Source organism: Gorilla gorilla, chromosome 10, assembly GCF_029281585.2.
Source record: "Gorilla gorilla gorilla isolate KB3781 chromosome 10, NHGRI_mGorGor1-v2.1_pri, whole genome shotgun sequence".
Lineage (NCBI taxonomy): Eukaryota > Metazoa > Chordata > Mammalia > Primates > Hominidae > Gorilla > Gorilla gorilla.
Window position 1 is genome coordinate 148,680,868 of NC_073234.2, and position 138,688 is coordinate 148,819,555.

General features: G+C 45.0%; 2 protein-coding genes and 1 non-coding gene across 14 annotated transcripts; 1 reads left to right on the plus strand and 2 right to left on the minus strand.

The window, feature by feature from the left end:
* The first annotated feature begins 1,229 nt into the window (after positions 1-1,229).
* ZNF268 (zinc finger protein 268) lies at positions 1,230-25,733 on the plus strand. Of its 11 annotated transcripts, none has more exons than XM_055357802.2 (7): positions 1,256-1,391; positions 1,710-1,794; positions 7,513-7,713; positions 11,136-11,262; positions 11,554-11,649; positions 13,077-13,182; positions 21,790-24,771. In XM_055357802.2, the coding sequence occupies exons 2-7, from the start codon at positions 1,762-1,764 to the stop codon at positions 21,806-21,808; spliced, it is 582 nt and encodes a 193-aa protein (XP_055213777.1). In that variant the 5' UTR covers positions 1,256-1,391; positions 1,710-1,761; the 3' UTR covers positions 21,809-24,771. The 11 variants fall into 11 exon arrangements, with proteins under 11 accessions (XP_030856486.1, XP_055213777.1, XP_030856487.1 ...); XM_031000629.3 differs by having other exon boundaries at positions 1,262-1,450; XM_031000626.3 differs by lacking the exon at positions 13,077-13,182 and having other exon boundaries at positions 1,230-1,450; positions 21,790-25,733.
* A 12,422-nt stretch (positions 25,734-38,155) lies between these two features.
* ANHX (anomalous homeobox) lies at positions 38,156-56,304 on the minus strand. Of its 2 annotated transcripts, none has more exons than XM_031000970.2 (10): positions 55,827-56,304; positions 54,059-54,329; positions 51,468-51,595; positions 47,749-47,872; positions 46,861-47,077; positions 46,242-46,362; positions 45,451-45,743; positions 41,088-41,235; positions 39,124-39,208; positions 38,156-38,810 (listed from the first exon to the last, which is right to left on the minus strand). In XM_031000970.2, the coding sequence occupies exons 2-10, from the start codon at positions 54,305-54,307 to the stop codon at positions 38,724-38,726; spliced, it is 1,452 nt and encodes a 483-aa protein (XP_030856830.1). In that variant the 5' UTR covers positions 54,308-54,329; positions 55,827-56,304; the 3' UTR covers positions 38,156-38,723. The 2 variants fall into 2 exon arrangements, with proteins under 2 accessions (XP_030856830.1, XP_055213789.1); XM_055357814.1 differs by having other exon boundaries at positions 41,088-41,262; positions 55,827-56,273.
* A 2,040-nt stretch (positions 56,305-58,344) lies between these two features.
* Positions 58,345-58,448, minus strand: LOC115933020 (U6 spliceosomal RNA). Its single transcript, XR_004069075.1, has one exon. It is a non-coding gene; the product is annotated as a U6 spliceosomal RNA (small nuclear RNA).
* Between the last annotated feature and the right edge of the window lie 80,240 nt (positions 58,449-138,688).

The following is a 138,688-nucleotide window of genomic DNA, read 5'->3' on the forward strand; positions in this document are numbered from 1 at the left end:
CAATATCACAGGTATGGAATTAACCTAAATGTCCATGAATGGATGAATAAAGAAAATGTGTTATACGTACACAATGGAATACTATTCAGCCATAAGAAAGAATGAAATTGTCTTTTGCAGCATCATGGATGGAACTAGTGGCCACTATCTTCAGTGAAACAACTCAGGCACAGAAAGAAAAACACATGTTTTCACTTTAAGTATGAGCTAAAGGATATGTACACATGGATGTAGAGTGTGGGATGATAGACAATGAAGACTCAAAAGGTGTGGGGGGGTTTCAGGGATAATGATAAATTACCTGACTGGTACAATGCATATAACGTACAATAGGGCGTGGATACCTTAAAAGCCTTGACATCACCACTACACAACTGATGCATGTAACAAAATTATACTTGTACCTCATAAATTTATAAAAGTTTTTAAAAGCCAAAAACAAAAGAATTCTAGAAAACTTGTATCTGCCTCTGTGAATGTCACCTCTTCCCAATACTTAAGATCAATAATGATTAGTGGATATTTTCGGTTGGTGCAAAAGTAAGTAATTGCGGCTTTTGCCATTAAAGTAAACCAATATTTTCCAACTGGCCAATGCATGATGTTACGAAATCATGCGTGATAAAAGAATCCATTCAAAGTGCAGTGTAGACCAACGGATTTTATGTAATAGAGTAGAAAAAGTTCATCTACGTGGTTTCAGATTGTACACTAACAAAACTATCCCTTGTTCGACTTGTATCTTTATATACTTTAACAAAAACAACATACGCAACAGATTAAACATAGAAGCAGATATGAGAATCCAGCTTTCTAGTAAGTCAGAAAAGACTTAAAAAGCGAAGCCACTCCTTACTAAATTTTTTCTTTTGTAAAATATATGTAATTTTCATTAAAATATTATTTATGTTAACATGTAATGGGAATTTTACGAATCTGTTATTAAAGTGTAAAGCAAAATAAGACTTTTACCATTTCAGTAAAGCAGGGACTAGAACACTTGTAACCTAATTTACATCCCTCCAACCGTTGAGCCATTGGTGTCAAGTATTTTAATTCTCTTTAAAATTTAAAACCTGCAAGCGCGGGAGCTCAGGGACCTGGCCAGGAAGGCCTGAGCTTCCGGGTCACCTTAGCACGCCCCCTCCCGGTGGCCCTTGGCCGGAGCCCTCCGGCGCGGGAGTAACTCCTCGCAGAGGCCTCTGGGAGTTGTAGTTTTTTTGGCCTTTGACTCTCCATGACGCAATTCCTGTGCGACATACGTAACGGCCGCCATTGTTCCGCGCCGATGGCGAGATCCTTGTTCCTCAGATAGCGTTCATCGCCCGTCGTGGTCAACGGGCCAACCGAGTCTGGAGTGGTTGCGAACCCTTCTGGCTGCAGATCTGGAGGTGGAGGCAGTACCCTGGACTCTATTCTGCTGCCCTTTCAGGGTTTGGAGGAGCCGGAGGTGCGAAATTCCTCCGGTTTCAAGGCGGCGGGACGGGACAGAACTAATCTGCCTTAACTCTCTCCTGCTGCTGACCCGGGGCGGTTGCCTGACCCTAACCTGTGTGTTGGTGAGGGTGTGGAGATGGTGAATCCCGTGCTGTGGGAGGGAAGGAGCCTCAGCTCCGAGAATGGCAGGCAGCCCTGGTGCCTCGGACCCTCCCCCTCTGGGTTTGGGGACTGCTGGGTGACCTCTTTCTTCACTGTGCTCTCTCTTCTAGCATCCCTCGCGTCCTGTCACTTCCAGCGAGGCACACAAAACTGACCGTAGGGATGGCCACCAGGGTCCGGACAGCTTCTATTTGGGTGAGTAGGGGTTTTCTTTCATTCTTGAAAAGCTCTCCCTGAATGCCAACGTGTGCGCACTCCATCTATTCCAGTCTGAATTTGCCAGGAGCTTTCTCACCCCACCGCTCTTTTAGGCAACTGGATCGTCGTTTAGAGCATGTTAGACTTTCCAGAAATGCTTCTTGTCATCCGACTTCCTTTTTTCCTCCTTTCATCAATCTCTTTTCTAACAACTTTGTACGCTGAACTTTGGAATTAAACAAGGGATACTCACACATCTTTCAGTTTTTTCAGCCTTTCTTTACTGAGGGCCTTCTGTATCTGGGATCTTTAAACCTTATTTTGGAAATTACAAACTTTTTTATTCACTTGTTCAACATTTTTTTTTATTGTATTTTGTTTGCTGGACCCTGGGGCAGGTGCTAAAAATGCAAAGATGGGTTGCTCATCATCCCTGTCTTGAAGAACAGTGGTCTAGGAATGGTGGATAAGAAAGACAATGACAAGTTAATGAGTGCTCTGGGAGCAGGCTGTGGAAATACACGGAGACATGCAGGAATGGGTCAGTTTTGGAAGTAAGGACACCCATTAACCCCTTACTCCCAAATGCTTCAATGATTAAGAGATTCTTAACCTTAGGTTTGAAAGATGACAAACCTAAAGTAGACAAAGGATTAAAACCAGCCTAGGAAAAAGAAGTAACGTGCAAATTTGAGAGGCTTGAAATGACCTCATGTGGTGAACTTTGGGCACTTTAGGGTTGCTAAAATGTTGAGTTTAATGGCGATAGTAGAGGTATATTAAAAAATGAGGCTAGAGCCGTAGGCCTAAGATCATAGAGGGCTTTGAGGACCCCATTAAAAACTTGGATTTTATCACATAGGGCAGGTGGTCCCCAACCCTCACGCTTCAGACTGGTACCAGTCTGTGGCCTGTTAGGAACTGGGGTGCATGGCAGGAGGCGAGTGGCGGTTTAGTGAGCATGACTGCCGGAGCCCCGCCTCCTATCAGAGGCTGCATTAGCTTTTCATAGCACAAACCCTACTGTGAACTGCACATGTGAAAGATCTAGGTTGCGCACTTCTTATGGGACTCTAATGCCTGATGATCTGAAGTGGAACAGTTTCATCCAGAAGCCATCGCCGCACCCGACTGCCCGTCCATGGAAAAATTGTCCTCCACAAAACGAGTCCCTGGTTGGGGACTGTTGGTATAGGGAAAGGAGTTTACTTATTGAAGTGTTTTCACAACGGATTTGAGGGTAGAACAGTCTAGTTTGCAGCAGGTAAGAGAATATAAGGGTTTAAGTAAATTAGTGGTTTTGAGAAAGGAGAGGAGGTGGCTGGGTGCAGTGGCTCCCACCTGTAATCCCTGTTACTCGGGAGGCTGAGACAGGAGAATCGCTTGAACCCAGGAGGCAGAGGTTGCAGTCAGCCGAGATCGCGCCACTGCACTCCAGCCTGGGTGACAGAGCAAGACTCTGTCTCAAAAAAAAAAAAAGGAGAGGAGGTAAAGAGGCAGAAGAAATTAGATTTCATAACTAGTTGGGTGCAGTGCTAAGAGAGGCAGAAAAGCCAGGGATGACAACTGGAGTTCTACTCTGTGGGCCTGGTTGGGAGTGTCACCATTTGCTGAGTAAGGGAAGACTGTCAGAATTGTGATTGGTAGAGGGGGAAGATTTCAGTTTTGTATGGATTGGCTCCTCTAGGTAGAGGTTGCAAATTAGGTGTGGCCAAAGTAGCTCAGGGAGAGTGTGTACCCTAAGAAGAGAACTGAGGACAGTGGTCAGGGAAATGACAAGAGAAAGCAGGGGAAGAGGTGTTGAAGACTGAGATGGAACCCAAGAAAAGTAAGACAAAATAGAGACATGTAATTCACACTTAAAGAAAAGGAAACCTCAAAAATGCTTGTCAAGTGACATGTATGAGGGAGATCAAGTAATATTAGATCATTGTCTTAGTCTGTTTGTGCTACTGTAACAAAATATCACAGACTGAGGAACTTATAACAGATACTACTTTCTCACAATTCTGGAGGCTGACAAGTTGAAAATCAAGGTGCTGGTGAATTTGGTATCTGATGAGGCCTGCTTTCTTGTTTTCTTTTTTTTTTTTTTTTTGGAGACAGTCTCTCTCTGTCCCCAGGCTGGAGTGCGGTGGCGCTATCTTGGCTCACTGCAACCTCTGCCTCCCGGGTTCAAGTGATTCTCCTGCCTCAGCCTCCCAAATAGGACTACAGTTGTGTGCCACCACGCCCAGCTAATTTTTTTTTTTTGTATTTTTAGTAGAGACGTGGTTTCATTGTGTTGGCCACAATGACCTCGATCTCCTGACCTCACGATCCACCTGTCTCAGCCTCCCAAAGTGCTGGGATTACAGGCGTGAGCCACCGCGCCCGGCTCTGCTCTCTGCTTTCAAGATGGCACTTTCTTGCTACATCCTTACATGGTGGAAGGGGGCAAAAAGGGAAGAATGCTGTGTCCTCACATGGCCAAAGAGATGAAAGGGCCAGGCAGCTCTCTGAAACCTCTTTTAAGAGGGTATTAATCCCATTCCTGAAGGAGGGCCGTCATGACTTAATCACTATTAAAAGGCCGCACCTCTTTATTTATTTATTTATTTGTTTATTTTTTTGAGACTGAGTCTCGCTCTGTCTTCCAGGCTGGAGTGCAGTGGCTATCTCTGCTCACCACAACCTCTGCTTCCCGAGTTCAAGTGGTTCTCTTGCCTCAGCCTCCTGAGTAGCTGGGATTACAGGTGCGCACCACCATGCCCAGCTAATTGGCCCCACCTCTTAATACCATCACAATGGGGGTTAAGTTTCAACATGAATTTTGGAGGGTTGCAATCATTGAAACCGTAGCAGTCATAAAAACCTAAATGGAATTTAGTGGTGATGGGCTGTGTGTGGTGGGTCACGCCTGTAATCCCAGCACTTTGGGAGGCCAAGGTGGGCAGATCATCTGAGGTCAGGAGTTCGAGACCAGCCTGGCCAACATGGCGAAACCTCGTCTCTACTAAAAATATGAAAATTAGCTGGGCGTGATGGTGGGCACCTGTAATCCCAGCTACATGGGAGGCTGAGGCAGAAAAATCGCTTGAACCCCAGGAGTAGGAGGTTGCAGTGAGCCAAGATCACGCCACTGCACTCCAATCTGGCGACAGAGTGAGACTCTGTCTCAAAAAAAAAAAAAAAAAAACAAAGAATGCGTGGTGGCTACTTTAGCTTGGGTGCTCAGGGAAGGCCCCCACTGAGGAAGTGACGTCTAAGCTAAGTCTGAGTTACAATAGCAAGCCAGCCTTGGGAAGAGCAGGTAGAAGAACATCCAGGATGGGAACAGCCAGGGCCAAGGCTGTGAGGCAAGAGAAGTTTGATGCCTTTGTAACCTGGAAGGAAGGACTTTGTGACTGGGGGTAGGGAGTGAGAGAGAGGAGAGCAGATGAACACAGGTGTAGAGGCCAGATCAGGCTAGGAAACCATGGGGTCCAGGAGAGGGTGTGGTGCTAAGAAAGGGAGCAACATGATCTGCTTAGGATTTCCAAAGACCCTTCTGAGTGCTGAGTGGGGAATAGGTTGTAGGTGGGCAAGAGTAGACACAGAAAGAGGGGGAAGCAAGAGACTGATTAGGTGACTACGTTCAGACAAGAGGTAGCAGGGATTTTGTGTAGTGTGGTAGAAATGGAGACACTGGTCAGAGTTGGGGGATGTTTGAAGGTGGAGTCCTGTTTTCTAAGAACCAGCATATGCTTTTTATCTTGTTGATTGTCATTTTGTAGTGTGGTTTATTTTCATTAAGTATTCCTGGTTTTATGTTTTGTTTTGTTTTCTTTTGCCATTTCAACCAAATGTTAATGCTCAGTGTCTACTACGTATGAGGTTCTGTGCTAAGTCTTTTATTAGGTATTATCACCTTAAAACTTCACAGTAGCCCTAGCCCCAGATGGTGAATACTGTTATTCTCCTTTGATGGGTAAGGGTACTGAGGTCCAGAAAGGGCTAGTTGGAGACCAGGTGGCACCCCTGGTCAATGTAGAGCCAGGACTTGAACCCAGATATTCTGGCTCTACATGCATTTTCCTGGCCTGTGTACCTTATTTAGTCTCTGGATGTAGGTTGAGGATTTCTTGAGGCAGAGATTCTAGGATCCTAGACCCTGAAATGTAGAGTAAAATGTGGAGCGGGTAGACTGTGCCCAGTGTACACAGAGAAGGCTCTGAGACATAAGCTGTTGGTCTTCAGGGAATAATCTTTTTTTTTTTTTTTGGAGATGGAGTCTCGCTCTGTTGCCCAGGCTGGAGTACAGTGGCACTCACTGCAACGTCTGCTTCCCAGGTTCAAGCAATTCTCCTGCCTCAGCCTCCCAAGTAGCTGGGACTACAGGTGTACGCTGCCACGCCTGGCTGATTTTTTTTGTGTATTTTAGTAGAGACGGGGTTTTACTGTGTTGCCCAGGCTGGTCTCGAACTCCTGAGTTCAGGCAACTCACCTGCCTCGACCTCTCAAAGTTCTGGGATTACAGGCATGAGCCACCGCACCCGGCCTCCAGGGAATAATCTTAATGTCCATTAATGGTGAATGATGAAACGTGATGGAATACTATTCACCAACAAAAAGAACAAACTATTGATATGTGCTATGACAAGCATAAACCTTGAAAGCATTATGCGAAGTGAAAGAAGCCAGACACAAAAGACTAGATATTATATGATCCCATTTATATGGCACACACATGCATATACGTATACTTGCAATCCCACTTCTTTTTTGTAACACAAAAGCTAGCTTTCTGTACGTACTATTCTTCCCCTTGTCATTATCACTAAGAGTATATATTGATCATTGTATTATACCAATAGTGGTACATAGAGGTTGTTCGCTCCGTCTTCCCTGTCTCTTATCACCTTTTACTGGCTGTATGGATGGCCCATAGTGTTTTCAACCAGTTATGTAGTTACAGATATTTGGGCTATAAAAATGCCTTGGTGAACAGCCTTTTCATGGCATTTCATTCATTGTTTCTTTTTCTAATTTTTTATTCCTTTTTTTTTAGGCTTTCCCCACTTTTCACCTGTGCCGCCTTCTAGGTTGTTTGTGCTTTTTTGTGTTCCTCCTAAATTTAATCTTCATTTCTGAATTTTTTTTCCTAATTTATTTATTTATTCTGATATTTCTCATTTCACATTTTCCAGATTTCACATTTCTAAGCATCTACTTTCTAGACTCTTTTATTTTTTATATATCTGTCCTTTCAAAGTTTCTTTTTTCTGATTTCTTTTACTTCATTTTGAAATATTATGTTACAATTTTTTATGTGGTCAGATATTTTGGTTATGTTTTTATTGTCTGTCAGAGCCTCGTTTGGTTCCTTATTCCCTCATAATAATGTTGTGTGGGTATTCCTACTGCCCTACCAAACCAGCCTATTAAGACGCCATTTGGTTTGTGGCAGGAAGTCCGTTTGGAGGCTAGGATGAGCCAGGACAGTTTTCTCTAGCTTTGCTGTTTGAGGGTCGTACCTGTATTTTTATCATGAAGGGCTCAAAACTTGACTTGAACTCTTGGTGCTAAGCCTTGTCAGGAAGCCATTTCTTTTCTGCCTCTAACCCTGCATTTCCTGAAGTTAAACCTGCCTTGTTTTGTAACGTGTTTCTCTCACATTTATGTAATGTGACCCCTATTTCCTTTTCCCGAAAGGAAATAATGCTCGCTAAAGTAAATTTGCTCTTGAGTCCACAGGTCCCACCTCTCCAAGAACGAAACAGTTCATGGGATAGGATCAGAAAGCTCCAAGGTCAGGAATCCATCTTGGGCCAAGGGACTCCTGGTCTGCAACCTCTCCCTGGAGCACCCAGGCAGAAGCAGAAGAGTCGCAGAATAGAGAAAGTCCTAGAGTGGCTGTTTATTTCCCAAGAGCAGCCAAAAATCACCAAGTCCTGGGTGAGCTTCTCATTTGTTTATTCCTAGTGTTTTCTTTATTACCTTTTTTTTTTTTTTTGGTGCGGAGAGGGATGGAGATCCTTAGGTCAGAAGGTTAAGTTAATCACTCCTCAGTTCAGTTCAAAACCCCCCCACTTTTTTTTTTGAGACAGGGTCTTGGTCTGTTGCCCAGACTGGAGTGCAGTGGTGCAATCATAACTCACTGCAGCCTCAAACTCCAGGCTCAAGTGATCCTCCAGCCTCAGCCTCTTGAGTAGCTGGGACAGCAGGCAAGTGCCACCATGCCTGGCTGATGTTTTTTATTTTTAGTAGAGAGGAGGTCTCCCTATGTGGCTCAGGCTGGTCATCAGCTCCTAAGCTCAAGCAGTCCTCCTGCCTCAGCCTCCTGAGGTGCTGGGATGACAGTCATGAGCCACTGTGCCTGACCCATGGCCCTTTTATCATCATTGGTTCATGTAAAGTCCTTATCTACCTTTATTTATATATTCTCTTATTTCCTCATACTCAATTTTCATCTCCTTTCCCATCCCCAAAAAGTTATTTTGTGTTTTATGTGTATCCTTTTTTTAAAAAAATGTGTGTTTACATAATATGTATTGTTCAGGAAGCTTGTTAGAAATGCAGAATATCAGAGTTCACCTCAATGCTGTTAATATCAGACTCTTCATTTTAATAAGATTCAGTGATTCATGCACATTAAAGTTTAAAACAAACTTACTGTGAAGCCTATATTCAAATTTTTTCCTCGGGTGCTTCTTTTACTTCCAATATTGGCTTGCTTTTTTACTCTCTTAATGCTTACTTTCGATGAACAGATATTTCTAACTTTTACTGAGTCTGGATTGCAAATTTTTTTATTTTATTGCTAATGATTTTTGTGTCCTATTGTTTTCTTATCCTAAGCTCATAAAGATCTTTTTCTTTATTACTTTATTACTTTACCTTTCACTTTTCGATTTACAGTGCCTTTGGGATTGAGTTCAAATCCATGAACACAGGATTCCCCCATTATTTAGATCTTTGATTTTTAAAAGTCAATGTTTATAGTTTTGAGCATACAGATCCTACACAGATATTTTAGATTTATATGTAAGTTCTTTCTGTTTTGTTGTTGCTGTTGTAAACAGTATCAGTGTCTTAATTCCTTTTTTTTTTTTTTTTTGAGATGGAGTCTTGCTCTGTCACTCAGGCTGGAGTGCAGTGGCACAATCTGGGCTCACTGCAGCCTCCGCCTCCTGGGTTCAAGCAGTTCTCCTACCTCAGCCTCCCGAGTAGCTGGGACTACAGGTGCGCACTACCATACCCGGCTAATTTTTGTATTTGTAGTAGAGACAGGGTTTCACCATGTTGGCCAGGCTGGTTTCAAACTCCTGACCTCAAGTGATTCACCTGCCTCGGCCTCCTAAAATGCTGGGAATACAGGTGTGAGCCATGGCATCCAGCTAGTTTCTTAATTTCAAAATCAAATGATTTATTGCTGTTATATAGGCATATAGCCAACTTTTATGTATTGACCATGTATCCTGTGACCTTGCTACATTCACTAGTTAGTTCTAGGAACTTTCTTAGGTTTTTTGGTATTTTCTTCATAAACAGTCGTGTCATCTTCATCTTTTCGTTGGCATCCTCAGTTTCCTTACTCTCTCTGTAAAAAAGGACAGTTTTGTTTCTTTCCAATCTGTATGCTGTTAACTACAAATTTTATTTCTTTAATAGATATATAATTATCAATTAAGCTTATCTGTTTGTTTGTTTTTTTGAGACGGAGTCTCGCTCTGTCGCCTAGGCTGGAGCGCAGTGGCACGACCTCGGCTCACTGTAACCTCTGCTTCCTGGGTTCAAGTGAGTCTCCTGCCTCAGCCTCCTGAGCAGCTAGGACTACAGGCATGTGCCACCATGCCCGGCTAATTTTTTTGTATTTTTAGTAGAGACGAGGTTTCACCATGTTAGCCAGGATGGTCTCGTTCTCCTGACTTTGTGATCTGCCCACCTCGGCCTCCCAAAGTGCTAGGGTTACAGGCGTGAGCCATGGCACCTGGCCCAAGTTTATCTGTTTTTGAGTAAGTTTGGTAATTTGCGTCTTCCAAGGAATATGTCCTTTTCAACTAACTTAACCAAATTTATGTGCGCAGAGCAGTTAGTCTTTTCATGTCTGTGAATTCAGTAATGATAACTTCTTTTCATATCTGATGCTTGTCATGTGTGTCTTCTATTTTTGCTTTGACGTAAGTTTTCATTTGTATAAATACCTGGGGCATAGTTGCTGGATTATATGGTAAGACTGTTTAGATTTGTAAGAAGTTGCCAAACTGGCTTCCAAAGTGACTCTACCACTTTTCATTCCCACCAGCAATGAATAAGAGTTCCTATTGCTCCACATCCTCTCCAGCATTTGGTGGTCAGTTTTTTGGATTTTATCCATTCTAATAGGTGTGTAGTGGTGTCTTACTTTTGTCTGGATTTGCAATTCCCTAATGACATATGGTATTGAGCATGCTTTGTATGCTCATTTACCATCTGTATATTTTCGTGTTTAGGTCTTTATCCCGCAGAGTGGCTGCTACTTACAGCAGTTACCCTTTTAGTCCATAAAGTTTTAATGTGTCTTCTCTTCTGGGTACCAATAGTGCCCTTTCACAGATTCCACCTGACACTGTCAAATAGCATTGCTTCCTTCTTCCTTTGTGCCCACGTTGTAATCTGTGTTCTTTTTTCTTAGCTTCTTTGACTTTCAGTTGCATTTGCATATGTAACTTTTCTTCATTCTGCCGTGCTAAAAGCTTCTTGGCGGCAGGACTGTATTTCATTTATGTTTGTATTCCTGGACATAGAGGTCGGTAACTGTATTGCAGATGTAGGAGTGATCAGTCGAACTTGTTTGCCTGACTGTCCTGCCTTTAGTACTGAAGGTCCCATATCTGAGCACCCTTGTATAGATGGTTTCTAGGATAGCTTAAAACTTTAAAGAGGCCGGGCGCGGTGGCTCACGCCTGTAATCCTAGCACTTTGGGAGGCCGAGATGGGCAGATCACAAAGTCAGGAGATCGAGACCATCCTGGCTAACACGGTGAAACCCCATCTCTACTAAAAATACAAAAAAATCAGCCGGACGTGGTGGTGGGTGCCTGTAGTCCCAGCTACTCGGGAGGCTGAGGCAGGAGAATGGCGTGAACCCGGGAGGTGTACCTTGCAGTGAGCTAAGATCACACCACTGCACTCCAGCCTGGGCAGCAGAGTGAGACTCCGTCTCAACAAAAAAAAAATAAGAAAGAAAGATGACTGATTTAATGCACATTGATGCATGTTTTCAATACAATTTTTGTTCTCACAAAGTTAAACATAAATAATGGACACCCTAAACAGCTAGTTTTCCACAAACCTAGTAAAATAACTTGAAATTGGATGAGAATATTGTATTTCAGGGACCTTTGTCATTCATGGATGTGTTTGTGGATTTTACCTGGGAGGAGTGGCAGCTGCTAGACCCAGCACAGAAGTGCCTGTACAGGAGTGTGATGTTGGAGAACTATAGCAACCTGGTGTCCCTAGGTAAGTGCTGCCTCCCTGAGGAGGAGTGTGCTCAATCTCCAGGCTTCTTCTTGGTTGCTGAAAACTGGAGGCCTTCTGTGAAATACTTAGTGATTTTGGACTTAGATTTTAAGGCCAGATTTTCTTAGTTCCCTATTGGCAGCAGAGTATGCCAGTTGAATGGTCTTTACTTTGCCAAATTGCAAAAAGGCAGCTTCATCATGCTACCTCCAAACCAAATCTTTCCCGTTCTTCAGAATCTCTGAATCTCTAGCTGTTTGTTCCAGGTTGTCTGTGATTTTCTATTTATAGGGTACCAACACACCAAACCTGATATCATCTTCAAGTTGGAACAAGGAGAAGAGCTGTGTATGGTGCAGGCCCAAGTTCCAAATCAGACCTGTCCAAGTGAGTGATGGAGACAAATCTTTTCTTCTTTATTTAGAATTAGCATGAATTCCAATGTGATGTGCTCCTCTTGTTTGTACTTTGCCTCGTGTGTTACCATGCACTTTTTTTTTTTTTTTTTTTGAGACAGAGTTTCACTTTGTTGCCCAGGCTGGGGTGCAGTGGCGTGATCTCGGCTCGCTGCATCCTCTGCCTCCTGGGTTCAAGCAATTCTTCCATGTCAGCCTCCTGAGTAGCTGGGGTTACAGTTGTGCGCCACCATGCCCGGCCAATTTTTATATTTTTAGTAGAGATGGGGTTTTGCCGTGTTGGCCAGTCTAGTCTCGAACTCCTGACCTCAGGTGATCCGCCTGCCTTAGTCTCCTAAAGTGCTGGGATTACAGGCGTGAGCCACCATGCCCGGCCTTACCATCCACTCTTAATCTTCTCATTGGCATCCTTATTTCCCTCCTTACTCTATCTTGGTGATAGACTCATTTCATTATGCATTTTAGCAAGCCTTTCCTCTTTCCTTCATTTGATGTGACTCTCATGATCCTTCCCTTTCCTTTCTATATTTTGAAAATTACATTTAAATCCCTTACACATAAATTCAACAACCACAGTCCCATCTTCCTTCTTTTTGAAACCTGTTAGTAGATTCTACCCCTTTTGTGCTTCTCTATGCTAATGGCTTTTTTTTTTTTTGAGACGGAGTCTCGCTCTGTTGCCCAGGCTGGAGTGCAGGGGTGCAATCTCGGCTCACTGCAAGCTCCGCCTCCCGGGTCTCCTGCTTCAGCCTTCCAAGTAGCTGGGACTACAGGCACCTGCCACCACGCCCAGCTAATTTCTTGTATTTTTTGTAGAGACAGGGTTTCACCACATTAGCCAGGATGGTCTCGATCTCCTGACTTTGTGATCCGCCCACCTCGGCCTCCCAAAGTGCTAGGATTACAGGTGTCAGGCACCATGCCTGGCCTTGCTAATGGCTTTAACATTATCACTCTATACCTTCTGAGCACATTCTTTTGTCATTTGATAGTGTCCATGATCCTGCAGTGACACCTGTTGATCCTGCTCTTCTGCTGCATGACCGAGCACTTTTTCCCTTCATGTTCCACTGGGCTTCTCTTGCTCTTCTGAATCCAAGGGGTCTTTATTCTTCATTTCCCTCATATAGTGTAACTTTTAAAAGACTTACGCATTAGCTGAGCATGGTGGTGTGCACCTGTTGTCCCAGCACCTTGGGAGGCTGAGGTGGGAGGATTGCTTGAGCCCATGAATTTGATGCTGCAGTGAACTATGGTTGTGCCACTAGACTCTGGCCTGGGTGATAGTGAGATCTCATCTCAAAAAAAGAAGACTTCTGTCTGAGTCCATTTGTGTTGCTGTAATAAAATACTATAGACTAGGTAATTTTATAAAGCACAGAAATTTATTTCTCACAGTTTTGAAGGCTGGAAAGTCCAAAGCCAAGGTGCTGGCAGGTTTGGTGTCTGGTGAGGGCCTGCTCTGTGCTTCCAAGATGACGCCTTGTTGCTGCATCCTCTGGAGGTGAGGAACACTGTGGGACAGAAAGAGGGGCAAAAAAGGCCTAAGATCGTTCCCTCAAGCCCTTTTAGAAACCACTAATCCATTCATGAGGGCACAACTTAATCTTCTCTTAATACCACCTCAATGGGGATTAAGTTTCAACATGAGTTTTAGAGGGGACACATTCAAACCTTAACAACTTCCATTCGGAAGATTGAAGCTCTTTTCCTCTACTGGTAATTGATAGCCATACTGATCTTTTATCTGCCCTTTGGTCCTGGTTTTGATTGATTCACTGGCATCTTCCTCGTGCCACTCCCTGGCCTCGTTTTCAGAAATTGGAATTGTCTCTCCCACTGCTCCACCTACATACCACCTTCTTTTCATCTTTCTTCTCTTTGTTTATCCTGTTTTTTAAATTCTAAGTTTTTTTTTCCTAACACTGGGGAAGTCAGCTTGAATTTCCTTTCTGTGCAGGGCTCCCTTACTAATTTTGGTACAGCGTTGTTAGCATTTTGTTCCTTTAAAAAGAGGTCTTTTAAAACCCTCATCGTCTCAATTCCCACTCAAAACGAGGCCAGTATTGTCATGTCTGGATTGTTGTATTTAGCTAAATTTATTCATTGTACTCTTTTTATACTAATTCATCTTCGATGTTACTGTCAGATATATTTCCTTGAACACCCCATTTATTCTATCACTAGCATGACAGCATAAATCAACAGTTAGTCCTTGCATTACTAGGATTGTTTCAGCTGCAGTTGTTGGTCAATCCCAGACCAACTAATTTAAGCAGAACTGATTTATTATTACACATCACAAAAGGTCCTGAAGTGGGGCAGCTCCAGGATCAACTAAGTGATTGACTCACTCAATCACCAAGGGCCCATCTAGGTATGTTGGCATTTTCCTTAGGTTACCTTCTTTAATGGCCCTCAGATGGCTCTTGCAGTTCTAGTTGATGCCTGTGGATATACCAGTGGCCAATGAAATAAAAAGGGCTGTTTCTTCACACACGAGTCTGTCAGACAGGAAAACTCATCCCAGGAAGTCCCAAGCAGACTGATCGTGTTCAACAGGCTAAATTTTTGTCACATGCCCCTGTCTGAGGGAGGCTCTGGAAAGGGAAATGGGGCTATCTCCGTTGGCTCAGATAAATTATGCTTTACCTTTTGGAAGCGGGACTGGGGATAGAAATGGGTCCTCACTTCCCTGACTGAAGCACATCACCTAGATGGGGGTGGAAAAAAATCAGGTTACTGCCAGCCAGGAACAGGGCAGAAGAACCACTGGGTAAGCAGCACTGTCTGCCTTCACCTTCCTTGGCCAGGCAGCACCTGTCACACCCTTCTTCCCAGCCATCCATCTTCAGATATTTGCTGCAACCCATATGTTGGTTCTTGTACTACATTAATACAAGTCTAGGATCCTGTTCCCATTCAGAGTGGGGAGTAGTTCTTTATGGTCTGTAGACCTATAATTAAAGATAAATTAAACACATCCAGCCGTCCAAATGTAGAGGGATAGAGACAAGTCTAGGGTCCCCCAGTTCCAGGAGGGCAGCAGCAGTGAACACCACATGGTAGCCACTGGTTTACACTGTTGGCTTTGTCAGAATTTCTTTCTGTGGCAGTGAAATAAGTTACCTGGTGAACCTTTGTTTCTGCTCTCCAAGCATAATTTCCTTTTCCGTCATCATCTGTGATTAAACTCGAGATGGTCGTTGGGGAAATGGCTTTTCTGTAGCTTCAGAATCTCAATTCTCTTGGTGTATATTTGGGTTCTCAGTGATTGCCTTTGGACCACAGCCAGGAACCATATTTAATATGGTCTCGAATCATGTTTAAATAATCTTCAAGCTTAAGAATGCCTGATCATGTTCAACAGGCTAAATTTTTTACAGGAACCATGTGCCAGGTGCAGTGGCACATGTCTGTGATCCCAGCAGTTTGGGAGGCCAAGGTGGGAGGATCACTTGAGGCCAGGAGCTTAAGACCAGCTTGGGCAACATAGTGAGACCCCAGCTTTACCAAAAATTTTTAAAAATTAGGTGGTCACGATGACTGTTGCCGGTAGTCCCAGCTACTTGGGATGCTGAGGTTGGAAGATCAGTTGAGTCTGGGAGGTTGGAGATGCAGTGAGCAATGATTGCACCACTGCACTTGAATCTGGGTGACAGAGAGGGATCCTGTCTCTTTTTTTGTTTTTCTTTTTGTTTTTGAGACAGAGTCTCGCTCTGTTGCCTAGGCTGGAGTGCAGTGGTGTGATCTCGACTCACTGCAGCCTCCACCTCCCAGGTTCAAGCGATTCTCCTGCCTCCCCCTTCCAAGTAGCTGGGATTACAGGTACGTGCTACCACACCTGGCTAATTTTTGTATTTTTAGACAGGGTTTCACCATGTTGATCAGGCTGGTCTCGAACTCCTGACCTCAGGTGATCCCGCCTCAGCCTCCCAAGGTGCTGGGATTACAGGCATGAACCACTATGCCCGGCCAACCCTGTCTCTTTAAAAAAAAAAAAAAAGGCCAGGTGTGGTGGCTCATGCCTGTAATCCCAGCACTTTGGGAGGCTGAGCCAGGCGGATCATGAGGTCAAGAGATCAAGACTATCCTGGCCAACATGGTGAAACCCCATCTCTACTAAAAATACAAAAATTAGCTGGGCATGGTGATGCATGCCTGTAATCCCAGCTACTCGGGAGGCTGAGGCAGGAGAATTGCTTGAACCTGGGGGGCGGAGATTGTAGTGAGCCGAGATCACACCACTGCACTCCAGCCTGGCGACAGAGTGGGACTCCATCTTAAAAAAAAAAAAAAAAAAAAAAGCCTGTCTTAGTTACTGGGTTTGGTATTCCCTGATTTTTTGAATTCTTTGAACTCTACCTTGAGGTGTCAAGTATAATCCTGTTTTTGCCATTATTGTTACAAAGAGCATGCTGTAGAGAAGACACATTAGATTTCCAATGACGAAAGCAGAGACACAGGAACCGAGCAAAGATGAGGATGGGTGTGTTACCAGCACCAGAAGGAATGGAAGGATAAAGTACAGGGTTTGATAGTTAGGATGGCTTCAGTATCCATGAACTATGAAAGTCTACCAAAAAAATAGTGACAGTCAAACACAGGAGCAAATCTGATTCTAGGGCACAGAGTAATTATTCACTGGCCTATTTTCATTTTGTTGGGGACAGTTTTTACTATAGGACCATTTAATAATATCACTCCTTCTCAAACCATTGTGAAAACCAAAAGTGCTCATATTTATTTGTTAGTGCATTAACGGAAGATAATGCCCCAGTGGGGAATTGATGTTTGGGGAGATAGAATTTGATGGTTGTATACAAAATGAATAAGAGGGATCAGATTTAGTAGGAAAACTACCTGCGGTTTTTCACAGTAAACTTGGAGTGAGATGTTAAGATCCCCTGATCTGCTCTGCTTTTTTTTTTAATATTAATACCTTTAATAAATTTTATTTTCCAGATTTTCTATTCTCTAGATCCTTTCTTTGTTTTTTTTTAAAAATATTATTATACTTTAAGTTTTAGAGTACATGTGCACAATGTGCAGGTTAGTTACATATGTGTACATGTGCCATGCTAGTGTGCTGCACCCACTAATTCGTCATCTAGCATTAGGTATATCTCCCAATGCTATCCCTCCCCCCTCCCCCCACCCCACAACAATCCCCAAAGTGTGATGTTCCCCTTCTGTGTCCATGTGTTCTCATTGTTCAATTCCCACCTATGAGTGAGAATATGCAGTGTTTGGTTTTTTGTTCTTGTGATAGTTTACTGAGAATGATGATTTCCAATTTCATCCATGTCCCTACAAAGGACATGAACTCATCATTTTTTGTGGCTGCACAGTATTCCATGGTGTATATGTGCCACATTTTCTTAATCCAGTCTATCATTGTTGGACATTTGGGTCGGTTCCAAGTCTTTGCTATTGTGAATAGTGCCGCAGTAAACATACGTGTGCATGTGTCTTTATAGCAGCATGATTTATAGTCTTTTGGGTATATACCCAGTAATGGGATGGTTGGGTCAAATGGTATTTCTAGTTCTAGATCCCTGAGGAATCGCCACACTCACTTCCACAATGGTTGAACTAGTTTACAGTCCCACCAACAGTGTAAAGGTGTTCCTATTTCTCCACATCCTCTCCAGCACCTGTTGTTTCCTGACTTTTTAATGATTGCCATTCTAACTGGTGTGAGATAGTATCTCATTGTGGTTTTGATTTGCATTTCTCTGATGGCCAGTGATGATGAGCATTTTTTCATGTGTTTTTTGGCTGCATAAATGTCTTCTTTTGAGAAGTGTCTGTTCACATCCTTTGCCCACTTTTTGATGGGGTTGTTTGTTTTTTTCTTGTAAATTTGTTTGAGTTCATTGTAGATTCTGGATATTAGCCCTTTGTCAGATGAGAAGGTTGTGAAAATTTTCTCCCATTCTGTAGGTTGCCTGTTCACTCTGAGGGTAGTTTCTTTTGCTGTGCAGAAGCTCTTTAGTTTAATTAGATCCCATTTGTCAATTTTGGCTTTTGTTGCCATTGCTTTTGGTGTTTTAGACATGAAGTCCTTGCCCATGCCTATGTCCTGAATGGTAATGCCTAGGTTTTCTTCTAGGGTTTTTATGGTTTTAGGTCTAACGTTTAAGTCTTTAATCCATCTTGAATTGATTTTTGTATAAGGTGTAAGGAAGGGATCCAGTTTCAGCTTTCTACATATGGCTAGCCAGTTTTCCCAGCACCATTTATTCAATAGGGAATCCTTTCCCCATTGCTTGTTTTTGTCAGGTTTGTCAAAGATCAGATAGTTGTAGATATGTGGCGTTATTTCTGAGGGCTCTGTTCTGTTCCATTGATCTATATCTCTGTTTTGGTACCAGTACCATGCTTTTTTGGTTACTGTAGCCTTGTAGTATAGTTTGAAGTCAGGTAGCGTGATGCCTCCAGCTTTGTTCTTTTGGCTTAGGATTGACTTGGTGATGCGGGCTCTTTTTTGGTTCCATATGAACTTTAAAGTAGTTTTTTCCAATTCTATGAAGAAAGTCATTGGTAGCTTGATGGGGATGGCATCGAATCTATAAATTACCTTGGGCAGTATGGCCATTTTCACGATATTGATTCTTCCTACCCATGAGCATGGAATGTTCTTCCATTTGTTTGTATCCTCTTTTATTTCATTGAGCAGTGGTTTGTACTTCTCCTTGAAGAGGTCCTTCACGTCCCTTGTAAGTTGGATTCCTAGGTATTTTATTCTCTTTGAAGCAATTGTGAATGGGAGTTCACTCATGATTTGGCTCTCTGTTTGTCTGTTATTGGTGTATAAGAATGCTTGTGATTTTTGCACATTGATTTTGTATCCTGAGACTTTACTGAGGTTGCTTATCAGCTTAAGGAGATTTTGGGCTGAGACAATGGGGTTTTCTAGATATGCAATCATGTCGTCTGCAAACAGGGACAATTTGACTTCCTCTTTTCCTAATTGAATACCCTTTATTTCCTTCTCCTGCCTAATTGCCCTGGCCAGAACTTCCAACACTATGTTGAATAGGAGTGGTGAGAGAGAGCATCCCTGTCTTGTGCCAGTTTTCAAAGGGAATGCTTCCAGTTTTTGCCCATTCAGTGTGATATTGGCTGTGGGTTTGTCATAGATAGCTCTTATTATTTTGAGACACGTTCCATCAATACCTAATTTATTGAGAGTTTTTAGCATGAAGCGTTGTTGAATTTTGTCAAAGGCCTTCTCTGCATCTATTGAGATAATCATGTGGTTTTTGTCTTTGGTTTTGTTTATATGCTGGATTACATTGATTGATTTGCATATATTGAACCAGCCTTGCATCCCAGGGATGAAGCCCACTTGATCATGGTGGATAAGCTTTTTGATGTGCTGCTGGATTCGGTTTGCCAGTATTTTATTGAGGATTTTTGTATCAATGTTCGTCAAGGATATTGGTCTAAAATTCTCTTTTTTTGTTGTGTCTCTGCCCGGCTTTGGTATCAGGATGATGCTGGCCTCAGAAAATGAGTTAGGCAGGATTCCCTCTTTTTCTATTGATTGGAATAGTTTCAGAAGGAATAGTACCAGTTCCTCTTTGTACCTCTGGTAGAATATGGCTGTGAATCCATCTGGTCCTGAACTCCTTTTGATTGGTAAGCTATTCATTATTGCCACAATTTCAGAGCCTGTTATTGGTCTGTTCAGAGAGTCAACTTCTTCCTGGTTTAGTCTTGGGAGGGTATATGTATCGGGGAATTTATCCATTTCTTTAGATTTTCTAGTTTATTTGCATAGAGGTGTTTGTAGTATTCTCTGATGGTAGTTTGTATTTCTGTGGGATCGGTGGTGATATCCCCTTTATCATTTTTTATTGCGTCTATTTGATTCTTCTCTTTTTCTTTATTAGTCTTGCTCTAGCGGTCTATCAATTTTGTTGATCCTTTCAAAAAACCAGCTCCTGGATTCATTAATTTTTTGAAGGGTTTTTGTGTCTCTATTTCCTTCAGTTCTCCTCTGATTTAGTTATTTCTTGCCTTCTTCTAGCTTTTGAATGTGTTTGCTCTTGCTTTTCTAGTACTTTTAATTGTGATGTTAGGGTGTCAATTTTGGATCTTTCCTGCTTTGTCTTGTGGGCATTTAGTGCTATAAATTTCCCTCTACACACTGCTTTGAATGTGTCCCAGAGATTCTGGTATGTTGTGTCTTTGTTCTCATTGGTTTCAAAGAACATCTTTATTTCTGCCTTCATTTTGTTATGTACCCCGTAGTCATTCAGGAGCAGGTTGTTCAGTTTCCATGTAGTTGAGCGGTTTTCAGTGAGTTTCTTAATCCTGAGTTCTAGTTTGATTGCACTGTGGTCTTAGAGATAGTTTGTTATAATTTCTTTTCTTTTACATTTGCTGAGGAGAGCTTTACTTCCAAATATGTGGTCAATTTTGGAATAGGTGTGATGTGGTGCTGAAAAGAATGTATATTCTGTTGATTTGGGGTGGAGAGTTCTGTAGATGTCTATTAGCTCTGCTTTCTTTTAATATCCTTTTCTTTCATTACCCTGGTTAGTATGTTGTTTTGGGGCATCTATCTATTTTCTACTCAACCTCCAGATATTTCCTGTTGTGACAAAGGACTTGATCCTTAGTCTTATTTCCTATCTATTTTCTATCTTTCCCTTTTTGTTTTTGTGTTCACAAAGCTGTTTGCCTACCCTGTGCCCATTCTTTTCCATGCCTGCTAGAGAAAACATCTTCAGTCTCTTTTTAACTCTTGTGGTAGTTACCTCTATATTTCTAAATAACCAGCTTATTCTGCTACACCTTGGCTTTCTCCCCTAATGATTGCTCAGTATAGAAAGGTGATTTACTTCTCTTTCACTCTCCTCCCTCCATACCTTCCCACCGTATACACACTCATGATAGAGACATGTCTCTTCTCATGTTCCCATGCCTCCATCATTCTGATAGTTATTTCATATTTTTGGTTAAATCTGTCTTTAGTTTTTATGTTGGTATGACTGTAATTCCTGTTTATAGGTAAATCATGCAAGTATACAGTGATTTATTTTTGTTTCTAAATTTGTATTTTTTGTGTAGTTAATTTTTTGCTAATTTAATTTTGTTACCATTAATGTATTCATCATATATTCAATTCCAGACTCTCCTTTCAGTATCTGAATATTCTTGGCTGATACTTTCAGCCAAATTATTAATTGTATTCCTTTTTTCTTCCCAGCGATATTGACTGCTAAGTTTTTCTGACTTGCTTCAGAGTAGCTTAGTTTTTTTAAGGCCTGCTGTGCAATTTTTATCCTGGGATCTCCTTTTTGATTTTATTTTCTGTATCCTCTGTCATTTCTTTTCTTGGAGCAACTCAAGAGTAGCTTCCTGGAAAAGGGTAATCAAACATTGAGACCTGTGCATCTGAAAATGTTTTGACTTTATTCCTCATTGCTCTATTTTCTGTCCTCTAGTTTTCCTAAAGAGAAGTCTGATGGCATTCTAATTTTTGTTACATTTAGAAAGCTTTGTTTTTGTTTCAGTTTTGATTTCTCTGAATGGTTTTAAGAACTGCTTCTTGTCCTGTTAAGGAATGATGTTCCCTCTCAGTTTATTTTTATCCATTTACTAGGTATTGAGATGTTATTCCCAGGAGGACTAGGAAGTAATCTGCATTGTTCTCTGCCATTTCTCTAGAAGTTAGCATAGTGTTTGGCACATAGTAGGTATTTAATAATTATTTTTTGAATAAATCTAATGTTCATAGATCCCTAATGACATGTTTATATTATCTTCATTGTTCCTTTTGCCTATTTTGCCTTCTTTATCCAATATGCAAAACTTTTAAACTTCTTATCAGTTTACTATGCCTATCTTCAGTTTGGTTTTTCTTTTCCTCAGTACCCAGTAGTTTGAGTGTTTTTATACCTGAGAATTTATTTATATTCAGATCTGATATCTGAAACTAAAAACCTCATGATATGGCATTTCATAGGGAACTTTCTAGTATACCACAATCATGTGATTTATAACATGTGACTAATTGTTCTTATTTCATAGGCAACTTTCTAGTATACCACAATCATGTGATTTATAACATGTGACCAATTGTTCTCATTTCTAGACACAGTCTGGAAAATTGATGATCTTATGGATTGGCATCAGGAAAATAAAGACAAGCTGGGAAGTACAGCAAAAAGCTTTGAATGCACTACATTTGGAAAACTATGTCTTCTTAGTACAAAGTATCTTTCAAGACAAAAACCTCGTAAATGTGGCATGCATGGAAAGAGTTTGAAATATATAGATTTCACTAGTGATTATGCTAGAAATAATCCTAATGGGTTTCAGGTACATGGAAAATCATTCTTCCATTCTAATTCTAAACATGAGCAAACTGTTATTGGAATAAAATACTGTGAAAGTATTGAATCTGGAAAAACCGTCAATAAGAAATCGCAACTTATGTGCCAACAAATGTATATGGGCGAAAAACCCTTTGGATGCAGCTATTGTGAGAAAGCCTTCAGCAGCAAGTCATACCTTGTAGTGCATCAGCAAACTCATGCTGAAGAGAAACCCTATGGGTGTAATGAATGTGGGAAAGACTTCAGTAGTAAATCATACCTCATTGTACATCAGAGAATTCATACAGGAGAGAAACTACATGAATGCAGTGAATGCAGGAAAACATTCAGTTTCCATTCACAGCTTGTTATACATCAGAGAATTCACACAGGTGAGAATCCCTATGAGTGCTGTGAATGTGGGAAAGTCTTCAGTAGGAAAGACCAGCTTGTTTCACACCAGAAAACTCATTCAGGACAGAAACCATATGTGTGTAATGAATGTGGGAAAGCTTTTGGTTTAAAATCACAGCTCATTATACATGAAAGAATTCATACAGGAGAGAAACCATATGAATGCAATGAATGTCAGAAAGCCTTTAATACAAAGTCAAACCTTATGGTACATCAGAGAACCCATACAGGGGAGAAACCTTATGTTTGTAGTGATTGTGGAAAAGCCTTTACATTCAAGTCACAGCTCATTGTACATCAGGGGATTCACACAGGAGTAAAGCCCTATGGGTGTATTCAGTGTGGTAAAGGATTCAGTTTGAAATCACAGCTCATTGTACATCAGAGAAGTCACACAGGAATGAAACCTTATGTATGCAATGAATGTGGCAAAGCCTTCAGGAGCAAGTCATACCTTATTATACATACAAGGACACATACAGGAGAAAAACTCCATGAATGCAACGATTGTGGGAAAGCCTTCAGTTTTAAATCACAGCTCATTATACATCAGAGGATTCATACAGGAGAGAACCCCTATGAATGCCATGAATGTGGGAAAGCCTTCAGTCGGAAATACCAGCTTATTTCACACCAGAGAACTCATGCAGGAGAGAAGCCTTATGAATGCACCGACTGTGGAAAGGCTTTTGGTTTAAAGTCACAGCTTATTATACACCAGAGAACTCATACAGGGGAGAAACCATTTGAATGTAGTGAGTGTCAGAAAGCCTTTAATACAAAGTCAAACCTGATTGTACATCAGAGAACTCATACAGGAGAGAAACCCTATAGTTGTAATGAATGTGGAAAAGCCTTTACGTTCAAATCACAGCTCATTGTACATAAAGGAGTGCACACTGGAGTAAAACCCTATGGATGCAGTCAATGTGCAAAAACCTTTAGTTTGAAGTCCCAGCTCATTGTACATCAGAGAAGTCACACAGGAGTAAAACCATATGGATGCACTGAGTGTGGGAAAGCCTTCAGGAGCAAGTCATACCTTATTATACATATGAGAACTCATACAGGAGAGAAACCACATGAGTGCAGGGAATGCGGGAAATCCTTTAGTTTCAATTCACAACTCATTGTGCATCAGAGAATTCACACAGGAGAAAATCCCTATGAATGCAGTGAATGTGGGAAAGCCTTTAATAGGAAAGACCAGCTCATTTCACATCAGCGAACTCATGCAGGGGAAAAGCCTTATGGGTGCAGTGAATGTGGGAAAGCTTTTAGCAGCAAGTCATACCTAATTATACACATGAGAACTCATTCAGGTGAGAAACCATATGAATGTAATGAATGTGGGAAAGCCTTCATTTGGAAATCACTACTCATTGTACATGAGCGAACTCATGCAGGGGTCAACCCTTATAAATGCAGTCAATGTGAGAAATCCTTCAGTGGGAAATTACGCCTTCTCGTACACCAGAGAATGCACACAAGAGAGAAACCATATGAATGCATTGAGTGTGGAAAAGCCTTCATTAGGAATTCTCAACTCATTGTACATCAAAGAACTCATTCAGGAGAGAAACCCTATGGGTGCAATGAATGTGGGAAAACCTTCTCTCAAAAATCAATTCTCAGTGCACATCAGAGAACACATACAGGAGAGAAGCCTTGTAAGTGCACTGAATGTGGGAAAGCCTTTTGTTGGAAGTCACAGCTCATTATGCATCAGAGAACTCATGTAGATGACAAACATTGATAATTTTATGAAACTGAAAAGTGGATTCACAAGAGATAGAAACAGAATCATATATAAAGAGAAACTCTGTAAGTGGAATCATCTTGTCATCTTCCAGAAAACTCATACTGAATAGAAACTTTATGAATGCACAGCATATGGAAAGGCATCCACAGAAAGCTGTTCTTTACATGTAAAAAGATAGTAGACAATACACAGGAAAACTGAATTTAGTAACCACTCTGAAAATTGTTAGCAGCAAGTCATACCTTTTTTTAAAAAGTTCATACAGGTGAGGAACCATGTTAAACGTTGTAAAGTCATTTTACTAACATAAGATTCACAAAGAGGAAACTTCATGAACCAGATGAATATAGAATAGACTTCTTTGAAATTCATAGTTTACAGAATTTTAATGAGAAATTATTGAGCTAATGAATGGCAGAATTAACAAAATTACAAACATTTTATGTATCGGAAGCATATACATTGGAGGAACCATGCTATAAGGGAAAGTTTAAATCTAGAAATGAGAAACCCCTAGGGAAAAAATATATATAGGAGTGAACATCTTATGAATGTACCAAATAAACCACAGCTGGACTGTTAACCTCACCTTAGAAGCTTCATTCTAAAAAAAAAAAAAAAAAAAACCAACCTATTAATCTTAATCTTAATTTTGAAGAATTATTTATTTCCTTTAGGAATCATTTTAAGAGAAGTTTTATTCCAGGTGTTCCAAAATTTCAGGAAAAGATTTGAGAAAATTCTCAATTATAAATAATAAGATACAGATTATTTCTGTGTACAGGTGAATCTAGTAAGGAGGTTAAGAATAAGAAATAATATCCCAGAGCCTACAGGGATATTTAGATATCTTCCTATGTGTACTACATAATATGAATTTTGCAGTTTGGCATTTTACTTGTGAATGCCATATGTGAGACAAAAATCATCTTCCAGAGATTTCAGTATCTCTGATATTGACAATATCTCTGATATGACAATATCATCTTCCAGAGATTTCTACTCTGCATACCAACATTGTTTCTTTGTGTCTTACCAAATGCAACTTGTTACTAGAATATGACTTATTAAAAATGCATTTCCACACTGCAAACATTTTTTAGGGCTATGTTCTGCCCTTTGGAAGCAGTCTTGGCAGCAACCTCTTTAGTTATAGTAATCAATATAAGGCACACTTCATGTGTTTGTGTAGCCTGGAATCTATTCTACCTTCACAGGTTAGAACATCTTGATTTCCTCTTAGAGAAACATTCCCTAACGGTGTATGTAGTCATGACGGAACCACCATTCAAGATGCCCTGCTCAGGACTTGGCATGAGCGCTATGGTCAGCTGAGGCTCAGAACTGTACATTGTTAATGGGTTTTTCAAGTTCAGAAAAGCAACATGAGCTTTTGTTCTATGGTAGCATGTTGATGTAATAAGTAGCTATTTCAATAGAGGTTCCCAGAACAGCTTTTGTTACTGTCATTTTCTTAACTTTGTTCACTTGTCTTTTATTTTGAGCTATTGGGTGTGCTTTTAATACATTCCTTGTTTGATTGCATTAGCCATTGTGTATCTTTTGCATACAGCTTACTAAATCAGATGGCTTCAGAAATGGGTGGTAGAGGAGTAGGCAGAAACTTGCAAGGATATGTGGATATTTGGAAATGGTTGTTTCCCAAGACAGGATGGAAGTCTTTCAAGCAAGAAACTTGGCCCATGCTATGAAGTCATGAAATGAATTGTTGGCATCATGTGCTCACTGAGGCTCTGGGGAAATGGATAAGTTGTCATTGAAAAATTTTAAGCAGAATTCTGGAGTGTGGTCAAGAGGGGACTGCTTTTGATACCCATGTATAACATGGAGAATAATGATCTTAAAACTTCAATTTAAGATTATGTGTCAGTGATACTACTTAGTTACATGTAGCTATAGAGTCAGAGTGGTGAAAAATTCTGCCAGTTGCTTACTCACAAAATTAGTTTTCTTCACTACCTCATCAGGTTTGTTATGTGGGTGGGCATTAATCTGGGAAGAGTAGGAACCCTGGCAGTTAGATTAGGGCTATCTTGGAGGAATATGCAGATTCAATACTGCAAATATTTCTGAAACACCTTCTGCTTTGTACTCTGTTAGATATCCAAAGAAATTTTCATCCTTGAAGCAGAGGAATTTAATGATACCTGAATGCCTAACTGTTGTATTCTGCTTATACAGAATCCAATCTCAAGATACTTGGGGTGAAGAATGATGATTCACAGAAGGGAAGGGAAATCTTACATAAACAAATAATTGCAGATACTTGCTAAAGTATATCCCCCAATCTGGGAAATACTGTAAAGGTGTATATTATTATTGATGTACCAAAGAAGACAGAATAAATTCATAAGAGAAAGTTTATATTCAGTTTACTACTACCTAGGGTTAGATTTTAGTTTGTTGTTTTTTCAGATGCAAATCTACATGCAGCCTTGCCTGGTAGAAGCCAGAAGTGTTGACAGGATTGAGGACAGCACTCACATACTGTGGGAAAGAATAATACTTGATTAGGACTTAATATTATTTAATGAAATGAAAATTTTACAAAACAGAAATTGAGTTACTGGTTTGTAAATCTACCTAGTCCTTCTACCTCAGCCCCAGAAAAGAAAGACATTCCAGAGACTTTTCAGAAATAGTTATTATAAGGAAAATCCAAGGAAAGATAACCCCAATATTTTACAACTTCCCCATCAAATAGAAATTTAGGAGAAAAAATGACTTGCAAACCATATTTGTGAACATAGGTTTAAAAATCCATATTTGTGAACATAGGTTTAAAAATTCTAAATGGAATTATAGCAAATCAATGTATAGCTAACAAGAAAGTCATGATATTAGGTTTAACAGACTATTAGTGGATCCAGCATCCTTTGTTCATTACCAGCAGAATCACTATTATTTATAATGGCAGTATGCCCACTTAAAAAGAGATATATGGGGCCAGGCACGGTGGCTCACACCTATAACCCCAGCACCTCGGGAGGCTGAGATGGTGGATCACCTGAGGTCAGGAGTTTGAGACCAGCCTGGCCAACATGGTGAAACCCCTCTCTACTAAAAATACAAAAAAATAGCAGGGCATGGTAACCGACACCTATAATCCCAGCTACTTGGGAGGCTGGGACGGGAGAATCACTTGAATCTAGGAGGTGGAAGTTGCAGTGAGCTGAGATCGTACCACTGTACTCCACCCTGGGTGACAGAACGAGACCCTGTCTCAAAAAACAAAAGAGTATGTTTGGAAGATTTAATATTAGAAAATATTTTAATTAACTACCAGATAAAACTCATAAGGATTATCTCAGTATATGCTGATAAATCACTTGATGGAATTTAATACCCATAGATGACACTAAAATACTATTAAGTTGGGAATTAAAATTAACTCCTGTAACTTGGTAGGGAATATATGTTCTGAAAACACAAATGTCATACTTAACGATAAAATAGTAGAAAGATTCCTTTAAAGTAAAATTAGCCAGGTGCAGTGGCTCATCCATGTAATCCCAGCACTTGGGAAGGCTGAGGCTGGAGGATTGCTGGAACCCAGGAGTTCGAGACCAGCCTGACCAACACAGGGAGACCCTGTCTGTACAAAAACTTTTAAAAAAGATTAGCCAGCTGTGGTCAGGCGCCGTGGCTCATGCCTGTAATCCCAGCACTTTGGGAGGCCGAGGTGGGCAGATCACTTGAGGTCAGGATTTCAAGACCAGTGTGGCTAACATGGTGAAACCCTGTCTCTACTAAAAATACAAAAGTCAGCCAGGTGTGGTGGCACATGCCTGTAATCCCATCTACTCGGGAGGCTGAGGCAGAAGAATTGCTTGAACCTAGGAGGTGGAAGTTGCAGTGAGCCAAGATTGCACCACTGCACTCCAGGCTAGGCGACAGAACAAGACTCCATCTCAAAAAAAAAGATTAGCCAGGTGTAGTGGCAAGTGCCTGTAGTCCCAGCTACTGAGGAGGCTGAGGCAGGAGGTTAGCTTGAGTCCAGTAGTTCAAGGCTACAGTGAGCTATGATCATGCCCCTGCACTCCATCCTGGGCAACAAAGTGAGACCCTGTCTGTAAAAAACAAAATTACAAGAATGCGCATCACTTTTATGAAATGAGTAACATCTAGCCAATATGTGAAAACAAGGAATGTGAGGAATTAGGGATGGGTGCAGAAACAAAACTGCATGAATTGGAGATGTGATTGTGTAATTAGGAAACCCAAAATAAACCACAAACAAATGTTTAGAACTGCCAGTAGAATAGCAAGTATGCAGTTGTCAGTCAGTATCCATGGAGGACCCCCCCACCAACCACAGATACTCCCTGTGGATGCTCAAGCTCCTTATATGGCATAGTATTTGCATTTTTTTTTTTTTTTTTTGAGATGGAGTCTCGCTGTATTGCCAGGCTGGAGTGCAGTGGTGTGGTCTTGGCTCACTGCAACCTCTGCCTCCTGGGTTCAAGCAATTCTCCTGCCTCAGCCTCCCTAGTAGCTGGAATTACAGGCACACGCCACCACGCCCAGCTAACTTTTGTGTTTTTAGTAGAGATGGGGTTTCACTATGTTGGCCAGGCTGGTCTTGAACTCCTGATCTCGTGATCCACCTTCAGCCTCCCAAAGTGCTGGGATTACAGGTGTGAGCCACCAGCCTGTATTGATTTTTCTTAATTCTTTGCTAAAGGGCCAGGTAGAGTTATTCATTTATTTATTTCTTGTAGAGATGGGGTTTTACCATGTTTTCCAGTCTGGTTTCAAACTCCTGGGCTCAAGCAGTCCACCTGCCTTGGCCTCCCAAAGTGCTAGGATTACAGGCGTGAGCCACTGCACCCAGCCATAAATCTTAAATAAATTCTGATTTTGGTATAAATGATATATTTAAATTTAAATAAAGTTGCAAGTTTTAACATGTCTACTGTTTAATTTTCAACATTGTTTTAACTACTTGTTAGAAACACAGGCCATTAAAACATTAATAAAAAGGCTGGGCATGGTGGCTTATGCCTGTAATCTCAGCACTTTGTGAGGCTGAGGCAGGTGGATGACTTGAGGTCAGGAGTTCGAGACCAGCCTGGCTAATATGGTGAAACCCCGTCTCTACTAAAAATACAAAAATTGGCCAGCTGTGGTGGCATGCACCTATAATCCAAGCTACTCAGGAGAATTGCTTGAACTGGAGAGGTGGAGGTTGCAGTGAGCTGAGCTTGTGCCACTGCACTCCAGCCTGGGCAGCAGAGTGAGACTCCTTCAAAAAAAAATAAAAGCAAGCACATAGGGTGCACATTTGCCCTTCCCTCTTGGGATCCAGGGTGACCCCACAGGTGCTGTTCATCCCCAACTTTGACCTGGACTGTTCCAGTGTTTTGTCTCAGTGTTTCTCCCTTTTTTTTGTACTGGGATTTCTCCCCAGAAACAAACCCATATGTATAAAAAGTAGTTGGGCTTGCTATAAAGATGACTAGTGGAAACCTCAGTAGAGGTATGATTTCCTAAAATAAATCTTGTTCAGATATTACAGGGCAAAGTAAAACAGCAAAGCTCCCTCCTCAGCACTCAGGGTGCAGGCCCCACTTTTCCTCATCTTTTCCTCCTGTGGCCTCCATGTATCCCAAAGGTGAGGTGACATTGCCCCAGGTTGGTCCAGAAAATGCACTGGTCGTCACTGTGGGTGTACCCTACGGGAGTCCTCAGATATGGAAGCTCTGGATCTCACTGTGATGCACCCCCCTAGGGGTTCCCCAGGTTGTGAGGAAAAGGAAGCTTTAGTCCTCACTGTGGTTGCATCCCCCACCAGTGGTCCTCAGGTTGATCCTGAGGAGAAGGAAGTTCCAGTGCTCAGTGTGATGTACCCCCACCCAGGGGTCCCCAGGTCCTGAGGAGAAGGAAGCTCAGAACTTCACTGTGGATGCCCCCCCCCCCCCAGGGGTCTCCGGGTCAATCCTGAGGAGGATACTCTGGTCATCACTGTGATCTACCTCCCAGGGGTCCCCAGGTTGGTCCTGAGGAGAAGGAAGCTCAGACCCTCACTGTGGATTTGCCCCACGGGGGTCCCTAGGTCAGTCCTGAAGAGAAACAAGCTCCAGTCTTCACTGTGGTTGTGCCCCACAGTGGTCCTCAGGTTGGCCAGTGGAGAAGGAAGCTCTGGTTCTCAGTGTGATGCATCCCCCAGGTTGGTCCTGAGATGAGGTAAATTCTGGTCATCACTGTGAAGTGCCCTCGGGGGTCTCCGGGTCCTGAGTAGAAGGAAGGTCTGTTTGTCACCGTGGATTCCCCCCTGCCAAGGGCCCCCAGGTCAGTCCTGAGGAGAAGGCAGCTCTGGTCTTTACTGTGATGCAGCCTCTAGTGATCCCCAGGTCCTGAGTAGAAGGAAGGCCTGGTCCTCTGTGGATTCAGCCCAGAGGTCTGTGAGCAGAATGCAGGTACTGCAAGCAGGCTAGACAAGGTGTGTGCTTGCACCCCTTCCTTACTACCTAGGCACAGTGTCGGATGGTCAGTGCTTCCTGTTTTGTGATGGCCATTTGCCCCCTCTTGCAGTCCCAGTGAACCCCTGAAATTCAATCTTACGATTTTCCATGCCATAATTTTGGAAAACGAAACTGAAATAGAGTCCACCATTCCATGCCTTAATTGGAATGGATAGAGATAATAAAAGGCAAAGTAGATGGCCATAGACAAAAGTCAAGTGATTTCCTATATATTAGAAATAATGTATAGGAATAACTGGAATTTGTAATGAAAAAAATCACTCAAAAAAATCTGAAAAAGTGTTTGTATGCAAAATATACAAAAAAAAAAAACCTAAAATTGAACAAGAAGACAACCCAATTAAAAATGGGGACAGATCCAAATACATACTTTCCAAAGAAGATATACAGATGGTGGCCAGGCACGGTGGCTCACGCCTGTAATTCCAGCACTTTGGGAGGCCAAGGCGGGCAGATCACCTGAGGTCCGGAGTTCGAGACCAGCCTGACCAACATGGAGAAACCCTGTCTCTACTAAAAATACAAAATTAGCTGGGTGTGGTGGCGCTACTCCGCCACCGCGTGATAGCTACTCGGGAGGCGGAGGCAGGAGAATGGCTTGAACCCGGGAGGCAGAGGTTGCTGTGAGCTGAGATCGTGCCATTGCACTCCAGCCTGGGCAACAAGAGTGAAACTCTGTCTCAAAAAAAAAAAAAAAAAAAAGATATACAGATGGCAAATAAGCATACCAAATAATGCTCAGTGACACTTGTCATGAGGGAAAAGCAAATTAAAACAACAATGAGATAGCACCACACATCTATTAAAGTGACTACAATCTAAAAATAAGTAAATCTGCAATTGCAACAGGAACTCTCATTCATTGCTGGTGCAATGCATAATAGTATAGCCACTTTGGAAGATAGTTTGACTTTTCCCCAAAGCTAAACAAAGCTTCACAATATGAGCCAACAATCACACTCCTAGGTATTTAGATAACTGCTTTGAAAACATAGGAGTTTGATCTAAACAAAACCCAGCATGTACTCATGTACAGCAGCTCTTTTCATAACAGACAAATACTTTAAGGAATCAGGATAGTCTTCAATAGGTGAATGAATAACTAGGCTGGGGTACATCCATGCAATGGAGTCCTGTTCAGCAAGAGCAAGCTCTGAGGCCATGCAGGACATGGATGAATCTGATAGGCATATTGCTAAGTGAAAGAGGCCAGTGTGAAAAGGCTGTATGATCCCATTTCTATGATGTTATGGAAAAGCAGAAACTACAGGGGTAGCAAACATATCTGTGATTGATGACGGTTTGTAGAGGGCAGGGAGTGAGTTAAGTGGGAAGATATAATGATAGAAACAGGCACAAATGGGCCTTTGGAGAGTGTACTCCCTCTGCTTGGTGAAATTATGCTGGGTGTGTGTGGAAGAGCCTGGGATGTATAATGCCAGCATGAACAAAAAGGCCACTTATCACTCCAGGAGAGCAGGGTGTTCTTTCATCACACATGAAATTATTTCAGGATCAGTTCCAAGGGAGACTTTCATGTGTGATTTTATATATATATATATATAGACACACACACACATATATACACACACACACATATACACATACACATATATATACACACATATATATACACACACACACACACACACATATATACACACACACATATACACATACACATATATATACACACATATATACACATATATATAATAAGAACATTTACCATTTTAACTATTTTTAAGTGTACACTTCAGTGGCATGAAGTACATTATTTCCATTATTGTGCAACTATCATTTTACGTTCCACCAGCAGTGCACAAGGCTTCCAATTTCTCCACATACTTGCCAATATTAATTAGTTTGTTTCTCTCTCATTTCATAGGCATGATCATGACTCACTGCAGCCCCAACCTCCTGGGCTCAAGGGATCCTTCCACCTCAGCCTCCTGGGTAGCTGGAACTACAGGTGCCACTACACCCAAATAGTTTTTTGGTTTTTTTGAAATGGAGTTTCACTCTGTCACCCAGGCTGGAGTGCAGTGGCAGCATCTCAGCTCACTGCAACCTCCGCCTCCTAGGTTTAAGTGATTCTCCTTCCTCGGCCTCCTGAGTAGCTGGGATTACAGGCATGTGCCAACATGTATGGCTATTTTTTGTATTTTTAGTAGAGACAGGGTTTCACCATGTTGGCCAGACCAGGCTAGTCTCAAACTCCTGTCCTCAAGTGATCCACTTACCTTGGCCTCCCAAAGTGCTGGGATTACAGGCTTGAACCACCGCACTTGGCCTCCATATTTTTTATAATAGCCACTCTAACATGTATGAAATGGTGTCTCATTGTGGTTTTGATTTTCCTTTACCTAATGGCTAGTGATGTTGAAAATCTTTTCATGTACTTCTTGGCACTGGATTTGGCAATGATTTATTGGATATGACACCAGAAGCATGGGAAACAAAAGAAAAAATAGGTAAATTGGACTTCACCAAAATTGAAAACTTTCGGCATCAATGGACACTATCAAGAAAGTGAAAAGGGGCTGGGTGTGGTGGCCACGCCTGTAATTCCAGCACTTTGGGAGGCCAAGGCGGGAGGATCACTTGAGGTCAGGAGTGCGAGACCAGCCTGGTTAACTTGGTGAAACCCCGTCTCTACTAAAAATAAAAAAAAAGAAAAAAAAAAAAAGCCGGGTGTGGTGGCATGTGCCTGTAATCCCAGCAACTCAGGAGGCTGAGGCAGGAGGATCGCTTGAAGCTGTGAGGTGGAGGTTGCAGTGAGCCGAGATCATGCTACTGCACTCCAGCCCAGGTGACAGAGCAAGAAAGCAAAATTCCATCTCAAAAAAAAAAAAAAAGGCCGGGTGTGGTGGCTCACGCCTGTAATCCTAGCACTTTGGGAGGCCGAGGCAGGTGGATCACAAGGTCAGGAGATCGAAACCATCCTGGCTAACGTGGTGAAACCCTGTCTCTACAAAAAAATACAAAAAATTAGCCAGGCGTGGTAGTGGGTGCCTGTAGTCCCAGCTACTTGGGAGGCTGAGGAAGGAGAATGGCGTGAACCTGGAACCAGTGAGCCCAGATCTCACCATTGCACTCCAGCCTGGGCGACAGAGCAAGATTCCGTCTCAAAAAAAAAAAAGTGAATATGGGAGAAAAGACACTGTAAAATAATATACCTGATAAGGGTCTAGTATCCAGAACATATAAAGAACTCTTACAACCCAACAACAAAAAGACAACCGAATATCTAAATGGGCAGAGGACTTGAAGAGACTTTTCTGTAAAGAAGATATGCAAATAGCATATGAAACGATACTCAACATCACTAGCCATCATGGAAATATAAATCAAAAATACAATGAGATAACACTCCATACCCATCAGAATGTCTTATTATTTTAAAAACAAACCAGAAACAAGTATTGACAAAGAAGTGGAGAAATGTGAACACCGCTGTAAAATGGTAAAGCTGCTATGACTGACCCTTGCTACAACATGGAGGAACCTCAAAAACATTGTGCTGAGAACCCAGCACAGGGCCACACACCTGTAATCCCAGCTACTCGGGAGGCTGAGGTGGGAGGGTCGCTTGAGCCTGGGAATTCAAGTCCAGTCTGGGCAGCATAGCAAGCCTCCATCTCTACAAAGATAAAAATAAAAGCAATGTGCAGAAAGAAGCTGGACACAAAAAGGTCACATACTGTATGATACCACTTATATGAAATACCCAGAATGGGTAAATCCAAAGAGAGCATATTGGTGGTTGTCAAGGGTCGGAGGGAGGATGAAATGGGTGACAGCTGCTTAATGGATGGAGGATTTCCTTTGGGGTGATGAAACTATTTTGGAACTAAGAGGTGGTGGCTGCACAATGTTGTGCATTGACTAAATGTCACAGAAACGTACATTTTTAAAAGTTAATTTTATATCGTGTAAATTTTACCTCAATAAAAAAATCTAGTCCACAGCATTCCCTCACCAGGGCGAGCCCTCTTAGCCTCACATTTAAGTCCCTCCATAGCCCAGTGCTGCCTGGGCCTGGCCAACCACATTCCAGACATGTGCTCCAGCCACACCATCTGCCAGCTCCTAAACTCATGGCTGTTTCATCATTCCAGGTCCAGGTCACCTTCTGATGCCTTCACAGACACTAAGTGATCAGCAATGCCTCCTTAGGGCACACAGGGTCTTTTGAAACTTGCGTTGCTGTAATTCATAGCTCAGCACGTGGTATCCAAGGGTTGTCCCATTTCAATAAGGAGAAATCAGTGTTTTCTGACCACCACCATGCAGGTATCTTCCTCAGGTGACTCACAGCAATCTGCTAGGTATGGCTAGTTCCTTGTGCAGAGGGGAGGACCAGGCTCAGGTGATTGAATGATTCACCTGCAATCACACAGCCTCCAAGTGAGGTTCACACTCAGGTTCCAGCCCAGAACCTGGTCTCCAGGTGCCACTCAAAGTTTGTGAGTCACATTAACCTGTGTCCAGGCCACACAGGAGAGGTAACCCAGCTGTGGGGGCACTTGTCTGGTCATGAGATGGCCCAAGTCCCGCGTGAAGCCTCATGAGCCACACAGACCCTATCATAAATACACCAGCCTGGGGCTCCCCAGAGGCCAGCTCCAGGAAGTGGAATCATGCTAGTATTGTAATATTTAGTTAGAACTGAGGCCACCTGCAACTCGCTGCCATCTACACCGCTTCCACTCTCTGATTGCTATCGATCAATGCTAGGGCCTGCCTCAACCCTGATGATTCAGCTCCACTGAAGCCCCCAGAAAACCTCAGGGGCTCTGCAGGCAAGCAGAGTGGGAGGGATGTTATCTGAGTCAGAAGGGGCTTTTGCCTTTGGAGGCCTGGGACTGTACGACTTTCTGCTCAGGTCACAGGAGGCATGGGAGCCCCCATGAGAGGTCCCTTGCTGTGGTTCACCATCCAGAGAAGGACCAGCCTCTGGTTTTTCCTGCCTTCAAAACACCAGCATCTCAACCCCAGAACAGTCTGGATCCAGCCCTTACTGAGCAAGGGATCCCAATGCCAGCCCCAAACCCAGCAGCTAGGCCCTCCTGTGAACTGCCTGGAGCACCAGGTACAAGGATGGGGCACCCTGGGAGGGGCCGTGATTACTTGGCACCAGCAGGGATATGGTGATCACCAGCAGAGACAGACACTGCTGGGGTTGAATTATATCCCCCAAATTCATATGTTCCAGTACTGACCCCCAGTAGCTGTGAATGTGGCCTTATGTGGAAATAGGGTCTTTGCAGATGATAAATGTGAGATGAAGTAATTAGAGCCAGCCTTAATCCACTATGATTGTGTCCTTATAAAAAGGGGGAATTTGGACACAGACATGCATACAGGGAGGAAGGCTACTGAAGACTGAAGCTTCAATGTCACAAGCCAAGAAACAAGTAGAACTGGGGAGAGGCCTGGGGGCAATCCTTTCCACTCTTCAGAAAGAGCATGACTCAGTCTCCTGGATTTCCCAACTCGGAGACAACAAATCTCCGTTGCTCTAAGCCTCTCAGTTTGTGGTGCTTTGTTACAGCAGCCCTAGGAAAGGAACACAGGCATGCTCCATCCACCACTCTCTCCAGACCACAGCTGCCTCCCAAGCCCACCCGAGAGGGTGAGTAAGGGAAGTAGGGCTCTTCATGGGCCACCACTGCTATTGGGTGGTCATTTCCACTCTGTCTGGAAGTCCTGGTCTCAGTTCTCAGTCTCCTGGTGCTGTTTTAGCCTCCACCTTGCTGTCCCTGGGGCTGCACCTGAGCCTCCACCCCTGTGTCCCTGGGGCTGCCCTGAGCTTCTACCTTGCTGTCACTGGAGCTGCCCTGAGCCCCCACCTCGCTGTCCCTGGAGTCCAGAAAGCCCAGGGCTGGCCAAACCCCACCCCTCATACCTCTCCTGGCCCCTCCTCCCAGCCATCAATCCACTGGAACAGCCATTATGTCCCTTCATTCTCTAGACAGGTGCCTCAGGAAGGCACAGAAAGGGGTCACACCACTTGGTCATGGTGCCTTACCTGTGTCCACTGGACTCAGACTGGTCCTTTAATGGGATGAGGGCAGAACAGGCTGTGGGGCCACATCCCATTGTCAGAGAGGCCAGGGATAAAGCCAGAAAGGAGACAGGGGAAGGAAGGGCCTGTGGGCAGCAGTTCCTCCTCATAGGTGCTGAACAGAGAAGGTGAGGAGCCTCCAGCCTCCATCCTGGCAGGACCTGCAACCACTGCTAGAGGTCCCCTTTTGGGAGATCCAGTCCTAGCCAAGGGCCAGCTCCAGAGACTTTGGTCCATTTTCTCTAGAATGGACATGATACAGCTGTCTGAGTCAGGACTCTAGAATGTTCAGGACTGAGCCCTGCTGAGGACAAGAGGGAACAACATGCCATGGAGATCCTTGTGCAGCCTGAGCCTCTGACTGTGACCAGCTAGCACCCAGTGCCTCTTTGCTGGGTCTCTGGGCCCTGCTGGTTGCAGGAAAGGCCTCAGCCCAGGGATGGGATGGGCCCAGGCTCTGCATGTTTCCTGGGAGGGCCAAAGGGTGGTGCCTCCCATAGCAGCCCAAAGCACAGTAGTCACTGCTGCCGCTTCTGCCCTGAGTCTGGGGGAGCCGGCATGTGGGGAACATGGGGGCTGGTTCTCCTGCGACAGGGAGGCAAGCAGCTGTGCCCTCCACTCCACACCACCCTGCTGGCAGCACATCCTTCAAGCTCAGGATTGCTGGGAAGCTGGTCCCAGTGCCCTCCTGCTTCTCCTCCAGGCCTGGGGATTGCCAGGGATGCATGGGGCCACAGGTGAGCAATGCAATAGTTGCCAGACACCAAGGCTCCTGTTCTCTTTGCCACACTACCCCATTCCCTCCCTATCACAATGCTCTTCTGCAGCCTCCGTCAAGATTCTCCTGTTCTCCCGACCCCCACCGTCAGGTCTCCCAGCCATGGCTCCTCCTCCTGTTCCACCCATGACCCCACAGGAAGGTTGGTATTTGTGCCTTTGTCTCTCACAGAGCAGCTTGGGAGCTCCTGAGAGCAGGGCCAGAGTCTGACTTCTCTGGGTTAAGGGCTACTGATCTCAGCCCAGACCACATGTGGCTCTCCCCTGAGATGGGCACGTGGCCAGGTGAGCACAAGGTCACAGACACTCCAAAATCCACAGTCCACACCTACGGCTACCATAATCGACCCAGAAATTCAGCTTCCAGGAATTTATCCTAATAGCAGCCAGGTGAAGGGCAAAGGGCAGAGGACAGGGTTGCCCACCCTTAATGCTGCATATAAAACAGACACACTAGAAACCGTCCAGATGTCCATCTGTTGGGCACTGCTGCATGATTAATGTATACCCACATCATGAAACACTGGCCCCGGGTGGAAAGGCTGATGTTCATCTCTGTACTTTGACATGGACAGATGCCCAGGATACATGGTTAAGTGAATACAAGGGGGGAGTTCAAAACATTAAACTTTAATTGACTACAACATTTGTGTCGTAGACACAGTGAATTACAACCTGGAGGGAAAATCCACCCTACTCTGCCCTGCCTAGGCCATTCGCAGACAGGTTTGCCTCCCAGTACTCAAGGGAGAAGCCCCTACACACAGACATCTCAGAACACTCCTCATACCTCACTCAGTTAACTTGGTGGAAAAGTCTGGCCGTGTGCACGGGCAGACGGCAAGGCAGCCAGCAGCAGAACACTCCCCTCTCTAGAATGGCCTTCTCTGCACGAGTGCCCCGGAGCCCGACTGATCCAGTGCTGCGTGAGTGGGACAGACCCACCTTTGACTTCTGATCTCACGAACATTTCTCAAATGCTTTCTCTACTACAGGGAATTGCCAACCAAACTATTCAAACATGGCAGTGGGAAAGAATCTCTGCTTTTCAGCAGAGCCCCCGGGGGAACTCTGGGGACCTTCCTTTTGTATTCAGGATAAAGCTCCGTAACTCCTTGTGTTGACCAGGCAGACCATCCACACCCGCTCCTCCTGGGGTGCTGTCTGGCTCCTGAGGATAGCTCAGCCCAGGCTGCTCCCTGAAAACTCAAGGAGCATCCTGGCTCCCCAGAAGGCATCACCAGAGGCCTGGCTATCAGAACACTGCACCTGGAAGACAACACAGTGGTAAACACAGAGGCTTCCTTTCCAGGCTCAAGACCTGCCCTCCCACCTGGGCACCTCCTGACCTTGGGAAGACCCCCCCGCCAACCAGTCCGGACTCAGGAGGGAATGTTGCCCCACAGCATCCCTCACCCCAGCTCCCAGTCCAGTAATGTCCAGCCACAAATCATCTTTGCCCCTTGTTTATCTTTGCCTGGTGTATTCACTCCAGTGGCACTAGCTGAACCCTCCTCAGCACCATGAGCTGCAGATCCAGGAGTAAAGAGGGAATCCTTCAGTGCTCATAGGGAAGCCTCACCTGGCTGGAGGGCAGGGCCTGGCTCAGCTCCATGGCAGACACAGGGCCAGGGAAGGCAGATGGGGCTGGGGCCAGCTCTGGAGGGCTGGAAAAGAGACAGTGTAAGAATAGGCCCTATCTCAAGGGGACACTGGGTGACAAAATCCACCCAGCTGTGCTTTCTTCCTCATCAGGAGACATTCTAGTACTTGACACTCATCAGAACAGACTCTCTTCCTGCAGGGCTGTCATGTATGTAGGGTGTTAGGAGGGGAACGTGTTACACAGAGAGCAGGGTCACCCGGTGGGTCATAGGGGCAACTGCACAGAGGGCTCAGAGCAGGGTCATGGAAGAGCCAGTGAACAGAAATGTGGAGGAAACAGAGACCTCAAAGGAGGAAGAGGCCTGGGGTGTGGAGACAAGATTGTGGGGAGCAGGAGGGAGAGCAGGGATGCACGGCACAGTCACTCAGGACAAGGGGCGGTGGTTCTTCAGCAAGGTCAACGCATACTAGCATGTGACATGGCCACGGCACTCCTGGGCATGCACCATGAGAAATGAAGGCAGGTGTGCAGACTATACACATACAGGATGTTCACAGCAGCTTTATCTGTGATGCCCCCAAATCCCCATCCACAGGACAAGGGTGAAGAAGCTGTGGCACATCCACGCAATGGCACGTGGCTCCCCAGAGAGAGAAAGAACTGTTCATGCATCCAAAACACGGTGACTCTCAAAGTCGTCATGCAGAGTGAAGGAAGCCAGACCAGAGCAAAACAAAGACCCGAAAATATACCGTATTTACATGAAATTCTATAAAATGCAGCTAATCCTTAGTGACAGAAGCAGATCCATGGTCCTGGGTGGCCAGGGAGAGGCGAAAGGCAGGAGGAGGGTACATTGAAGACCTTCATCACGGTGGTGGCCTCGTGTGGATGTGAAAGTCACACTGAGAAAATTCAGGTGCTCTGTCTACACATGTACAGCCAATTACACCTCAATGAAGCCACTTTTAACGAAGGAACTGATGTTTTCAGGTTGAAGCATGGCCTTCAGGTCGGAGCAGGGAGGCATGGGAGTTGGGGGAGCAACAGAAGGGGTCGAGATGGCCATGTGGAGAGGTCAGGCGAGACACACAAGGGGACACCGTGGCCATGGCAGCCTCTGCCTGGTCTCAGCTCCCAGCCATGAATGGAAAAGTGAGTCCATCTGTGTGGTGTACATTTTCTCACAATCAGGCTGTTTGAGCAAGCAGACCATGTGATTTAGGGACTGCTCCGCCTTTTCTCCTATGTCCCCCTGTAATTCTGCCCTCACTAGCATGAGCCTTGAGTCAACCTGGTTTCAGCTCCCTGATGAGGGAGACCCCACAACCTGGGGATCTGCTCTGCTCCTGGTGGCCCTAGTGTAGAGAGGATGGGGCGTCTGCTAGAACAGGGGTGGCGGGGGTGATAGCCTCCCCACCAGAGGACCCCAGGCCACCCTGCCACACTCCTCCATCCCCCCTGTCTCTGCAGGATCCCACCTGCTGGGCTGGCCCCGAAGGCCCTGGTCATCTTCTGTTTCTACAGCACTGACACTATCAACAGCAAGTGCTCACGGAGGCTGTTCAAGACCCCAAGTCCCTTGAAAACTACAATTCAGAATATAAAATCAGGATCTTGATTCTGCCAGAAACTGACAGTGTTTGTTCAGGGAAAAGAAAGGCTGCTGGGGTCCAGGGTGATTTGGGGGTAAGGGTGAACCCTGATCATGTCCAATGCATGGGATGCCCACATCTGCTCTGATGTTTTGGGCTCTCCTGAGAGAAAAACTACCCTTTTCTTCGTAGGTGTAGGCTTGGGGGGACTGTTACAGTTTTCAGCAATCCAAAGGAGAGGACCCTATCTGCACAGTCTGGGATGGTGAGTCTATAAACTGGGCATTACCCTACCTTGTGGCCCGTGGAAAGGACTGTCCAGGCCTGTGGCTCTTCAGGGCTTACCTCTGGGTGAGGATGAATTCAGGAGCTTGCAGTGGGGGCTGTGTCACCAGGAAGCTGCCCACCCGTAGCTCTGTCCGTCCACTGCTTGTGCCCAGACCCTCCTCCAACTGCACGCTCTGGGGATGGCCGCTGGGGGGGCCAGCAAACCCTGCATGTAATGAGATTCCACGGCACACTGGCAGGAGAAAGGAGCAGAGCCCACGTGTGACACAACCAAGACCTCAAAGCAGGGAGGCGGATGCAGCCTCCGGCCCAGCCAGCCCGCGCCACGTGAACCAGACTCACGGTCCCTGGGCCTCAGTCTCCCTCTCTGAGGAAGGAACTGTCACAACCATTGATCTCAACAGCCTTCCAGGCTTCCAGAGACCAAGACACGGTTGCTTCTGCTGACTTTAAATGCTGCTGTCATCGCAGACCTCATGTGCCCTCAGTGCCAGTCAGAGTCTGCAGCTTGCTCCGTCCTGCTGGTGCGGAAGGATGTGCCAGGAGCCCTCAGTTTCCTCTTGTGGCTGGTTCACGGAGTGCTCGGCCACCAGCCCTTGGTGGTTTCCACTTTTACCTCTTACTAAGGTTACCAAGATGTCACTGAGGTATACCTCAGTGTCTCAGGAAACTAGCTGTCACTAGTTTCCCCTCCCTTTGACTTTCCAGACCGTATCTCAGAACATCTCTCACTCTTAGACAAGCTACTGTGGTTTTGGTCAATTCTGGGTGGACATTTAGGAGAGCTGTGGCCTGAAAAGGCAGGTTTTTTCCTGCCCTGAGTCTACTAGGCTGTAAAACAAGCATTAAGATGACCCTGATCTCAAGACACGGAACAAGCGGCCTGGGGGTGAGGCTTATGTGGTCCTCCTTCCTGTACAGCAGAGTGACCACCTAACCTGGTGCCCAGCTGCCCAGCACCTTCTTAGGTTGAAGGGACCTTCCTGACCATGTGCCTGCTTTCTGCTATTTCCTCTTTCATGCAGACCTTACAGACACTCTGGAGAGAGGAAATAATGTTCAAACACTAGTTTGGACATTCTAGTTCCATCCATCATAGTACAGCAATAGATTACGCATTCTCTTTCCAAGAGAAAGGGAAAGCCACGAGCACAATGTCCACAGTCGTGCAGTCAGGACGCAAGTGCAGCCATGGTGATGGGGTGTCTGGCAGGGAGCTGGGGTGTGGGGCAGGGGCTGAGATTCCCAAGGAGCTCGGGAGGGAGAGCATCCGGGTACCCAGGCAGCAGCAGGGAACCCGAAGGCAGGGGTTTCAATAGACAGAACAAAGGAGTTCGCTGATTCCCACAGAACATCCCCCCTCACTTGAGCAGGCCCCAGGCCTGAAGACCAGCTCCTCTTGTCCCATTGTGAAGACACCCATTGACCGTCCCCACTCCAGCCTCGTCAGTAAGTACAGACAGGCAAATGTGAGTGTCCAACAGTTAAATAAAAAGGACAGCAAAAAATGAAAGGTCAGTATGATCAAACTGACAAGCCCTCTCCTGAGGAGCGAGCCCTAAGATCCCTTCTTCTTTCTGGCCCTGCATCAAGGAAGGGCCAGAATCCACAGTCCCAACAGTCCTGACTTCAGACAATGAAGCACGTTTTAAAAAATTATTATTAGGAACCTTAGAGAAGTGTAAGATATTGCATCCATAGAAAGTAACAATCTATGAAGGAAGAAGAGTTCAGAGATCAGTAAAGAAGGATTGAAATTCTCTTAAGATATACAACTGTTGGCCGGGCGCGGTGGCTCACGCCTGTAATCCCAGCAATTTGGGAGGCTGAGGCAGGTGGATTACTTGAGATCAGGAGTTCGAGACCAGCCTGACCAACATGGTGAAATCCAATCTCAACTAAAAATACAAAATTAGCCAGCGTGGTGGCACATGCCTGTAATCCCAGCTACTTGGGAGGCTGAGGCAGGAGAATCGCTTGAACCTGGGAGGCGGACATTTCAGTGAGCTGAGATCGCACCACTGCACTCCAGCCTGGGCAACGAGATCAAAACTCCGCCTCAAAAAAAAAAAAAGATATATAACTTTTAAAGCAAAAAATCAGAAGACAGAATTTAAGAAATACCCAAAACGCACATCAATAAAAAAATACAAGATAAAAGGTAAGTTCTTTGGGAGACTGGTCCTGGAGTTCCAACATCCAAATAACATTTGTGCTCTGAAGAGAGAGCTGAAAACACGGAAGCAGGAACTTATCAAAGATACGATCAAAGGATATTAGAAAAAAATGCCCAGAGCTTACAGGAGACTTTATTCTTTTTTTTTTTTTTTTTGAGACGGAGCCTCACTCTGTCACCCAGGATGGAGTGCAGTAGTGCAATCTCAGCTCACTGCAACCTCCACCTCCCGGGTTCAAGTGATTCTCCTGCCTCAGCCTCCCAACTAGGTGGGACAACACGCACCCACCACCATGTCCAGCTAATTTTTAAATATTTTTTAGTACAGATGGGGTTTCATCATATTGGCCAGGATGGTCTTGATCTCTTGACCTCATGATCCGCCTGCCTCGGCCTCCCAAAGTGCTGGGATTACAGGCGTGAGTCACTGCACCCGGCCAGGGGACCTTATTCTTTAAGATTAAAGTCTTAACAGCAAGATGAAGTAAAAAGACCCACAACCTCGGACCCTCAGTGTGAAATTTCAGAACTTTAAGACCCCCCCTCCAAAAAAATAAGAAAAAAAGAATCTAAGAGCTCCAAAAAATTATGAGGGGGGGAAAAGCATTTCAACTCAGAATTCTGTCCTTGCAAAATTGTTAACCAAACTTGAAGACAGATTAAAGACATTTTTAGAACAAATGGGACTCGGATAATTTATCTTGCAGGCACTCTTTCTTGCAAAGTTAATTGAAGCTGCTGGCTAACAAAACAAGGGAGTCGAAGAAAGAACCAGACCTGAAATTCAGGACACCCTGGAGTAAACCCAGGGAAGCAGCATGGGAGCACTGGGGACAATAGCTTCACTCCAGGCCTAGGGAGCTGTCACTTGGAGGGGAAAGGGAAAATGGAGGGCCCCCAACAGTGAGTTTTCAGATGGGATGCTTCAAATGCTGGAAGATGTTAAAAATGTGATAAAAGCAGACAATGTAAAAAGGAAAAGGAAAGGCACGGAGAAGCTCCAAGAAGAAAAAAAAGCTGAAGAGAAAAGATGTATGTACCCATAGAATATTAAATATAGGTGAATTTGGCTGGGCATGGTGGCTCACGCCTGTAATCCCAGCATTTTGGGAGGCTGAGGCGGGTGGATCACTTGAGTTCAGGAGTTCGAGACCAGACTGGCTAACATGGTGAAACACTGTCTCTACTGAAAATACAAAAAATTAGCCGGGTGTGGTGGCAGGTGCCTGTAGTTCTACCTACTCGGGAGGCTGAGGCAGGAGAATCGCTTGAACCTTGGGGGCAGAGGTTGCAGTGAGCCGAGATCGTGCCACTGCACTCTAGGCTGGGTGACAGACCAAGACTCCATCTCAAAAAAAAAAAAAAAAGGCCAGGCGTGGTGGCTCACGCCTGTAATCCCAGCACTTTGGGAGGCTGAGGCAGGCGGATCACGAGGTCAGGAGATCGAGACCATCCTGGCTAACACGGTGAAACCCCGTCTCTACTAAAAAGTACAAAAAAATTAGCCGGGCGAGGTGGCGGGCCCCTCTAATCCCAGCTGCTCGGGACGCTGAGGCAGGAGAATGGCGTGAACCCAGGAGGCCGAGCTTGCAGTGAGCCGAGATCGCGCCACTGCACTCCAGCCTGGGCGACAGAGCAAGACTCCGTCTCAAAAAAAAAAACAAAAAAAAACAAAAAAGAAAGAAAGAAATGTGGGTGAAGTCATAGCTCCAGTTTCCTGCTTACAAAGTGAGAAGTCTCATGCTTCTGGTGTACTGGATGGGCAAAATATACATCTAAATACACACTCTTCAAATGACTTTACAGCTTCAACGATAACTTACACACTAAAATCATGGGATCTCTGCTACGGGCTGAGAGGGGGTGCACAAGCGGGGAGCCTAAGGAGCTCAGCCTTCTCTGCCGCACCCGGTGTTAACAGATAAATCAAGTGGACTGCAGTGGAGAGCACAGGGTGGCAGCTCTTTCCTTTCAACTCTTCCTCTTCAGTGATATGCATACACACACACACACACACACACACACACACACACACACACACACACACACACAATAAAACAGATGAGAAATAATCTGGGATGTTTGTGGGAAGAGTCTTTGTTCTGGCTACATTGGTTCCAGGTCTAATCAACTACCATGGGTTCAAGCCGTGTGGCCCTACCCACACTTCTATCCCCTCAAACAGGACCTGAGTAGTCACAGTTTCTGGTGCTGAAACTCATGGTCTGTCTGAAGTGGACCCACCTGTAGGGCTGGGATCTCCAAGGGTGGCAATGGACACAGCCACAGCGGTGTCTGCAGGGCCCATCATGAAGTCCAGCCCATGGCTGTGGACCAGCTGCCCAGTCTGGAAGGAAACTTCCTTGGAGGACGCCAGTGCAAGAGACATCAGCCAAGATTCAGGGGCAGCCAGAGAGGGGTCCAGCATGTCATTGCCAGCAGCCAGAGGGCAGAGGCCAGGGCCAGGGCAGAAGAGGGGGAGGGTGGCAGGATCATGGCCAGGCCCCTCCTGGTACATCTCGCCACCTGGCAGAGACCTGGGGGACATGGAGAACACTGTCTCTTGGTGGGCAGAGCCTCCCTCAGGGCAGGGCAGGAGGGAGCACAGGGTGCACAACGGTGCTCAAACAGTGCTGGTGTGCAGTAGGAACTCAAGAGATACTGGCTGGTATTAACTCAATGAAAAGCAAAACAGACGAAGTACTAGAAACAAACCACAGGGACAGCTGGGTTTGTCTTTAGGTGGCAGGGCTGCATGTGTTTCCTTCTAAGTCTGTTCCCCCGTTCTCCAAGACAGACATGAACTCAGGTGATGAGTCAGGCTGCAGGAGCACGTGTGGGGTCAGAAGCCGCCGCCCCCACCCCAGTCCCTGACGTGGGCTCCTTGCTGGTGGCTTCCCTCTCCCTGGGGTCTGACCTGATCCCAGTGTGGGGGTCCTGTCACCCTTATGCCTACTTCATGCCCTAGTCTCCACCTGAGGAGGAAAGGGAACTGAATAGGTGAGATGATTCCATGGCCATGGAGATGACAGTACCTGACATCCAGTGGCTTTGAGACTGTCTCATCTGCAGGAAAGTCCGGGGCTAAGGCCAGTGGCTCCCATGGTCCTTGGGTGGTCTGTGGGGACTGTGGAGGCCCCTTTTCCTCACGTTCGTCTGAAAGTGATGAGATGGGAGGGGAGACTTAGTGAGGCTCTGGTTCCCAACCTCCTTCCCATCAGGTATGAGCAGCCCTGCTGGCTGGAAAAGGCTGTTGCCATGGGGCCATCCCAATATTTTTGCTTCTTGTCCTGTCTTTGGTACGAACCAACAATCCATAATTGCCAACCCAGGACACCCCAAATCCCGGTGCTTGGTTCACTTCTCAAATTGACTCACCAACTCCTCCTCTGGCCACACGATGCCCTCCTCTCCAGCCCAGCTCCTGGCCCGGCCACACAGTGACCTCAAAATGCATAGGGGCAGCCACAGCCCAGCCTGGGCATCTTGAGCCTCAGACCCTCGGACCCTGTGATCTTGCTCCCACAGAGTGACACCTGGAACCTACTGATTGGAGGAGGGCTACCCCTGTAACCTGTGTGACTACCTAGGCCTGGCCCTTGTCAGAAACCAGCTTCCCAACCACAAGGAGACTGGGGCCTTCAGGCCACTCACCTGACCACTGAGGCCTGTCCACAAACCCAGAGTCAACACGGGGGTTGCCTGAGGGCTGCAGGAGGTCAGGACCCCTCTCCCTTGCACCAGGGTCTTCAGCTGTGGCCTGCTGGGCTGGCTTCATGTGCCGGGGAAGGGCTCTTTGGCGGCGCCGGTAATTGGCAAACCAGTTGTACACCTGCTCAGGGGTCAAGCTCGTCTCCAATGCCAAGTTCTCCTGCCCCCAAACAACAAGACTTCTAGCCCTGCTTCCATTCCCTCAGGACAGGGGGTGTGTAGAAGTGGCTCAGACAGCTCATTTACACCAAGAAAGGGGGTGACAGCCCAGCCTAACCTCTCCAAGAACAGCAGAGAGTGGTGAACATGAGCAGAACATGCAGGCCTCACCTCCCTGGGCTGATCCCCATCCCCTGAGCAGTGAGGCCCAGGTCAGGCTGTCTGCACAGCCACATGTGCACGTCCCCCTGAGTGGGGCCCTTGCTAGGTCCACCCAGACAACATGCCCAGGGCCACCCCAAGCCCCTGGAGGGGCAGCGCCTGCAGAACCACACTGCCTGTGCCTGGCACAAACCCACTGTGCAGTGGAGAGCATGTCGGCCGGCAGACGCCTCAACCCATCGTCCCGGTGCCTGGCACACAGTGGGTGCTGAGTGAGCAGCCGTGGGGCCACATACACAGATGTTATGACTCCACGTGAGAAAATGAAACCCTTTATGTGGCAGACAGGACAGTCTGCCAATCAACAAGGTCCCTGTCCAGAGGAGGGGCTGAAACCACCAGCACCCTGGCGGATGAGGCCACTGAGGAGCCTGGGGTGGGGGTACCCCTTGGGGGACAGGGAGGCACCAGGCAGGGATCCCCTGGGTCCTGGGTATCTTCTATTCTTACCCTCTCAGCCTTGCTGGGGTTGGTGTTCACCCCCACAGCGAAATTGTGCAGCCTCTCACGAACCTCTCTGGGGAAGTTCCGGCTCTTCAGCCCCTCCGGGCAGAGGGAGGGGGGCGGGGGGTTCCTGGGTAAGGACAGTGAGGAGGTGGTAACAGACAGGACCCCTCCAAATCTGTTCCCTTCTCCAGGCCCGGCCCTCTGCAGAAGGTGACACTTCCTTCCCTGTGCCTCCTCCTGGGGGATGCCTCTCTCTGCCTCCAGTTAGTGAAAACTAGAGTCTCTCCCACAGACATGCACAAACCCTGACAAATACTGTTCCAGAACATCTACAGGCCACTGTGAGGAGCCCTCTGTGGGCCCTTGCGGTGCTCCTGGGTGCATCTCAGCCCATGGAGCCCCGATGGATGGCCCTCCTGGACATCCTCACACGTAGACATCCTCATCCATGGAGGCCGCGTGCACAGCCTTCCTCGATGTACTCACACACAGGTGTCCTCAGCCCATGGAGCTCCCATGGATGGCCCTCTTGGACACACACACACACTGTTGTCCTCAGGACCTGGCTGCCACCCTGTGTGCTTTTCCATTCAGTGCTTTCTGTTCATCGCTGGTTTCCAGGCATCAGCCCTATTCCTGCATGAGTCCTCTGAGGCTTGCAGCACTCACACCCCTGCCACCCTGCATGGCCATGCCAGCTTTCTCCCTTCGTCTCTCACCCCCAACACCTCCTCCCAAGACTTAATGTCCTTGGGTGATCTGGCTCTCATTTCACCAAGATGTTCTCAGAAGAGAAGCACCACTTGTGCCCCCAGCAAACCTGCCAGCCCTTCTGCACTCCCCAAATGCCTGTGGGGCCCCTGGTGAGGGGAGGCTCCAGCCGTGGCACCTGCTCATCCCCCATCTCACCAAGAACGCTCCCCTGAACTAATTCCGTGCTTGCCATCACCAGTATTTCTTCTAGTAAGTCATTCTCATGAGCTGCTAAGCTCTGTAAATTTCTCACCTCCAGTGGTTACCCCATGAGTCTGCTCCAGTTCCAGCTAAACTTCTCAAGGAATGATCTTGGATCACTGCCACTGTCTCCTTGTCTCTGTGACACACCTGGATCCTTGCACCTTGCCACTAAAAGCACTTGCCCAGCTCACACAATCCGAAGTTCATTTCTCAGCTCTCCTCTTAACTGGCACCTCCTCAGCCTCACTGGCTTCTGAACTCTGCACTGCTGGATTTCCTCTTCCTCTCACTGGCCACGTCTCAGCTGAATCTTCCTCATCCTCCTCTGGGCTGCAAAGTCCCAGAGGTCTGTCCCCTGAACACAGAGGACCCCTTTCTCTGTGCGCTCCCAGGATTTCAGTGTCAGTCACAGAGATGACAAAGGGATGCGTGTCTGAGCAATACTGGAGCTGGACACTGGGGGTGTTCCAGCTGGTTATGCTCCTCTCTAGTGCTGAGCAGATTTGAATATTTCATAAGAAAAAGATGATATATGCACCAATATTACTTGTCTGTAGAAGGCGTGTCATCCCAGTGCCTACTTGGACATCTAAAATGCATCTCACACATCATGAATCCCAAAACAACTCCATCCCCCCTCTCCAAACTTTTCCCCAGCTCCTGTGCACCTCAGTGAAGGAACCCTCATGCTCCTGGTGGTTCCCACACAGGCCAAGAGCCCTGGAGTCTACTTTAGCCCTCTCTTTACCTCCTGCCATGTGTACAGCCCATCAGCAAACCCCCCAGCTCCACCTCCAAAATCTACCCTGACACAACACTCTCCACTTTCCCCAGCCACGATCCCAGCCCTGGGCCATGCCTGGAACCTCTTAGAAACTCCAGCATCTACTCCTGATCCCTGTATCTGCATCTTCTGTGACTCAGATGCCATCCCTTCCTGACACCACCCGGGGACAATCAGCATGGTCATAACCCAATCCAGCAGCTACCATGGCTGCCGGCTCAATGTCCTCCTGCTGCTCATCAGCCTTTAAGGCAGGGTGAGCGAATCCACTCCAACACCTGCTTCTATGGCCACAGGCTAAGAATTGCTTTTACATTTTTCAAGGGCTGTGAACACATACACCCCAAAATACTTCCCATCTGCCCCTGAACACCAAGCTTCTCTGATCCCAAGTCTTTGAATGTGCTGCCCCTTCCCAGAAACTTCTGCTCACATGGCTGACACATCACCACACTCAAGACTGTCCTCCAAGCCTACGACCAGCCTGCACTGACCACCCCATCTAAAGCAGCCAACCTTGCACAGCCCTCTTCTGAACATATTCTCTGCATAGCACTTCTCACTCTCTGAATTATGTGACCTACTTTATTTTCTTGCCTGTTGACTATTGTCCACATCCCAATGTCAGTTCCATGGAGGCAGAGCCTGGCCTTCATCCCCAGCACCTCCCAGAACCCAGCAGGCAGGGGGTGCTTAACAAACATGTCGACAAGATGACACCACTGCACTCTGGCAGGTGTCAGCATGCCCATGGGGGGCTACAATCACATCCCCTGAAGACCCCACAGCTGATTTACTGCTGGGCTTCTGACGACTTGTCTTACTCTGTCACTCTATTTGATGGGTACCACGCAAGAAAATTCTCTGAGCCCAAAAGGTATCCATGTCTTCTTCCTCCAGTGACCAGCATTCTTACCGACCAGGCCCTGTGGCTCAGGAATCTTTCATGACTTGGGCTGTCAGGAGTTCACAGCAAGATCTACAGCCCTTTCCTGACCAGTGGAGAGCACCTGAGATGAAGAATAAGGCTCCCCGGAGTTTGAGACCAGCCTGGGAAATATAGCAAGACCCTGTCTCTACAAAAAATTAAAAATTAGCCGGGCATGGTGGTCACAGCTACCTGGGGGGCTGAGGTGGGAGGATCGCTTGAGCCCGGGAAGTTGAGGCTGCAGAGTTGTGACCGCCCCACTGCATGCTAGTCTGCGCAACAGAGCAAGACCCTGTCTCAATTTTTTTTTTAAAGGCTCCAATTTCTCAGTGTCTGGGCTAGCGTCCTGGCTTCGCACCTCTCTCTCATGTGGAACCTCAGGTTACCCTTTCTGTGCCTCCGTTTCCTCATCCATAAGTGGTGATGATGGTGATAATAAAAATTACTAGTAACATTTATTTAGTGCTGATAATGGTGGCGATGATAAGGACTACCACTTATTTAGTGCCTATCATGTGCCTGGCACTATTCTGAGCACCTGACATGTAACTCATGCTAACACTGGCAACATTCTCACCCTTAACTCTTTGAAACACCTTGCAACCTCTCAGTGGCCACCCAGATCCCAGATTGTGGGGATTAGATGACCTGGGGACACATGTTGAGCTGTTCCCACCTGCCCTCCATCTCCACTGTCCCTGGCCCAATAGCCCCCTTTCTGGCCAGTCCCTGGGTGGATGCTGGGCAGAGATGATGAGGATGACCACCTCCTGGCCTTAGCCTCAGTCACCCTGTGGTCAGCCATCCGTTTCCAGCCATCAGCTGACTGAAGTGGCTGGTGGAGAGTGTATCAGTGACCAGCATCCAGCACAGGTGTGACACCCACTGAAGTCATCTTATGCTGACTACGCTGTGACTATTACTGCTCCAGCGGACATTTCCTGTCCCTATCTCCTCACCTCTACTTTGCTTCAGCCCCTCTGGGCTTTGCATGGTACATCTAATCCCTTGGGATCCCCATGAAATATGCACAAGTAAATGCTTGTAGGTTACCTCTTCCTGCAGCGGAACTTCTGCACTGGGGTGAGTGCAGCCACGCCCAGCCTCCTCATGACCAGACGGTAGTGGATGTCGTTCCAGAGCTGCACTAGCTCCTGGCTGCCTCCTGGGACCTGGCACCCCTGCCAAGAAGAGTGTACTGAGCTCTGGCCACCTGCCCACCCTGGAGCACTGTTGGGACCTGCGTCTGCCATCCCAAACCAACTCAGCCTTGGGGAAGGCAGTGATGGGAAGAGCAGGGTTCTGGGTTCAAATCCACTGATTTTACCAAGTGCCAGTGTGGCCACACAATGCAGGCATGAGTCAGATGGCCCCCGCTCCATTCCTAGCAGGCTCAGCGGTGTGACCCTAGGCCTGCCAGGTCACCTCATAGACCTTGGGCAGATGCACTCACATCAGTCTTGAATGGGCCCCTGCCTTTAAACCTTCAACCCTCCCCAAAACACAAGATGAGCACAGCTCCCAGCTGTACCTCAAAGGTAAGGCACATGTGGCAAGGGGAAAGTCCAGTGACTCTCTTTTGGCCAACAGCAAAGGGGAGGTGGAGCAGTGGTTATAACCAGATGGTGCGATTTGAGGGCCTGATGTCTGATTCAAGTCTAACATGAAAGACCTTTGTCTCCCAGCAGCAGTGCTGGTCCCTCAGGTACTCGGCACAATCTAAGGTGAGGGGGACGAAGGGGTCCCTGTCTGTGGCCAGTACACCCATCCACTTAACTGGACTTTGCTGATGACGGAGGATGCCTGGTGCTGGTCTCCCGTGATTCCTGTGTGGCTCCCACCATTTCCTTAATTCCAATCATCTGCCACAGGAGTGATCCCTGTGGCCCCACACTGGCCTTTAACTACGATGTTGCCTGGACCATCCTGGTGAGGGAGGTGCTGAGAATCATTCAGCTTTCTCTCTGAGGCATCAGAGAGGCCCAGTCTTGCTCGGCAGTGACCCCTCAGAGCCGACGGCTCTGTGCCCCACTCTCCTCTCAGCACGCGGCCTTCAGGGAACCTGCATGGGAACCTCCCCCTGCCCTGACGTGGGGGCAGGAACACCCTGCACAGGCTGGGGTTGCCGCCCATTCTTGATGCGGTGGTCCCTTCATGCCTCCCAGGTCTCAGCCACAAGTCACCTCCTCAGACGTACCTGTGGGTCACCCTGACTGAGCTTCTAATTCCTCTGCAGAGGGTTTTCATCACTGATGCCAGTGGTTGCCTTCACGGCAGTCATTACAACTCTAACTCTCACTCTCTCGTTTGTTTACTTCATTTATTTTGACAGATTTGAAAGACCTGGAGCCCTGCTAGGTTCTAGGTGTCGTGCTGTGTGTCAGCCAATCATGCAGGGAGAAAGGCTGTGGTGGCCCTGCCTCGTGGACCTTCAGTGTAGTAAGGGAGGCAGACTGACAAACAACCTTCTAGTTACAAACAGAGGCAGGGACAGAAAAGGGGTAACAGAGGGGCAATACTGGAGAGTGAAGGAGGCACCACCTCCCCGGGCTGACATTTAAAGTAGAAACCAGAAGGGTAGGAAGGCACTGGCCACACGGAGAGCCAGGCGCCAGCCTCTAACAGAGGAAAGACACCTGCAAAGGCCTTGGGACAGGGAAACATCTCGGGAGTTGGAACGGCAAGGAGACTGGTGTGGCCACTGCAGAGGAGGTTGGGAGGAGTCAGAGGTGAGAGGACAGCAGCAGGCTCAGGCCCCGGTTCTGGGAGCCACTGCTCAGGGGCACACTGTGACACCATTTGCATTGTAAAAACTCCCTCTGGCTGCTGTGTGAACAGGTGGAGGGGGCAGGAGGACACCACACTAGCTTGGTGAGGGGTTGGAAGGAACCAAGTATCTTGAAGGTAAACTCACAATGAATTATGTATGGACTGTTTTACAGGGTCAAAGAAAGGAAAAATAGGCATTCAAATTCCTTTTTGGAAACCCTTTGGGCCACATTTTCTGCGATTCAGAATTCTTCAGATTTCAGCAAGTAACGCAGGCATCCAGCACATGACATGCACCACTCAGCACGACCTGGGGCAGCATCCTGTCATCAAGCATACTCTTATTTAGGCAGCAAAACATACAGTGGTCACATTAGTTGGAACAATAAACACTATAAATAGCCTCAGATCAGCACAGGTCAGGTTCAGTGCCTAATGCGTTGAGATTGAAGGTACCAGCAGGTGAGTGAGAGATACTTTTGGTTTTCAGAGTTCTCCATTGCAGACTTGCAGCCGGGGAATGAGAAGCGGTCTGTCTGAATGCCTTGCTAAGATGCTGGCTCTCCAAAGCCAGGACTGCATTTTATTCACTCACTTTATTGGCATCTTGCCTGTCACAGATCACCACTCAATAGGGATTTGCCGAATGAGTAGTTTTAACTCAGGTTACCAAACTAGTTAGAGCTTAGTAATGTGAGAGCGGACTAAGCTTACATAAAACCTGCCTCCCAGGTTTTTCCAAGGCCTGGGGGTGGGCCTCTGGCCAGTGGGTTCCTACTAACTCCTGGGTACTGCTGCAGTGCCGGAGATGGGTGGAGGCTGCCTAAAGAAGTTGCTACCTCTCTCTGTACCCCACCCCTGTAGCCCAGGCCTACCTCCAGGAGCCGGCAAGCCGCCTGCTGCTGCTCCTGCTGGTCCAGGACACGGGCGCACGCCAGGGCCACATCTGCGTTGTCCAGGAGGTGCAGGCGGAGCTGGCTGTCCAGAATGGCTTTGACCAAAGGTTGCACTTGGGCAAGGTCATCCTGGAAGTCCCGGCACAGTCTGCCCGCAAGGGTCACCAGCTCCGCCGGGGGTGCACAGGTGTCCTCATGCTCCTTCAGCAGAGTCAGGAAGCTCTGCATCCTGTGTTGGGTCGTGGCCACTCTGCCAACACAAACAGTCACAAGAATGGCCACCACTGACCACGTCCTTTCTGTCAGTCAATCGCCCAACCCACTCTGCAAAGCAGGTGATGCCACGGCTCTTGTGCCATGGACACTTGTAGAGTAGGAATAAGACCTCACACATCCCGAGAGAGGGCAGCACCATAGCAGACACCCTCTAGAATTTCCTTCTAATCCCCCAAATACTTTAGTCCTTAACGAACACGGCTGTGCACCAAGCACTGGGCTGGGTACTGTCTGCAACAGCTCCTCCACTGCTCTGGGCTCAGTAGGGTTGGGACCTTGTGTGCAGGGGTCACCAGTGGATGCCAAGGCCTTTCATCTGAACCCACATACATGCACTTGTTTTAACAGCAGAAACTGCTCATGCCAATACTTAATCCAAACAGTGTCAAAGACACACTTTGCAATCACACGCTTGGTCCTGCATCCACACAGGAGGAACCTTTACTTGTTCTAACGGTGCCTCACCTAAGGACATTCAGGCAGCTGCCAGTGACTGCTTTTCCCAACAGAAAACCTTCCCCAATCGATCTTACTTCTGCGGAATACACTTTTATTCACAGAAGTGGGGGCAGGGTAGTAGGTGTTGCCAAACTGCTTTCCAAAAGGTTTGTAAATCCTCACAGCCGCGAAGAACCAGGTAGGCTGCGCGCTCCCTGGCGAGGGGTTCTTTCCGCCTGCATCATCTCCCGTGCGCCCGCCAAGGAGACGCGACCTCGTCTACTCCACCCCTTCCCGGGCTCTAGCGCCATCTCACCCGGGTCCTGACTCGGGGCTCTGAGTTTCCAGCTGCCACAGTGGGCAGGAGGCCCTGGACCTGGGGTCCCTTGGGGGAACAGAGGCTGCAGGGGCCTTGGAGGAGGGCAGAGGAGGCTCCCAGGCCTGGGTTTCCTGCAACGCCGACCCCCACCGGCTCTGGGAGGGGCGGGGTTCCTGCCACTTCAGGAAGGAAAAAGGTTCCTGTGGGGTACCTTGGCCTGTCCGCCCGGTGCCTTGAGGGGCACCCGGCTCCAGCTGAATGGAGGGGAAGGGTCGCGGGAGGTGGCTCTGCTTGGCTTCCTGACTGTGGCGGGACCCCCGCCCATGGCCCCCAGCCCGCCTACCTTTCTGACACGCTGCTCCCTGCGGAGGCCGAAATTCCTGCCTGGGGCTCCAGCCTGGGAGGCTCCACCCTCAGCCCCACCCCGGCCCCCGCACCCCTCACCCTCCGGGGCCCCCCTTACCCTCAGGGACTCCTGCCCTAGCGCCCCTCACCGTCCGGGATCCCCCCTCACCCTCCAGGACCCCCCGCCTCCGCGCCCCTTACCCTCCAGGACCCTCCCCTGCCCGCGCGTCCCTCACCCTCCCGGACCCCCCCCGCCTGCGCGCCCCTCACCCTCTGGGACCCCCGCCCTCGCGCCCCTCACATTCCAGGACCCCCCTGCCCCCGCGCGTCCCTCACCCTCCCGGACCCCCCTGCCCGCGCGCCCCTCACCCTCCGGGACCCGCTTCAGCGCTGGCGCACGTGCTTGGCGCGCACCCGGGGCTGGCGAGGAGGCGCTGGGCAGCACAGAAGGTGCGGGTGCTACAAAGTATCCAGGCCGCAGCCAATCCCCGCGAGGCCCCTCCCACAAGGCGTCCCGGGGGCCGGCGCCCCTCAGCCCCCGATGCGACCGCGGAGTCCGGGGGAGCTGAGGGGTCCGTGGGGGATCTGGTGTCCGTGGCATCTGCGGGTCCGAGGAGTCCCGGACGTCCCGGAGGACCTGGGGTTTCTGGGGTGTGCAGTGCGGGGTCAGAAAGGCCTGGAGCTTTGCGTCCTCGAGCGCCGGAAGGAGCAGGCTCTGCGGGGCGCGGGGTGCGGGGTTGGTGGGGGAGGGCGCCGCGACCCCCGCCCTGCGGCGGAGCCGAGGGAGTCGTGACCCACGGCTGACCCCGCGCCGCCCGCCCTGGCTCTGGCGCCGGCGCAGGCGCAGCTGAGTCAAACTGGGGTCGCGGCTCAGTGGGGCGCAGCGCTTTCCTAGCGCGGGGGAGGAGGGCGCCTCTGGAACGCAGACCCCCGGGGGACGCGCCTGGGTCCAAGCGGAGTTCCGACCTCAGCCTCGGCGGGGGGCTCCACCCAGGTGGGCCCTGCGGGTGGCTCCCTCAGGGGAAGCCTAGGGCAGCCTGACCACGGCTGACCTCCGTGACCACCGGCGTTCCCGGCACCACGGGGCGATCCTGGGGCGGGAGTGGGGTCCTCGCAGACCTGGTCAAAAGGTAGCTGGGAAATGACTGAACACCCCAAGTCCTGGCACGGGTGCAGTCCAGCCTCTGCCCTTGTGGAGTTTATAGTTTTTTGTGGGTTTGTGTGTGTGTGTGTTTTTTTTTTATACAGTGAGTTCGGAAGTTACCCGGAGACCTTGAATTGTTTGTTTAGAGGCAGGGTCTCGCTCTGTGGCCCAGGCTGGAGTGCGGCGGCGCAATCAGAGCTCACTCCAGCCTCAACCTCTTGGGGTCAAGTGATCCTCCTGCCTCAGCCTCCCAAACCACAGGTGCGCGCCACCGTGCCCGGCCTTGAGTTGGTTTTCAAAGGTAGTAAAGGTCTAATTGGAAGGAAAAAAGTCAATACACGCATAAGACGCAGGATAAACATTTCAGTGTTTGTTCCAGTGAAGATGAGAAAACAGCCCAAGCCTCTGGTGGAAGATTTGAGAAATAAACCACGGTTCAGACAGGGGATGGGTTCCTGGCAGGTTATTAGTAGTGATGCTGAGGTCGCTTGGGCCCAGCTGATGATCGCGATACATTGTACAGCAGAAGGCTGGGTTCTAAGACAGAGGTAGGAGCCCACATGGAAAGCAGAGATAAAATGATGCATGCCACATCCTAAACCCTGGTGGGTCTGGGGTGATTCAATTACCACTTTGTTTCAGTATCTTTTGTAGGCATTTTAATTTTCTTCTTTTTGCTTATCCACATTTTCTTTTTTTTTCTTTTTTTTTTTTTTGAGATGGAGTCTCACTCTCTCGCCCAGGCTGGAGTGCAGTGGCGCGATCTCGGCTCACTGCAAGCTCCGCCTCCCGGGTTCACGCCATTCTCCTGCCTCAGCCTCCCGAGTAGCTGGGACTACAGGCGCCCGCCACCACGCCCGGCTAACTTTTTTTGTATTTTTAGTAGAGACGAGGTTTCACAATGTTAGCCAGGATGGTCTTGATCCCCTGACCTTGTGATCTGCCCACCTCGGCCTCCCAAAGTGCTGGGATTACAGGTGTGAGCCACCGAGCCTGGCCACTTATCCACATTTTCTAATTTTTATAAAATAATTTTGTGGTTTTCTATTTTTAAATTTCTTTTTAAGAAGTGGAAAGAACAGGACAACAGGGTTGTGGAGAAGCAGTACTGAATGACGGAGTCTATTGGGACTGGAGCCCCCTGTTGGGGGTGGAGAACAGACTGCAGCTGTCTGAGATACAGAACAGAGTCGAGCAATAGTCCTCCCTTTACCTCCTGCCATGTGGACTAAAGATTGCTCGCTACCCATTAAGCACTAACGAATGTAAAACAATGGGGCCTAAAATGTCGAAATATCTACACTGTTAGATTTAAATGAATTCAACACATTTTTAATGTATTTTTATTTTTTTAGGCACGTGACCTTGCTGTGTTGCCCAGGCTGGCCTCTCTTAATTGTCAGACTCGAAAGTCTACCTTCTTTTTTATTTATTTTATTTTTTTTTGAGATGGAGTCTCGCTCTGTCACCCAGGTTGGAGTGCAGTGGCGCGATCTCGGTTCACTGCAACCTCTGCCTCCCAGGTTTAAATGATTCTCCTGCCTCAGCCTCCTGAGTAGCTGGGATTACAGGCACGTAGCACCACGTCCGGCTAATTTTTGTATTTTTAGTAGAGACAGGGTTTCACCTTGTTGGCCAGGCTGGTTTAGAACTCCTGACCTCAAGTGATCCACCCACCTCGGCTTCTCAAAGTGGTGGGATTACAGGCATGAACCACCGCGCCCGGCCTCTACCTTCTTTTTTAAAACAATATGGAGCTTCATGAATTTGTGTGTCATCCTTGCACGGGGACCATGCTCACCTCTGTGTCATTCCACTTTCAGTACATGTGCTGCCAAAGTGAGCACAAAAGTCCACATCCTTGGATAGTTCAAGTGCAGTGGTGTTTACAACTAACTGATCACAACCACGTATGGAGTTCTTTCTCTACTCCCACTGCTTCACTTGACTAGCCAAAAAAGTCTGCATTCTTAACTTCAGCACTTCAGTGTTTAAATTGCAAGTGTTCTAAATGAGGACAAACCTCCCCCTAACTTTTTTTTTTTGAGATGGAGTTTTCGCTCTTGTTGCCCAGGCTGAAGTGCAATGGCACGATCTCGGCTCACCGCAACCTCTGCCTCCTGGGTTCACGTGATTCTCCTGCCTCAGCCTCCCGAGTATGTGGGATTACAGGCATGCACCCCCATGCCCGGCTAATTTTGTATTTTTAGTAGAGACAGGGTTTTACTATGTTTGTTAGGCTGGTCTCGAACTCCCGAACTCACGTGATCTGCCTGCCTTGGCCTCCCAAAGTGCTGGGATTATAGGTGTGAGCCACTGTGCCCGGCCGAGAACGAACCCCCTTTTTTAAAAAAATTATTTATTTATTTATTTATTTATTTATTTATTTATTTATTTGGGACAGAATTGTGCTCTGTTGCCTTGGCTGGAGTGTAGTGGCATGATCTCGGCTCACTGCAAGCTCCACCTCCCGGGTTCATGCCATTCTCCTGCCTCAGCCTCCCAAGTAGCTGGGACTACAGATGCCAGCCACCACACCCGGCTAATTTTTTGTATTTTTAGTAGAGACGGGGTTTCACCGTGTTAGCCAGGATGGTCTCAATCTCCTGACCTTGTGATCCGCCTACCTTGGCCTCCCAAAGTGCTGGGATTACAGGTGTGAGCCACCACGCCTGGCCAACGAACCCTTTTTAAGCATTACTTTTAATAAAGGGCAGTACCAAAATTTGAGTTACCAATGCCTATTGTAAATATAGGCTGTCTCCCCTTTTCCTCCATGCTCTTTAATGTGAAATGCAGTCAGTAACACATGACACATTCTAAGGCATACTTACCCACTATTTGTGGATTTTCTCTTCCTTCCTGGACCCATGCTTCCTCGGGTAGACTGTCAGTTCAGTTACTTAATAGCTGTGTGAACTTGAGCAAGTTACTGACCCTCTCTGTACCTTTTCTCCTCTTTGGCATAATGGGGATAACAATAGGGCCTCTTCCTTGGTGGGACTGAGATAATTAGAGTCAATATTCAGTAAGTGCTCTTTTTGTCATCATTTTGCTTTCTATATACACTATCTTTAGCACATGCAAAATCTGGTAAGTTTTCTATCATTATGTGTCTTTTAAACAAATTTCCTGGGAATTCTTGCATTTCTTCCATCGTAAGCAGCTGAAACACAGAAGGCTGGAAGATGATTTACATCAGCCTCGTAAGAACCTCTGTTCCATCCTGAGCTGCTGTCTTCCATCCTGGGAACACCCACTATCAGTGGTGCTCTCCTGAGGGAGCCCTGCTGTATCCGCATCTTGAAGCCGCTGGATGGCCCTGGGATGAGTACCTCTTAGGAGACCTGTCCAACGTCTGTGTGCTTATTAGGGGGCTCATAGCTGTTGGGGATCTGTCATTCGGGCCCCTTACGTAGGCTCACAGAATTATAGAGAGCCAGTCTTCTGGGGAACACCAAGGGAGATACGCGGGCAGGAAAAGAGAGGGCGTGTCTGGTGTCCTGGGTAGAATTTTTTAGAAGGACAGAGGGAGCCTAGGGCTTCGGAGAGTGATTCATCAGCCCTTCCTTTCTTCTTGGAGTTTGAGCCCTTAAAAACCAGATGTGGACAGGGCCAGAGAGCAGGAAAACAGGATCATCCATTTAAAGCACCCCCCAACATATGACCCAGAGAGGATTAGGAATGACCCCTTCTTTGGTGCGACTGCCCTGCTCAGAGGGCCAGAGGCTGTTGTTTCACAAGCTCAGAAGGGGCTGGCTACAGCCCTGCAGTTCCTTCCTCTGGGTCATGGTTGAGGCCTTCCCCGGGACAGGCTGCTCCAATCACCCGAGTTGTAATCTCACCCGTCAGCGAAATGACCCAGCAGGTGGGGAACGTGACACCCACTGGATTCTGGATCTATAAGCACCACCAAGGTGTCCAAGATGATTTTTCTCCCAAATAAGGCTGAGAATAGGATGAAAGCAAGTGAAGTATCAAAAAACTCAGTAATCAAGATAAATAATATTGCAATGTAGTGTTTTTAAAAAACCAAAATATATGTCAAAGAATCTATGATTAACAGAATATCAAACTTTTGGATAAGACAATGTATATTACTGAGTTTTCCTTTACCTGAAGCTCCACAGAAGCAATAGTTGCTTATTTCCCTTGTAAGTCAGGTACAGGATGGGAAGTGGGGTTGGAGAGTTCATAAATATTTTTGGAGCATATGTGCCAGGTCATCAAATGCTCCCATGACTCTGGGGTGGGCACCTGCCAACCTCATGACAAAATGCCGACCTGAGGTGAGTCATGGGTCTGCAGTCGCAGAAATGGTACAGGGGTGGTTTGATTAAACCAAAGCATTGTAAGTTAGCAGAATATTTCCTGTGAACAGTGGCTTAGAGGTATAAGCCAAAGAAAATAAAAGTACATTGTGAATGGACAGAATGATAAAGATTTTTAAATCTGTATTTTCTCTACAGAAGTAGACACTAGTCAAAACAACTGATTCTTAAAAATGTGCATGTTTCTATAATCATTCTTTCTAAAAAGGGATAGTGTTAGAGTGAGAATTTAGGGATGAGGCTTTGGTTAAGGGTTCAGTGTTACAGAGAAGAAGTAGAGGTTATGGTTTAGGAGTTAGGTGTTATAGTCAAGAATTACAGGTTAGGTCGGGTTAGGGTTAGGGTGAGGGTAGGGGTTAGGGTTAGGGGTTAGGGTGAGGGTAGGGGTTAGGGTTAGGGTTAGGGTGAGGGTAGGGGTTAGGGTTAGGGTTAGGGTAGGGGTTAGGGGTTAGGGTTAGGGGTTAGGGTGAGGGTTAGGGGTTAGGGTGAGGGTAGGGGTTAGGGTTAGGGGTTAGGGTGAGGGTAGGGGTTAGGGTTAGGGTTAGGGTGAGGGTAGGGGTTAGGGTTAGGGTTAGGGTAGGGGTTAGGGGTTAGGGTTAGGGGTTAGGGTGAGGGTTAGGGGTTAGGGTGAGGGTAGGGGTTAGGGTTAGGGGTTAGGGTGAGGGTAGGGGTTAGGGTGAGGGTAGGGGTTAGGGTTAGGGGTTAGGGTGAGGGTTAGGGGTTAGGGTGAGGGTAGGGGTTAGGGTTAGGGGTTAGGGTGAGGGTAGGGGTTAGGGTGAGGGTAGGGGTTAGGGTTAGGGGTTAGGGTGAGGGTAGGGGTTAGGGTTAGGGTTAGGGTTAGGGTGAGGGTAGGGGTTAGGGTTAGGGTTAGGGTTAGGGTTAGGGTAGGGGTTAGGTCGGGTTAGGGTTAGGGTTAGGGTAGGGGTTAGGTCGGGTTAGGGTTAGGGTTAGGGTAGGGGTTAGGTCGGGTTAGGGTTAGGGTTAGGGTGAGGGTAGGGGTTAGGGTGAGGGTAGGGGTTAGGGTTAGGGGTTAGGGTGAGGGTAGGGGTTAGGGTTAGGGGTTAGGGGTTAGGGTTAAGGGTTAGGATTAGGGTTAGGGTTAAGATTAGAATCTGGATTAGGGTGAGGTTGAAGTTTAGGGTGATGGTTAGGGTTAGGGTGAAGGTGAGGATGACGGTGAGGGTTAGGGTTACAGTTTTCATTATGATGAGGGTAAGTGTGAAGGTGAGAGTTAGGGTGAGGTCATGGGTTACTACTGTTCAGGTTAATACTTTTCATGATTAGGGCTGAGATAAGTGATATGGCCTCTGGCAAGCTGTCCCTGGATGCAGATTATGAGACAAGGATATTGGTGAAATTATTATTCAGCTATAATTTGCATATTTTCCATTGAATAAAGGAGAGAAACCAAAACAGATGGAACAAACAGGGCAAGGTGTTGGGAGAAGCACTAGAGCCCTGCCTGGGCTTGGGCGGCTCAGAGCTTGGGTGATAGTGCTTCAGTGTTGCATAGAATCAGAATTCATCCTGACTGCAGGCATAGACAGTGGGTATTTTATCCTCCCTCAGACAGTGCGTGGCTTAGGTTGAGTTGTGGGGTAAACTCCCAGGCGCTTTTACTCCTTTTGGGTGAATTGACCCGACACCCGGGGCAATTCTCTGATCCTCCAGCAACAATGCACCAAGATCTATGGACAAGCAAGACCTGTGGGGTTTGGGAGGGGCCCAGGATGGAAACCAACCTGGGCAACCTGGGTTAGGGTCAGGGTTATAGACTGGAGAAGCTGAGGAACAGTGTCTTTGTATGATAAGGGTTGCTATAACCTGGTACGTGAGACTGCATGATTTATAAATTTACTTGGCTCACAGTTCTGGAGGCTGGGAAGTGGGAGAAGCAGGCATAGCATCTGCTTGGTTTCTGGTGAGGGCCATGTGCTGGGTTGAAACATGGCAGAGAAGAGCCGGGGGATTGGACACCTGCAAAGAGAGAGGCAAACGAAAGAACATCCTAGCTTTACAACAAGCCACGCCCACAGATACTAATCTAGCATTGCCAGAGCAAGAACTCACTACCATGAGAAGGCAGCAAGCCGATGACGAGGTTCCACTCTAGATTCAAACACCTCCCACTAGGTGCCACCTGTCAACACCGCCATGCCCAGACCACATTTCAGCATGAGATTCAGGGAGGACAAACAAACCCCATCCACACCACAGCAAGCAGGGGAGGCAAGACAATGGGAAAAAAATTGTCTTTTAAAAAGATTTACCATTCTCATTTGTGCACGAAGAAAGAGTTCCCAGTCTGGGCTCTGAGAGGAGGGTGCTGTGGGTCTTCTCCACCTGCCTCTTAAGTCATCCTCCCACTTCTCCAGCTCTGCTCTGGGTCCTGAGAGGCTGGCCTCTGGGAGCATCACCCAGGTCCCATTCCAGGATTTCAGCCAGAGGGGGGCACCGGCCATCAGAGGTGGGGACAGCCATGGTTTCCTCTGCTTCCTTCCTTCCAGCAGTGGGTTTTCACAAAGGCTGGGTTTCTCTCTGGTGTTTCTCAACTTCAGCTGTACTAGCATTTCTACTCAACCATTTTCTGTGCTGGGGCTGCCCTGCACATGGGAGGGTGTCCAGCAGCAGCCCTGCAGCACCCCCACCTGAGCCCACAGTGTCAGGCAAAATGACCCCATGGAGAAACAGCCCTGCCAGAGTCCTGGGAGGGTCCAGCAGCCCATTCTCTCTTCACCCTTTGGCCCCGGGGTATTAGAGGGTTTCTGCTGTTGCTAGTCTGGGAGCATTTCACAGGCTTTTATTGTTCCTTTTGGCTTTGCCCACACCTCTGTAAATAAACCCTTGAGTTTGCCTTTTTTTTTTAATTTGCTGGGATCTAACACAGTCCTTTTCCTACAGGTAAATGCCTACATGTTAGAACATATCTTAGAAATTACCATCAACCAATCTTGCTTTAGAAAAAGAACTCATGACTATCTGAGTTTTAAACATGGCGACCAGAATTGAATTTGCAAATATTTTGGTTCTAATATCTTGATAAAACACTAAAGCTATAACATGATGGCTTACCATGAAATTAACATGGAATACTCACTGGGGTGGAGGAGAAGAGTAAATATGGCCCTTGACCCTGGTGGGCTGTCCACAATAACCGTTGCTCTGCCACTTTCCCAGCATTTTAGGGGCTACAGGACCCAGGCTCTGGCAGGCACTTGGTGAAAACTGGAAACAGCTGAAGAACCAAGCCTTGTCCCTCCTTGTGCAGGCCTAGGTTCTACATCCACAGACTCAGATACTTAAGAACACTTAATGGTCTGGCTGCTGGTTAAAGCTGTGATCTGCAAATATTTTCAGCCATGTAGTTCTCTCAATGAAAACAAAGCATGCATCCAATAACTGTGCTTCTATTAATTAATTTTTCTCCTCCTAGAAAATGGATTTTTTAAAAACTTTTAGGTTGCAGGGTACATGTGCAGGTTTGTTTTATGGGTAAACTTGTGTTGTGAGGGTGTGTTGTACAGATTATTTCATCACCCAAGTATTAAGCCTAGCACTCATTGGTTATTTTTCCTGATTCTCTCCCTCCTCCCACCCTCCACCCTCTGATAAGCACAAGTGTCTGTTGTTTCCCTCTGTGTGTCTGTGTGTTCTCATCATTTAGCTCCCACTTACAAGTGAGAACACGCGGTATTTGGTTTTCTATTTTGTTAAGGATAATGGCCTCCATCTCCATCCATGTTCCAACAAAAGACATGACCTCATTCTGTGTTATGGCTCCATTGTATTCCGTGGTTTATATGCACCACATTTTCTTTATCCAGTCTACCACTGATGGGCATTTATGTTGATTTCCTGTCTTTGCTATTGTGCATAGTGCTGCAATGAACATTCATGTGCATGTGTCTGTATCGTTGAATGATTTCTATTCCTCTGGGGATATATTCAGTAATGGAATTGATGAGTTGAATGGTAGATCTGTTTTTAGCTCTTTGAGGAATTACCATACTGCTTTCCACAATGGTTGAACTAATTTACACTCCCACCAACGGTGTGCAAGCATTCTGTCTCCCTGTCACCTTGCCAGCACCTGTTAATTTTTGACATTTTAATAATAGCCATCCTACCTGGTGTGAGATGGTGTCTCACAGTGGTTTTGATTTGCATTTCTCTAATCATCAGTGATGTTGAGCTTTTCTTTCTATGCTTTTTGGCTGCATGTATGTCTTCCTTTAAAAAGTGCCTATTCATGTCCTCTGCCCAGTTTTTTTATGGGGTTGTTTTTTTTTTCTTGTAAACTTGTTAAGTTCCCTATGGAAGCCAGATATTAGACCTTTGTCAGATGGATATATCTCAAAAATTTTCTCCCAGCTACTCACAAGGCTGAGGCAGGAGAATTTCTTGAACCCAAGAGGTGGAGGTTGCAGTGAGCCAAGATCACGCCACTGCACTCCAGCCTGGGTGACAGAGCAAGATTCTGTCTCAAAAAAAAAAATAGAAAAAAGAAAGGTAGCCATATATAGATATTTGATTTATTTCAAAATATAGAAAAATGGTATAATGAAAGTGCCAGCACAGCATATTTCTATGGAAAGTATTTACCATTCAACAAATAGTACCAGGACCATTTTTTTATCCATGTGCAAAGTAAAACTGGGTCCTAACTTCACACCATTTACAAAAATGAATTTAAGGTAGCTTAAAGAAAAATGTGAGGGGTGGAGCCAAGATGGCTGAATAGGAACAGCTCCAGTCTAGAGCTCCCAGCATGAGTGACACAGAAGACAGGTGATTTCTGCATTTCCAACTGAGGTACCAGGCTCATCTCACTGGGGAGTGTCAGAAAGTGGGTACAGGACAGTGGGTGCAGTGCACGCAGCATGAGCCAAAGCAGGGTCAGGCATCGCCTCACCTGGGAAGTGCAAGGGGTCAGGGAATTCCCTTTCCTAGACAAAGAAAGGGGTGACAGATGGCACCTGGAAAATCAGGTCACTCCCACCCTAATACTGTGCTTTTCCAATGGTCTTAGCAAATGGCACACCAGGAGATTATATCCCATGCATGGCTCAGAGGGTCCTATGCCCAAGGAGCCTTACTCATTGCTAGCACAGCAGTCTGAGATCAAACTGCAAGAGGCAGTGAGGCTGGGGGAGGGGCACCCGCCATTGCTGAGGCTTCAGTAGGTAAACGAAGTGGCTAGGAAGCTCGAACTGGGGGGAGCCCACCATAGCTCAAGGAGGCCTGCCTGCCTCTGTAGACTCCACCTCTGGGGGCAGGGAATAGCCAAACAAAAGGCAGCAGAATCCTCTGCAGACTTAACTGTCCCTGTCTGACAGCTTTGAAGAGAGTAGTGGTTCTCCCAGCACGCAGCTGGAGATCTGAGAATGGACAGACTGCCTCCTCAAGTGGGTCCCTGACCCCCGAGTAGCCTAACTGGGAGGCACCACCCAGTAGGGGCAAACTGACACCTCACACATCGAGGTACCCCTCTGAGACAAAACTTCCAGAGGTACGATCAGGCAGCAACATTTTCTGTTCAGCAATATTCGCTGTTTTGCAGCCTCCACTGCTGATACCCAGGCAAACAGGGTCTGGAGTGGACCTCCAGCAAACTCCAACAGACCTGCAGGCGAGGGTCCTGACTGTTAGAAGGAAAACTGACAAACAGAAAGGACATCCACACCAAAACCCCATCTATACATCACCATCATCAAAGACCAAAGGTAGATAAAACCACAAAGATGGGGAAAAACAGAGCAGAAAAACTGGAAACTCTAAAAATCAGAGTGCCTCTCCTCCTCCAAAGGAACGCAACTCCTCACCAGCAATGGAACAAAGCTGGATGGAGAATGACTTTGACAAGTTGAGAGAAGGCAGCTTCAGATGATCAAACTACTCCAAGCTAAAGGAGGAAGTTCGAACCCATGGCAAAGAAGTTAAAAACCTTGAAAAAAATTAGACGAATGGCTAACTAGAATAACCAATGCAGAGAAGTCCTTAAAGGACTTGATGGAGCTGAAAGCCAAGGCATGAGAACTACATGATGAATGCAGAAGCCTCAGTAGCTGATTCGATCAACTGGAAGAAAGGGTATCAGTGATGGAAGATCAAATGAATGAAATGAAGTGAGAAGAGAAGTTCAGAGAAAAAAGAATAAAAAGAAATGAACAAAGCCTCCAAGAAATATGGGACTATGTGAAAAGACCAAATCTACGTCTGATTGGTGTACCTGAAAGTGACGCGGAGAATGGAACGAAGTTGGAAAACACTCTGCAGGATATTAACCAGGAGAACTTCTCCAATCTAGCAAGGCAGGCCAACATTCGAATTCAGGAAATACAGAGCATGCCACAAAGATACTCCTTGGGAAGAGCAACTCCAAGACACAAAATTGTCAGATTCACCAAAGTTGAAATGAAAGAAAAAATGTTAAGGGCAGCCAGAGAGAAAGGTCAGGTTACCCACAAAGGGAAGCCCATCAGACTAACAGCTGATCTCTCAGCAGAAACTCTACAAGGCAGAAGAGAGTGGGGGCCAATGTTCAACATTCTTAAAGAAAAGAATTTTCAACCCAGAATTTCATTTCCAGCCAAACTAAGCTTCATAAGTGAAGGAGAAATAAAATCCTTTACAGAGAAGCAAATGCTGGGAGATTTTGTCACCACCAGGCCTGCCCTAAAAGAGCTCCTGAAGGAAGCACTAAACATGGAAAGGAACAACCGGTACCAGCCACTGCAAAAACATACCAAATTGTAAAGACCATTGATGCTAGGAAGAAACAGCATCAACTAACGAGGGAAATAACCAGGTAACATCATAATGACAGGATCAGATTCACACATAACAATATGAACCCTAAATGTAAATGGGCTAAATGCTCCAATTAAAAGACAAAGACTGGCAAATTGGATAATGAGTCAAGACCCATCAGTGTTCTGTATTCAGGAAACCCATCTCACGTGCAGAGACACACATAGGCTCAAAATAAAGGGATGGAGGAAGATCTACCAAGCAAATGGAAAACAAAGGCAGGGGTTGCAATCCTAGTCTCTGATAAAACAGACTTTAAACCAACAAAGATCAAAAGAGACAAAGAAGGCCATTACATAATGGTAAAGGGATCAATTCAACAAGAAGAGCTAACTATCCTAAATATATATGCAGCCAATAGAGGAGCACCCAGATTCATAAAGCAAGTCCTTAGAGACCTACAAAGAGACTTAGACTCCCACACAATAATAATGGGAGACTTTAACACCCCACAGAGACAGAAAGTTGAAAAGGATATCCAGGAATTGAACTCAGCTCTGCACCAAGCGGACCTAATAGACATCTACAGAGCTTTCCACCCCAAATCAACAGAATATACATTCTTCTCAGCACCACACCGCACTTATTCCAAAATTGACCACATAGTTGGAAGTAAAGCACTCCTCAGCAAATGTAAAAGAACAGAAATTATAACAAACTGTCTCTTAGACCAAAGTGCAATCAAACTAGAACTCAGGATTAAGAAATTCACTCAAAACCACTCAACTACAGGGAAACTGAACAACCTGCTCCTGAATGACTACTGGGTACATAACAAAATGAAGGCAGAAATAAAGATGTTCTTTGAAACCAATGAGAACAAAGACACAACATACTAGAATCTCTGGGACACATTCAAAGCAGTGTGTAGAGGGAAATTTATAGCACTAAATGCCCACAAGAGAAAGCAGGAAAGATCTAAAATTGACACCCTAACATCACAATGAAAAGAACAAGAGAAGCAAGAGCAGACACATTCAAAAGCTAGCAGAAGGCAAGAAATAACTAAGATCAGAGCAGAACTGAAGGAAATAGAGACACAAAAAACCCTTCGAAAAAATCAATGGATCCAGGAGATGGTTTTTTGAAAAGATCAACAAAATTGATGGACCACTAGCAAGACTAACAAAGAAGAAAAGAGAGAAGAATCAAATAGATGCAATAAAAAATGATAAAGGGAATATCACCACTGATCCCACAGAAATACAAACTACCATCAGAGAATACTATAAACACCTCTATGCAAATAAACTAGAAAATCTAGAAGAAATGGATAAATTCCTCAACACATACACTCTCCCAAGACTAAACCAGGAAGAAGTTGAATCTCTGAATAGACCAATAACAGGCTCTGAAATTGAGGCAATAATTAATAGCTTACCAGCCAAAAAAAGTCCAGGACCAGATGGATTCACTGCCGAGTTCTACCAGAGGTACAAGGAGGAGCTGGTACCGTTCCTTCTGAAACTATTCCAATCAATAGAAAAAAAGGGAATCCTCCCTAACTCATTTTCTGAGGCCAGCATCATCCTGATACCAAAGCCTGGCAGAGACACAACAACAACAAAAAAAGAGAATTTTAGACCAATATCCCTGATGAACATCGATGCAAAAATCCTCAATAAAATACTGGCAAACCAAATCTAGCAGCACATCAAAATCTTATCCACCATGATCAAGTGGGCTTCATCCTTGGGATGCAAGGCTGGTTCAACATACGAAGATCAATAAACATAATCCAGCATATAAACAGAACCAATGACAGAAACCATATGATTATCTCAATAGATGCAGAAAAGGCCTTTGACAAAATTCAACAATGCTTCATGCTAAAAACTCTCAATAAATTAGGTATTGATGGGATGTATCTCAAAATAATAAGAGCTATCTATGACAAACCCACAGCCAATATCATACTGAATGGGCAAAAACTGGAAGCATTCCCTTTGAAAACTTGCACAAGACAGAGATGCCCTCTCTCACCACTCCTATTCAACATAGTGTTGGAAGTTCTGGCCAGGGCAATCAGGCAGGAGAAGAAAATAAAGGGCATTCAATTAGGAAAAGAGGAAGTCAAATTGCCTCTGTTTGCAGATGACATGATTGTATATCTAGAAAACCCCATCGTCTCAGCCCAAAATCTCCTTAAGCTGATAGGCAACTTCAGCAAAGTCTCAGGATACAAAATCAATGTGCAAAAATCACAAGCATTCTTATACACCAATAACAGACAAACAGAAAGCCAAATCATGAGTGAACTCCCATTCACAGTTGCTTCAAAGAGAATAAAATACCTAGGAATCCAACTTACAAGGGACGTGAAAGACCTCTTCAAGGAACTACAAACCACTGCTCAATGAAATAAAAGAGGATACAAACAAATGGAAGAACATTCCATGCTCATGGGTAGGAAGAATCAATATCATAAAAATGGCCATACTGCCCAAGGTAATTTATAGATTTGATGCCATCCCCATCAAGCTACCAATGACTTTCTTCATAGAATTGGAAAAAACTACTTTAAAGTTCATATGGAACCAAAAAAGAGCCCGCATCACCAAGTCAATCCTAAGCCAAAAGAACAAAGCTGGAGGCATCATGCTACCTGACTTCAAACTATACTACAAGGCTACAGTAACCAAAACAGCATGGTACTGGTACCAAAACAGAGATATAGATCAATGGAACAGAACAGAGCCCTCAGAAATAATGCCACATATCTACAACCATCTGATCTTTGACAAACCTGACAAAAACAAGCAATGGGGAAAGGATTCCCTATTTAATAAATGGCGCTGGGAAACGGCTAGCCATATGTAAAAAGCTGAAACTGGATCCGTTCCTTACACCTTATACAAAAATTAATTCAAGATGGATTAAAGACTTAAATGTTAGACCTGAAACCATAAAAAACCTAGAAGAAAACCTGGGCATTACCATTCAGGACATAGGCATGGGCAAGGACTTCATGTCTAAAACACCAAAAGCAATGGCAACAAAAGCCAAAATTGACAAATGGGATCTAATTAAACTAAAGAGCTTCTGCACAGCAAAAGAAACTACCATCAGAGTGAACAGGCAACCTACAGAATGGGAGAAAATTTTTGCAATCTACTCATCTGACAAAGGGCTAATATCCAGAATCTACAATGAACTCAAACAAATTTACAAGAAAAAACAAACAACCCCATCAAAAAGTGGGCGAAGGATATGAACAGACACTTCTCAAAAGAAGACATTTATGCAGCCAAAAGACACATGAAAAAATGCTCATCCTCACTGGCCATCAGAGAAATGCAAATCAAAACCACAATGAGATACCATCTCACACCAGTTAGAATGGCGATCATTAAAAAGTCAGGAAACAACAGGTGCTGGAGAGGATGTGGAGAAATAGGAACACTTTTACAGTGTTGGTGGGACTGTAAACTAGTTCAACCATTGTGGAAGTCAGTGTGGCGATTCCTGAGGGATCTAGAACTAGAAATACCATTTGACCCAGTCATCCCATTACTGAGTATATACCCAAAGGATTATAATCATGCTGCTATAAAGACACATACACACGTATGTTTACTGCGTCACTATTCACAATAGCAAAGACTTGGAACCAACCCAAATTTCCAACAATGATAGACTGGATTAAGAAAATGTGGCACATATACACCATGGAATACTATGCAGCCATAAAAAATGATGAGTTCATGTCCTTTGTAGGGACATGGATGAAGCTGGAAACCATCATTCTCAGCAAACTATCACAAGGACAAAAAATCAAACACTGCATGTTCTCACTTATAGGTGGGAATTGAACAATGAGAACACGTGGACACAGGAAGGGGAACATCACACACTGGGGCCTGTTGTGGGGTGGGGGGAGGGGGGAGGGATAGCATTAGGAGATATACCTAATGTAAAATGAGGAGTTAATGGGTGCAGCACAGCAACATGGCACATGTATACATATGTAACTAACCTGCACATTGTGCACATGTACCCTAAAACTTAAAGGATAATTAAAAAAAAGAAAAATGTGAAAGGCAAAACTTTAAGAAGAAAACATAGAACTACCTCTATGATCTCATGGTAGAGGATTTTTAAAATAAGACACAAAAGCGCTAACCATAAAAGAAATAACAGATAAACTTGACTTCATAGCATTAATAACTTATATTTATGAAAAAACAAATAAGCAAACAAAAAGCACTTTGACAAAAGCAAAAATGCATGCCTCAGATTGGGAGCAAATGTTAGCTGTGATACATATGACAAATGTATATCATTTTATATATGTGTGTGTATACACACACACCCTTATGTACTGCAGGTAGAAATATCATTTCCTTCAACAAGTTAGGAAAACAATGTAGTAGTAATCTAGTAAACTTTATGTGGTACATTTTCTATAACCTTATACTGCCATCCCTAGGTTTTAATGAGAGAAAATCATGCATATATATACTTTGAGATATGGTGTAAGAATATTTGAAGCACTGTGGTTTGTAATAGTAGAAATCTGGAAGTAACCCAAAGATCCTTCAACAAAAGAATGGGCAAATAATTCAGAAGTATTCACAAGATGTAATAGTACGTATCAGGAAAAACAAATAATGTACAGCTATTCATATCAACAAGAATACATCTCCAAAGCATAACATTGAAGGAATAAAGTCATGAAGGAATACACATAGTGAAAGAAACTACTTGTAATGTGTTCTAAAACATGTAATACTCTACAACAGCAACTCATCATTTAGAGATATATACATATGTTGTAAAACTGTAATGAAAAGCAATGGAACTATAAACACAAATCTGGTTGTGGTTACTTCTAGGAAGAGGCAGGGGATGTGACTAGAAAGGAGCCCACAGAGGGCTCGGATGCTGGGCGGGGGGGTTGTTTGCAGGTTCCTAACACATTGATACTAACATCTGTTTATTCAGCTGGTTTGTCCTTAAATGCACTATGTAATCACGTGATATATATCATATACATTCTTTAGTATTTTTCAGAGTTTTCATAACCAAACAAAGAAAAACATTTGTGCCTGACCAATACCTATCCCTAAGTAGGTTACATATTTTATAGGCAGAACAGTCACCAAAAATTATAATATATGAGGCTTTGACCCAATTACACTACCAAATCCCCCCATTAAATTTTTCCTGTGGCTTTAAAACTCTTTATCTGTAGGAATCCTGCTTCCATATAAGATTTTTTTCTGGAAGGGATATATTACCTTTTTAGTGTATTGTCTACTTCAGTGTATCATAAACTGCCACTACAACAGCCAAGGAAAGAAGTAATGGGAGGGCCACATATCCACCAGGTTAATAGAGATGGGAGGAAAGGGTCAGGGGCATAATGTTATTCAGTGTGGGTGGACTGGTGGCCTGAACTCACTGTGACCCCACTGGAGAGCAAAAGTGCAAAAGACACAGGAAAGGAGAGATGGGAAAGTAACAAACCGTTGCTGCCACCTTCCAGGCTGCCCTGCAGAAAACGCACAAGGCAATGCCCACTCTCATGTTGGGACATTATTTTTTGCATGAAAAAAGCTAGCCAGGAAAAACATTAAATAGGAAATAAGTTTTATAGCTTTATAACAGAGCAGCACGGTGAACTACATGTTACCTGCACTCATGGTGACAGCACTATCAGAACCCCAGGGACTAGGCCCCTCACCCCACCAGCTTGCCGTCAGTGACTAAGCCATAGGCCTGTGTAGGACTCCTCACACCCCGCACCTTCTCACCTCAGCTTCCCACTGCTACGGTGTGGCTACGGTTTGTTCGTCCCCACCAAATCTATGTTGAAATTTGATCCCCAGTGTGGTGATGTTGACAGGTTGGGCCTAGTGGAAAGTTTCTGGGTCATGGAGGTGGATCCCTCATGAATGGCTTGGTGCAATTCTTGTTCTTGAGACACTGGATTGGTTCTTAGGGTAACTACTTCCCTTGAGAGTTCTTATAAAGCCAGGCAGTCCCTCAGGTTTGGTGCCTGCAGAACTGTAAATTAAATAAACCCCTTTTCTTTATAAATTACCTAGCTTCAGGTGTTTCTTTATAGCAACACAAAATGGACATGCCCTCTGCTAGTGTCAATCTATGCCAATTACTGGAATAAACAAATAGCAAGGGAGATTAATCATTGAACGGTGCTTAGCCTATTTTCTGCTGCTATAACAGAATACCACAGACTGGGTAATTTGTACAGAAAAGAGATTTATTTCTTACAGTTCTGGAGGTGGGGAAGTCCAAAAGCATGGTGCCAGCATGTGGCAAACATAATCTCATGGGGCAAGGGTAGAAGCAGAAGTGAACGCATGAGACAGAGAGAGGAAATTGGGCTGAACTTGTCCTTTTATTGGGATTCCACTGTCATAATAACAGTATTAACGCATTCATTACCTTCATGAGCCTTCATGACCTAATCATCTCTTAAAGGTCCCACTGTCTGTAAATTCTGATACAATGGCAATTATATTTCAACACGAGCTCTGGAGGGGACACTGAAACACAGCACACAGCCAAGCTTCTTTGACCAAGCTGACTACAGGATGCCCTTGATGGAGAGACCAGGGATCATCACCTTCAAGTTCCTGGTCCTTCTTCTTGAACTAAAGACTCCTTGGCTTTGCTCATGTTGGCTTTAGCCACCAGTTGCTTTGCAGCCTCCCACACTCAGTCTCTCAGCTTAGGTATCAGAAGACACTTCCGTTTTTTTTTTTTTTTTTTTTTTTTAATTTAGCTCTCTCATGACCTCCTGTCAGCGGATCCACCTCCCACCTCTTTTCCTTAGGCTGATACCTAATGATGCTCCAACCCCAGGGAGGGGCATCTAGCTAACTGGTACTAAATAACAGTCACTTAAAAGATAGTTTAAATTTTACGCATTCAGACATACATGTTTGTGCAAGGCAGAGGTTTTCTTTTTTGTTGACTGTATTTTCAGGTTGTAGTTACAGATACCCATTAACAAGCCAGCCTTCTGAAATAAGATTATCTCAGTCAAGTATTCTCTTTGTTATGTGTGGCATCATCAGACACATCTGCAATGATCTCAAAAAAAGAGATGATCAGAACCACATTTATTTAAATATGCAAAATGCTAAAGGAGAGCTATTGGCTGATGCATAAATACAAATTCTGTTTCCATCTATGAGAATTGGAGTGAGGACGGGGAGTCACAACCATCCACAAATGACACTGACTTAATAACATAGAAAATGTTTCAGATTTCTCATGTGCTGTGGAAGACAAGAGTGGTGAGCACAATCAGGGTAATAAAACATCCCTCAGCTCAAAGAGATAATTCTAATATCATATATTGTGCGTGGAGTAATGAAGGCCAAGTACAAGCAACTTCACATCAGAACATAGCCTACACAAGACAGCCACAAGTCAGGAAAGGGTTGTATTGCATTCGTAAATGGTTGAATTAATAGCTAATGATCTCCTAGAAGTATATTAAAGACTTTAAATTGACACTTTATCAACCGTAATAATCTCTTTTATCATTGCTCTGCTCGTTTATGTTCCAATGAATAAGACTCAAAATTCTGAGACAGCTTAAAGTATATTTTACATCACTCATCATGGTCAGTGTAGCATACATTTTATGATTTGAAAATTTGTAATTTTCTTTCATAGGCTAATTGCTGAGCCCTCTACCAGAGCTCAGAAAAGAGTGCACAGTTTTGTACATTGAAAGAAAAGTCAAAGCACAGTAAGGCAAGCAGCAGTAAAATGAGACAGCTGTGTCCAGCTCCCCACCAACCCCTGCCAAGAAAGCCCTTTATATGAAAATGAACATTTGACAAGAAAGCATATTAAAGTATTAGCTTTTTCATTCAGCATAGGGCATCTCTTTATTTTTAAAAAAATCTTAGGATTGCTCTAATAATAAATTGCCTAATGTGTGGACAGCATGATTCCATTTATAAAATGTCTATTTAGCATTGCTTTTCAAAGGCATATCATTGCTTCGTGAGATGTATTTTGAGGTTAAAAGATGCTTTCCCTAAGAAACACTAGCTATGGAGTAACTGTCCTGCAGTGAAATGATCTAATAATAATAATAAAAATTGGACAATGATTTTGCATCATTCCTACTGACTTTAATCAGACTTCCAAATTATTTTGTGTTATGGAAAATTTCAAACTTGGCATTTGAGAATCAATCTAAAGTTTTTTGTTTTTTGAAAAGTGTGATTTTCTCTAATTTGGTGTTGACTTACATCAGGATTTAGTAAACAGGCTTAAACAAGTTCTTCCACAGGGAAAGGTAAAGTGAATCAAAGAGGACATTTAATTGAGTAGTCAGCTTGAATCCCAGTGGGTGGGGCTGGTGATATCTGAAAGCTACAGCACTTCATGATCACTCAACAAATCATGTTGGCTGATTTATGCTGTGGAATAGTCAGTGGTCTTCAAATGAGAATGCATGTTGTTGGGGATATGGGAAGACCTTCCAGGGACATGAATAGTTTTAAGGGAGTCATTTTCTAGATTCTCAACTTCCACATGTGTTCATTGGTCAGAGGGAACTGCCTTCAGATGCACTTGGGATGGAGGTGCAGCCTCTGCACACTGACGGCAAATTCAAAATACAAATATTGATCCAGGAAAGTGACTGAGATGACTGAGTGACAAATCCCATGCTGATCAGATAGTTTCCAAGCCTTTTCTTTCAACAAAATTAATGAGGGTCATTTAGGTATTAGCTCACTGTATTAGTCCATTCTTCCATTGCTATAAAGAACTGTCTGAGACTGGGTAATTTATAAAGAAAAAAGGTTTAATTGGCTCATGGTTCACAGGCTGTGCAGTAAGTATGGCTGAGGAGGTCTCAGGAAACTTACAATCATGGTGGAAGGCAAAGAGGAAGGAGACATTCTATGTGGCTGGAGCAGGAGGAAGAGAGAGCAAAGGGGGAAGTGCTACACACTTTTAAATAAGCAGATCTCATGAGAGTGCACTCACGATCACAAGAACAGCAAGGTGGAAGTCTGCCTCTATGATCCAGTGACTTCCCACCAGGTCCCTCTTTCAACACTGAGGACCACAATTTGGCATGAGATTTGGGTGGGGACACAGATCCAATCTGCAGTGTGAATTGCTCAGTGTGAAAGTTACAGTGGAACATTTCAAATGAACAACACTGCATTTGAAGAAGTGCACTTGAAAATGAGGGCTCCTGAATTAGTCTCATCTAGGGATACCTATTGATATGCAGAAGCTTCTAAAAAGATTTCAGTATTTTTATTTAAAGACTCTTTATAAAAAGCAAATAAAAAGCTTAAGTGAGTAATTGATAGGAAACATTAAATTTGCTAACCTTTTGGCTTGGTCATCATCCTACCTCGTAGGTGAAAAGAAAGTTATCCTAGATAGAGTGTTTTTAAAAGGTAGGCTCTCAGGTAAAGTAGGTTCTTGCTTCTCTTTCAGATCTCTCCATGCTGAGTCCAGGCATGGAAAGTGCTTCCTTTGCCCTATTCTTTAAGGGCCTCTATCATAAACTCAGTAATTTCAGCTAAGAAACAGTAGCAAAGTTAAAAAAGACCACCTGTCAAACTAAAGTACACCCTTCTGGAATTTAGCTGGCTATCTTTAAATCCTTTTGTAAAATAATTTCACAGTTATAAAGGAAATCTCCATTTTTATGGTGTCTGTCTATGTATATTAGAAACTCTTACCATTGTTTTAAATTCACACAACAAATCATACCTTTGTTTAAAGTTCTTTTCTGGCCATCTTGTCTTAAGTGAACTTTTACTTACACCTTTTTTCCTTTGTTTGAGCAAATAATACATTATTTAGGCCTAAAGGCTTAGCTCTGTGCTTATAAAATATAATTTTTTGTTTCACCTAAGAGTTGTCCCTTTAGAAATGTGAATTTATTGCCTAGTAAATTATTTCTTAGGGCAATGAAACAAGCAATTGGAAGTTTGATAGTCTGAATGGGGAAAAGAAAGCTATTTAAAAGCCAGCAAATGAGAATCCTTTATGAAAGCAATAATATCTGCTTCTATGTGTTTGTGTGTCTATGCATCTGTAGGTATTCTGTGTATGTGATAATATTTGGTAAATAAAGCAAGTGTTGTGGTCTTCCAGCTCCTTAGCTCGGCTAGGTCCAAGTTCTTGTCCCATAACCAGGAAGAATTAGGCACGCAGACACCAGAGAGTGAGTAGGGTAAAGCAGAATTTGTTAAGTGAAAGGAGAGCTCTCAGCAAAGAGAGGGATCCTGAAAGCATGTTGCCATTTCACAGTTGAATACAAGGGCTTTTACAGAAAAGCTGATGGGGCTGGGTTCCTTATTTGCATAAGATGTTAATTCCTGGCAGCTCCATCCCATCTTTCCAGTGCACATATAGACCCTTAGTCTGAGCCACTCCATGCTGATTTATTTCCCTTACTGTCCATGTGTTAAGGAATGGAATTTTCCACCATGGGCTTATTTAGGCAAGTCTCCTGTGTAGCTTCTCTTATCTGTGTAACTGAGGTCATGTTTAGGAAAGTACCCTGTGCAAGTTCCCTTATCTGTACAAAACATTTGGTGTATGCACTTGTGGTATGTTTGGATTGGGCAATGACCTGGGCAGGTCCAAGGTTCTCCAGGGACCGCCCCCCTTACCATATGCCTAAAGCAAGCTGGCTAACTCCTCTCACTAGCTTTTACATTGTTGGTAATATAGGAATGACTTTAAAATTACCAGTTAAATATAAGTAGATACTTGCTTGATTTGACTGTGAGCTTACAGTTTTGGTTTAGATCCTCTGGATTCAGGGATCTGGCTAGATGGTCATGGTGAGGTCTGGAGACATGTTGTCAGTGCCTAGATCAGCAGCTACAAGGCAGAATCAAGCCCAATATGGCCCCTTCTTCCCTGCCCTGGGTTTGCCTCCTGGCTATTCTGGGAGGGGCTGGATACTCCAGGTATAGTCTTCATAGCTCTGTCTTCTGTGAAGACTTCTATGCCTGGTATGTGAATTTGGGACTCAGGCTCTGCTTTTCATAGCCCTCCTGGGTGCCACATGGCTACATGGAACCCAGGATAACTGGGAAAGACATTAGGAGGGCTCCTGTGTCATAGTTTCAAAACTTATTTTCAGTAGTTTAAAATCTTAAAGTTAGGTTAAATTAAGTAATAGATAATCATAAAATATTTGAGTCATTTGTAAGTTGAAATACTGAAATATTTATTATTAAACATAAGTTTAAGTCTATATACCTTGACATGTTATTTTTATATGGTACAGAAAAGCTGAATATATTTATATTATCAATAAACAGTAATTTGAAGAACCATCTTTTTAAAAAAATACAAAATGTTTTTTATCTACAAAGACTGATATAAACAGTTCAAAATTACTTTCTAGGGTTTTTACTAGAAATTAGGGCTACTAAGAGTTAAAATTGTAGTTAATCTATGTAATTAAAACTATTAGACATGAGAGAAACAATTCTGTATACACAGTGTATAAACAAAAGCAAGGGCCAAGCATGGTGGCTTGCCCTTGTAATCCTACCACTTGGGGAAACTGAGGTGGGCAGATTGCTTGAGCCCACCAGTTTGAGACCAGCCTGGGCAACATGGTAAAACTCTCTCTACAACAAATAAAAAATTAGCTGGGCAGGGCGGCATGGGCCTATAGTCCCAGCTACTTGGTGAACTGAGGTGGAAGGATTGCTTGAGCCTGGGGAGGTTGAGGCTGCAGGGAGCTGTAAACACACTACTGCACTCCAGCCTGGATGACAGAGTGAGACCCTGTCTCAAAAACACAAAACAAAACAAAAACAAAAACACGACATGCTTTTGATGGGGTAAGTTATGAAGGCATAAAAATGTGTGTTTGCTAAAAAAAATTGTCTAGTTTGAAGTTACTTAAAGGTTTCAAATTGAAGGAGTAAAAAAAGATAAAACTAGATAAATATAGAAAGTTAGGGAAAAGTATAAAACACAAAAGGTTTATAGAGTTTATAGAAATCTTATGTGTTCAAAAGATGACAGACTTGATTTATTTATAAGATTTTATTAAATATTAGCTTTATATGTATAGTACACTAATACAAAAATAAAATTTGTTTTTCTCTTCTGAACAAAAATTTCATGTAGTGTTAATAAGACAAAGTAAAATATTTTTGTTCACCTTTTGAGTAAACTGCAAAGAGAAAGACAGAGATAAGAGAAAAGAGAAGAGACAGAATTTGTCTCATGCTGTCTGAGATCTTTTGATTGGAAAACTGAGTCTCCTCTGTCAAAGAGTACAGGTTTTTGTTTAAAAAATCCTTTAATTATCACTTTGGCTAAAAGAATGACTATTATTTTATGGTGACCTGTGATCTTATTTTGGTAAAGTGTTTTAAACCTTTGACATATTTGATTGGCTTTCTAAAAATCAAATTTCAACTTCAAAATTAAGTCTTTTTTGACCTTTTAACTTTGGGATGGTACAAAGGTCCCCTGAAGCATCCAAAAAAGGGAGATAAATGGATTATTTCACATGTGAAATTACATGGGAAGCATTGTCAAACAAGAAAGGATGGTTTAACCTTCTTAAGTTATATCTTAAAGAATATGTTATTAATATATGTTCCAAAGTTATGTGGGATTTCTAAAATCCTAATATGTCTGGGTATATGCTATCAGTCATAATTCTGGTTATTATGTTGAGTTATTGTAAACCACAGAAATAACCAAATTTCCTTTTCAATTGTCGTTATGACCATTTAAAGTCATTCCCACAGTTAATTGCTTAATTCTGATGCAGTTTCTTAAAACTCCACAAGCACATAAAATCCTAGAATATGGTGTCTTTAAGGAGATTCATGAAAGGATGGAAAGAACCCTGACACAAGCTCTCAAACACAAGTTTCTAATAACTTTAGGACCACATCATTTGGATTGGGTAAAAATTCCTGGAACTCTAATGAAGAGACTGGCTGGTTTATAAAACTACTAAGCCAGGCAGGAAAAAAACTAATTGAATACCAAGGAAATATTTTGCCAGATGTTCATGTTAAATCGGCTAGTACTTAAATTGTTAAGATATGCAGTTTAAATGAACTCCATGGTCAAAGTCAAATTACCCATGATAATCTATTGGTTATCAGTTCTATGCACCTAAATTGGAGAAACAATCAGTATTTAAGAGGATATAAGTCCAGTGTTAAGTGTGGGCTCCTGGAGAACAGCTGCCTCATCTTCCTGAGTCCTTAAAGCTTTTGTTATTAAAATCTCTGCATTCCATGACTCATTATCGAAGAAATAAAATGATCCAAATTAAAAATATATATATTGGTTTGGTGACTCTTCCAAGTTGCTAAAATGGTTGATGACCAATGTTTGGTTTGTTAAATTCCTATTCCTAAGAGGACAATCAAAACTGCAGGTACATTTCTGTTTATGATAGGGCATTTAAACATTTACAGAGGGATTTCATTCAATTGTAATTTTCAATGCATGTTTTCTGGTTCTATGAAAGCTTTTCCATGCTAGAGGGCTAATTTTATAACAGTAGCTAAAAGGTTATTAGAAAATGTGTTTTCCTCATGGGACATTCTTGAAGAAATCTCCAGTGATGGAAGTACTTGTTTCACTGGACAAATTTTAAAACAGTTAAATAAGGTATTATAAATATGACAACATTTGGTAAAGCTAACTGAAATGACTGGATTGCTGTGGTCAAAGGTATTTTATATTAATGGCAATCAGATCCACTTCCAGTGTAAACCTTAAGGTGATACCTTATAAAATAGTCACTGGAAGACCTATTCCCCTAATAATACAACCTCATTTATCTTCCACTACTGAACTCTGATATAACTAAATGCTGCAAGGCTTTAATGCATTATGTCAAGATGTATTTTCACCAGGTAAAGAAATCTTTTTTATGATCTACTGACCGAGGACAATCAAACCCTTCACAATCTAGAACTTAGAGACTGGGTCGTCTAAGAACAACATCAGATAAAGACTGCCCTTGCCATCCCCATTGCAGCAAAACTTCAGGACCTTGAACCTTGGGTTCATAATGTCACAGTTCAGATGCCCTTGCCATCCCCGTTGCAGCAAAACTTCAGGACCTTGAACCTTGGGTTCATAATGTCACAGTTCAGATGCCCTTGCCATCCCCATTGCAGCAAAACTTCAGGACCTTGAACCTTGGGTTCATAATCTCACAGTTCAGATGCCCTTGCCATCCCCATTGCAGCAAAACTTCAGGACCTTGAACCTTGGGTTCATAATGTCACAGTTCAGATGCCCTTGCCATCCCCATTGCAGCAAAACTTCAGGACCTTGAACCTTGGGTTCATAATGTCACAGTTCAGATGCCCTTGCCATCCCCGTTGCAGCAAAACTTCAGGACCTTGAACCTTGGGTTCATAATGTCACAGTTCAGATGCCCTTGCCATCCCCGTTGCAGCAAAACTTCAGGACCTTGAACCTTGGGTTCATAATGTCACAGTTCAGATGCCCTTGCCATCCCCGTTGCAGCAAAACTTCAGGACCTTGAACCTTGGGTTCATAATGTCACAGTTCAGATGCCCTTGCCATCCCCGTTGCAGCAAAACTTCAGGACCTTGAACCTTGGGTTCATAATCTCACAGTTCAGATGCCCTTGCCATCCCCGTTGCAGCAAAACTTCAGGACCTTGAACCTTGGGTTCATAATGTCACAGTTCAGATGCCCTTGCCATCCCCGTTGCAGCAAAACTTCAGGACCTTGAACCTTGGGTTCATAATGTCACAGTTCAGATGCCCTTGCCATCCCCGTTGCAGCAAAACTTCAGGACCTTGAACCTTGGGTTCATAATCTCACAGTTCAGATGCCCTTGCCATCCCCGTTGCAGCAAAACTTCAGGACCTTGAACCTTGGGTTCATAATGTCACAGTTCAGATGCCCTTGCCATCCCCGTTGCAGCAAAACTTCAGGACCTTGAACCTTGGGTTCATAATGTCACAGTTCAGATGCCCTTGCCATCCCCGTTGCAGCAAAACTTCAGGACCTTGAACCTTGGGTTCATAATCTCACAGTTCAGATGCCCTTGCCATCCCCGTTGCAGCAAAACTTCAGGACCTTGAACCTTGGGTTCATAATCTCACAGTTCAGATGCCCTTGCCATCCCCGTTGCAGCAAAACTTCAGGACCTTGAACCTTGGGTTCATAATCTCACAGTTCAGATGCCCTTGCCATCCCCATTGCAGCAAAACTTCAGGACCTTGAACCTTGGGTTCATAATCTCACAGTTCAGATGCCCTTGCCATCCACATTGCAGCAAAATTTCAGGACCTGGAACCTTGGGTTCATAATCTCACAGTTCAGAAGGCCCCCTCCACATTCTTGGAACTGTTCACCCCTTGGAAACCTTAAGGTAAATCTAACCAGGGAAGTTTATCCCCAGAAGCAGACAGCATCCTTGATGCAGACAGCTTTTTCACAACATCATGGATCAAGACTTGTCTGCTATCATCAGACTCTTAACTTTCCATTTTTTTCTTTCTTATTCCCCCGTGAACAATAAAAGTGAAAAAGGTGTCATTGGTGTGCACTCAGCTGGTATAGTTTTATTTGTGAATGATTTTGCATCCAGCCATATACATGAACAATCTTATGCCTTTTAGAAGAAAGATGAAGGGTCAACGTAGGTGAGAAATTTTAATTGTACATTTGTTGCCTCATAGTCAGTCAGAAAGAGAACATTGGTTCACTCATTTTAACCTACATCATAGGTCAAAGAGAACATTGCCAGGAGACTTTGCTCTTCTAGATAGGCATAATTTATGAGGTTTCTTTTTCTATGATTTGGAGTAAATGAGACAATGATTAGAAATTTATCCCTCCTGATAGGCCCTATAGCAGATTCTACTGTAAAGGCTATGGCTAGACAAGAGATCTTAAATTCTCTTGTGAAAGTTATGCTAAAGGATAAATCATATAAATAATAAAAAATAGAATCATTCTCGATTACTTACTGGCTAGGCAGAGAAGAATCTGTGTAGTTGCTGGCACTTCTTTTTGCACATGGAGAAATACATTGGGTACTATAGAGATTCATTTGTAGGAGATTAACGAACAGACTGCTTGGTTAAAGTGAGTGGCTCTGTCTATCTCACTTTTTCATCAACTTGTTTAGTTTGTTTGATTCATGGGGACCCTAGCTAAGGAGCATACTCCAAACTCTTGGTATTATCCTCCTGATAGTCATAATAGTAGTCTCCCTAGTACTCTGTATTCTCTCAAAAGTTTTAAATACTTGCATGCAGGCATCTCAAGAATGTCAAATGGTATCTCTTCCACTGGAATGACAAGAGCTCAAATAAATGTGTGACCATGAGGGCACTGTAACGTATGAATGATGTGTTCAGACTAGAAATCCAAAATGATGGTAACTGAGAGTGGCACTAAAGCCTCAGGTTTTGGTCATTGTATTAGTCTGTTCTCACATTGCTACAAAAAAACTACCTGAGACTGGGTAGTTTATAAAGAAAAGAGGTTTGGCCAGGTGCGGTGGATCATGCCTGTAATCCCAGCACTTTGAGAAGCCAAGGCAGGCAGATCATGAGGTCAAGAGATCGAGACCATCCTGGTCAACATGGTGAAACCCCATCTCTACTAAAAATACAAAAATTAGTTGGGTGTGGTGGCACATGCGTATAGTCCCAGCTACTTGGGATGCTGAGGCAGGAGAATCGCTTGAAGCTGGGAGGTGGAGGTTGCAGTGAGCCAAGATCCTGCCAATGCACTCCAGCCTGGGTGAAAGAGCGAGACTCTGTCTCAAATAAATAAATAAATAAATAAATAAATAAATAAATAAATAATAAATACAAGAGGTTTAGTTGACTCACAGTTCTGCAGGCTGTTCAGGAGACATGGTGGGGGAGACCTCAGGAAACTTACAATCATGGCACAAGGTGAAGGGGAAGCAAACACATCTTCACATGGCAACAGGAGAGAGAGAGAGCAAAGGGGAAAGTGACATACACTTTTAAACCATCAGGTCTCATGAGAACTCACTCACTATCACAGGAAAAATGAGAGGAAAATCCATCCCCATGATCCAATCCCACCTCCCACCAGGTCCTTCCTCCAACATTGGGAATTATAATTCAACATGAGATTTGGGTGGGGACACAGAGCCAAATCGTACCAGTCATACTCTCACCTAAGTGAGAACCTGACAAAAAGGGTGTAATTCTTAAACAAAATTATGGGAGGCCATTGTTTTGAACTGAGCTCATACACTAGGCCCCAACAGACCAGACCAAACCAAAAATGGAGTCACTCATACTACATATGGCATAATTTAACTAAGACTTTAAGGAAAGAGATAGGTCCTAGAACCGACCAGGTTTTGTTTCTCTCCTGTAAACAGGAGAGTCCAGCACAAGGAAGTACCCTCTGCTCTAACCCTTACCAAAAAAATAACCTGATGTCCTTCTACCTACCTTACAAAACCCTCTGTTCTGCTATTATTCAGTGGATTTCAAGACCAAATCAGTACATTTACATTGATGATAGTGACGTCAATTACTAATGTTTTGGGCAATCTCTCAAAATCAAGGGGATGATCAAAAGGGGGAATTTGTTAAATTAAGCTTAGCCTAAAGCTGCCTCCTTATATATTTAAAGTTCACCCTTAAGGTTTCTATGCATGGTAAACTGAAACCTAACTGGATATGTAAACAAACTAGCCTATTCTTGTGCCAATCACCAAGTTTTGGCCAATTAAAGTGGGCCAACTGTTCAAATTGTGTTCAAATAAGGCAAACTCTAAGCTGTAATCAATCTGGCTGTTGCTGTACTTCACTTCTGTTTCCTGTCTGTCACCTTCCATTTTCTGCCCATAAATCTTCTTCTGCCACATGGCTGTGCTGGAGTCTCTCTGAGCCTGCTGTGGTTTGGGAGGCTGCCTGATTCATGAATCATTCTTTGCTCAATTAAATTTTGTTAAATTAAGTTTGTCTAAGGTTTTTCTTTTAACAAGTGCATACTCAGAAAGACATGAGAAAGCCTCAACTCTCATCTTGGGCTGACCTTAATATGTTGAGCAAACAGCAAGGGAAGGCTAAGGCAGAATTGTTCATTACCTACTAATGTTTGAAGTGTGCCCCATCACTCATACAGACCCCCTCAGCAAATAGTGAAAGACTTATTGGTTCCAAGCACTTAAGGAAATCACTATCCATTCATTATCTGACCTTTAAGCTAGCCAAGTAGAGACTTCAGTGCTCATATACGAAAGAGAATACAGACTTGGCAGAATTATTTCTTTAAAGTCAGTAAACAAACAATAAAAGCTACCAAAAAATGCCCCAGCAACAATAACAAACCCTAGGGAGGTTGCAAAATCTGATTCCTGGGGTTTTCACACTATAATATTTAAAATGTCAATTTTTAAGAAGAAATTGCAAGACACAAAAAGAAACAAGAAAGTACAGCCCATATGCAGGAGAAAAAAGCAATCAATGGAAAGTGTCCCTGTGGAAGCTCACATGATGAACTTACTCATGAAAGACTTTAAACCAGATATTCCAAATCTACTCAAAGAAATTTTTAAAAATTCTTAAAGAACTGAAGGAAAGCATGAGAATAATGTCATACCAAATAGAAAATATCACACAATTGAAATTATTAAGAAACAGAAATTCTGGAGTGGGAAAGTACAATAACTAACTGGAGAAGTACAAGAGAAGTATAAACATCTTGCCTAAAACCTTTCCTCAAGCTTTGTCGCTTTGCCTCAAGCTCCACCAATCATTGTATTCTTCTTGAAGCAAAGCAACAATAGGTTGGAAGGGTTTTAGGCAGGATGTTTATCAGGCAGGAGCTCATTTATTGTGACATATTCCCTCTTTAAAAATGTAAATATTCTTGGGAAAGTTTAGCTTCTCATCAATCCATCCAGTCTTCTTGTGCATTAGTTCCATGTGACTAACAGACTGACCACACTTAGAATGCAGGGTCTTGGTTGAGTGGCAGCTGTGGAGGAGAGTCAAGGGAAGGTTCACAGCCACTCTTGGCATTTACTCAGCATGGACACATCAGCTGCACTAAGGATTCTTTGTTTTGACATTTTAGCCAGAGCTGACTCTGCCCCACGCATCACACAAAGAAAATAGAAGGCACATAAAGATTCTGAAGGCATTAATAAATGGAGCTGTAAGGTGTGAAATAGACACAGAGCAGCACCACTACTGCAAGCCAATGGAGACCAATGGAGAAGGAACACGTTTGACAAAGAGTACAAAAATAGATCCTGAGAGCTCAAATTTAACTCTATCAGCATTAAGTCAACACAACTAGAACAAACATTCATATTAGGTCCTGTTTCTCAAACACAAAACAAACATTTAAATTTCCCAGTTGGATTTGCCATGTATAGCCAGGAAAAGCAGGCCTGGTTCTGAGATCCAGGACGTAGCCAAAAGGTGACAAGAAATCATCTCAGGGAGTGGACTTTCTTTCCATCCCCAGTTCTTAGAGTTCCTAGGCATTGTAGATCAAGATAACAAAATAAACTCAGTAAAATGTTCTCATGGAAAAAAGCCAAAGGCTAGCTCTGATAAGAGCCTGTTTAAGCACAAGAGGCAAATACCTGTGATTTAATTTGACTTCTCTGTAGAAAATCTCTTGCTAAAAGACACTAACATGTGGATGTTAAATGTTTGGCCCAATTCTGCCATTTGTTAGCTGTATGACCTATGCAGTCTACTTAACATTGTTGGGCATCTTTTTTCCTATCTGTACAAACAGGAATAATAATATCTGCCTAATAATCTTCTCATGATAATTTCCTGATATATTACATAAGAAGCACTTAGTATAGGGCCTGACATGTAATTAGTACTCCGGGATTTGTATCTGTTGTTACTGTATTAACAACGACGCCTCTATCAGTTCCGCCTGAGTGCCTCAATATGCAACTCAGGAGAGCTATTTCTTTGGGGCTCAGACATTTGTCCCAGGAATTTTTCTTTCAAAACGTAAAAAAGTTTAGGAGGTGGTCATATATTAAGAGTTTCCATTAGTAATGCCTTTGTGTTTGTTAATAGCCAGAAACTTGATCTCCAATTATTTAGCAAAAGACTGAGCTCTTGGAAAATGAAATGTGAGGTCAATATGCTTTTACTTGGTGGGGGGGTTAATTTTTTGCATCTGAAGCCACGTGGGAGACATGCCCTGATTGTGATCCCTTGAACAGTTAGGGGCCAGGTGGGAGTTTGAGATGTGGGAACAGGACAGGGGTAAAAGTGGAGCCCCCAACACAGGAAGGAGGGGAGCGCAGTGCAGCAGTGAGTCATTCTAGCCCCAGCATTGAATAGCATGTCCTAGCATGACTCCAGCACGCTGTCATTTGGAACAAATCTTGGATAGGGTAAAACCTGAGTTTAATGAAATTATGGATTCTCAGAATTTTTAATCCAGAGGGTGCAAGAAATTACACAAACCAAGTGGTCAGGGCTGTGAACAATAGCCACACTCAGAGAGCTGATCAGGGTCAGCATAGAAACAGCCCGACATGACTGCTTGTGGTCTGTGACTCAACTGTATCATCTGGATTGACTTTCTAAATGTGAAGTTTCAGGCAGTCCCTAAAATCCACAGACAGACTAAAGTTCCAGCAGGGGACCCACACTGAACTCTGTGGTAACCAGTTTTAAACTGACAAACCAAAGACCTATTTGAACAAACCACTTTCCCTCATCATACCTCATGGGTTTGCTTTCAGGAGTGTGAGACCATGGTGGAGAAGTTGTCCTCACTGAGACCTCTCTCAGCATATACCTATATACAGGTAAATCCCCAATGCTCTTAACTGAATGTCTCTGCATTGTCTTGGAGGTTCTGCAGAAACCTCATTACCCATAGTCTAACTCTTCTGTACTGGGTTATGACTTCCCCACCTTCACTTGCAGTGAGCTTGGGCTAGCACTACTATGTTTCACAGGCTCTCTGCACTGAGATATCAATTTCTACACCTGCCATCATGTTAGAGATGTGCATAATGGAATTTAAAAGCTTTGTATTACCACTATTTAAAAACATATCTGGCTGGGCCTGGTGGCTCATGCCTGTAATCCCAGCACTGTGGCAGACCAAGGCAGGCAGATCACGTGAGGTCAGGAGTTTGAGACCAGCCTGACCAATATGGTGAAACCCTGTCTCTACTAAAAATACAAAAATTAGCCGGGTGTGGTGGTGGGTACCTGTAATCCCATCTACCTGGGAGGCTGAGGCTGGAGAATTGCTTGACCCTGGGAGGCAGAGGTTGCAGTGAGCTGAGATCATGCCACTGCACTCCAGCCTGGGTGACAGAGTGAGACTCCATCTCAAAAAAAAAAAAGAAAAAAAATATATGTATATGTCAGAACACAGATATTCCTGAGAAGCAGCTACCTCCCATGACTCACTCTGTTTGGCATTGCTAATTATTCAGTTGACTCTTGCAAGAATGAGTTGTTGAGCTGAGGACCAAGACCTTGAGAACAGAGCAGGGAAGAGGCTGGGAGAGCTCTGCAGCAGGGATGGAAGCCTGTTTGAGCAGAGCTGTTTCTCAGCATCTCCACCCATGGTTTTTGTTTTTCTCCGTTTGAAAGGTCTTTTAAAGCACAGGTCTATGGACACACAAGGGAGGAATCTAATTTGATGACATCACATGCACCACCCATAAATCCATAGACCTTCTGTGTCATTCCTTCAAACACTTCAGTCTGTCTCAATAGTTATGGTTCAAACTGGTAAAACAGAATTTGAGTTGCTTGAGCATTTCTTGCCTCCTTACTACATAAGATCAAGTGGGGAAGGTGAAAACCAGAACAAGTCACCCTGGGAGGCCCAAATGGGAAGTGTCAGTCATGCATTTGTGTATATTCATTGTGAAGTGTAACCACCTGTCAGTCCACGTGACTGAAAATGTAGCTATGGGGGTTGCAAGGCTGGGTCAAATGGCCTGTGCTTTGACAGATTTGCACTGGGTTTCATCATTTACCATTATTAAAATAGACAATTATGGTGTTGGCTGTAAACAATAATCTATGACTGGCCATCATCTTAATGAAGATCAGAAAAGCATATCAACAAAAGTATAATACAACCAACAAACCACTAAGATGAATTTATAACTACAGTGAAGACACAATTACAAATTTTGAAATAGAGATGACTAAAACTGGAGTTTACTATGGTCTTTTTCCCAATAAATTATGTGGTTTTTTTTTCAGTCAAAGCTAATGGACATCAGGAATTGTGGGATATTCAGTGGCTGCACGTCAGGGAACCTGGGTCCCAGGTCCAGTTTTATCACTGACAAACTCTGTGAATTTGGCAAAGTTATCTGTGAAATAGTTGAACTGGATAGTCAACTATTAGTCATTAGTTCATTATCTTTTCACAACCAAAATAAAATGGGTTAACATAATTCTAAACAATTATATTTAAAATGAAAGATAAAAAGGAAAACAACAGGATCGTGGTTTTCAAACTCTTCCCTGAGAAACCATCAGGGCTCAGAGGAGTGAGGTAGCAGGACTCTAGGGTCCCAGCCCTTTTATATTTTCTTAAGTCTTATACATTGGGCTTCTCAATAATAGTTTGTCTGAAAACTCTAAGAATTTAAACTGAAAACAACTGCATTGGGTATTGCTGACAAATATGTCTTTTGTGTCCTATCTTTGCCTCCACTCTGTGCTTTCTTCACCTTAAATAATATGAGTGCCACAGAACAAAAAAAATTCAGGAAACAGGCAAATCTACATTTTCTGATTATTCCATAAACTTTACAAAACATTCCAGAAAGTAAAAGGTCTACCCTGTCATAAGTGTGCTGCTGTAAGGGGCCTGTTTTCCTCCTATAAGTTGTGACAAGCTGGGAACCAGGCTGTGGAAGATCTCAGGCCCTGGCCAGTCTGTCCAGGTGCTGCTGCTCTCAGTCTCCTGGATGGTGGTGAGCATCACCAAATGAACAGAGCCCGTCCAGGTGCTTCTGTTGTCCGTCTCCAGGATAGTGGTGAGTATCATCAAACAAACAGAACTGTGTTCAGGTCCTGTGAAGGAACTCCCCAAATCTCCATAATTTAGCAGGAGACAAAATAAGGGTAATCACCCCAGCACCTGGATCCACTTAGATTAAGTAAATTTACTGAGGCTCCAGGGGGAGGTGTTCAAGACTCGGATCTTGGCTATAGATTTAAAGTAGTTAATCACTTATGTCTTTAGATGAATGCACATTTACACATAGCCATATAGCTTAGAATATATATAAGCTCTGGAAGACTTTGTAATTTTGAGTTGGTCTGGAGATATTTTCCAGGCCTTCTCCATGTAACTGGTTACAGAAATAAAAACTCACTTCCTCCGCAGTTCATCTGCATCTTATTATTGGGCAACCAGAAATAGCGGACCGATCCTCAGTTTGGTCCAGGAATAGCACCAGATGGAGGAGCAGCACCAGTGAGACTCACAAGGGTGTGGAGACTTGGGATGGGGGCTGAAATGGGCTCATACTCATTGTTGAAGCCATGGACTCCTTCCAGGTCAATGGCCTCCCCAGTTGCAGGAGAATGGCTTTTCTGCAAAGAGGAGAAAATGATGCACTCCCAACTAGTACCTCGGACTCACAGCCTTCCCAGGGAGGAATAAAGAAATAGAAATGAGAATAACTAGAAGTTATGAACAATTATTCCCTAAACTAGCACATGTAAGTAAGAATGATAAAATAACATGTTTGTAAACATGGAGGCATGTTTGTACTTTCTCAGTAACATTAATGTTTCTGAGAGGAAGTCTAGCACTATATAAAGTAAAACTGTTTATGTCATTTGAACTGTATTGCACGTACCAAAAAAATTAAAAGAAAATCCCAAAAGAAAGTTATGTATAACTTATTAAAGAAAAAATTAAAACTGCAATGTCCAATATTAAAGAAATGCTGGCTGGGTGCAGTGGCTCATACCTATAATTCCAACATTTTGGGAGGCTGAGGTGGGCAGATCACTTGAGGTCAGGAGGTCAAGACCAGCCTGGCCAACATGGCGAAACCCTGTCTCTACCAAAAACAGAAAAATTTTCTGGGTGTGGTGGCAGGCACTTGTAATCCCAGCTACTCAGAGGCTGAGGCAGGAGAATCTCTGGAACCCAGGAGGTGAAGGTTACTGTGAGCCGACATTGCAACATTGCACTGCAGCCTGGGTGACAGAGCGAGACTCTGTCTCAAAAAACAAAAAAAAGATTAAATAGTCAATCATATAATCATGTAAATGCCGTATGAGATAATGTTAAGCAAAAAATTAAGAAAACAATATTATTAGTAATTGTATCTGTGCACTCATTGTCCAACAATGAACAGAAGATAATTTGGAGTGAAGGAGTTATTTAATTTTCATTAGTTTTTTTACCATCTGTGAAAGGAAAATAAATATTGGGGCCCCCAAATCACTAAGCTAAAGGGAAAAGTCAAGCTGGGAACTGCTTAGGACAAACATGCCTCCCATTCTATTCAAAGTCACCCTCTGCTTACTGAGATAAATACTTATCTGATTGCTTCCTTTGCAGAGGCTAATCAGAAACTCAAGTGAATGCAACTATTTGTCTCTTATCTACCTATGACCTGGGAGTCCCTTCCCTGCTTTGAGTTCCCCCAACTCTGCTTTGAGTTGTCCTACCTTTCCAAACTGAACCAATGTTCATCTTACATATGTTGATTGATGTCTCGTATCTCCCTAAAATGTATAAAACCATACAGTGCTCTGACCACCTTGGGCACATGTCGTCAGTACGTGTCAGTTGACGCTTATCCTCAACCTTGGCAAAATAAACTTTCTAAATTAGCTGAGACCTGTCTCAAATGTTTGGGGTTCACACCCCAAAAGTATTTAAATTCAAATCTTGTAAAAACACTAAGCTATAACTCTACTTTAGCCACAGTCTTTCATTTCTATGATTTGCCTGTTATTTCTTTGAATCAAGAAGACAACATTGGCCTTTAATTTTCTCACCCCTTCTCACCTGTGGAACTATGTGTGCTAGTTAATTTCAGGTGTCAACTTGGTTGGGTTAAGGGATGTCCAGATAGCTGGTGAGGTGTTATTTCTGGGTGCGTCTGTGAGCATGTTTCTGGCAGAGACTGGCATTTGAATCAGTGACTGAGTAAAGATCCACCCTCCCACAATGTGAATGGCTCCATCCCATTCATCAAGACCCAGATAGAACCAAAAGGCATAGGAAAGGCAAATGTGTTACCTCTCCTTGAGCTGGGCGCCATCTTCTGCCCTTGGACATCAGGACTCCAGGTTCTTAGGCCTTTCAGTCTCTAGGACTTACATCAGTGGCCTCCAATATCTCAGACCTTTGGCCTCAAACTGTGAGTTACACCATCAGCTTTCTTGGTTCTCAGACCTTTTGACTTCCCCTTTATCTTTTCAAACAGACTAACTTTTGAACCTCTGGGATTCTGGCCTATCTTTCTGAAGGCTGGTACAGAAAGTGATTTGAGGAGTCATCTCATACAGCAGAAGACTACCAATGTACTAGACATACTCTATTCCCATCAGTGTATTTTTGTGAAACCATATTGCCCTAATCTTACTTAGCATAAATATCTGGAGCTTAGTTTCTTTTTTCTCCCCTAAGCATAAACCTCTTTCTCAGCACCTGAGTTCTAGTCTGGGAGTTTTGAAGAGTTATTTTGTTCCTGTTTCCAGAATATGGTACAACTTTCTTTCAAGCCAACATGCCCCTAAGGAGAAAAGCCATCTTTGTGGTTCACTTAGCATTCATTGATTGCCTTGTTTGTCTTTTTTTTGTCAGCCTTGCATGTTCTGTTAATTTGGCCTAGTGCATCCTGAGGTAATAGAGCATTTCCAAACTTAAAAATATAAACAAAAAGGTAAGAAAAAATGCAGAGAGAAGAGGTACATTTATGTCTGGACCTCACAGAAATAACACAGTTGCTCTTGGTTGTGGGTAGGATGTTGGGACCCACAGGAATTTCCACCTGGGGGCTGGAAATAGGAGTGATCTGAATAAGTAGCTCAGGATAATAATCAACTCACAACTATCTTTTAAAAGAAACCTTGATTCTGAGTAAGATCCTTTCCCCATACTCTTTTAGTCAAAACTTCAGATTTGCTGTTTTCATCTTTCCTGTACTATCACAACTTCTGATCATCTATGGGACTAGGTGGGAGGTGTTTCTTCTAATTCTGGGTTAAGGTCTCAAGTCATCTCAAAGAGCCAAAATTACAGGCTGTGGGGTTCCTCATATCACCTGTAAGTTCTGATGACACAGAGGTAGATTTCTCTGAATCATGCCAATGCAGGCAACTTTCCCCCTCACATCTAAGGAGCTTGCTGCTTCATGAGTTGAGCAGTAGTTTGGCTTGGGTAGGCTGTGTGGCACACCCTTATCTCAACCATATTCAGTCAAAAATGGTGCCTCCTGGGGGTCTGATGCATCCTGAGATAACCTGGCACATGACAGATTGTCACCTCTCATCTTGTTCTTTCTGGGAACATACACATTGTTTAGATTTTGTTTTGCTGCGCATAAACAGTCAAATGCATGCATGATGTGACTCCCCTGTATACCTTACAAAGCATACACACCTGTGTGACTTATGTTATCCTCAGTGCTTACCTGCACTGTAGGGCTCTTAGAGGCTGATGAACTGTGCAGAGAAGAGAAGACAGCAGAGGGCAGGACCCTGTGGACCACCAAGTCTTGGCAGGAGGGAAATTGAAGAAGACCAGACAGAAAAAAAGAGGAGCCCACAGAGGATGCCTAAAGAGAAGAATTGCCAGAAAGTAGAAGGAAAAACAGGAGAGTGCAGTATCCCGGATCCCAAAAGAGGCAACTCTGAAAGAGGGAATAGTCATAGCCAAGTGCTGCAGGGGTGTCCGCAGTGACTGAGTCTAAGGGAGCTGGTATTTGGCATTAGGCAGTATCTATAGCTGACTTCTCTGGGGAGCCACAAGCCCATCTTCCCCCTTTTCCCTTTGAAAAAGTTTTAAAGGAGACAGGAAGTCTACTGCTGCAGGAAGACACAAAATCTGCATCATTTAAAAATCAAGTGTGCCAAAGGAAAGAAAAAAAATGAAGGATATAATAGTAATAGCAGTAATTACTAGCCTACCAACCTACCAATCAACCAACCTACCAACCAACCAACCAACCAACCAACCAACCTACCAACCTGCTGCCTTCAGGGTCAGCAGCTGAACTCTTTCTCTCTCTGGGCATGAGCAAGCTGAGCTGTGTCCTTGCTCCCTCCTGTCCATCTGCAAGATGGACAGCTTTGGCTCTCTCCTTCTCTTTGGGTGTGAGTGTTTGCACATGAGCCATGTTGAGCTCTATACACAGTGTCAGCAGGGCAATTATACCTTTATCAGACAATAGTGGCTCGAGCCAAGAATGAACTTACACAAGCAGTTGTATAATAAGTGGAGGTGTGCGCCTGTGTTCCAAACTCACTGAGTCATGCATGCCTGGATATTCACCTCAGCCTGTTCCTTGACCAAAGCACATCCATGTACCTTACAGGAGTGAATAGACTTTACTAAAATAATTCAGCCAATTACTAAACAAATAATTAAATAATAGTAACAAGCTCCAAGGGGGATTATCAGTACACAGAGTTGCTACAATATATTATCTAAAATGTCCAGTTACAACAATAATTATAAAGTGTGCCATGTAACAGGAAAGTATGTCCCATATACTGGGCAGGGGGTGAGCAGGAGTGAGCAGAAACTGCCATTGAGAGTGACCAGTTGTATGATTTAACAGAAAAAAAAGACTCTAAGTTAGACATAAAGTTTGATTAAAGAAGTAAATGGGCTCGGTGTGGTGGCTCATGCCTATAATCCAAGCACTTTGGGATGCCAAAGCAGGTGGATCTTTTGAGGCCATGAGTTTGAGACCAGCCTTGTCAATATGGAGAAACCCCATTTCTCCTAAAAATACAAAAAAAAGCCCAGTGTGGTACCTGTCTGTAGTCCCAGCTACTCAGAAGGCTCAAGCATGAGAACTGTTTGAACCCAAGAGGTGGAGGTTGCAGTGAGCTATGATCATGCCATTGTGCTCCAGCCTGGATGACAGAGCAAGACCCTGTCTCAAAAAAAAGAAGTAAATGAAGGTATGATAATAATATTGCATCAAATTGAGAATATCAATAAAGAGAGTAATTATAAAAAAATAACTAAATGGAAATTCTTGAGAAATTCAACAACTGAAATGAAAACCTTATGGTAGGGACTCAACAGGTTTGAACTAGCAAAAAAAAAAAGAAGAAGCAAATTTGAAAAAAAGATTAATAGATGTTATGCAAGCTGAAAAATAGGAGAAAAGAATGAAGAAAAAAATGAACAGAGCCTCACTGAAATGTGGAACACCATCAGGCACACATATATGCTTATTAGGATTACTAGAAAGAGAGGAGAGACCGAAGGGACCAGAGAAAATATATGAAGAAATAAGGGTGGAAAAAAATATCAAATTTATTGAAAAACAATAACCAACAGATTCCAAAAGCTCAATAAACTCCTAGTAAGGTAAACTCAAAGAGATCCACAAACAAATGCATCATAGTAAAAATGCTGAAAGCCAAAGATAAGGAGAAAATTATGAAAACAGCAAAGAAAAATGACTCATTACTTATAATGGAATCCTAGTAAGACTGACAGCTGACTTCGCATCACAAAAGATGGAGGCCAGAAGACAATGGGATAGCATATTCAAAATTTTCAAAGTAAAAATCTGTCAGCTAAGGATCCTATATCCAGCAAAGGTATTATTCAAAACTGAAGTAAAAATAAAGATTTTCCCAGATAAACAAAAACAGATAATTTATTACTTGCAGACCCACCTTATAAGAAATACTAAAGGAAGTTCTACAGGCTGAAATCAAGTGATTCCATATAGTAATTTGAACACACACACATACACACACACACACACACACACACACACACACACACACACACACCAGTAAAGATAGTTATGTAATTATTTTAAAAAATACATAAATGCATACTTTTTCTCCTGTATCCTCATAAATTATTTAAAAAGTAACCATACACAGGCTGGGCATGGTGGCTCATGCCTGTAATCCCAGCACTTTGGGAGGCCAAGACAGGTGGATCACGAGGTATAGTATGCTATAGCATATTGAGAAAGAATATGGTTGCTTACTGATTAAGCTCTGTTGAGACCAGGCCCTTCCCTAATGATATGAAGGTCAAATCCCCTTGAAGATGCCCAATCACATATCCTGCCCCAGGAGAGGGTGAAGTGTGGAGGCACCACCAGATTCCGTCATCACTGGGGACACAGGGAGGAGCACCTAAAATACTCCTACAGTGTGGAGCATTAAAGCCCCTACAATGTGGCCACCATTTTAGAGAAGTGATCTTGTCTTCCCACAGCTTCTTCAACACCTTTTCGTCATAGTCTTACCAATCAACACTTGACCTGTTTTAAAGAGTGTGCTCAGGGGGGTGTTGGTCCCCCCTTCTCCCCACTTAGCTGTTTTTCTTAAGGAAAGAGAAAGCATTCTGTCACAAGTATGAGGGCACAGAGACAGAGGGAAACTTAAGGAATGAGTAGGTAGAAGTGAAATGCACTTGACCAGCCTGAGAAGATGGGAGTCAATGCCAGGATGGAGGATAGACAGTGGTAAGCTCATGATGGGCCATGAACCACTGGCTTGAAAAGTTTGGGCCATCCAGTAACATCAATGGAAGTCACCAAAGAACTTTAGGCCAGATAGTTTAAAGTCTCAGTAACTATTAATAAACATAACTGGAAGTTAAGGAACTGTCTTAGAGATACTGGAAAGAATATCATCAGGAAAACTAAGTTTCATTTCTTATTTTGCTTGCAATTTTCATGGCTATATCCTTAAAGCTCTCTCCTTTGTGGATTGTGGGACAGTCTTGCTGCCAGTTTATTTGATGCTTTATTGTGTAAACTAGGGTTTCTCTGATTCTAAAACACCTGACAAGTATTTTCTTTCCCTGATTAATTTTCTGTTTTAAAATTTTTCCTGATGTTTACCTGACAGCTTCACATTCTCAAAGGATGAGCAATAATATTCTTGCTAAACCAAATCCCCAGTCAAAAGAGCAAGCCAAAATTTTTGTTTTCCAGTAAAGAAATGTTATTACATAAAATTTTCCTGGAATCTTAACATTTTAAGGTTGGGTGGAACCTTAGAAATCATCTGCTGTGAATTTTTTTTTTTTTTTTCACAAATGAGCAAACTGATACATGGAGAGCTGTGTTCTATCCAACACCCCAATTAATAGCAGCAGGACTTGAACCTGGGCTTATTCACTCTTTCACAGTGTTCTTTTCACTGTTTTTTATTGTAGAAAACAAATGACCCCAGAACAGGAGTTTATAAATATTTTGAGTTTTTAAATACATTTTAAGATACGAAGTTTTTGTATATTAGAAAATAACATCTTTTTTTCTACAAATTTATGTTGACTGCAGTAGATTTTCAAGAATATTTGATAAATTCCAGGAAAATTGGTTATGGTAGGTAGAAGTCAGTGGAAATCTCAGTGTTTAGTGATGAAAGGGATGGATCTGACTACTCTGTTGAATCCAGGTACACTTAAACAAATAACCGATAACAGATAGTAAAGTAATTGCATGGCTACTTCCTGCTTGTCTCTGCTCAGCACCTCATAACTTCGTCTTCCTAAGATCCTGTCAGCCACATTCTGCTGTGTTTTCTCTGGCCCCACCACTCTTCTGTGCCTCATCTTACACATTCTCCATTTTGGTGACAAAGCTGGACTCTGTCTATTGGCCTCAGCAGGCTATTCTCTGCCTTGGTATCTAAGTGGCTTCTTGTCATTCTTTCCGTTATGACCTGTGTGACCTTGGCCAGCTACCTAACTGTGTGGACCTTCAGGCTCTTCACTCACGACCTGAAGGTGTTGAACTAGATCCACTCAGCAAACACTGATTAGGTGCCTACCACTTGCCAGCACTGTGGGAGGCACCAGGAATCCAAGATCCAGCAAAGAGCTGCTCCTAGACCTTAAAGAGCTCACAGTCTAGTACAACCTTGCCCTCAGTGTGTAACATGGCAGGTTACTCCTGAGGAGTGTGGCAAACATCACAAGGAAAAAAAGTGCTCTGTGGTTAAACGCATTTGAGAAACCCTTGTTAAAACAAAGTGAAGGAGATTTTACCAGTATAGAACATCTCAGAGCTTTCAATATGAATATGACCTTCGTGGAATTTCAATGGAGAGCTATTTATTTCATTCAAGAAAGAGCTGTTCTATGGAACAGACTTTTCCAAATGCTGATCTACATGATGGATGGTTTCTAACTTCCTTTCCAAGGCTGTGATGTCTTATATCTGATGGAAATATTCAGTAGGCACCAAAAATATATAGAATTAAACCTCTCAGTGGCCAAAGGATGATGGAACTGGTTGAACTCTTGAGATCTTTTATCTTTTGTCAGCTACTCTATCTAGGACCAAAACCCGAAGGTATTTTTTTTTTTTGAGATGGAGTTTTGCTCTTGTTGCCCAGGCTGGAGTGCAGTGTGGCACAGTCTCAGCTCACTGCAACCTCCACCTCCCAGGTTCAAGGATTCTCCTGCCTCAGCCTCCCAAGTAGCTGGGATTACAGGCCCCTCCCACCACACCTGGCTAGGATCATAGGCATGAACCACCACACCCGGCAGAAAAGTTCTCAACTGACATACATAATCATATTTAAACACATAGAGAGATAACTTATGTGGAGTAATAGTTGCAAGCTTAAATGCATCCAGATCTCCTCTGGAATAAATTATGCTTTGCCCCTTTTTTGTATTGAAGAGATATGAGAATATGCTCACAGTATTTGATCTTGCAACACTGCTTTAAATTCCGATAAAAAAACAAAGCAAAATTATTGTACATATTTTATGCTCATGAAAGAAATGGAGACACTTAACCCTTGGCACTGTTACAGAAAGAAAAACACTGATAGTACCAAAAGCAAATGGTCTCACTCACAAGCTACCTAAGAACATTTTAATACCTTAGACCAACTCTGAAATTTCAAAATCTTTAGTCTAAATCAGTGAGCAGAATTTTTGTTAAACTGCTAAAGTAGATTATACTTGATTATTCATCATTTTTTTCTAAAACTGTTTTTGCTAACTGTAATGAATTTCTATGATGTCAGTGTGGCTTTCTGCTGAATTACTGAAAATGCCCTAGAGGACTTAGAGTGAGCAGCAGCTACTGCGCATGAGCTTCATTATGCGAGACCTGATCCAAATTCCCAGTTGGTAATTCATGAATGTCTTTACTTTTTTGATACCCTGAGGATCCAGATGGTTTACAGCCTCTAATACCGAGAACTATAATACAACAATTTGATAATTTTATTAATTGCTCTTATTAATGTTTGAGATTTAAAAATGAAAAGAAGTCTGTCAGTAAATTTTGGCTTTTAAGTCCTTCACACTCCAGCTTTTAACTTTAGTAATTAATTTCAGCTTCCTTTTCTCTGACAGTGATAACCTCAATACCAAATCTGAAAATATCTCTAATTGCATGTCTCTTTTCCCCTCAAGTCACAAATCGAATCAGCCAGATTTTTTAGCACTTACCCTAATTTAGCAGCCTCCCAATATCTGAGTTCTTTAGTAACTGAGAAACTTTGGATGCTATTCACAGAAATTTATTTTATTTATAAACAAAATGTGGCCCCAATTTGTCAACATTTTAATTGCCTTTGCAACATTGTTCCTCACTCCAATCCACCATGGAAATAAGTGCTGGCTTAAAGAGAAACCAAGGAGGACCTGCAGAATTAGAAGCAGGCAACAAGAAGACTGATGAGTATTAAATGGGACTCCCAAGAGAAGTTTTGCATGGGTCAACTTTCCTCCATGTCTGCATCTAGCTAGGGCTTAGCTGGCTTTTAGATGAATGGAATTCTGAGCCTAACAACCAACAGATACCTTTCTCTGTCCCTTAATGTCAGCAGAAGGAAGTGGAAATGTTTAGGTGAATGAGAAAATAAAAACAGCACATTTGAAACAAATGATCAAAATTAAGACCAGATCAGTATATTGTTTTTCAAGCCACACCAAGTGTCAGATGACTGGATTAGTTTGCATCTGGTTTTGAAAATTCTGTCTCAACATTCAACAGCCAGCACCTGTCGTGAGCAGTCTGAGGCTTTTTCAAGTAAGCTTCAAATATCTGCTGTTGAATGCATTTGGTTAAACCTTGTTTCTCTTGAATGCACGTGTACAGTATACACTAGGCAGAGTCCACAGTGTGACACACATTGTTGAGTATGTCTCCTTTAAGTGAAGAGGTCAACCATGTGCCATTTGGTGGAGGAAGATACACTCTGCACAGTCCATGCTTATGCAAAGCCACTGACCCCACCTCTGGAACTTTTTTTTTTTGCCTTGGGGTGAATATGCTAAGCTTGGTTACAATGAGAACACAGTTACTGGTTTTCTAGTATCCCTAACCACAAAAATCAATACCGGCTTAGTTTGCAAATTTTCTTAGCAAATCAAGATTAAATGCATGGCTTAGTTTGAAATTGGATATGGTCATGAATAAACCCCAAGTTTTAAAATATTGTTAAACAACTCTCTTCTCATCTCCATACATATCATATCTGACCAATGTCTTTATATGTGTATCCTATCATATCTGTTCACAGAATTCTTATTTCCCATTTGGCAGAAGAGGAAAGAGAGCTGCCAAAGAACAAATGATGTATCCTGGTGATGGGGCCAATCTTTGAATCCAAGCCCTGTCCCAAGATGTTTCTACTCTAAATACAGTGGAATCAGAAGAAGGATAAGCTACAATTTTTTCTCATGTGCATATATGGAGCAGGTAACTGACAGGTTCTCAGGTGAGATTACTGACAAGCCAGGGGTTGCAGACTGAATTGTTATACCCAGTTTGTGACTCCCTATGGTTGGACAGAGTATACTTCCTTGACCATGTGACTTGTTTTGGCCAAAGGAATGATAGTGGATTTGACATAAGCAGGTTTTGAAATGTTTGTGGGGCTGCCCTTGCCTTCTCCTGCTTTGTCATCATCAGTTACTCCTGGGTATCTGTAACCCATTCAGCTTGAGCCTCAGAATAAGACAGATAGAGCATGCCTGGGCCATACCTGAACCTGGATCTAAGACCAGATGAGCCGAGTGAAGACCCTCAAACCTCAGCTGACCCACAAACTCAGGAGCAGAAAAAAAACTAAATTTGTGGTCACAAGACATTAAAATTTTAAGGTTGATTGTTACCCAGCTGACTGACCTATCAGATTATAGAGGGATGATAACAGTTATATGAAGAGGTAGCCCAGGGAAGAATGGGGTGAATTGGAGAAGTTTCGATGAAGAAGGTGAGTCTTGAACTGAGCCTTTACTTCCATCTCCTCCAAATCAGCCTAAGCCAGGCTAAATGAGTTAATTGTGATTGTTACTCAGACTAAAAGTATCTTAAATCTTCTAACATTGAAGTCTTGCCAAATACAGACTAGCTATCAAGGCTCAAGAGATCTTTGACATTAGCTGTAAACATTCACCTTCCAATGACTCCTGGGAAAAGAACAATCTCATGAGTGAAGTTTCAGCTTGCTTTGAAAATAGGAATAATAATCTAAAAGAAGCAAAATTGAAAATGAGATCTGAAGAAGTGTCCTGCTTTGCAGAGAAAGAAAGAGGCTTTCTCACCTCCTGCCCCTCCCCACAAACTCATCTCCATCTACACAGCTTTCTCCACTCACCTCCCATTTCACCTGAGCACTGTCTCTCTTCTCCAAGTTTATTCCTCCCCTCTCTGGATTCAACCTCTCCCTTTCACAACTTGTACTTTTCTTCCAATTTATAAACATTGTCATGTTTTCCTATCTTAAAAAAATTCTACAAAGAAAATAACCCTTATGCAACTTCATGTAACCCCTCCCTACCTTCCACCCTGCTCCTCACAGCCCTCAGCTCACTGGCTCTACATGGCTGTTGTCCAGAAGAGGCTGGAGGCCCAGGCCCTGCTCTGAGCTCCCCTATATCATCTTCTTTACCTGGACTTCCCCAGCTGAATGATCCACAAGCCCTTCAAACTTAATCCATGAGGTTTGGATTAAGGGTCTGGGCCTCCCTCTCTAACACCTGATGAGTCACCAGCATCTACAGTTCTATTTCTGAGTATTTCCTAGCCTGTCCCCTTCCCCATTTCCCTACCACTACTTCTCTGGTTCAGCCCTCAGCATCTCTCCTTTGGATGTTACCTCCCTGCAGGTTTTCTTCCTCTAATCCTGCACTCCCTCATTGATCCTTTACAACTTTGGCCAAAAAGATAAACCTAAAGTAAAAGTCTGATCTTAACACACCTCTGCTTAGAATCCTTAAGTGTCATCATCTTTAGGATTAACTCCAAATTCTTTGTCCTGACCTAGGGCTTCCTGGCCCCGTTCTCCTCACTCAGCCTCCCACCAGTCTCCCTGCACTGAACTCTGTCAGTTCCCAGGACCAGTCACTCCTAGAATTCAACCCTCAGTGTGTGCTAGTCTCTCTGCCCAGACACTTCCAGCATCATCTTTTTTAAAAAAACAGCTTTATTGAGATATCATTCACATACCTTACAATTCACCCATGTAAGAGTACAATTTAATGACTTTTAGTATATTTACAGCATTGCACAACTATCACCACAATCAATTGTAGAACATTTTCATGACCCCCATTAGCATTTGCTTCCCTTTTCCACCCAGTCCCCCCATGCCTAGGTAACCACCAATCTACTTTCTGTCCCTATAGATTTGCCTATTCTGCTTATGTCATAAAAATGGAATCGTGCAATACATTTTCCTTTGTGACCAGCTTCTTTCACTTTGCATGTTTTCTTTTTTGTACTTTAAAAATTATTGTGTTATTTTTAATTGACATAACAATTATACATATTTATGGGGTACAGTATAATATTTAAATATGTATATGCATACACTCACACACATATATATGATGTGTAGTGGTCAAATTAGGGTGAGTAGCATATCAATCACCTCAAACATTTATCATTTCTTTATATTGGGAACATTAAACGTGTTCTACCTATTTGAAAATAGGCATTAAATTAGTGTCTGTCCACTATCATCTTTAAATCATTAATAGCTATGAATGCTTATTGATATTTGCATTGGAGTAAGAAATTTGCATCTATTCTTTCTAGTTCTCACAGTGACTATGCAAGTAGGCATCATTACATTTTAAAGATGAGGAAGGAGCTTAATTACATATATAAGGTTATACAAATAGAAGAAAAACTCAATTGGAGCTTAATTCCAGATGATTCTGTTGATCTTCAACGGACCATGCTGATATTGACTATTAACTAGTTAATTAGTATTCACCTTTGAAAAGTCAGCTTATACATCATCTCTCAGGAATCCTTCTTTCCTTCTTCCCCTTACCCCCAGCTCTGTGTTTTCATAGATGCTGAAGTTTCTCCTATACTAGCAATTATCACTGGCACATAATGCACTCTCACAACTCCTGAGCTCACCTACAATGTGTTGCTTCCATAGTTTCCATGCAGTCTGCCTCCATTGCCTCTCACTTTGACACCTTGAATGGATCCTCGCATCTGGTCCCCAGCACACAGTGAATTACTTGAGGGCGAGGGTTTGCCTTTGTTCTCTAACGTATGTAGCAGCACAGTGTCTACATGTAATTAGCTAATTTTTATTAACTCATTTATCTTTTATTCATCTATTCACTTATTCCCTGATGGTTGGTGACAGTGAATGTTTTTAAGTAAATAAGTGAATAGGGTAAATTCTGCCATGCTGGGAAAATAATTTTACAGCTCTGGACTTTGGTTTCCTTTTTTTTTTAATAGTTAGAGAAATTCTCTAGATGTTTTATGTTTCTTCAGGTTTTTATATCTTATGAATTTAGGAAAGGCCATACATTTTAATTACTTTATAGGTTTGGAGCCTCTTCCCCACTGCATGGGACTAGACTGACAAGGGCCCTTCCTGCATCTTCTGCTCCACGGAGCTGGAGCTGCTGCAGGGCTGCTCCCTGCTCCACAGGGGCTGGACGCTGCTGGCCCCTCACAGGGGCCAAGGGGCTCACACCCCGGCTGCAGGAGGACACCCCCACCCAGCCATTGTGCCATGTACGGCAAAGGGGGATGCTTGGGTGACTCCTGGCCACCTGCCACCCCGTTTGTCTCCACTCACCCCGACAGAAAGAAATCTCACCCTTGTAGAGGCTGCAGGAGTCAGTGCTCACTTAAAACATTCCCGGCCACAGGAGAAACAGCCTCTGCGAGATGCGAGGGGAAGGGGCATGCTGAGTCGGGACCGTCAATGACAGAGGTGGCCCAAAGCCCACCTGCCCACAAGGGTGCAGGGACAGCCGGGGGAAGGCAGTGGCTTGGCTACCTCAGAGGCCCTGGAAGCTTAGGCAGCACTCGTTTTCTGGGAGTGTCCTGGGTGTCTCTCAGCAACACAAGACAGCACATTGTTGGGGCCAGCGTGGAGTCTCTTTGAAACTGGCCTCGTTGTCCCATAGAATTGATGTTTATGGTTTCTTTTGAATACACATAGAAACTGACCCTCCTAGTCTTAAACTTGAGAAATTTACATTTGTCTCATCTGAGTTCCTTTCTCAGAAACCGACCATCAGGCCCCTGGATAGCATCAAGAAGCTGAAATTCCCCAGATCACTGCACTTGGACAGTGAGACTCTGGGCCCCTCGCCCCTCATGATTGTCTAACTGACCACTGGCTGCCTGCTGACTGACTCCTCTTCCTCACCCCTCTGTTAATTCCTGTTTTCTTACACATCATTACATTTCTTCCCTGCTATATAAGCCCCTCATTTCAGTTGGTCGAGGAGATGGATTTGACACTGATCTCCCATCCCCTCGGCTGCAGCATCTGATTAAACCCTTCTTTCCTGGCAGTCCCCGTTGTCTCACTGACTGGTTTTCTGTGCAGTGAGCAACAGGTCCTAGACCAAACCCTTGGCATTTTGGTAACACCTTTCTGCAGCACCTCCACAGCTCCAGGGAAAGTGGGTTTAGGGGTTCTCCTGGTGATTACTGACCCAGCGATGCAGACCTCAGCGAAGGGAACAGTGGCTCTGAGAGGGCTCTGGTCTCAAGGGCTCAAGGGAAACCATCCCTGGAGTGGTGGTGACTCCAGGCCTGATACACACCTGCCTGCTGTGTGTGTGTGTGTGTGAGTGTGTGAGTGTGCAAGACGTCAGTCCAGAACTAGCTGGACCCAGAATTGGCAAAGGCACATTTCCTGCCTGGATGCAGTTATTTGCCTCTCAGTTCTGCATTAAATGCTGGAGTTGCTGCTGCCACGCTGGGCTGAGTGAGCCAGCCAGTTTCTTGGTGGCCTTCTCCATGTTCCTGGCACAGTATTAGCCCAGAGCACAGAGACTAGAAATGTGAGCAGTTATTTCTGCCATGACAACGGAAGCCCGATGGAGAAGCCTGGAGGTTGATAGACACTGTTGTTAGTGGGTTTACGTTTGGAAGAATCTACTCCGACCCTATACCTTACTGCAAAAAAGGCTCTCGTGAATCAAATGTCTAAATATGAAAAGAAAATATTAGAAAAGTAAGTAGAAAATATAAACTTATGTGGAGGATGATAATTTTCTTAATTTCAGAATTTTGAAAGCCACAAAAATGTCAACACCTTTGAGGAAAACTCTAAAGATGTTCAGTGATGAAAAAATGTCACAACGAAAGCCAAATAAAAAGAGGATGCCAGGAAAAGCTTGGTTATAGGTGGTACAGGTGCCAGAGGCGGGGGATGTGTGCTCATGACATCTGAGCAGAGGGAGAGAAGGACCCACTCACTCCCACCCGCGCCCATGATACCTTAGCAGAGCGAGAGAAGGACCCAGCTGCTCCCACCCACAGAAACACTGGTCCATGATCAGAAAAGAGAGCCGAGAACAGCATGAAGCCATGCCACTTATCCACAGTGAAAATAAAAACCAACATTAACAAAGTTGTGTTAATAACTTGAGTATTTAAAAAATATTTTTAAAATTTAGAGTCAGTAAAATTCACTCTTTTTGGTGTCAAGTTGTAGGACTTTTGACACTGGCAGAGTCGTGTCATATTCCCATAATCAAGATGTAGACCAACCTCACCGCCTGCCCCCCACCGCCACGCTGGCAGCCTCAGCTCTGTTCTCCATCCTGGCAGTTTGCTTTTGCCAGAAGTCACATACATGGACTTGTTCTGCACATAGCCTTTTGAGACTGGCTCCTTTCATGTATTATGGAAAAATCACCATTAAATGCATGCCCTTTGTTTACTGACTCACCAGTGAAGGACATTTGGAGTGTTTTCAGTTTTTGGTGATTATGGATAAAGCTGTTATAAACATTTGCATACAAGTTTCTCTGTGAATGTAAGTTTTCATTTCTCTTGAGGTATGGGATTCTTGGGACATATGGTGGTGGACTTTTAATGTTCGAAGACACTGCCAAGCTGTTTTCCACAGTGGCTGGACAAGTTTTTCATTCCCACCATTAATATATGAGTGTTCTGGTCGTTCTGTGTGCATGTTACCACTTGATATCGTCAGGTTTTTTTTTGTTTTGCATTTGAATAGATGTGTAGTTGTTTTAATTGGCACTTCCCCAAAGGCTAACAATGTTGGACATCTTTTCATGTGTTTATTTGCTGTCTGTGTGTCTTCTTCAGTGAAGTGTCTGTTTAAATTTTTTGCCCATTTTTCTTTTGGGTTTGTTTTCTCATTAAGTGTTGAGGGTTCTTTAGGCAGTCTTTTGTCAGATGTGTAATTTCCAGATGTTTCTCTCTGTGGTTTGCTTTTTTTTTTTTTTTTTTTGAGATGGAGTCTCACTCTGTTGCCCAGGCTGGAGTGCAGTGGTGTGACCTTGGCTCACTGCAACCTCTGCCTCCAGAGTTCAGGTGATTCTCCTGTCTCAGCCTCCTGAATAGCTGGGATTACAGGCGTGTGCCACCGTGCCTGGCTAATGTTTTTGTATTTTTAGTAGAGATGGGGTTTCACCATGTTGGTCAGGCTGGTCTTGAACTCCTGACTTCGTGATCTGCCTGCCTCAGCCTCCCAAAGTGCTGGGATTACAGGCATGAGCTACTGTGCCCGGCCAGTTTGTCTTTTTATTTACATTGAGAGTTTCCTTTGTAGAACAAAAGTTTTAGATTTTGATAAAGTAAATTTGGATTCATTTTCTTTTCTTTCCTTTTTTTTTTTTTGTTTTTTTGAGACAGAGTCTCACTTGGTCACCCAGGCTGGAGTGCAATGGTGCGATCTCCACCCACTGCAAACTATGCCTCCCTGGTTCAAGTTATTCTCCTGCCTCAGCCTCTGAGTAGCTGGGATTACAGGCATGTGCCACCACACCCAGCCAATTTTGTATTTTTAGTAGAGATGGGATTTTGCCATGTTGGCCAGGCTGGTCTCCAACTCCTGGTCTCAAGGGATCTGCCCGCCCCAGCCTCCCAAAGTGCTGGGATTACAAGTGTGAGCCACTGTGCCTGGCTGATTTTTTTGATTCATTTTTAATTGTTGCACAGCCTTTTATTCTTGGGATAAATCCCACTTGGTCATAACATATCATTTATTTATTTATTTTAAAATAGATTTATTACAATATAAATTACATACTACAATTTGTCAATTTTTTCTTATGGATTATGTTTTGGTGTCTTACCTAACAAGTGTTTGCCTAATCCATGGTCACAGATATTTCTCTAGTATTTTCTTCTAAAAGTTCAATCATTTTTTTTGTGTGTTAATTTTTGCATAAAATGTGATTTATGAATCAAGTTTTATTTATTTATTTGCATTAACTCCAACACCATTTGTTGAAAAGACTCATTTTTCCAGTGAACCACCTTTGCATCTTAAAGAAAATCAATATACTATAGTTGTGTGGGTCTATTTCTGGACTCTGTATGTTTCATTCACTTACATGTTCATTCATTTACCAATAGATAGGTCTCAGTGCTGCAGTTTTATGGTAAATCTTGAATTCAGGCAGTGCGAGCTCTTTAACTTTGCTATTCTTATTCAAATTTATTTAGAATATCCTAGTTCCTTTGCCATTCCATAGAAATTTTAGAATCAGCTCATTGGTATCTATGAAAAACCCTACTAGAATTTTGGTTGGGATTACATTATGTCTGCAGATAAGTTTGGGGACAATAAGCATCTTAACTATCTGTGTCTTCCATAGTTGTCCAATCAATGAACCTGGTGTATCTTATTTATTTGGATTTTTAAAATTTATTTTATCAGGGCTTTATAGATTTCCACATACAGATCTTGCACATATCTTGTTAGAGTTATCCCTTAGTAGTTCATTTTTTAGTGCTATTGTAAGTGGCACTTAAAGCAATTGTTCATTGCTAGTATATAGAAATAAAATGGCTTTTTGTGTTTTGATCTTGTATTCTGTGAGCTTGCTGAACTCACTTATTAATTCCAAGAGTTTTTCTGTAGATTCCTTGAGATTTCCTATTTAATTATTTGGTCTGGGAATAAAATGTTTTATTCCTTCCTTTCCAATCTGTAAGTTTTAATTTTTTTCTCTCTCTTTGGCACTGTTTAGGACTTCCATTAAAATTTTGAAAACGAGAGATGAGAGTGGCTATCCTTGCCTTGTTCCTTATTTTAGGTGGGAAGCATTCAATATTCCACCATCAGGTGGGATGTTGGCTGTAGATTTTTGCAGTGCTCTTTGTCAGATTAAGTTAGTTCCCTTCTGTTCCTGGGTTGCTGACGGTTTTTTATCATAAGTCAATTGGTGAACTTTGTCAAATGCTTTCCCCACATCTCTTGAGATGGCCACATGGCTTTTCTTTTTTACAGTGATAGTGTGGTGAATTACATTGATTCAGTTTCAATTGTTGCATGGCCTTTCATTCCTGGGATAATTCCCACTTGGTAGTATTGTATCATCTTGTTTATTTATTAAAAAACAGACTTACTGCAATATAAGTTACATACCATGAAACTCATCCATTTTAAGTGTCCAATTCAATGATTTTTAAAGTAAATTTATTGAGTTATGCATCTATTGTCTCAATCCAGTTTTAGAATGTTGCCATCATTCTTGTGTTATTTCTTAAGATACTACTGGACTTGATTTGCTAATATTTTGTCAAAGATTCTTACATCTTTGTTCATCAGGGATAATTTTTGTAATTTTTTTCCTGTAATATTTTTGTCTGGTTTTAGTATTAGAGTAATGATGGCTCATAAAATGAGGTAAGAATTATTGTATCTTTTCATATTTTCTGGACAAGATTGTGTAAAATTGGTATTTCTTTCTTAAATATGTGATTAGAATTAACCAGTGAAACAATGTGGGCTGGGAGTTTTTATTTTTGGAGGGATTTTAGCTAAGAATTCAAATTTTGTGATAGCTATAGGACTATTCAGGAAATATGTTTTTTCTTTTGTGACTTTTGGTAGTTTGTGTCTTTTAAGAAATTGGTCTAGTCTAAAAGGCACCACACGAGTCTCATCTCCTGTCCTCAAACACTTGAGGCTCCTGCATGTGGCACCCGACAGCGTCCTCTTCTCAGGAGGAGAAACCGCCACATGATGTGCAGACATGGAGACATATTTCTCTCAAGTGCGTACAACAGAGGTTGGAGCACTAAAGCCCTAACGTTAGAGCCAGAGGTATTAAAAAGAGAATGCAAGGCCAAAGCCTTAATAGTAAGCTTTTTCATCTAGTGCTAAACAAAGGAGAATATAGTTCAGTGCAAGAGAAACTTTGAAGCCAATAAAATAGCAGGAAAAATGGAAAATAAGAGGAGGACCAGGTAATTTAGGATATATTTTAAGTTTTACAGCAGAAACAGACACAAAAACCTGAGAAAGACAAGTGCAAATTTAAATGAGAAAATGAAAGCACATTGTTTTCAGGATACCTAAGATAATGACACAAGAATGAAAATGAGTTCATTTCTACAATTACATGAATCGACCAAATGGGCGTTAACGTCTGCGTATTATGCATCTTGTCCCCTCTGAAGTTCTGTCCTCATTTCTCCTCCCTCTTTCAGAGTCTCCATTACTTTCCTCTAGAGACTGGCACTCAAGGTGCACGGCTCTGAATCAGAAGCTGCTGTAATTCGGGTGTATCCATGGTAATGATGACGAGGGCTAATACTAATCCCTCCTTCTTCCCTCTTCCTTTCCCGACTCTTGTCCCCAGGGTCCCCATCCCACTCATGTGTGCACACGCACACGTGCACACACACACACAGGTGCACACAAGCACTCCTAGGACATCCACAAGAGGATGGGCACCCATGCAGAGCGGCCTTGCCACCCCCAGAGCAGATAGCCAGCCACACGTCAACATCAGAAAGGCTCGTATCCTTCTGAAATGGAGGACTCCCTGTTGTGAACCTAATAGAATATGGACATGTGGACACCACGGTTCAGCCAGATTCTCTCGAAAGTGTCTCTGCTGATAGAGGTCCACAATGCCATACTCACGTTTAGAAGCCTGAGATATGTGGACTCTGCAATCAGCTGAATTGTGTCCTGCCAAAGTCCTATGTTGAAGCCCTAACCCTTAATGTGGCTGTCTTTGGAAGTGAGGTCTTCAAACAGGTGATGAAGGTTAGGTGAGACCACAAGGGAGGGTCCTGATCCAATGGGAGTGATGTCCCAGGAGACGGCGAAGGGACGTCAGGGATGCGCGTGTAGAGGGAGGACTATGTGAGGGCTCGGGAGGACGTCATGGATGCGCGTGTAGAGGGAGGACCACGTGAGAGCATGGGAGGACATCAGGGATACAAGTGCAGGGGGAGGACCACGTGAGGACATAGGAGGATGTCAGGGATGTGAGTGTAGAGGGAAGACCACGTGAGGGCACGGGAGGACGTCAGGGATGTGAGTGCAGAGGGAGGACGATGTGAGTGCAGAGGGAGGACCATGTGAGGGCACGGGAGGACGTCAGGGATGTGAGTGTAGAGGGAGGACCACGTGAGGACATAGGAGGATGTCCGGGATTCGAGTGCAGAGAGAGGAACGTGTGAGGACATAGGAGGATGTCAGATATGCGTGTGCAGACGGAGGACCACATGAGAACATGGGAGAAGATGTCGTCTGCAAGCCAGGGAGAGGCCTCAGGAGGAGCAGCCCTGCCACACCTTGCTCTGGGACTGCCACCCTCCAGTACCCTAGGAGAACACATTCCTGTTGGTGAAGCTGCCAAGGCCGTGCTGCAGCACCAGGGGCCTCTGGTTGACAGACTGCAGAGCAGCGATGCCCGTGGTAGCCTCCAGGTAAACTCTCTAGAAGGGTTTTGTTTTCTATCCTCATTTTTCCTGCCTTATCTTTCAAGAGGCTTCCTTTGCCTTCACTTGTGTGGGTTCGTTTCTAAATACAGAGAAGGAATGCAGGCAAGGGAGTACCAAGCCAAGCCATCTTTTTAAAAGATAAAAAGGGCATATTTTTCTTCCTTCCTGAGCAACTCATACACCAAGTATGCACAGAACACCTGTAAATGGTAGAGGATTCAGATATTTTTAAAGCACAAAACCTACTCTTGGAGAACACACAACTGCTGAGTGGTAACAAAGTTTTGGCCGCTATAGCTGCTAAAAATAGAGTTGTCATATCCTAAAACTAAAAATAAGGAAATACATCACTGATCAAACACGCTTGATGGCCTTCATTTGCATACGGTCGTGACAAGCCCGGTGGGAGGTATAAGAATGCTTGGGTGTTACCCTGCCCCCGAGGAGCTCATGATAGCGATGTTCACAGCATGCTGCCGTTGCTCACATCGTAGTTCATAAGGCATTTTCTCACATGCCACCTAAACTCTTCTGCGGGGCAGCTGGGGCAGGCACCGCCTTTCTATTTCTCAGGTGTGAAAACTGAGGGTCTCAAAGAGGCAAGCACTTGCCAAAGTCATGCAGCAAGCACGGACAAATGAGAGGGAGGCGTCTCCAACCAGGCGCAGGCTGGCAGATGTGGGCCCGCGAGCACCACTTAACCTCAGGTCTGTGGTAGGGGTCAGATGGGTGGCAGCCACATGAGAGGCCATCCTCTTGGGGTGGAGGAGAGAGGCCACTCTCCTCTGGGATGGTCTTGAAAGACGTCTCTGTACAGGGTGGGCAGAGAGGAGAGGGAGACCTTCTCAGAGCAGGGAGGTGCACGCCGTCACCAGGAGCTGGCCAAGAGGCTCACCAGAGCTGTGGTGGAGGCCATGCAGACTGTGTGGCGGGGCTGGAACCTGGTTTCATAGAAACAACAGGAAGAAAACAGAGTTCTGAGCTGGAGAGGTGCATGGCCAGATGAGCCGCACAGGTGGGTGGTGGGACCAAGGCCACAGTGGTCAGGAAATGCTGTGAGGGGACAGTGAGGAAAGAGGATGTCCCAGGGCCGTTCATGCTTGTGACCACAAAGAAGAGATGGCTGGGCCATCCCTTAGCAGGTCTCGTAGCAGTTATGCAGGTGCGATCATCAGTTGATTGAAGAGCTCTCGGGTGAAAAGACACAGAATAGTTCCCATGTCATCGATGCCAGGGTGGGTTTTTATCTCAAAGAAGGCCCGTGCCCTACAGCTGGGAAATGCCATTCCCTTCACTGCTGCTTCTGCATTTAAAAGTCCTATCAGTGCTAATGGAACTCACAAATGCCTCACGCAGGGGAAAACACACTGCATGAATAGGGATAGCAATTTATAGGACTGATTGAACTCAAAGGCATTGAGATTACATCCCGCAGAAAGAGGCTGGCATACAATCCAAAAACTGGCCTAGTTAGGTGGCATTCTGAATGAAGGTCAGAAATAGCCTGTATTTTTCCCTCAATCAGCCTCTGCATATTCTTTTTCTTAAAAGCTTAAAGCAAACAGAAGGACATGCTCAGTCCTAAAGGCTCTTTGTGGCCCAAGATGTTCTGGCATGAGAACTGCCGTATGCCAGGAGGGAAATGTTCCAGGAAAGGAGGTGTTGGTGGTTTTCAGCCACAGGAACTAGCTCCTCGTGACACCCAATCCTGGGGAATTAATTCTGTGACCCCAGAATAAGTTTCTAAGGACAGGGATGTCACTTGGGTAAGGCATACCAATTCTCCAACTGTGAACACATCTCTGCTTTTCCAACCTCAGCCAAAGGAGGCTGCAGCTCTGGTCGGGCTCTAACACATGCATGGCTGTCATGGATGCCCATGTGTGCCTGGGCAATAGACGAGGGTCTGCCTTGCTGGCCCTTTCTGTGGTGCCCTGGCTAGCCCACCACCATTGTGCAGAGGAGGGTGCTGAGGCCTGTGGAAGTTACTGCAAGGTCACCAGCCCTTGCCCCGGAGGAATCCGTGTGGTCCCATCTCTCAATCTGCACACGTCGTATCTCCTCCTTAGGGGAGGTTTCCCACCCCCTCTGAACACAGTGAAAAGTGAGTGTGGTTGAAAGCACTGGCCTCAGTCCATGTTCCCTGATAGATACAGCCACATCTGGCAATCTAAACTTTGGGCACAGCACCTGCAAGAAACCAAGGCCCAGGCTGCAAAGAAAGGACGCGACAGAGCCTGGACACCGCTGCCTTCATGGGAGCTTGCATGTGCGGGTGATACTGATGTGGCTCCTCGCGTCCTGTGGGTGAAGCTGGAAGTCCCAGGCTTTGCCATCTCTGGTTCCCCACTTCCCCAGTTTCGATGCTCTCCTCTCTCCCCACCCCTGCAAACACACCCTATGATCTAATTTAGCATTCTTCAATTTATTCACAAAATCATTTATTGCTCACGAAGGGATCAAGATCCACGCACACAAGCGTTATTCCAGTTTACACAGCATCTTCTCGCTTCTGTGACAGATTCACTTAGGATGGTACACCTTCTCAGATTGTGTTTCCTTCTCATACAATGTCCAAACACCACTTCTCTATCTGGTAAGCTCCTAGTCATACTTCAAAGCCCAATCCAAATGCTATCAACTCTGAAACCTTCCACTACCCAACCCTGCAAGCAGAGCTGCTGTTCCCACAGCTGTTTGCTGTATAACTGATTATATTTGTATTTTTGTGTTATATTTGTATATTCCGGATATTTGCTCACATCTTTCTCTCGCATTAGGTAGTGCTGCATGCCACAGCACCAGCACCAAGTGTGGCTCGTAATGTGCTTGCTCTTTATCCAAGGAAAGAGGCATGAGAGAGGCACAACACTAATGAGAGCATTTTCAGTGGACTGTGTAGTAAAACCTAAGTACAGCTGTCCTGCGGAACAAGCCAAGGGAATCTGCCCTCCCCTCCCTCACTTCCAAACAGAACTGGCAACTGTAGGTGCACCCCTTCCTTTTCTTCATAAGGGCCCTTGGTTTTTCTTTGGAAGTCATTCCTCCCTGACAGTCTGAGCATTAATTTGGATGGGGAGGCTCCGACCTTGTGTTTTCAGGGGAGGCACAGAACCTGGGACTACCCTAGGAGAGTTCTCCATCCCCTGGCCTCTGAGATTGGTGCAAGACGGCTCCTGACCCCAGCAAGAACAGCGTGTTACCCCAAATTTTGCCAGAAGTCTTGAGGGAAAGTCCTCTCTGATGTACTGGCTGCAAAGCATCATGCAAGCCCTGAGCTTTGTTACAGCTGTGCAGAGAAAACCATCTTAGAAATGAAGCCCACACAGAGACAGCAGAGTCAAAGATGGAGACAAATTTCCAGATGGTGCTGAGCACCTGGATCCAGCCATGCCTGATGCTCACACTGGGACTTTTGGTCACTTATCCTAAGCCATTTTGAAGTGGGCTTCAACGCCCATTGCCACATAAAATATCCTGGTCATTCTCCACCAATCTCCGTATCAGAGGGGAACCAGCACCATAGTCAGGCAGCATGGAAGACGGTGCTCAGGGAAGAGACAGAGGAGTTTCTGCTGCAGGGTCCTTGTCATCCTGCAGACCCAGGTCTAGGGAGGACAGACACCCAGCATGGTCAGGGCATTCTGGGCAGAGGAACTGATCATCAGCCCCTCAGCCACTGCAGAGGGAATGAGTAAGGGAGTCACCAAACAGCAGAAGCAAGAAAGCATCGTATGCCTTTGCCTTCACAAGGTCCAGCCTCCACCCATTGTGACGATGATAACGCCGACCCAGAGGAGACGTGGAGAGGACTCTGGCTCCACTTCTGCAGCTCTGTGCCCATGCTGAGAGGTGCAGCTTCTGGGAGAGCTGCCACTTCCATGTCCCCTTGTTTATCTTTTGTTGTCAGATTACAATATTTCTGATAGCTGGCTGAAATTCGACATTTCAGTTTGCTGACTTTTGAATCCAACTGGTAGCATTCAGTGAAGTTATGATGCTCAGTCTATCATCCTTCTCTCTCTATCTCTCTATCAATCATCTATCATCCATCCATCATCCATCTATTTATCTACCATCTCTACCATCCACCTATCTACCATCTATCAATCACCTATCATCCATCCATCTATCATCCATCTATCATCATCTCTATCTACCATCTACCTATCACATCTATCTACTATCTACCTATCATCTATCAATCAAGTATCTATCATCCATCCATCATCCATCTATTTATCTACCTATAATCTATCTACTATCTACCTATCATCTATCAATGATCATCCATCTATCAATCATCTATATACTATCAACCTATCTACTATCAATTAATTACCAATATCTGTCATCTACCTATACATAAATCACCTATGTATCTATCATCTATCCATCTTCACATGCACACATATGCACATACACACATATATGTACATGATGTATGTTTCTATACTCATACACACATATAAAGGCAATTCTTATTTCTTATTTTCAGTATCTCCTCCCTGATCAGTGTTCGAGCTGTCCAGGAGATGCATGGCTGCTCGAAGAGTCTCACAGCCAGTTTGACTGCCCCTACAACCAGTTCTCTCCACATTTTAATGTGACATGACAGGAGAAAACAGTCATTTACTTTAATAAATTCTCCTCAGCAAAATGAGAGATTACTTTAAAACAGAAGCAGCCAGGGCCAACACCCTGGGTGAAAATAATTACATTGATTGCTATGGGGAGATTAGAAACTCTTACAGAGGGCTAATAAGAAAAGTCAGCTTAAAACGTCCATATTCAAGAGTTAAGTTAGTACTTACAAAGGGCAGGGAACTGTCTAAGGCCACGACCACAAGCACAGGGGGCCTCTGGGCATCAGCGCCGGGCCAGCGAGTAGAGAAGTCCGGCTTGGAGAGTACAAAACAGGCGCGATGTCTAAAGTCCATTGTGCCGCTGAGGAGAGAGGCCGTTTCTCTCACTATCTCCTGTCTGAAGAGGAGGAGGAAGTAAAAGTTGAAAAACAACAGGAATGAAGTCAGTGGCAAGACCAGCTGGTGCCACTGATGATCAGGCCTGAGGTTAAAAGATTAACCCCCCACCCCACTCTAAACCCATGTGCTCTCAATCTATCACGACCCTTTCACGCGGAACCCTTTAGAGTTGTAAACCCTTAAAAGGGCCAGGAACTCTGTCTTCAGAGAGTTCGGTTCTTGAGACTTGAGTCCGCTGAAGCTCCTGGCCGAATAAAACCAAATCATTTCTTAACCCGGCGTCTGAGGGGTTTTGTCCGTGGCTCCTCCTGCTACACCACCGAGAAGTGCCAAGAAGGAAAAGGGCCTCTGGCCCGTGGGTGTTGGGCAGAGTCAGAGAAGGTGGGCAGGAGAACCAAAGAGGGCCCGTGGCACTGACGTTAGCAGGCACAGGGAGGAGGTCTCGCTCCTGGAGCCTAGAATAGGAAGGATGACTGGGGAGCTGGGAGGGATGGAGGGAGGGCATTTGACGTGGACAGGACTTCTGCCTTCAAAGAAGGGCATGTCTTTAGGTTCCCTGATAAATTCAACTTCTCCTGTGCTCAGCCTACAGCAAAAAGAAGGTGGGGCCAGGTACAGTGGCTCCTGCCTGGAATGCCAGCATTTTGGGAGGCCAAGGCGGGAGGATTGTTTGAGCCCAGGAGTCCAAGACCAGGCTGGGCAACATAGTGAGAGCTTGTTGCTACAAAAAAGTTTAAAAATTAGCTGGGCACAGTGGCATTTGCCTGTGGTCCCAGCTACTCAGGAAGCTGAGGTGGGAGGATCGCTTGAGCCCCTGGAGGTGGAGGTTGTAGTGAGCCAAGGTTGTACCACTGCACTGCAGCCTGGGTGAAGAGCAAGACCCTGTCTCCATAAAAAAAAAAAAAAAAAAAAAAGATGGTAGTGATGATTCTAGCACCTTCCTCAGGTTTCTTTAGATTCCTGGTTCTACCTGCATGGAGCATTTTGTATGGCAGGAAATTTTTTCTTCTTGTAATAAACAGTACACAGGAAATTGTGGAATGAAATGAAGCCCAAGTTACTCTGTTGACAAAAGCAGCATTTTAGTTAATTTTCAGATAAGATTTCTCAGCCCTCTACTGTGAATTTGCCTTTCTGATTGTTGGAGATAATGAAAGAGGTCATAAAACCTTCTTTATGGGTATTATATCATTTGTCTTCAATGTCATGCAATTCTAGAAATCAAAGCTGGAAAGAAACTAAGACAATTTGTAGACAATTTCATAGGTGTAGTAGAGGTGTGTTTAATAACTCAGGGCTGCAATTCTGAAGTGAAATTTAGATACTTCCCATAAGAGTCCAAATAGTTGAAGGTACGGGGCGAGGGGCACTTGCAGAGGTGTGTTTAATAACTCAGGGCTGCAATTCTGAAGTGAGATTTAGACACTTCCCATGAGAGTCCACATAGTTGAAGGTACGGGGCGAGGGGCACTTGCAGAGGTGTGTTTAATAACTCAGGGCTGCAATTCTGAAGTGAGATTTAGATACTTCCCATGAGAGTCCACATTGTTGAAGGTAACTGCTTTTTCCAGGATGTCCTGTAGTTGGAAGCACACGGGGTGTAGCCTTCTCAGACTGGCTTCTTTCACTCATTTATGCATTTAAAGTTCCCCCATATTTTTTCATGCCTTGATAGCTCATTTCTTTTTGCGTTGAATAATATTCCACTGCCTGGACACACCACAGTTTATCCATTCATCTACTGAAGGACATCTAGGTTGATTCTGAGTTTGGGTGATTATGAATAAAAACAAATAAGCTTCCATAAACATCCATGTGCGGGTGTTTGTATGGATGCAAGCTTTGGTGCATTTTTGGTGTGTGCTCTTGAAAACTGGGCTGACAGTTATCTGAACCACGCCTGGAGAGCAGGACGTGCCCTGGCTGGCCCCTCACCTGCTTCTGAAAAACGAGAGGCATTTTGACCCCTACACCTCAGGAATGTGACTTCTAGAGTGAGGCTCGGCCTGCCTGAGGCTGAGCGAATTATCTAGCTCTTAACTTAGGAGTGTCTGATGGTAAAGAGAGATAGGAATAGGCAAATAGCACTTTGCTTCTTAGCAAGAAACTGCAGCAGGTAAGTTTGGAGTATAGAAAGAGGAAAGATGGTTTTAAGTGTTTCTTTAAGCAACTCTCCAAAGATTACAAACTTTCATGAGAATAAGTGAATTTTCTGGTTCAGAGATTGCAGTTGAAATCTGTTCTACCTTGTAGGCAATTTGATCCATGCTGAACAGAAATGTAATAGAGGAACGGAAGGGCGCTAACTTAAGTCACGACTTGGATTAAATTGAGAAATTCAGGTCTTGTTGTTAGAAAGTATGGCTGCCATCTCATAAACAATTCTGAATCTGCAGCCTGCAAGCCCCAACCCGGGCCTGTCCTTGACTGAGTTTGTTCCCATCAGATACTCATTGCAAAGCTTTTGGGGGACGTAGCACTTGCGTTCTAAGCGGGCTCTGAGATAACTTACTGGGGTTCCACTAGTACCTTGTGAGCCATTGCCACTCCCCCTCTATGATGACCTCGCCCAGGGCTAAGGGGAAAAAGCAGCAGGGCCCCCATGGACCTATCCAAAAGGAGATTAATCCAGGGTACTCAGGAAAATCTGTGTTGGAAATCCCTGAAAAAACATGGAAGCAGCATGGTGTGTGATTCAGTACAAACTACAAAAAACCTGGAGAAACAAGGCTCCCATGTGAGATTCGTGGGAGCTCTGTGACCTTATGCCACCAGCTCTAAATCAGCATTCCCTCACGTGTTTGCATAAACTTAGTGATAATACTTATTGTGATTTAAATTAATTAAAATAGAATAAAAGGAAAACTTCGGCTCCCCAACCTCGAAGGCTGCCGTATCCTACACACAGTGAAGAAGACCCTGCCAGAGAAAGCTCCCCTGGCAGCTGTGGAGAGCCGGGCCTTACGGGAATGCTCTGACACTTGCTGCGCAAACTGGTGACTGCAGAAAGGAAACAGGCTCACATGGCACACGGGAGGGTTGCTCCAGCCCTTTTTGGCGTTCTTGGCAGCAGGATGCTGATCAAGGTACAGTGAAACCTATCAGTTCGAATCCACACTGGCAGAACCACCGCAGCCCATGCAAGGCAAAGGCCTGAAAGGGGCAAGAGTGTGGGAGAACCAGCCCCACCCTACTCCCCGCAGACCCAGCTTCCTGCTTGACAAATGTATACAGAGGCTGCTATTTCTCTTTGAAACATCCCATGTAGATTTCATTAAAAAAAAAAAAAAAACAAACCTCAAAACTCACAAGATTCCCACTTACTTAAAGATCACTGTCATAACCTGGTTAGCAATCATCACACACAGCAGGCCTGCAAAGCGACCAACATCTGCTCAGAGTGAGGGAGCCTGGCCTAGCTCCACTGAACCAGTTTAAGAATCAGACTGAACCAGTTTAAGTATCATTTTAGATCCCAGGTTAGCTTGCTGGAGCTGCCATAACAAAGCACCATAGACTGCATGGCTTAAACAACAGACATTTCTCTCTCACAACCCTGGAGGCTGGAAGTCCCAGATCAAGGTGTGGGTAGGGCTGGTTCCTCCTGAGGCCTCTCTCCTTGGCGTGCAGATGCCATCCTCTCCCTGTGTCCTCACACGATCGTCCCTCTGTATGTGTCTGTGTCCTCATGTCCTCTTAGGAGGATACCAGATTGCATCAGGGCCCACCTGGTGACCTCACTTTATGCTAATCACCTCCCTAAAGGCCCTGTCTCCAAATCTAGTCCCATCAGGGGTAAGGACTTCAACATAAGAATTTGGGCAGGAGAAAATTCAACCCATAACAGATCCATACCGAGATGTTCAAATCACCTGGGCAAAATTGGGACATTGTTCTCTCTCACAGCAGGACATCATAGGGTTCATTTGTTCAAATGCTGGAACATTCTTCAAACCCTGTCTTAGAATCTCAGAGTAGGGGCCTCAGAGGGCCCCTCAGTGAAACTGCCTCCATGGTGGCTGCACCTGAGCTGCTGCCTTGGGGGTGACACCCCTGGAACTCGCCCCAGAGTCACCCACTTGTCACTAAATGGTGCCATGAGCACGGCCTCCCCAGGCAGAGCTGATTTGATCACGAGCTTTGACTCCTGTGATTGGCCTTGGACATTTTTCTTACCAGTGTGTTATTTTCCTATTCCTATTTGGTATTCTCTAGTGATTCGAGTGAGTAGGTAACTAAGTTTCCTGTTTTAATGATATATTTAGGAAATTCTGATATCATTTCAAGTATCTTTAAAAACAATCTACTTAATTGTCAACAACCAAGTGTATGGAAATTTACGTAAAATCCTGTTTACAGATGAGAGAAGGCGGCTGCTGTGGTGACAGCACACAGTCAGCAAAGAGGTCCAGAGGATGACGTGCAGCTTCCCGGAGGCCTGGAGAGCTCCCCAGGTATCACCCCATCTCGCTTCCATCTCAAGGCTCTGGGCACCCCCCTCTTGCAGACCTGCTTCTATTTTTTTGGACAGTTTGGGAAAATCACGCTCTTTAACCCTAAACACTTCGGATCACTTCAAAACAAGATGCTTAGAAAAGGGAAACTCTAATCCGTCAACCAGGGAAAGATAGTAACTGTCTAATCGCACAGCATCCCACAGTGAGCAGCCACCGGGCCGGGACAGAGCAGACTGCGCATCCAGGTGCCTAGACTGCCCCACCTTTGAATTCAGAGGAAAAAAGTCCCAGTTCACTGCAGCAGCATTACTCGGGATAAGGCCTTGATCTCATAACCTCTCAGTAGTGGCTGTGGGGTGGGGCTGGCTTCTGGACACCCAGCTCAGCTGTGTTATCACCTTCTCCCATCCTGTGGGAGGGCGTGTGCACTGATCACTCCTGGTGTGAGTACAGAGAGGGGTCGACGTGGTCCGTGCTGCTGAAGGCCGCCGTGCATTTGTTCTGTCTAACATACATGCATTGGGCACCCAGGGGGCTGGTAATGGTGAGTGACACAGACACACAGAGGCTGTCGGGTGCTGCTGAGGATGGTGACTGAGTGAATCATGGGCGGTGGGAACAGGCAGCAGGAGGTGTTGCAGGAGAGGCGGAGACCTGTGGCTCTGGGAGCCCTTAGGTGGGAGGAAGGATCAGTGTCTCTTCCAGTTAGGTTTGAAGAATGGTGCAGGACTCCCTGGTGAGCCAGGTGGACATGACCTCAAGCTCCTGGGCCCGTTGCCTGGGATGCATCCCAAGGCACGCACCAGGACCTAACCAGTGTCTTCAGCCTCTGCTAGGAGCTTCCAGTCAGAGTCCCCCTGCACATTCAAACGTGTGACAAGCATTCTCGATGCTTCACCTATGCCCAGGATTTGACTCCAGCCAGTCTTTGCACAGTTGTCCACTTCCCTGTTCACTTTTCTTTAAGTCATGGATAACAAAGGGTGGAGATTTGATGGTGTTGCTGTCTTCCGCCGAGTGTGGGATAGCCCACAGGGCCTCTGAGCACTTCACCTTCCATTCTCTAGCCATCTCTGTCTGTCCCAGACCCCTCACCCTTTGATCTGCTGCCAGGCAGGAAGACGTTTAACTGATTTTGCAGACTGGGACCAAACAACTTCGGTGGGTGGAACGGCTGGTACGTGCGCTTCCTTTCCCTCCCCCAGTGTCAGGGCACTGAGGCTGGAGTTGGTGAAGCACTAGGGCTCGTGCAGCAGGTGAGAGGAGGGAAGCTCCTCCCTGGGAGGGACAGGCACCCCTACTCGCCTTCACGGAGCCCTTCTTCAGCTCCCAGTATGTTAGCAGGAGTTTCAGGAAAGAAACGACAGAGGCCATCAAATACACAGATGAAATTTTTAAGTGAAAGAAAATACTGTCCAAAACTTTCATTTTAGAAAGGAAAGAAGCATTTCTAAAGAAGCATTTCTTGTCCCGAGAGACAAGAGGGCCACCCATGGTTGCTCAGCGTGGGCTGCCGACGGCCGCCCGGGTCTGGTGCATGTGGTTTCTTGTCTGCTGTGCACTGAGCACAAACTACATGCCAGGCTCTGCCCTGTGCTTCTAAGACATTATTTTTCAATACTCATGGCAAACTGATGATGTAGATATTGATGCCTCCTTTACAGAGTAGAAAACAGAGGCTCACGATGCTGAGAGCTTTGCCCAAGGTGACACGCTAACCTGTGCTTCCCAGGCCTGTGTGTCACCGAGGGTCTTACCACAATGAAGATTTTGATTCAGTCCGTCTGGGTTGGGGCCTGAGATTCTGAATTTCCAAGAAGTTCCAGGTAATGTGAGTACAGGAGGCCCGAGGACTGCCCCGTGAGTAGCACGTCTCTAAACCGGCATCTCTGCTTATCGTCAGAGAGGTGCACAGGCTGATTCTGCAGGCCTCTCCTGGCTGACGCTGGCCTCGGCACCCAAGAGCAGAGGGAACTGGTCCTGGCTGTGGAGATTCAGGGCCTCACCTGGACTGTGATTCTTGAGGCCATGACCATCACAGGGGCCCATGGGCGGGGCCCTCACACACCTTCCAGGTCACCCTTTCTCTGCCCAGCAGGGTCTCGCTTCTGTACTGAGGTTTAACCCTGTGGCACTGAATATTCACAGCTTTTCACAAACGCGTGTCACTGGTGAGATTCCTACAATGTGGACCAAAAAAAGAGGCATCGTTTTTCCTGAAACTGACACCATCCCATGATAGACAAAAAAGTAAAAACACTGAGCATTCTGACACTGTCTTGTTGCCTTGTTATTTGAAGAGGCAATAAATGAATCAATAAGATATTTAGGACATTTCAGCTGGCAAACTGAAATATTATTCAGCCGTTGTTATCAAAAGCCAGATTGCACTTAGCCCATAAAATACTGAAGAAAAAAACTGCTATGAATAATATTTTATAATTTCTTGGTGAGCGTTTGATATGTACCTGCACAGCACAGCAAAGCATGCCTTTGCCTGTGATTCTACCACACCTCACCAACGCGTTTGTTAAAACAGTGTGCACGGGGCTGTAAATGCTGATGCCAAGGGAAAAAGTTAAAAGGAAAACTATATTACCTGGGGGAAGTGGTTTTACTTGATATGACTGAAACAGATGCTGAACAAAACACATCATCTAGAATCAAGAGTATTGGGATTCATAAGTAAATTCATCACAGAAATGTTTCAGACTCTTTCGAGGTATTGTGTCCTTGAGTTATTCAATAATTTGTTGTTAAGGCAGGTGGAGGAAAATAAACTTTAGATTCACACAGACCTGGGTTTGGATTCTATCTCTGATGAATATTTGCTGCGGATGAATATTTCTGGGGAAGTTATGTAGCTAATTTTGAGTTTCTGGATAACAGAGCTTTCCACTAAAGATTGATTTTACAATTATGTACCCAAAATTCTACTCTTCTTTTCTTTTGTTCTTTTTTTTTTTTAATACTACGATGGTTTTTAGTACGTTCATAGAGCTGTGAAATCATCACATTTTTGTCATTCCCTAAGGGAAACATGCTCATTAGTACTCATTTCCTTCTTTCTTGCACCCACATCGCAAGCCCAGGCAACCATGAATCTACTTTCTGCTTCTATGGATTTGCCTATTCTGGACATTTCATATAAATGGGATTATACAATATGTGGTCATTTCCTTAATCCAGTACAGTTTTTCCCATTTTCCTCCTTTGTACTGTTATTGTCAAGTATATTACATTTCTGTATGTTATGCGTCCAATAATACAATTCCATACTTATTGTTCTATGCAGTTGCTTTTGAAAACAGGAGAAAATATATGCATTTATACCTTTTTTAAAAAGTACATAATTACCTTTACTACTGCCCTTTGTTTTTTTGTGTGGATTTGAAAATCGTATGAGTTCACTTGTTTTCAGCCTGAAGAATTCCTTTAATATCTCATAAAGCAGTTCAGCTAGCAAGAAATTCTCTCCGTTTTTGCTTATCTTGAAATTTCTTTATTTCACCTTCATGTCTGACAGATGGCCTTGCTGGATATAGGATTGTGGATTGTTTCTTCCTCTGAGCACTCTGAATATGTTATCCCACTGCCTTCTGGCCTCCATCATTTTACAAAGAGATCAAGTATTAATCCTACTGGGTTCCCTTCTTTGTGGTGAGCCATTTTATTCTGTTCCTTTCAAGGTTTCTCCTTGTCTTTGTCTTGAACATTTTGATTCTGGTGTGTCTAGGTATGTGTGTCCAGGTGTGTGTGTCCAGGTGTGTGTGTCCAGGTGTGTGTGTCTAGGTGTGTGTGTCCAGGTGTGTGTGTCTAGGTGTGTGTGTCCAGGTGTGTGTGTCTAGGTGTGTTTGTCCACGTGTGTGTGTCTAGGTGTGTGTGTCCAGGAGTGTGTGTCTAGGTGTGTGTGTCCAGGTGTGTTTGTCTAGGTGTGTGCATCCAGGTGTGTGCGTCCAGATGTGTGCGTCCAGGTGTGTGTGTCCAGGTGTGTGTGTCTAGGTGTGTCTCTTTGTGTAGAGTTTTTTGGGCTTCTTGAATGTGTAGGTTAACATTTTTCAGCAAATTTGGGAGCTTTTCAGCTATTATTTCTTGGACATTTTTTCTGCTTGGAACTTTTTTTCTGCTTCTTTCTCTCTCACATCTCCTCTGGTACTCTCATTAAGGGTGTCCCAAGCTTCTATTCATTTTTCTTAATTATTTTTCCCTCTCTGTTTTTCAGGTTGTATAATCTCTATTGACATAACTCCAAGTCTGCTGGTTCTTTCTTCTGACTGCTCCAATTTACTGCTGGGCCCCTGAGTGAACTTTTCATTTCAGTTATTGTTCTTTTCAACTCCACAATTTTTTGTTTTTTAAAATAATTTTTATTTCTTTATTGATATTCCTTATTAGATGGGACATTGTCATCATAATTTCTTTTAATTCTTTTAACATGGTCTCCTTTAGTAACTTGAATATGTTTCTGTGGCTGTTTTGACACTGGCTGTCTTTGTCTGTTAATCCGATGTCTGGAATTTGTCATAGTTTCTGTTGCCTTCTGTTTTCCTGAGCATGGGTCACACTTTCCTGTTTTCTTGCATTTTTGTGGAAACTGGCATTTTAGGTAATATAACATAGCAAATCTGGATTCTGACCCCGACCCCCAGGGGCTGCTATTTCTGTTTGATTGCTTGCTTGTTTATTTGATTAGGGACGTAGCTCTGATATTGCTCCTCAGAGGGCACAGCCTTGGACTAGCACACAGTCTCTCCGACCACCTGTGGTATCTATGGTTTTTTTCTGGGCTCTCTGTTAAGCTTCTGCTGGTCTGTCTCTCTTTGGTGTCACACACAGCTGTTAACATCCACTAAATGCAAGTGCTCTATCATTTTTTATGATGCCTGGGGCACAAATTGCTCCACAAACTCATCCAGTGAACATCAGGCCCTTTTGCAGAGGCAGAGTGTTGCCAGCTTTTCAAGTCTGCTCAGACCCCTGGAGCCCTTCTCAACAATCTCTCTTCCTTGTTCCCTCTGTTTAAGTTCTATCCAGTCTACCATTTCACCCACTCTTAATTGTTCATCAACAAAATCTCCACTATTTTTGCCAACTTCCTTGGGCTTGAACTTCCGCATGCTGTTCTCCAAGTAAAGTCTGTCACCTCAGGGACATGCTCTGCTCTTAGGTCTCCTCTGCTCCTGGGGACCGTGATCCAGTTCCACCAGAGCGACACCCTTGCTGCATGAGCCAGTAGCTGGGTGGGCATGGTAGCCTCTTGTCTTCCTAGCTTGCCCCTCCAGACATGGAACCTCCACACTGTGAGTGACTTGGTGTGGGGCAATCCAGGCAGATGTGCTCAGTCTGCCACACCTGGGATGGGGCTCCCACCCTCTGAGGACAAGCACAGGCTGAAGCAGGGGAGCCCTAGTCCTCTCAGTTGCAACTTCCTGGAATGGTGCTTCTGCAGTGCAAACTGAGAGGGATGAGAGATGCTGGTGGCCTGCCTTCCTGGGGTGAAACCACAGCCCTAGACCAGGAGCCGGGAAGACAGACCACAGCATCTTGTTAGCTGGACCTTCCTGGAGCAGAGCTTTCATCACAATGCGCTTTGAGGGTGGGGAGCGGTGGATTGTGGCTCTGATACCACTGATCCTTACCGTTCTTACTGAGATTTGATTATTTATTTGAGTAAATATTTATCCACCTGCTGTATGCCTTTAGGATAATTTCTAGTTTTAAAAAAATGAATGTTCGGCGGTTAAATGGTTATTTCCTTGGATAGAGGGCCTGCCAAGCTCCTCACACCACCATTCCAGAAGCTCTCCTCTGCTGCTTATTTTTGAAAATAAAATTTTATTGGAACATCCAGACATGCTCATTCCTTTATATATTACCTACGCACGTCTTCACCCTTCAACAGCAGAGTTGGTAATTGCAACAGAAACTGCATGGCCCGTAAAGCTTAAAACAGTTATCCGGCCTTTTACAGAATTTTTTTCCACTGCTTGTCCTAGATAATAATTTGATACAAATTTGTGCTCATTTGTTAATTCAAAAATGTGTAACTATTTATATGCTGGGATAAACCAAAGAGACACAAAGTTTCATCCCTCAGGAGATTTCAGGTTAGAAGAAAAGATCATTTTTAGTCAGAGACCACAAACATAGGCCAGGCTTGGTGGCTCAAGCCTGTAATCCCAGCAGTTTGGGAGGCTGAGGCAGGAGGATCACTTAGAGTTTGAGACCAGCCTGGGCAACATAGTGAGACCCCGTCTCTACGAAAAATTAAGAAAAAAAAATTGACCACAAATGTAAGTCAGACCACGACTATAATAGATATGGCCTAAGAGATATTCCCTGACTCAGGAAGAAGCGGCAGACATGACGAGGAGACTATACTCAAGAAGACTCCCATGAAGAAGTGAAAATGGAAGCTAAATTCTGAAGGATAAGCCAGCATTAGCAAGGCCAAGAAGATCCCTCAGGAGCTGACCCTGTGACAAGGATTGGAGTGCAGGCTGTTTATTTCCAAGAGCGAGGAAGATGGCCAACAAAGGGTACGCTTAAAACCAGTCACCACTGTGGGCAGCTGGAGCCTTCTGCCACTGTCAGACTCTGGGAGCCAATGCAAACAACAAAAGCAAAAACAAACACCCAAAAGAGTGCACCTGAGATGTATTCACCCCAGAGGGCGAGGAGACGGATAGATGTCCGTAACCAAGGTCTCCTGAGGGCTGTGCCCTGATGCATTTATTCCCTGGAACTTTTGCCTGTGGATGGAGCCGGTGGCAGCAGATTGGGTTTTAGCTGCGGGACAAAGACCTTGGACAAGGAACTGGGGGCACTGGCCCCTGAGAGCTGGCTGGGGGGGCACTGCAGTGCCACGTGTAGAGAATATGGGCAAGGCCCCAGCAGTGGACATTATGGAGGTACTCCAGGCAGAGGGAGTATCACCAGCAAAGGCCTCGTGGCAAGGGAAGACCACAACCAGGGTCCAAGAGAAGTGGGCAACAGCAGAGCCACGTGGAGCCAGGGACTTATTTCCTGGCACGTGAGATGGTGTCCTTGGTTATCCTGCCCTAGAACATGCTTAAAGGTGTCCTATAGTCACTTAAGAATTCATCCAATACCGTAGTGCCTGTGAGTATCAGATGTTTCATTATTTAAACTTCAAGTATTCTTGTATGTATTCATTTCATTAGTAAGAAAAATAGTGGTCAAAAGGTGAGAGGAATTGCCCATATCACACAGCTTATAGAGCTGCAACCACCATAACTGAAGCATCAAAAGGGAAGGAAATCATGAACAAAAGTCCACGATGCCTCCAGCACACGCACAGGGTCTTTAATTCACACCTTCCCCATGGATTGGGCTGAAAGGATAAGCTCCAAATTTGCAGCATATTAGTGTATTTTTTCATTAAAGATGATTCAGTACTTGCAAGGGTCATTTCAGCAGCTGCAGGCCAAAGGATAGAAGTCTCTTGTCCCTTCCTAAGGATAAGAGGAGCACGGTCATGTGGATCCCTGCACCCTGACTCAGTTTGAGGAATGCATTCTTCATTCTGTGCCAGGCTAATTAAGGAACAGCTCAGATGCCACCTCCTGCACGGCAGTCACCCTTGACCGTCCCAGGCTCGGTCAGCTGCTCCGGCTCTCTCTATGCTTCCCCAGCACTCTGTATTGGGCTCTTTTTTACCCTTCATCAGGCTGCATGGGACATAGCCTGATCCCGGATCCTGGCTGTGAAGTAAGCCGCGTGGCTTCGGCGGCACACCATCGTGGCCGTGGGCTGGCTGAGCGCTCAGCTCCTCAGCACCTTGGAGACACCTTGGCCCTGCTCGTGGTCCTGCTGTGGGGCACTGGTCAGGTGAGGGTGGGGGGTCTGCAGTGATTAAAATACTCCATTACCTGGGTATGCAATCCGTTCAGATATTGGCAGGTGATCCAAGTCAGGCCAAATAAAATTTGCCCTGAGAGTTTATGAACACTGAGAGATAAATTATGAGTCTTTCTCTAGGGATCTTGCTACAAGGAATAAATGGATGCCGCTTTCAGGAAGCCTTATGAAATAGAGAATAGTGAGAACAAAATACAAAGAGAAGCAGAGACAAGAAGACAGAGAAGTGGACGGAAAGATGCAGGGATGGATGAATGGGTGGGTGAACAGGGGGTGGAGGGATGGGGGAGGGAGGAAAGGAGAGATGAAGAGGTGGATGGAGGGATGGGCAGATGGATGGGGAGGGAGGCAAGGGAGAGGGATGGAGGAAAGTAGAGATGAAAGGATGGATGTGCACATGGATCAATGGATAAAGACATGGGTGAGTGGGTAGGTGGGTGGATGGGTGGATGGAGGGAGGGAGGGAGGGTTGGATAGATAGGTGGGTGGATGGATAGGTGGATGAGCAGCAAAGAAACAGTTTATGACAAAATTATTTAAACTTGTATATCTAGTTATGACTTCAGCTAGAATCTTTCACTAGATTTTTATGATGTGAGCCAATAAATCTCCTTTGGATTCAGCTAGTTTTGCTAGGTTGCTTGCTACCAAAAAATTTAAAATTTGCGTAATATATGCTCCTCTCTCTCTTGAATTCCCTGCTGTGCCCACTCGGCTCGTATCTGGAACCGTCTCCCTCACTGCTGGCTATCTCTAATCCCCTCCTTCTCCTTGGCCCTCATGCTCTTAACCACGCCTTCTTTCCTGTAGGAACTGTGCTTCTATAGGAAACCGTCATTCCACTCACTTGAGACTATGCTGGGGAACAACAGCAGTTCCAAACTTGCCCACAGCCCAGGAGCGACGTGCACGGAAGCAGGAACATCCTGCACCTTCATCACAAGGACTGACTAATGGTGGTTCCCTTTAGCTACAGATGACTCCATCCTTCCCACTCTCGCCCTTTAGATGACAGTCTTCCCCCTGATCTCCACACCCAGCTCCCTCACTCCCAGCTCCACACTTGCTTCCTGGTTGGTCCTGGTGGGCCCTGGTGGGTCTATAGGACTCAGCAGGCACCTGTGCTGATGGTTTCTGCGTTCCTGGATGTTTGCTGCTGGTGCCGCTTCTCATCTTTCTCATGAACATTTCCAACTGCACCACGATCCCACTGAGACACCTCTCAGGGAACTCATTGTGTGGAGAACTGAATGCTTCTCCTCCTGCATCCCATAATGCAGACAGTGGCTTCTCCACCCTCCCAGGCCCCAGCCCCTCAGCCCAGAAACCCCTCAGTCCTTTGTCTCCTCTCCTAAATCAACAAGCCCTGTTGGCTCTTGCCAGTGAAGTTCCTCTCACTCTTCGGCCTGCCTGTCACTGTCCAGTCCTCGTTAATTCTTGCCGGATTTCCTGTGACCATCTCTTAGCTCCAGGCATCATCTTGCCTCCAGCTTCACCCCCACACAGCAGGGACCTGTCTCCTGCAAGCCTCGCTGTCACCGCATCCTGGACGTACATGAGGGCCTGTGTCTTTCACAGCGAAGTCCAGACCTCCTGACGGTGAGCGCAGCCCTTTGTGATCTGCCCCCGACACTCAGCCGTCTCATTCTCAGCTCCTCACACATGTCTCACCAGAGCCATATGCTTTGCATCTTGGATATTATTTTCAGGAAATTGCCCCAAACCAAGCAGTGGGACCAGGGACAGTCGGTGACTTCTCTGGTCCTGTCTTTCCTTATTGATAAGATGAAAGACTTAGACAAGGCCACCTCTATGGAGCCTGGCCAATTTGCCCCACTGGGTTTCCTTTTGATATACTTAATGACACTAAAAAACCTATTTAAAGGTACAAATTCTGACAGAGGGAAAGAAACAGCAAAATGCAAATTCTACCAGTTCACCAAACCCAATTTAAATCTTCTTCAGGAGCACAATGCAGCTGCCGCCCACCCAGGCCTGCCAGGAGCCTGCAATGAAGTTAATTATTAGACCTGAGGGCATTTGAGTGGAGTGGGACTCCCAGCACACTGAGGAAGCAAGAAAAACCTGAAGTAAAAAGAGAGCTAAGCTAAGACACCTGATAGATGTTAAGTGAGGAACAATCTCCTGGAAAGTAAGTTAGGAATGTAGAAACTTTTTCCAAGTTGCTCACTTAAATCGTTTCCAAAATGGTTTGACTTTTTCCTTAATGAAATTGTCATGATAGGTGGGACATAACTTTGGATTTGAGTTCGTAATATCTCTTAAAATCAATTAGAATAATAAAGTCATATATGTTTCTGGCAAGTTAGTGTGTAAATATCTGGCTCTAAAACCTACTGTCAGCTGAGGCCAGGTGCAGTGGCTCATACCTGTAATCCCGGCACTTTGGGAGACTGAGGCGGATGGATCACCTGAGGTCAGGAGTTGGAGACCAGCCTGGCCAACATGGTGAAACCGTGTCTCTACTAAAAATACAAAAATTAGCCAGGCATGTGGCGTGCACATGTAGTCCCAACTACCCGGGAGGATGAGGCAAGAGGATTGCTCTAAGGTGGAGGTTGCAGTGAGCCGAGATCACGCCACTGCACTACAGCCTGAGCGACAAAGGAAGACTCCATCTAAAACAAAACAAAACAAAACAAAACAAAACAAAACAAAACAAAACAAAACAAAACAAAACAAAACTTACTGTGAGCTGAAAGAACTCTGGCCATCGAACCTGCCTATGCCCATGACCATCAAACCTGCTTACGCCCATGTCCATGTGGACCCCACCCCAGGGCCAGCCTCTCTGGAGCTCCAGACACTGCAGGACAGAAACAGGAGAGCAGGAAACAGCAGGAAAGGAAAAGGAGGAGTGAGAGAAGAAAAAAATGAGGGAGGAAGGGAGAGAAAAGAATCAGCCCAAGTCTCCATGCCCTGTCCTGGTGACGTGACGGACCAGCACTTGGGCAAGGTTGGAGAGTGGAGGGTGTGTGCTGAGGGGGGCGGCGTGGGTTTAGCAGGTGATGGAGCTGACCATTCTCAGCCCTTCCTGAGTCACCCTGGAGACCAGGCCATTTAAGGACACCTCACAGCCCCTCTCCATGGCGACTTGGCGGGAGGAGCCCTGCCACAGCTCTGTCTTCTCTGCACTCACCAGCCTTTTTTCCCTCATAGCCAAAGTCACGCAGCTTAATGTTGACACAGCTCTTCCGACTTTACAGGATGCTTGTCGTTTTGGAACCACTTTACCTACCCCGAGGGAGAAAAGCAGCTAAAACCAACAACGGAGGCATTTTATTCTTGAAGACACTGAGAAAGGTGGCGAAGGCCTGGCTGTGGAGAGAAGAAACAAGGGGCGCCCTCTCCTCCCTCTTCTGATTCTCTCCACACTGTGGCTCCCACTAAAACACATTTAAAGCCAGTTCTTGAAGGGTTTTCTCCATAACTGATGTGTCAGTTTTGTCTGACAATTCATTTTTCAAATAATCATCCATTTGGGAAGTCCTTTTTTGTAAAATTCACATTCTAAGAGAAATTTTAAAAAACTAAATCCTCTAAAACACGGATATATCTACAAGAAGACAGCACCACAAGACACTATCAGGTCCCATGACTCAGCCCTAGATAAGCTCTTCGAAATAAGAGGGAGCTCATCTGTCCAACATCTCATCAGTTTCATTAACAACTCCCAATCCAAGCCTGTCAATTAATGACAAACCGCTGTTTATGTAATGAAACACACAGATTTTTCTGACTTACCGCTTCTACATAGATTCATCGTGTTTATTTATGACTTCTTCAAGAAAGACAGAGATTGAGTGAGGTATTGCAGTCACTGCTGCAGAAATAATCAGTATTTAGCATTTGGACGGCACTTTCCTTGACAAACACCTCACTACCTGTCACTTAATTTATCACTAAAGTGCCAGCGGCTTTCAGAAGCTAGCCATTGCCCTGCCCCCAAGTCTGTCATCACACTTCACTGTCAGAGAGAAGCCTCTGAAAATGGAAAGATCCCGGTATGGCTCCCTGTAGGATGGAGCTCAGGTGCTCTGGTTTCTAGGCCCCATCACCATTGCTGAAGCAGGGAGTTACAACTTAAAATCTAATTTAGAATTACATTCACTATGAAGAACCGAATTATTTTAATTACCGAGCTGATAGCCTGCTTGTGACCTGCAATGACTGAAGGACATTTTTAAACATAAGACAAAGCAGAAAAGTCATAGGCATGTCCACGTGTACCCTAGGAAAGAGAAACTCCTCCTCCAATGAATAAATGTAAGTGAATAGAAATAAAGTTGCTTTCTAATTACATCCCACAGACCCAGCCTGCAAGAGAGAGGTCCAAAACCGGTTGCCACTCACCATACAAAGAGCCAACCCAGGGAGGGAGCACATGTGTCCCTGACCTCTGTCCCAGGCTGGAGAATGGACTGTCCCCTCTGGGAAAACCTGACCAGACCAAGAGAAAATGCTGACGGATACAGAGAGCTGAGAGCTGCCAAGGGAGACTGCGCGGCCCGGTCACCCCACAGCAGCCCCATGTGAACAGATGGTCAGGAGTCAAAAGGAGGATGAACCATGAAGGACAGAGATCAAAATGGGAAAAGGAAAACAGACCAAAGACAGGTGGAGAGCAGGAAGGAATTCCAGTAACTGTAAATACTGTCTTCAGAGAGAAAAGATACGTCACCACTAAAGAACTGGAAGTCATGAAAAATAAACAGTTAAAAAAAGAGGATCTGGCAACTTAAACTCTGAAACAATTTTTAAATTCCATAAAACTTGTACTAGATAAAGTTGGTAAACCTCACAGAAAGTAAATCAACAACAAAAAGAGATCTAAAAGGTGAAAAATAGGAGAAAAAAGTATACGAAAATTGGAGAAGTGGTCTGGAACGTTCAACACCAGAAATAATGTGTTCAAGGAAGAGACAAGATAAAAGACTGAGAAGAAAAAATTATCAATCAAAGAATTTCAGAAAATGTCTTAGTGTTTTACTCCATTTGTACTGCTCCAACAAAATACAGGAGACTGAGAACTTTATAAAAAACAGAAATTTATCTCTCACAGTTCTGGAGGCTGGGAGTCCAAGATAAAGCACCAGCGGGCTCAGTGTCTGGCAAGGGTTGGGACTCTGCTTGCCAGATGGTACCTTGTGGCTGGGCCCTCACGTGGCAGGAGGTGAAAAGGTAAAAAGGCAAACCCAGGCCCTCAGCCCTTCCTTAAGGGCACTGATCCCACTGTGAAGGCTCTGCCCTTGTGACTTAACCATGTCCTTCAGGCCCCACCTCTCATACTATCACCTTGGCCATTAAGTGTGAACATATGAATTTGAAGGTACACTTTCAGACCATAGCATTCAGAACGCAACACAGGTTTCCAAATGAAAAGAGCTAGCACAGAGATAAAAATGAACCTACATCATATTGTCCTGCAATTTCAGAAAGCCAAAAATGAAGAAAAGACCCTGAATGCTTCAAGATAATAAAGAAAAAAGAAGTGTATCGCTTGAGGATGGGGGACGAGATTGTGATTGAGCTTCTCTAGAACAACATAGGAGGCAAGCGGAAAATGAAACAGTGTTTTCAAAATTCAGAGAGAGCTTTAAATCCAAAATATATTCTATAACCAGAGAAACTGTTAGTCAAGTAAAATGTGAAGAGAAATCCTTATTTCCTATACACTCATTCTCCTGGAGGAATTAAACAAACAAAAAAGTGTGATCCAGGAAACAGCACTGCAGTGCAGGTGAGAGGTGAAAAGAGTGTTCAGGATTAAGGTGAAGACGGAGCTCAGATGCTGCACACCTGTACTGCATGCCCATATAATACACCTACACAGCACACCTGCACAATATACCTGCATACCACCCCTATACAGCACACCTGTACAATACACCTGCATGGCACACCTACATAATATACCCCCACAATACACTTTCACAGCACACATGCATAATACACCTGCATAGAACACCAGCACAGTACACCCACACAGCACACCACTCAGCATTCTTAGTTTAAAAATAAGTTTTACTTTAAAGGTAATAGTACACACATAAATTGTTGTTAAAATCTACAGTAACAAAGAGAAGTAACAATACTAATAGCCTGTCACAAACTGATTCTTAATAACCTATATAAACAAACATTAAGCCCGGGCGCCGGGTGGCTCATGCCTGTTATCCCAGCACTTTGGGAAGCCGAGGCAGGCAGATCACTTGAGGCCAGGAGTTCCAGACCAGCCTGACCAACATGGTGAAGCCCAGTCTCTACCAAAAATACAAAAAATTAGCCGGGTATATTGGCACGCACCTGTAATCCCAGCTACTTGGGAGGCTGAGGCAGGAGAATCCTTGAACCCAGGAAGCAGAGGTCGCAGTGAGCCGAGATCATGCCATTGTGACAGGAGAGAAACTCTGTCTCAAAAAAAATTTATACGTTCACAACAGGTGCATTCCTCCTGCTTTCTGAGGACGCCCTGCTATGTAGCTGAGTAGTCGCTAATAAACTATCTTAACTTCACTATACTCTGTGACTTGCCAAAAGGTCTTTCCCATGTGAAATCCAAAAACCTGTTCTTGGGGTCTAGGACAAGACCCATTTTATAATGACAAAACTATACAAATTCTAGAGGAAAACATGGAAAGAAAGCTATGTGACCTTGGGTTTGGCCATGAGTTTTAACACGACACTATCAGAGGCATTTGAACCCCTCCTCTACATGAACTACAGGGTGGTTTATGTTCCACTGGCTAAGAGAAAGTTTTCTTCAAAAATGTGACATGATTTGAGGTCAAACATTAATATCAAGTAAACTCAAAAGATTGAGAAGCTAGCATTAGTTCTGGGAAAACCAGAAGTGTGCCTTTTTTGGAAATAATCATTGGTAGCACAAACTTAAGAATCTCCAAAGGAAATAAAAATGGGTTATTAACTTACAGTTTTCATCAATTAAGATATAAATGAAGCTAATGAAATCCGGAAATACAATTTCACTGTTTTTAATGTTCATTAAAAAAAAAAAATCCTTATCAAATAGCCCCAGTAAGTCACCAATTAAGTCTTTACTACTTAAAAGCAAAATCCACCTATGTCCTGAACACTATCCACTTTACAAGCCTCATTATATGTACTGGAGACAAAATTCAGAAATAAATAAATATATATGTACATATATACAAATATATTTCAAATTAAAAAATACTTTTAGAGAGTGGTATGTATTACATTTAGAAATTAATAACGAAGTAAATTATGGGATGTCATCCACGCCTGTCCCAAAGGTACCGAATTTATAAATCATCTCAGGTGCGGAGCAGGACAGGTTGAAAATAGGAATGACATGAACCCGCGCGGAACAGCTGCCGGCGCGGTGTCCAGGGCAGCACCCCGCCCGGTCCCGGCCCCTCCAGCCCTGGGCCCGACCCCTACTACGCCTCTGCCTCGACGCGAACGCGGAGCCCGAGCGCGCGTCACGCCGTGTGGGGCCGAAGAGGCTGCCACCCAGAGGCGGAGTGCGGGCTCGCGAGGGTCCCCACCCCACCCTCGCTCCCGCCAGCACCTACCGACTCGCGTCCCCGCCGCGCGCCGACTCGGGAGCAGCACCGCCCCCGGCACAGGAGCCTCACGCGCCTCTTACCTCACAGGAAGTTGGGTGGAAGCAGCGCGGACCCACGGCGGCGCACCGAACGCACTCCAACGGAACCCGACGCAGACACGCGCTTTCAACCGGCGGAGACACCGGCAGGGCCAGAAACGCGCGCAGCAGGCGCGGGAGGTCAGTAAGCTCCCCGTCCCGGCCCCGGCCCCGGCCCCGGCCCCCCGGCCAGAAACGCGCGCAGCGGGCGCGGGAGGTCAGTAAGCTCCCCGCCCCGGCCCCGGCCCGGCCCCCCGGCCAGAAACGCGCGCAGCGGGCGCAGGAGGTCAGTAAGCTCCCCGCCCCGGCCCCGGCCCCGGCCCCGGCCCCTCCAGCCCTGGGCCCGACCCCTACTACGCCTCTGCCTCGACGCGAAAGCGGAGCCCGAGCGCGCGTCACGCCGTGTGGGGCCGAAGAGGCTGCCACCCAGAAGCGGAGTGCGGGCTCGCGAGGGTCCCCACCCCACTCTCGCTCCCGCCAGCACCTACCGACTCGCGTCCCCGCCGCGCGCCGACTCGGGAGCAGCACCGCCCCCGGCACAGGAGCCTCACGCGCCTCTTACCTCACAGGAAGTTGGGTGGAAGCAGCGCGGACCCACGGCGGCGCACCGAACGCACTCCAACGGAACCCGACGCAGACACGCGCTTTCAACCGGCGAAGACACCGGCAGGGCCAGAAACGCGCGCAGCGGGCGCGGGAGGTCAGTAAGCTCCCCGCCCCGGCCCCCCGGCCCCGGCCCCCCGGCCCCACGGCCAGAAACGCCCGCAGCGGGCGCGGGAGGTCAGTAAGCTCCCCGCCCCGGCCCCGGCCCCGGCCCCGGCCCCGGCCCCCCGGCCCCGGCCCCCCGGCCAGAAACGCGCGCAGCGGGCACGGGAGGTCAGTAAGCTCCCCGCCCCGGCCCCGGCCCCCCGGCCCCCCGGTCCCCCGGCCCGAAACGCGCGCAGCGGGCGCGGGAGGTCAGTAAGCTCCCCGCCCCGGCCCCAGCCCCGGCCCCCCAGCCCGGCCCCCCGGCCAGAAACGCGCGCAGCGGGCGCGGGAGGTCAGTAAGCTCCCCGCCCCGGCCCCGGCCCCCCGGCCCCGGCCCCCCGGCCCCGGCCCGGCCCCCCGGCCAGAAACGCGCGCAGCGGGCGCGGGAGGTCAGTAAGCTCCCCACCCCGGCCCCGGCCCCCCGGCCCCCCGGCCAGAAACGCGCGCAGCGGGCGCGGGAGGTCAGTAAGCTCCCCGCCCCGGCCCCGGCCCCCCGGCCCCCCGGTCCCCCGGCCCGAAACGCACGCAGCGGGCGCGGGAGGTCAGTAAGCTCCCCGCCCCGGCCCCCCGGCCCGGCCCCCCGGCCAGAAACGCGCGCAGCGGGCGCGGGAGGTCAGTAAGCTCCCCGCCCCGGCCCCGGCCCCCCGGCCCCGGCCCCGGCCCGGCCCCGGCCCCGGCCCGGCCCCCCGGCCAGAAACGCGCGCAGCGGGCGCGGGAGGTCAGTAAGCTCCCCGCCCCGGCCCCGGCCCCCCGGCCCCCGGCCCGGCCCCCCGGCCAGAAACGCGCGCAGCGGGCGCGGGAGGTCAGTAAGCTCCCCGCCCCGGCCCCGGCCCCGGCCCCGGCCCCCCGGCCCGAAACGCGCGCAGCGGGCGCGGGAG

Coding starts and splice junctions, on each gene's coding strand:
- ZNF268 (XM_031000626.3), top strand. CDS start 1,762: ATGGCCACCAGGGTCCGGACAGCTTCTATTTGG. Junction 1,795..7,512: donor TCCGGACAGCTTCTATTTGG/GTGAGTAGGGGT, acceptor TTGAGTCCACAG/GTCCCACCTCTCCAAGAACG. Junction 11,263..11,553: donor TAGCAACCTGGTGTCCCTAG/GTAAGTGCTGCC, acceptor TTCTATTTATAG/GGTACCAACACACCAAACCT.
- ANHX (XM_055357814.1), bottom strand. CDS start 54,307: ATGCAGAGCTTCCTGACTCTGCTGAAGGAGCATGAGGACACCTGTGCA. Junction 46,363..46,860: donor GGACAGGCCTCAGTGGTCAG/GTGAGTGGCCTG, acceptor CATCACTTTCAG/ACGAACGTGAGGAAAAGGGG. Junction 38,811..39,123: donor AGGCCCTGCCCTCCAGCCAG/GTGAGGCTTCCC, acceptor GTTGTCTTCCAG/GTGCAGTGTTCTGATAGCCA.